General features: G+C 37.6%; 4 protein-coding genes across 7 annotated transcripts in view; all 4 read left to right on the forward strand.

Annotated features, from left to right (window-relative positions):
* The first annotated feature begins 4,028 nt into the window (after positions 1 to 4,028).
* Positions 4,029 to 36,354, forward strand: LOC119806195 (tear acid lipase-like protein). The gene is made up of 9 exons (XM_038317794.1): positions 4,029 to 4,130; positions 4,338 to 4,455; positions 6,068 to 6,266; positions 7,425 to 7,534; positions 30,307 to 30,443; positions 33,253 to 33,396; positions 34,157 to 34,228; positions 35,597 to 35,668; positions 36,115 to 36,354. Exons 1-9 carry the CDS (start codon positions 4,029 to 4,031, stop codon positions 36,352 to 36,354), a joined length of 1,194 nt encoding a protein of 397 aa, XP_038173722.1.
* A 14,040-nt stretch (positions 36,355 to 50,394) lies between these two features.
* LOC119820793 (gastric triacylglycerol lipase) lies at positions 50,395 to 72,054 on the forward strand. 2 transcript variants are annotated; one of them, XM_038339415.1, is made up of 10 exons: positions 50,395 to 50,412; positions 57,257 to 57,367; positions 57,513 to 57,630; positions 58,696 to 58,894; positions 59,193 to 59,302; positions 62,199 to 62,335; positions 66,585 to 66,731; positions 68,307 to 68,378; positions 69,032 to 69,103; positions 71,824 to 72,054. In XM_038339415.1, the coding sequence occupies exons 2-10, from the start codon at positions 57,263 to 57,265 to the stop codon at positions 72,052 to 72,054; spliced, it is 1,191 nt and encodes a 396-aa protein (XP_038195343.1). In that variant the 5' UTR covers positions 50,395 to 50,412; positions 57,257 to 57,262. The 2 variants fall into 2 exon arrangements, with proteins under 2 accessions (XP_038195343.1, XP_038195352.1); XM_038339424.1 differs by having other exon boundaries at positions 58,795 to 58,894.
* Positions 72,055 to 101,783: 29,729 nt separating this feature from the next.
* Positions 101,784 to 120,693, forward strand: LOC119822177 (lipase member K). Of its 3 annotated transcripts, none has more exons than XM_038341150.1 (9): positions 101,784 to 101,889; positions 103,237 to 103,383; positions 104,777 to 104,975; positions 105,593 to 105,702; positions 106,745 to 106,881; positions 111,201 to 111,347; positions 112,786 to 112,857; positions 115,375 to 115,446; positions 120,454 to 120,693. In XM_038341150.1, the coding sequence occupies exons 1-9, from the start codon at positions 101,784 to 101,786 to the stop codon at positions 120,691 to 120,693; spliced, it is 1,230 nt and encodes a 409-aa protein (XP_038197078.1). The 3 variants fall into 3 exon arrangements, with proteins under 3 accessions (XP_038197078.1, XP_038197087.1, XP_038197094.1); XM_038341159.1 differs by having other exon boundaries at positions 101,784 to 101,885; positions 103,266 to 103,383; XM_038341166.1 differs by having other exon boundaries at positions 101,784 to 101,885; positions 103,266 to 103,380; positions 104,873 to 104,975.
* A 21,084-nt stretch (positions 120,694 to 141,777) lies between these two features.
* The window catches only part of LOC119806203 (lipase member N), a 14,412-nt gene continuing 12,010 nt past the window's right edge, over positions 141,778 to 144,179 (forward strand). Inside the window, exons 1-2 of the mRNA XM_038317804.1 lie at positions 141,778 to 141,891; positions 142,451 to 142,568. Coding sequence (XP_038173732.1) covers positions 141,778 to 141,891; positions 142,451 to 142,568 — 232 coding nt within the window. The remainder of the gene's footprint in view (positions 141,892 to 142,450; positions 142,569 to 144,179) is intronic.

The raw sequence follows: 144,179 nt of genomic DNA on the forward strand, positions 1-144,179 counted from the left end.
TTCCTGTCCACCCCCCCCCCCGTACCTTCTCTCACTCTTGCCCAGAGGCTGTAGAGGCTTTAACCTTACCCCAGCTGGGTCTTCTGGGCCAGCCACTTACAGATCTCCAACTCACCCTGTTTGTTGATGGAAGTTCCCTTATAGATAAATCATGAAACTGACAGGCAGCATATGCAGTTGTCACTTCTATGACAAAGTCGAAGTGACCCGCCTGCCAATGGGAACCTCCTCACAAAAGGCTGACTCAGTTGCCTTGACTAGGGCACTCCAATAGCCTAATTTCTACACTAATTCTAAATATGCCTTCTTTTTTTTTTTTTTTTTTTTTTGGTTTTTCGAGACAGGGTTTCCCTGTAGTTTCTGGAGCCTGTCCTGAAACTAGCTCTTGTAGACCAGGCTGGTCTCAAACTCAGAGATCTGCCTGCCTCTGCCTCCTGAGTGCTGGGATTAAAGGTGTGTGCCACCACCGCCTTGCCTAAATATGCCTTCTTAAGAGCCCATACTCATTCCGCACTCTGGAAGGAAAGGTGCTTCCTTACTACCAAGGGTACTCCCATAGTTAATGGACCCCTTATAGCCAAACTTTTGGAGATCCTCCAGCTCCCTGCAGAAATAGCCATTATTCACTGTTGGGGACACCAATCCTCTAAGGACCCAGTAGCCTTAGGTAATTCCAAGGCTGACTCTGGCCTGGGGGCTGGCCTTCAGCTCCTCAGACTCCACAGAACATATTTTGTTCTTAACTCCCTCCTATCAGCCCTGTTACCAACCTAAAAAAGAGGGATGAGCTTATAAAATGGGGGATCACAAAGGATGGGTGGTTCTAGTTAAATAACCATATGATCCTTCCTCAAGACCAGCCATTGTCAATCATTTCAGACATCCACCAGACCTTACACATGGGCCCAAAGCTTTATTCTGCTTCTTGGAGCCTCTTTTTGACCCCATGAATCTCTGAGATTCTATTTTACAGGTTCACTCCTCTGCCTGACATGTGCCCAGGCCAATCCACAAGGGGCTCTCTACATAGGACTGTCTCTACACCAGCTTTGTGAACACCAACCAAGCGAAGATTGGCAAGTTGATTTCACTCATATGCCTACTCATAAAAAAAAAACAAACCTCTGTTATCTTTTAACACTTGTGGACACTTTTACAGAATGGATAGAAGTGTTTCCAGCCTCCAGGGAAACAGCAGATGTGGTGGCTCAGGTTCTCCTGGACCACATCATTCTTCGGTTTGGTATTCCATGAACCATCCAGATGGACAATGGGCCAGCCTTCAATTTCAGGGTCATGGAGCTTGTGTCAGAAGCTCTCAATATCTCCTGGAAGTTCCATACTCCCTACCACTCACAATCCTCAGGTGGAGAGGGGCAATGGACTCATCAAACAACAACTAACCAAGCTTTCCATTGAACTCAGGTTATCTTGGCCCTCCCTTCTCCCCATTGCCCTTTTCCCTCATATGGATCACTTATTGGCAGTCACACAATTAGGTCTGCGCTTGTCTAGGATTCTTTTGTGTGTCATAGAGGAGATTCAAAGTTATGACTATGGTCCTTTACCTATTGTAACAATTGCTTTAGAATGAAAGCAGACAGAAGCTATAGGAGTCCCGTTGAAAATACAAATGGGAGGCTCTATAGCCCAGAATTTCATTTTCCATTTCTGTAGGTTACTTGAGTGTATGTTCACTGGTATTGATTATTGATATTCTTTTTGCTGGATATTTGTTTTTTAAGCCCAACACCTTTAAAAATGAATTCATGAATATATTCATTCAGTCTGTTTATAAATGTTCCTTTGCCTGCATGTCTTGTAAATATTGTCAAACAGATTTCTTTTTATAATTAATTCAGTTATAGGATGTACTCAAGAACTAAAAATATATCTACCATAGATCATCCTGTACCAAGGTTTCCAAGTCAACCTATCGCAGACATAGTTACACATCAATTATTACTGTAGCACTATTCGTAGGAATTAAGTTACAAAATCAATGCTGATACCCAACAACAGGAAAACTGATAAAGGAAATGTGGTATATAAACACAATAGAATACTGTAGTCATAGGAAGGATGAAGTTGTATACATTTGCATTAAAATAGATTTAATCAAAAAATCATATTAAATGAATTATCCAGTCCTCAGATACAAATCATATGGGTCCTTGCATCTGTAGTGCCTAGGTTTTATATAGATATGTAAAACTGTGCAAGCACATGAAAGTGTATGACACAAGACATGAAAGTGGAAGTGCAACTATCCAGGGAACAGAGGGGACTGACAGGAGTAGGAGGGGCATAAAGGAGGAGGGCGGGTAGAGGAGATTATGGGGGAGGCAGGCACACATGTTCAGCAGAAATGTGACTGTTCACATTTCAGTGATTCAGTTAGAACTCTATATAACTCTATCTTTATATTGATTACCATAAAGTTCCTCAGGAGACCAGAGTCATATTTAAGGTTTTAAATAAAAATCTGTCTTGATAAGTCATCAGTGCCCCACCTAAAAGCCAAAGAAAGCTGTATTGTTTATGGTACAGCATGCTCAGACAATGAGGATATGAGAAGAAAGATTTTAACAAGTGAAAAATCTCGTGGTCAACAGTACAGGAACTGTTTTGGAACAATGTTCACCTTGAGAGCTTATGTACTGGTTTGACGTAGGCAAATGGCAGAGTTCACTTCAAGTGCAGCCACTGCACATTTTATAAAAGGGCATCCAAAGAACACAGTCACCCAACTGTTTATAATAAGTGGAAAAAAGGAATGGAATATATTTCATCTGGAGTTCAGAAAGCCTAAAGAAGCTGTATTTGACAGTGAGTATGAGACCCTGAAATTATAAATGTCATTGATTTTAATTAGCAATTTAGATGGTAATAGGTGGAGTTTATATTTATCTTAGGTAAAGCATAACTTAACTTGAAATTTATAACTTTGATTACATTGCTAAAATTGTTTTCACTAAAAAATACATTTTCTCACTTTTCCCACTTGTTTGGGGTCTGGATATTTGGGAAATTAAGGAAAACTAAGAAGGAACAGAAGCCAACACACAATATGCTTGTGATGATGCAGGAGTCTATCTCTCCCACAGTAACTTGAATAGAAAAATGGGTGATTATTAAAATAGTATCAAGAGACAGGCACTGTGATCAGAGCCTCTGCAGGCAAGGGGATTTGAGCCTATATTCAATGTTTACTAATAGCATTTGTGCATTTGTGAAGATGATTTCAGAATACTAGTAGAATTCTTGCAACAGTGGCAATTACTGAGAAGGCCATGATGACAGTGTGCATTGTGAAATAGACACAGGACTTCCGAGCTCACAAGCTACAGTCCAGATGACTGCTCACTATGTTCTGTGTCACCGTGCTGGCCTATCTTCCTTCTATCTTTCCTCCTAGCCTTTCTTGCTTGTCACATTGGAAGGAGATCTGTATTAGCATACTCAGTAGACTTTCATCAAAATGAGAAATACTCATTACGAAACTATGTCATTTAGTGTTTTCTGTGAGCTTTTCCAAAAAGACTGGGTTATTTCATGAAAACCTTGCTGGAAAAGAAAGAGAGAGAGAAATGGCTTTCATGAGAAGTGAGTCAATTGTTGCAGGAGCTCCTTCCACTCCTTCAGCCAATAGCCGCAGAGATACCAGCCCATTGGTGCTAGGTCTCTCTCTTTAAAAATGCAGCCACTTCCCTCCACTCACACTCTGGCTTCCGGTTCCGCTTCCGGTGACTAGGCTCCCTTCCTGATTGCACAGAGGGCTGTTGTCTGGGAGGGTGATTCCAAACTGGTGTGGGATTGTTTGTGACTTATGCCTTCAGTCAATAATCTTTCATTTCTTCCAAGTTATTCTTTGAGAGGGAAAGAGGCACTGATCAGACTCTTATTAGGTGATTAGGCTAACTTTCAATTTGAAGGGTTACAGGTGGACTAATGTGCATCCAGTAAGCTGAGCTAACACTGTGACATAAATTACAGCATGCTAACTATGCTTTCCCAGCAGATTTAAAATGCAGTTGCTACTGCAAACAATGTGCATCCTCCTTACACTGGAGAAGACATTTTGCTTCCTTAAACCAAAAACCAGGAATCCTGAAGCCAATATGAATGTTGTAAGTTCCTATTGTCCATGACAAAAATACTTTGCCACTATTAGCTTCACTCATTCTTTTCAAACTACCACATTTATTATATTTTGAATGTTTTCTTTATATAGATTATATTACTCTAAACCAAAAAGAAATTCTGTTTTGAGAATCATAGCAATAGCCAACTAAGTCACTTATGAAACTCGGTACTTTGAAATATTTTTTTTCTAGAGCGAGGTGATTTCCTACTGGGGTTATCCAAGTGAAGAGTATGAGGTTGTGACTGAAGATGGTTACATCCTCTCAATTAACCGAATTCCATTTGGGAAAAATGACTTCAGTAATTCAGGTAAGATTTGAGCGAGAGGAACATGTACTGAGCTAAATACAATCTATCCAGGGCTCCTTAATGCTGCTTGTAAATTTAGTGACTCAAAAGCTCCCGAGTCTCTTATATAAAGAGGTCCTGAGTGACACCTGGCTTCAGTTCACCAATATTGTAGGAAAGGTGAGTACAATCTGCCTAGAATTTAGCTTTCTGTAATGAAGACACAGTCAGTGCATTCAGACACCCTGATTCTGTAGGTTAATGTGGTTGGAAAGAGTAAGTTCTCCCTAGACTAATGTATTTGAATCCTTGCTAGTCAGTTACTGACATTATTTGGGGCACTTTAGGTAGTGCAGCTTTGCTGGAGGAAGTGTATAGAGAAGTGCATAGTATGGGGCAGGCTTGAGATGAAATGTATCAAGACTCTGAGCTCTCTCTCTCTGCTCATGCTTGTGTTGGAAGATGTGAGCTTTTAACTTTTTATTCCTAGGGCCATTCCTGCTGCTTGCTGCACTACCTGCATGCCATGAGGGACACTTTTTCCTCTGGAAACATAAACCTAAATAAACACTTCCCTCTATAAGTTACCTTGCTCATGGTATTTTATCAAAGCAGCAGAAAAATAACTAATACAGGTGCTTTACGTATTGGGTTAAAATCATCATTACTGTTTCTGCGGACAGAGGAAAGCTGTTCTACTCTGGGTCTAGGTCTTGGTTCTCAGACTGACTATACAAATACTGGACAAGTTCAAGGTTCCCCGCCCCCCTTAGTAATCTGCTTGGTAAGTTTTTCATCTAGAATACTCCCCTTACTAATCTCTTTAGTAAATTTTGGGTCTAGAGTATTCCCTTTAGTAATCTGCTTAGTAATGTTTTGGGTCTAGAATATTCCTACTTACATATATTTCTCATTGATACTAAAGTATCATTAGATAAAAACTCCTTATCAGAAAAGAATATAAGTGTGAAATTCTAGAAATAAAATATATTCAGTAAGTGTATTTCTGTAAGAGTAAATGGAGCAGAAGAAGGCCATAAGATCTTACAACCGACACAACTCTTTTGTCATGAAGAATATGGAATAGTGTTTATTAACATGACATGAAGTGTAATAAAGTCTTAACTCACCCCTTTGGGTTACAAGTCAATTAACTTCAGCTGTACAATGAAGATTTCAAAGTTCCATTGAAAAGCATCTTCTGGGACTGAGAGTAGGCAACCAGAAGGTAATGAGATTTATACGAGCAAATTAAAATTATCTACATGTGGAAATGTCATAGTTCACCCACAGTTGAACACCTAAAATAATGGTGGTGGTAACAATAATATCATTAGGAACTTGAAGATGGCTCACTCATTAGTTAAGAGCACTGACCATTTTTCCAGATACAATTCTGAGTACCTACAAGGCAGATCACAACTAATTGTAACTGTCTCTGTAGAGGATCCAACACCCTCTTCTGTCCTCCATGGGCACCTGGTAAAAATGTGGTATATAGGCATATATACAACCTAAATGCCAATACACATAAATTTAATAAAGCTACTACAACTAATAATAATAGTAATAATATTACTATCACTACTACTACAAATAGAAATAGCAATACTTTCCATTTTTTTTCTTTCAGCTCCAAAGCCAGTAGTTTACTTGCAACATGGATACATATTAACATCTGGCAGCTGGGTTGCCAACCTTCCCAACAACAGTCTGGGCTTCCTGCTGGCAGATGCTGGTTATGATGTGTGGATGGGAAATAGTAGAGGCAATATCTATGCCAGGAAACATGTGTACATGGACCCTAATTCTAAGGAATTCTGGGCATTCAGGTAGGAAGAGATGCTTTGTGGAGTGTGTTATTCCCAACAGCTGTGCTTATTTATTAGTTTACTTTTATTTATGTATGTGAAGCGCCTTTGGAAGCCACTGGTTGATCAAATATCTCATTTAAGTGATCGCCATCATATTTTTGGAGACAGGGTCTCTCAGTGAACCTGGAGTGTCCCAACTCAGTGGACTGCTTGGCCAGCAAGCTCCAAGGAGTCTCCTTTATCTACCTCCCAAATGCAGGGATTTCGCACTGCTACCACTGGATCAACTTTTATTGTTACCTGGGTTCTGGATATTAAGGTCATGTGTTTGCATGAAAGACATTGTACTAACTGGAAAATTCCCTCAGCTGAATGTGTTAAAGATTTTTGAAGTTAACATAAATTCCTTGAACTAGAATGGAAACTTCCTTAACATGTCTAATTGTCAAGTATGTGTTTTGACTTATTTGTAATAACTTATGTATGACTTTTATTTTACCTATTAATATAAAGTAAAAGTAAAATATGCAATTTATTGACTAGACCCTTGCCACTCACTTATCTATTTCTTTGCCCATCTACACACTGCTTAAAAAATCTTCATACAACTTTGTGAATACAAACAATATGTGTAATCTCATTATCCAAAACTTGATTTTACTCTAGTGAAAAAACGTCTTATTTTTAAGGAGAAACAGGGGCAAAGCAAAATGAAGATGGTTAAATTCTTCCATTAATTAGAAAATGTAGTTGAACTGATTCCTGATATATCAGTCCTTCAATATCCAGATCTTTAGTGGCATATTTACAGCATTCTGTGAAAATTAAAACAGTTTATGCTTCTTATTTATATTATGGAAATATTGGATGTTGTAATGTCATAGAATTTTTAGTGTGGAACAAAAATGCTCTGAAATTTAGCTGAAAATTTATCTGGCTATGGCCATAGCAAGTTTTCTCAGCTCCATGCAGTCTTCAGAATTGTAGGAACACAACAGATATTTTGAGGGCACTGAATGAACTGGCAGTCTCAAGCAGGGACATAGGTAGTATCTGATCAATGTTCTCTTAGTACCCAGAACTCACTCCCTGGGACTCCTGAGGTCATAATTAAAACACACTGTAAATTCTATTACTCATAAATAATTAAGGGTTTTTTGTCTGCTTTTAATGCAGTCATGACCAAATAATAAAATACGATCTTCCAGCCACCATTGATTTCATCCTTCAGAAAACGGGACAGAAGCAATTGTACTATGTGGGCCACTCCCAGGGCACTCTTATCGGTATGTTGAGTAAAATCTGACCATATTATGTTTTGGATAAATAAAGAAATTCTTTTAAAAATAATTTCATTGTTAGAAATATCAATTACAAACTTGTCAAATGACACAAGAAATTCGGAGCAGGAGAGAACTCTGGTCTCTTACTTTACTTTCTTTCAGCATTTGGAGCATTTTCAGCCAATCAACAACTGGCCCAAAAAATCAAACTCTACTTTGCGTTGGCTCCGGTTTGTACCGGCAAATACATAACAAGTTCTCTGCGGCTGTTTGCATCCATCCCACCAACAATGTTCAAGGTTTGGTTCTCTTGACTGTATTTCAAGAAGTAGCATCGACATGGTTTTCAGAATGAGGAAGTGTAGAGTTAACCGAGAGAAGAGAGACACTGGTGCTCTTGTTCTGATTGCTCTGATTTTTGAAACTGGCCACAGCCCAACCCGCTCTGTAGCTGGGGATGCATCTTGTAAGGTGCTGAATTGTCAACCAGGTTTTTTTTCTTACCCATCTTCCCTCCTTGTCTTTTGAAATCATAATTAATGCTTCCTATCATATGCAAATGTGTTATCTGTATTTTACCAACTTCACCATCGTCACCTTTAATTCTTCTAACTCTGTTTTTAATAGAATGGATATGTTTTTTTTTTCTTTTTCTTTCACCATGGTCTTACCACTGCTTACTCTAATAACTGTGTTCTGTTCTTGAAGACATTATTTTAATTAGATGGCTCATGACATAATCTATAGTGGGGGGGGATGTGATAACAAAAGATAAGTAAAGTCATTGGAAATTTTACATCTAAAGCAGCAACAATGGCCTTTTTCTACCAAAGTTGCTTTTGGTCATGGTCTTTATCATAGCAAAAGAAAAGAAACTAAGACAATGATGTGTGTGTGTGTGTGTGTATGTGTGTGTGTGTGTGTGTGTGTTTGTCTATTAGCGTGTGTGCTCATGCACAAATATCCATTTGCCACAGATCACTTAGGAATGTAAGGGACTACTTGGGAGTGTGATTTCTTTATTAAGGTGTAATCTTAATAGTTTTAATTTGCATTTGTTAACTGATTATATATTTTGATTTTTTTATCTATCAATCATCTAGTCTTCATAGTCTGAAAATTCTCTTTTTTTGTTAGTTCATTTATTTATCAGGTTCTTTGTAGGTTTTTCATTTATTAAGTTTTTGTAAGGTCTTTTTATCTACAAGTTTTTCTTTACTTTCTTGATTAGATTTATTCCTATGTAATTAAATATTTTGGAGCTAGTATGAATGGGATTTCTTTCAAACCAATTTTCTTTTCACTGTGTTCACCACTGGCGAATAGGAATACTGATAACTGTGTTTATTGATATTGTTTCTTGCTACTTTTCTGAAAACGTTTATTAGTCCCAAGAGTGTTATGGTTGAGTTTTCAGGGTCTCTCATATACAAAATTGTACTATCTGTAATTATGTATAATTTGACTTAATCTTAATATTCCTTTAAATATAATATATATGCTTATATCATATCCCTATTATTTATTTCCTTTATCTTTATTGATTTATTAAGAATTGAATAATTACATGAAAGTAGGCAACATTGATTCATTCCTGATTTTATGGCAATGTGAGTTCTTTCCATTTGGTACAATAGTTGCTGTGGTTTGTGATAGATATTGAGTTATGTTCCTTCTAATGTTATTTCTTGCGTGATTTTGTCCTGGTAATCCATTGAATACTGGGTGTTTTTGAAGAGTCTTCAGCCAATTTATTCCACCCTACTTGTAGCCACTTGTATCCAAAGAAGGATTGATAGTCAGGTCTTGTTTCTCAAACTGATGAAGAAACTGGAGAGAGAAGAAAATGATAATCTAACCAGGTCTCACCATACATCACCCTCAGTGAGAGTCAGCATTTCCATAAACACAATAGGAATTGTTGCATGCATTTGAAAAGTCCCAAAGATATCATGAATTGACTCTGACAATTTTAAGGAACTCTCACTAAAATTCCCAAAGAATTGATTTGAGGTAGAAGTCACATAACTGACAAATTTAGGAAATTTCTTTTGTATTTTTGGAAAGAATTTGGTTTCTCTACCATTTGTATCCATGTACAGATGTTTCTTATCATTCAAATACATTCTATTTCAAATTCCTATATTTATGCTATTTTTCTTAATTAACAAACCATATATATTCATGATAAATTATTTTCTCATTTCCTTAAAATTCAGTCTTGCATACCAAATCACTCATCTCAACAAGAAAATGTCAGGTACCATGGGTATTCATTCTAATCACTTAATCTACACGTTAATCCTTTTAATATTTTTTAATATTTAATTTTAGAGGCTGTTCCATTTATTAATGCAATTAATTTATACATTCATATCTGAATGTATCCATTACCATTGTTGTTTTCAATGTTTGTTGACAAATTTGTAAACGCATGTCACCATCACAAATATACAGAATTAATTCATCAATCTAGGAAATTAATTACACTCAAAAATATTATTTTCTGGTTGAATTGGTAAAGTATTTTTAATGCATGCTATTTTATTGGAAAACTTTTCTCAATCATGTATAAAAAGGTATCATAGTAAACGAAATGATGAAATGATTCATCAATATTTTACAAGATCACTTTTCGATCCCTTCTTTTCTTGCTTGTTCTTTGGATAGACAGTCTCCTTCTAACAGCTGGTCTTCACTTATGTCGTTTTCAGATACTGTTTGGTGAAAAGGACTTTTTGTCCCCCTCACAAGCCGACTATATTGGTCAGTTTATCTGCCAGAATAAACCAGTTGGAACCATTTGTAATAATATATTTACATTATTTTTTGGATACAATCCAAAAAATTTAAATGAGGTATGATTTTGGTTTTAAGTTATTTTTTGTTTGCCAATGGCTTAATTATTATTATCTCCAAAGGTAAATAATAAAATCTAGGCAGTTTGTCCACCCAGCATATTATTATCTTAACTTATTTAATATAATTAATGTAAGTCAACATTCACCAAATATACAATGTATGTAATCTAATGTAAAAATACACAGTTTCATAGAATTCATAAATTTCTCTGAATATCACAGGTTTAAGATTTTTTAGTTATATTACCACCTTCATTTTAATAGATTTGGTGTTAATAATCTTATCACTGGTCACTCATTTGTAAGGTTCTTTGGAAAAAATATAATTTTGCTAACTACTTTCTTGCACACAAAAAAATTAGATTTCATTCTGCAGTGAAATTTCCCACTTTCCAAACTGAACAAAGGGTTAAATCACAAAAATAAAAATACTGCTTGTACTGGCTTTTTATAACCCATTTCCTTTAGATGGACATCTTGCTAAGTTTAGGTATAGTATAGAGGGACTTGGTCCTTTCTCAAAGCAATGTGCCTAATCCTCTTGAGGAGTGGATTGGGGGAAAAGTTAGGGGAGAAATGGAGGGAATGTGTACTGGGATTGGTATGCAAAATGAAAAAGATAGTTTTTTAAAAAAATAAAATTAAATTAAATTTAAAAAGAAATAAAAGTGATACTGTCTTGAGAGCTTCCTGTTCCTGAAAATTCTACTTATTTACTAATACACATCATGCTTCCTTTCCCCTAGAGCCGGATGGATGTGTATTTGGGGCAGTGTCCAGCAGGAGCATCAGCTCAAAGTATGCTGCACTATTCCCAGGTATAATTCCCTGTGCTTCCTTCTTTGATCTTTTGCGCTTTGAAACACGACTTCTTTACTAGTATCTGTGTGCTTTGCTAGTCAATGAATTCCATCTTTTTTTAAGATTTATTTATTTTTAAGTGTACAATGTTCTACCTGCATGCCAGAAGAGGGCACCAGATCTCAGTAAAGATAGTTGTGGTTTCTGGGAATTGAACTCAGGACTTCTGGAAGAGCAACCAGTGCTCTCAACTTCTGAGCCATCTCTCCAGCCCCCACATTCCATCTTTTTAAAGTATTAACTAATACATTCTCCAATGCCAATGGATATTTGAGGGAACATAAGTATGAGTGAGCTGTATTATTTCATCTTTAAGTCCTCAGAAGTTATATTTCTGTTCAAAAATGAAATCATCTCAACTGATTAAGTGTTAAATTAGCACCAATGCTTACAAACTCCAGCAATGATGAAAGATAGGTATTTCAGAGCCCATTATGTGACTTTATAAATTGATAAATGTTTTGTACTTGCTTAGTCAAAAACAAACAAAAAATATTTGCACTAATGGTAGGATTATGTTGTGTACATTTTTAGTAAAATATTTAACCTGAAATTATCATAGTAAATAAATTATCCAGTCCTCAGATATAAATCACATAAATCCTTGCTTCTATAGCTCCTAGATTTAATACAGAGATACATTGTTTTATTTTAATTTCAGAACAATATTTAGAGGGTTCCTCAATCTTACTATTTCCACTTTAGCAAATGTTTTTTATTACATATATCTGAAGATTAGACTGCTGTTGTAGTCTTTATTCTTTATTCTTTATTCTTCTTAAATCAGTAAAATTAACAATTACATTAACAATGAGTCAACACAAATCTGTGTTGTTATTTCTTATGTCTTCTCTCTTAGATAAAATTGAAAAGTTTTTTGTGCAGAGGAAAGTCTACTGAATGAAAATTTTAGCCACACATCACAGTGTTGAATGAAATGCTAATTTTATGAGTTTCAAATATTGTTTGATGCCGGTTGTATTATAGACCACCAAAGCAATCTTTATTCTGTTAGAAATGAACATTAAATATATATTATTTTTCAAGTAAGGTATAATTAATTGGACACTAATTCATAACATTTTGTTTTGAAGTTATTTGTAAGTTGAAATTGATTTGCAACAATATAAAAACATAATATTATCAAGACTTGTCTTTAAAATAAGAACAACATTTGTTTGTCAGGAAATTATAATTATAGCTATTTTACATCATTTTTCAGATATTTTCTTAGGAGACAGCATAACAAGTTAAACAGTTCAAAATTATTAAAATATGTGGAAAGTTTTCTTTCCACAATGTTATCATTTCAATCTTTTTATTCTTGTGAGAAACAGAACCTGTTGGAAAAAATTTTGTAGATAATTTGCTGTTAGCACCTGGAATTGGGGCAACAGTAGTCGTATTCTGGAACACATTGAATTTTCACCCAACAGTTATGTTATCAAAAGAGACAGTAAGCATATAGTAATTTCTGATTCTATTTTTTTAAACAATGATATGTTTTATCCTTTTAAGATTATTAATAAAGGTACATTTCAAGCTTATGACTGGGGAAGTCCACATCTAAACATGCAACACTACAATCAAGTAAGTTTCTTTTATTCAAGTGCATTCACTCTTCCCTGTGGGAAAGAAAAGATCTAACCAAATACTCAGTTTCAAAAGATGGAGGAATAGCCTTACATTTCCCGGGACTCGAGGGAGAGAACCTGGGATGCGCTGACGATGACGCAGTAACGAGCTCTCTGGTCCAGCTCTGCACACGGCGCATCCCTGTGAACCAAGTCATTTGAATCTCACAGCTCTGCGAACCGCCAGACATCACTGCTCCCATAATCTCATGCATAAAGAAACTAAGACCTGGAGAGCTTTAAGTTTTGAAAAATCACTCAGTTTATCTGAGTTAAGGCATGATGAATAATCTGTTTCTTTTTTTATTAAAAATTTCCGTCTTCCCTCCTCCTCTCCTTTCCCTCCCCTCCCTTCCACCCATACCCCCACTCCCACCCTCTCCAGGCCAAAGATCCGTCAGGGTTCCCTTCACTATGTTAAGTCCAAGGTCCTCCCAACTCTCCCCAGGTCCAGGAAGGTGAGCAAGCAAACTGACAAGGCTCACAGTGAGCCCGGTCACACAGTAGAGTCCAAGCCCATTGCCGTTGTCCTTTGTTTCTCAGTCATCCTCCACCGTCAGCCACATTCAGAGAGTCCGGTTTGGTCGCATGTTCCATCAGTCCCTTTCCAACTGAATTTGGTGATCTCCCGTTAGTTCTGTCCCACCGTCTCAGTGGGTGAACGCACCCCTCACGGTCCTGACTTCCTTGCTCATGATCTCCCTCCTTTTGCTCCTCATCAGGACCTTGGGAGCTCAGTCTGGTGCTCCAATGTGGGGCTCTGTCTCTATCTCCATCCATCACCAGGTGAAGGTTCTATGGTGATATGCAAGATATTCATGAGTATGGCAATAGGATCTGGCCATTTCTGGCTCCCTCTCCTCAGCTGCCCAAGGAACTAGCTGGGGGCATCTTCCTGGACACCTGGGAACCCCTCTAGAGTCAAGTCTCTGCCAAGCCTAGAATGGCTCCCTTAATTAAGATATATATTTCCCTGTTCCCACATCCACCCTTCCTATATCAGAACCATCCCATTCCCCAAGCTCTCCCCATCCTCCACTTCACACTTTTCTCTCCCCATTACCCCTTATCCCCATCCCACCCCACCCCCAAGTTCCCGATGGAAATGGAAAACACCATCCTGAGTGAGGTAACCCAGGCCCAAAAAGATGAACATGGGATGTACTCACTCATAATTGGTTTCTAGCCATAAATAAAGGACATCGAGCCTATAATTTGTGATCTTAGAGCAGCTAAATAAGAAAGTGAATCCAAAGAAAAACATATAGTTATCCTCCTGGATATTGGAAGTAGACAATAATCTGTTTCTGAATGAAAATAAAAGCTGAAATTTCATAAATAAGCTTATTGTTTAATCAGGTATCACTCTTTTATCATTTCATTGGATAGAATTTTCACGTGTTATCCTTTCTCATTTTCCTTCAGACCACACCTCCATTTTACAAGGTGGAGAACATGAAGGTCCCAACTTTCATGTGGAGTGGTGGACAGGATACTTTGGCAGACCCAAAAGATGTTGCAAATTTAGAACCTAATATCTCCAACCTCGTTTACCATAAGAGGATTCCTGAGTACAATCATATTGATTTTTTAGTAGGCTTAGATGCTGTTCATCAAGTTTTCAGTGAAATTTTATCATTCATCAATGAAGATCAATCACATTAAATCTTTTATGGTTTCTTTTGTGGTTTCTTTTTTGTTGCTCATTTGTTTGTAGGGATTTTTTGAAGATCCCTTCCTTTTCTCTGTATAAGCAATGTCTCAGTTGTCCCTTTATTCTTATTTACTTTTGATTTGCAAATCACTGAATCATTTTTCTAAAAGTAGAAGCATTAATAAAATGTTAACTTCATCACAAATGCTGTCTGATTCATGGAATTAGAAATTACTCCACTGACAAAAGAAATCATTTCGGTGTGGGCCTGCCTTTCATATGTAAAAAGATATTCCTGAAATAAAGCACGTCTTAATACATCTGTGTGTGTCTAATCCTAAAAGGGGGTTTAACAGTGTGTTTCACATTTTGAAAAGTAAGTATTACAGGGACTTATCACCCAGGACTCTAGCTAATTTATCTCAGGAATTTACTGAATTTTTACCTGGTGGTGCTAAAAACACCTTGTTGCAGTAGGACCAACAAAGAAATAAGACAAGCTGTGAAGGCTCAGTACTATTAGAAATCTTTACCATTCATCCTAAAACACTAAAACACAAGAGGTAAATTAATATAGGATTTTTTCCATTCTACATTTTAATAAGTATCCCATCACCTTGCTTAATGTGTTTACTTATGGAATCCTATCCATCAGTTTTATAAATGGGAGTGTTGAAGGAAGCGGCGGGGCTGCGTCCCGCCACCCGGCCGCAGGCTAGCTTTACACCCGAAATAATTACACGGAAACTGTATTCTTTTAAAACACTGCCTGGCCCATAGTTTCAGCCTCTTATTGGCTAATTCTCATATCTTGCTTTAACCCATATTTAGTAATTTATATAGCACCACGAGGGGTGCCTTACCAGGAGAGATCTTAACCTGCGTCCATCTCGGAGAGGAGAAGCATGGAGACTGCCTATGGCGACTGCCTGAAGCGTCTCCCCAACTCTACTTCCTTGTTCCCACAATTCTGTTCTGTCTACTCCACCTACCTAATTTTCTGTCTCTTAAAGGGCCAAGGCAGTTTTCTTTATTAATTAACCAATGAAAGAAACATAGACAGATAGCTCTCCTCCATCATGGGAGAAATAAAAAGTGGAGGAAATAGCAGAGAAAAGAAAAGAATGAAACAAGTACAAACACAGAACGTGGCGTGATGGCTAAAACCAGAACGAATATATATAATGCCTCACACATGAGAGATTGATTAACTAATTTTTATAAAATCTAAGACGACCTACATCAGTTCCTAGGTGCACTACATCAAAACTACCCACCTCTCAAACAAAATTCAAAAAGAAAAACTTGAAAAAAAAAAAGAATACAGTTTTACCTATTTAATAAATACAAAAGAATTCTTGAGGTATATTCTCTGTTACCAAACAATAGGAAGTCCTAAATTTAAGATACACTTCCTTATCTCATGTAATGTCTGTCTATAACCAATAGACATGAAGAAACCTCCAAGATCAAACAGAGAATGATTATGGGCTCCCAGTACACTGTGCCACTTGATTTTGTGCCTATTATTTTTAACCTCTACACAATGTAAGTTATAGGAAGAACTGCTTTCAGTATCAACTGCAGATCTAGGGAAGATATTGGAAATCTTAATTTCACAAAGTTTATGTGAAGGAAACACTTATAATATGAAAATTCTAGTGGGATGGACAGAGCTATCTAGTGGAGCTATCACCTTAGTAGAAGTTTCATCATACATTATTCTAATCATCTCTGTGATCAGAGTCCAGAAACACCTTCCTGGGCACCAGGGATCTAGTCTGTAGAATTTTTAGTGCTTAGTTCTAACATCTGATCAAGCTCCAGACTACTGATGGCTATTAATATTCACCATTTATGTAGTTATTCAGAAGCAGGCATCTTGTAGATAGGGTCAATGCTTGAAAAATAAATTAACCATAATTTGTTTGGTCAAAAAATGACATAATTTTGTACAAAATGACATGTTCCCTACCTTTCAGAGAACTCAAAGTCCCAGAATAATATGAATTGCTCCCCTCAGTTTGAACAATTGTAATTATTCCTAAAGTGTTCCTGGAGACACACAGAGAATTAGAGAATGACCCCCGGTGCTTACATGGCATCACTGGAGGGGTCTATTGGAGACCTAACGCTAGTAGAGATGAATGACTAGTAAGCAGCGGGGAACCTAGGGGAAATAAAATGGTGAAAGGAAACACTAAATGTTCCCTTGTTTGGATTTCTGTATGGGGAATTTATAGTGAAGCAGATAACAAGGGTCCAGTGAATTCCAGTAGCTAAACAGAAACAATTAATAAACTTAATTTTAATGAGTCTATGAAGTTCTGTTTGTATCGTGTGTTCAAAGAACAAAGATGCAATGAGGGAGAGATGACTCAGAGTATACACTGCTCATGTAGGCGACCCCAGTTCAGGGTCACATGGTTGCACCTTAATAATAAAGGAAATCATTGGACTGTATCTATATGAAAGGATTATCATAGTCTGCAAATCTCCCTCTAGTGGTAATATAGGGAATCAGAAGGATAAAAACTCCTTATGGGAGGGCTATTGTTTTAGAACCCTAGCAAAATATAGCAACACACACACACACACACACACACACACACACACACAAAGATGTTCAGTTTTAGGAATGACAGTAGGTGTCAAAGTCATTTAGCAAAAAGAAATCACTAAATGTAATGGAAAATTGGACATAAAGCCAGGAGGAAGTGGAGGTGGCAACTGCAGTTACCAGATTCTGGTTTGAATGATTAGAAACAAAGAGCCATTTACAGAGGTTCTTGCCCTAGATAATCAAGATTGAGGTTAAAGGGAAAATTCATCATGTAACATTTAGTTTGGAAAATAGTGAGCAGTCAATTTGTGCTCTAGAAAAAGCTGGTCAAATCTAGGTAGAATTAAGGTGTCAGGTTTGTACAAGAGAAATCAATTCTGAAGTCATTAATGTAAGAATCATATGTGAAGTCATGAATGAAGTGTAATACTAATGGAGACATTCTCAAGTTAAAAGACATCCTCCTACTTCTCCTTCAGCAGCTTGACGTTCATGAGATATTAGCAGAAGGTATTGCAAAAACACAAACAACTATCAATCACCCAAAGTCAATTGGCCAAACCCAGCCTTATTTACACATAAGAAGACAGAATGGTTGGTGAAAAATCACACAGATCTGTTTGGCAAGTCTGTTATATTTACTAATAACATCTTATTGTAATGTTAACCAAATATGTTTTAAAACTAACTCATTGATGATTAATTTCAATAAAACTAGGATGTACCACTTAAAATAATTGATTTTAGCAAAATCAATCAAGGGACAGAATATGACTAGACATTGCAGAACGAATAGTGAATCAAGCATTTCACCAATGAATGAAGACAACATGTGCTGAGCTGCAAGGAAGTACTTAGGACACATGTCTCAATCTCTTTGAATCATTTATGCCTGGAGCTTAAGAGATGAGTTTCATCTGAAAAGCAATGATATGATTGACTCTGAGGTACTCAGCTACCAGGTATATAAATATTTTGTACTTAGCTTTGCAATTTAATCCCATAGCCATGATCTCTTTAGTTATCCGCATTTATGCATGGTATAACACATATATCTAGGATAATCTCTGTTCCTTCTATACACTATATTTAAAATAAGAATCATTTAAACATCCATGAAGATAAATTCAATTTTTACATACCTCAAATAAAGCCCAGTTTATGACCCAGAGAAAGTTGTGTAAATGAAAGTTTCCATTCTTGTTCCCCAGTCATTGCTCTCTCTGGGAAACCAGAATCTATTTACATTACCTCTGATCTTGTTCAACAAACACAAAAACTAGGAAACACCCTATGCAGTATTCTGATAAATAGATTCTTGGGGTGCAAGCATTGTCATTGCTGATCAATGGAAAGATTTCTTTTATTTTCCTTTTCTTTCCTTTCCTGACATGGTTTCATTCTGCTTTATTCTTTCATAATGGTTTGCTTAGGTAGTGTATCTTCAATTCTGATGAATCCAGTGTTCTCACAACACAGAACCATAGGAAAATCTAATGACCCAGATAATCAATGATATATGAGAGCACTAATTTGGAAATATTTGTAGTGTTATCTTGTGGGAACTATCCCTATGTTCTTCTTCTTTTTCTATGGACAATGCAAAAAGAAATCTGTAAATGTATGATAGTACATTTGGGAAGAAGAAGCAAAGATGAAACATGAGGGGGGAAGATCACAACAAACAGAGGTGAGGAGACTAAGAAGAAGGTGGTAAGATGGGAGAGCATAGATCCCAGCCCCATCTATCCCAGCCCCATCTATCCCAGCCCGCAGGCCTGAGAGTTGTATTGGTCTGGACTCCAAATCCCAGGATGCCAGGTCCTAACCCCCCCCCCCAGGGAGGGTTAAGGCAGTAGCCCCTCCCCCACTCCCTCAAGCCCACACTACCCAACCCCTCCCTTGGTTCAAGATCAACTTCCACCTTCCCCATCTTTCCCTCTCCCTTTCCCTCCTACATCTTCTTCCTACCCTGGACCCCCTCTGCGCACCGGGCCAGCCCCTCCTTCTCCTCCCCATGTTCCCTTTTCTCTTCCAGATCTTTCTCAGATAGAAAAGCTTCTAAGTCCCTCTTCTACTAATCTTTCTGCTTACCCATTTTATTTCTCAGCCATCACCAGATAATAGGAAGGAGTTAAGAAAGGCTGAGGAGGGCCCCCAAAACTCTATACGGGAATTGGTGAAAATGGCTTTTAAAGCTTTTAATGCCTGAGAGGAATCAGCTGAGTCTTCCTGACAGACAAATCTTCAACAATCTACAGGCCCAGGCCTTAGCAGCTGCCCTAAGATCGCAGGAAGGGGAACAAGGGAAGCCAACCACAAGGCTCTACCCTGAGAGAGCCCAGCTTCAGTAAACCTCACAGGCAAACTGTTTCAAATGTGGCCTAAATGGTCATGTGGCACTATATTCCACTACGCCTCCTCTGAGGTTATGCCCTATCGACCAGCAACCTGGAAACTGAAAATCACAAAGCTCCCATGCAGGCTTGTCCTCTGTGCCATGCCATGGAGGTCCAGCATCACCATCAGCAAGTGAAACTGTGCCAGCCCTTGAACGTCTCAGTCTTGCAGAGGATTGACGCTGCCCAGACTTGGTTTATCCTGTAACCTTTTCCAAGCCTAAGGTAAAGCTGCAGGTAGCAGATAAGTCCATTACTTTTATTCTCACTTGTGCCTTATGTTCCCCTCACCAATTTCAATTATGGGGGTAGAGAGGATCCATTCCTCCCCACTTAAAACTTTGCCACTGCCCTGCATTCTTGCAGGACAACTTTTTCTCTCATTCTTTCTTGGTGACACCTACTTGCCCCACACCTTTACTGGGTCGAGATATCCTTAGCCACTTCCCAAAGCTTTGTTCTGCTTCTTGGAGCCCCTTTTAACCCCACCCATCTCCGAGATCGTATTTTACAGGTTCACTCCTCCTACCAGATGTGTGCCCAGGGCAACCTACAAGGGGCTCTCCATATATGTCTGTTTCTACACCAGCTTCGTGGACACCAACCAGGCAAAAAATGCAGGTTAATTTCACCCATATGCCTACTCAAAAAAAAAAAAAAAAAGAAAAAAAAAAACCTCAGTTATATCTTAACACTTGTGGACACTTTTACAGGATGGATAGAAGCATTTCCGGCCTCCAGGGAAACAGCAGATGTGGTGGCTCAGGTACTCCAGGACCACATCATTCCTAGGTTTGGTGTCCCACGAACCATCCAGATGGACTCATCAAACAACAGCTAACCAAGCTCTCCAATGAATTCAGGTTATCTTGGCCCTCCCTTCTTCCCCATGGCCCTGACTCGCCTCAGGGACACCCCACGTTCCCTACAGGCCTGAGCCCTTTTGAGCTGCTTTATGGCAGGCCCTTCTCCTTAACCATTACCTCCCAGTCCAAACTTCTCAATTGGCGGGGTAGCTACCCTACCTCTCCCTTTTAAGGTTCCTTCTCCGTTCACAAGCTGACAGCTTCTCCTTGCCCCCACACTATTGGACCCCTAATGTCCCTAAACCTGTCCCACTCTTCCCAGGGGACAGAGTACTCCTCAAACAGCTTACTCCTAGGTCTCTTGAATCTCAGTGGACAGAATCTCATGTAGTAATCGTCACCACCCCCTTGGTTGCCGAGCTCTTGGGACACCCATGCTGGTACCATCTCTCCAGGCTCAAGTGGGTGCCTACTCAAGACACTTGGTCTGTCCATTAGACAGGACCTTCCACCCTCTAGTTTTCCAGGATGTCACAATGAAAGGCCTACCTGCTCCTCATTCTGGCACACTCATCTTTAGTGATAACATTTTTTTCCCAGACACCTGCCTTCTCATCTTCCCCAATGAACAGATGCCTGACATCTCCAGGATGACACTACATGAAATGCCTCTCCAGCCACACCTCTCACTGAGCATAGACCCAACAACACCTAGCTCTCCCCTTCCCCATGCTGCCCTATACCCACAGGAAGTAGCCAGACTTGAGTCAATGCCCCTTTTTTCTAGAGAGCCCAAATGGTTGATTATCATTTCAATTTTCTATCATCTCTATATCCAAAGAGTCTGGAATGTTAAGTTGGGAGCATAGACCCTAGCCCCATCTATTCCAGCCTCCAGGGCTGAGAGTTGTATTGGTCTGGAGTCCAAATCCCAGGGGTCAGGACCACTCCCACAGAGTAATTAAAGGAACTCCCAAAAGAGGAACACATGGTCCCTTTTCCTTCCTCCTGGTAGTCGTGTTCACCCCAGTTCAACCTCGGGACCACCTGAGAGTGCAGAAATCCCATTAAACCTGGATATTTCTTAATTTGGCTTTTTTTATTTGGCTTGATTGGGATTTTGCATTGGTAGAGAGCTCACGTTAGGAAAACTTCCTAACAGAAAGGATTGTTAAATATGTTTTGTATGGCAAACAAAAATAAATAAAGAAGTTATACAAGTTATACAGGAACAGATAAAACAGTATTGTTGTCAAAAAGGAAGCTATAAGCAACCATAAACATCTGCAATATGAATGAATTTTCATGATTCTGATTCATGAGCTGCACCAGGGCACTGCTGACATCACTTCTTCATCAGGCAGCAGTCATTCGCTACAAAGCATACACATCCGTCTTCTCTTCTAATAATATGCCATGGTGGGAGGGGCCCTTGGTTATGTGTCAGAATGGCTAATTTACAAGGTAACACTCATGCCTTAGGAGGAGTTTAGTAAAAGTTTGTTGCTTGACCTGGTCCTGATTACAGAGAAGTGCTATGGCCAAATAATGATCTTTGGAGTGGTCCAGGTGTAAGTTTCACGCATTTCCAAAGTGGACTGTCTGAGATGTAGCTTCTCAGCCAGTGTGATGCTCTGTAAGCCCTTACTCATCATGCCCCATTCAGAAATTGCTTTGCTGAGCCTCGGTGAGTACAGAACAATTCTATAACTAACATCGGTGTTTAATGAATCTAAATACAAATTTTCACCTTCATCCTATGAAAGATAGCAATATAAAATAAACATTCACTTTGTGACACTTTTTAATTACACTTTAAATCCCAATACTAGGACATAAGGAATGAAAGAGTGATGGCTCCAAAAAACAAAAAATAAATCCATTCAAAGAATAACAAACCCTTCATGCCACTGTCTTTTGAAAAATCTTTTTTGGGGGGTGGAAAAATTATTTGTTTGTATGCTGTGGAAGCACATTCTGCTCCTTCAGACAATAGCCTTTAAGACACCCACTTGGGCATGGTCTCTTACGCTATTTATACCCATGTAAATCACGCCCAGCCTCTTTTCTGGCTGCAGGAATTGTTTGCTGTTACCTGTTCCAGCAGAGGATTGTGATCTGCGAGTCTACCCCTAAATAAATAACCCTCTATTATTCTCAATTCTGAGCTAATATGTGATTTCTTTTAAGTGCCCTTCTTCACTTGGATCCCAACATGGGGCATGAATCCACAACCCTGGGATTAAGAGTTCCATGCTCTATTGACTATCTTTTGGGGGAAGGTTGCTTGTTTGTCCCAGCTTCCCAGCTACAAAATAATCACTCAGAAAACCATATTATTTGCAATATTGTTTGGCCAATAGCTTAAGAGTATTTCTGACTAACCTCATATCCTAAACTAACCCATCCCTATTATTCTGTATATTGCCATGTGGCTGTGGCTTACCAGCTAAAGTTCCCGGCATCTGTCTCAGGGGGCTTTTCTCTGACACCACTCTCTCCCAGCATTCAGTTTCCTCTTCCTTGCTTACCTAAGTTATGTCCTGCAAAGTAGTTTCTTTATTCATTAATGGTAATCACAGCATACAAAGGGAAATCCCACATCATTTGTACACATTTTTCATTTCCCACTGAAAATCTTATCCTGACGTAAAAGCAATGCCTATGACCAACTATCAGAAAAAACACAAACAAACACAAACAAACAAAAAACAACAACAAAGCTTTCAAGATGGCTGAGAAATTGCTAACTTCTCTGCTGTCCATCACGAACTCCTATCAGTCTCACTTTGGATCTTTTAGATTAGGAGCCCCATGATACGATGCACCCTGGACCCCTTGACAGGATGTTCTTCTCCTAGGTTAGTGCCTCCTCCTGTGAATCCTGAAACTCCTTTACAGAGAGTTCTAAGAAGCTTTCCTAGATGGCTAGGTAAGCTGTAATTCCTGGAAAAGTTCAGAGGAAGTAGATGATTTCTGTTACTCTTTTCAGACTCCATGCTCTCTATTCTTATATATATATTTCAAACTCATCACAAACACAATTATTCTACCTGCACATGATGTATGACCAGTTAATAAACTTTTCTCCAGTAATAATTTACAAGCCCTACTATATTTGGTAGAAATATATAAGTAGTTAAAGGAAAATATATAAAAATTTATTTAGATAAATGTATCTAATATAAATACCTAAAGACTTATCTTTTTCTAATAATCCACATACTGGTTTATAAAATTAAAAAAAAAACTTAGGATACATACGTACACTGAGAAAGAAAAATAGAGTTCCAAGCCAGCTTGGCTGCCTACTTGTAGAGTTCAGTATACTGGTGTGTTTTTGTGTGACACTACTCCTGGTGAGACATGAACAAAAGTCACCACAGATAGAAAACAAATAACAGACCAAAATAAGGATATCGCAACAGTCCAACTTGGTGAATGGATGAGATTTTATTAGGGTTGCTCACAGAAGCATAAATAACACAGAGACAGCTGCATCATCAACTTCCACAGCTAACAAACCAGGAGTGCACTGCACAACCTGCAGGCAGCTCCACGGGTTAAAAGTTCCTCTTAGGGAGCTCAGTTGGTCAGAGCTTCAGGCAGCTCAGCTGATTTCTGCCTCTTCCAACATGACTCAGTTTGCCTGAAGGAGTTTCCCGGAAGTCCTATGGTTTATAAAAACTTGAGAAGTGAGGGACTTAATGAATCTTATCAGTTTCAGGGATGTTCTGAAGTTTTGAGTTGTATACTTCCTGTGCACAATGAGTTTCCCTGCAGGACAGAATGATTTACCTCCTTTGAAAACAATCTGTATCCTGATAAATGTCTTGTTTACTGTTTTATTGTTGTAAGAGACACTATGATCTTTTACTCCACAACCTCTCCATCATAAGCTGTCAACAGTGGTTTTGGTCTTGGCTGTTCTTAGTTATAAGATGGAATCTCAGACTTATTTTGATTTGCATTTTTCTAATGGCTAAAGATGTTGAACATTTCCTTAAGTGTCTTTCAGCCATTTAGATTCCTCTGTGGAGAGTTTTTTTTTTTTTTTTTTTTTTTTTTTTTTTTTTTTTTTTTTTTTTTTTTGGTCTGTACTCCATTTTTTTATTGGATTATTTGTTCTTTTGATGACCAATTTTTTGAATTCTATGTATACTTTGGAGATCAGCCCTCTGTCTGATGTGGGGTTAGTGAAGATCTTTTCTCATTCTGTAAATTATCGTTTTGTCTTGTTGACTGTGTCCTCTGCTTTACAGAAGCTTTTCAGTTTCAGGAGGTCCCATTTATTGATTGTTTCTCTGAGTGTCTGTGCTACTGGAGTTGTATTTAGGAAGTGGTCTTCTGTGGCAATGTGTTGAAGTGTAATTCCCACTTTCTCCTATGAGATTCAGTGCGGTTGGCTTTATATTGCAGTCTTCGATCCTTTGGACTTGAGTTTTTTGCATGGTGATAGATATGGATCTATTTTCATTCTTCTTCATGTTGATATCTAGTTATGCCAGCACCACTTGTTAAATATGCTTTCTTTTTTCCACTTGATATCTTTTGTTCCTTTGTCAAAAATCTGGTGTTCAAAGATATGTGGATTGATATCCGGGTCTTCTATTCAATTCCATTGGTCCTCCTGTCTGTTTTTATGCCAATACCAGGTGGTTTTTAGTACTGTAGCTCTGCACTGCTGGTGGGAGTGCAAGCTGGCATAGTGCCTTTGGATATCAGTATGGCAATTTCTAAGAAAATTAGGAAAGAAACTTCCTCAAGACCCAGCAATACCACTTTTGGGTATATACCCAGAAAATGTTCAATCATACCACAAGGACATATACTCAACTATGTTCATAGCAGCATTGTTTGTCATAGCCAGAAACTGGAAACAACCTAAATGGCCCTTGACTAAGACTGGAGAAGGAAAATGTGGTACATTTACATAATGGAGTACTATACAGCAGAAAAAATACGGACATCTTGAAATTTGCAGGCAAATGGATGGATCTAGAAAACATCGTATTGAGTGAGGTAACCTGGACCCAGAAAGACAAATATCATATGTACTCACTCATAAGTGACTTTTAACCATAAAGCAAAGGAAACCAGCCTATAATTTACAATCCCAAAGAACCTAGACAACAATGTGGATGCAAAGAGAGACATGCATGGATGAATCTAATCTAATCTAAATGGGAAGTAGAAAAGGACAAGATCTTCTGAGTAAATTGAAGCATGAGGACCATGGGAGAGGGAGGAAACAGAGGGATGAGGAAGGGAGGGGAGCAGAATAAAATGTATAGCTCATAAAATCAATAAAAAAGAGACACTATGATCATGGCAACTTATAAAAGAAAGCATTTAATTGAGGGCTTGCTTGCAGTTTTAGAGATTAGTCCATTATCTTCAGGAAACATGGCAGCATGAAGAAGACTGGGTTCTGGAGAAGTAGCTCAGTACCACATCCTGATCTGCGGGTAGCAGGAAGAGAGAATAAGCCTGGCATAGGCTTTTGAAAAAGCAAGCCCACCCCCTAGTGACGCACATTCTCTAACAAAGAAAAGCATTCCTACTCTAACAAGGCCACACCTATTAACTCTTATAATCCTTTCAACAGTTCCAATCCCTAGTAACTAATCACTCAAATATATGAGCCAGTGAGTCCATTCTTACTCAAACTACCACATTCCACTTTCTGAACTTCATAGACCTATAGCCATATCATAATACAAAAATGCTTTCAGTCCAATTTTAAAAGTCCCTTTATGCTATCATAGTCTCAACACTGTAGAAAAGTCCAAATTGAAAGCCTCAGAAACTCAAATGAATCACTTAACTTTAAACTCTGGCAAAATCAAAAGCAGATCCCATACTTTCAACATACAATGGAGCAGAATTTACATTGCCACTCCAGAAGTGGGAAAAGGGTAAATAAAGTGAGGAAATACTGAACCAAAGTAAGACATAAAAACAGCAGAGCAAACCACCAAATTCTGTATCCCATGTCTAATGCCAAGTGGTTCTTCAGAGCTCCTGCTCCTTCCTGCTTTGTTAACTGTTCCACGTTCTTTCTCCTGGCTGGTTCCACATCTGGTCTACAGCAATGCATCTCCAACATCTTGAGCCTCCAACCAAACCCAGGCTTTGCCTTCACAGAACACAACAGCCTCTCTGATCCCCATGCAGGTTCACTCCTGACACATGCCTGGCCTCAGCTTTCCTTAGTGTCAGAAAGAAATTCCACGACTGGTTTAAATTAAGATGTAAGAGCTAGCCAATAAGAAGCTAAAGGTAATAGGCCAAGCAGTGATTTAATTGATAGTTTCTGTGTGGTTATTTTGAGCCTGGGAATCCAGGAATGAACAGCCGAGCTCCTACAGAACACAACCCCTTTCTTGTATCCTTAACTCTAAAGCCAGAATCACATGGCTGAAACTGCCAAGTTCTCCTGCTTAAGGGGCCTGGAACTTGATCCCCTTGGTCAGTGACATCTACATCAGCTTTTGTTGTTGATGGTTTCCTTTACTTCTTAGCTTTTCTTTAGTTGCTTTACACAAGCAATATGGGGGATATTGCTCTGAGGTCACCAATCCCTTTAGTCCATTTAGCATCATGCTTTTCTTTAAGCTTTTATTTCCACGAGCACTGGTCTTGGCTCCAACATTATATTTAGTGCTCCTTTTCTCCTCACACTGTACAAGCATTTCCTTTGCCCAGTTTCCTTATTTTCATTACAGATTAAGATTGATTACTAATAAGAACAAGATGCAGTCAATTCTAGGATATTTTGAAATTTACTGTGTCAATGCCATTAATCCTAAACTCTTCAATTTAGCTTCAGGCAGAGTTTTAAGAGTAGGACAAAAAGCAGCCATAATCTTTGCCAACATATCCCACGAATAGATTCTAGGCTACCTAGTAATGCTCTGAAACTTCCTGATCCATTCTGTCATGATTTACATTGCTCTCAGCATCAACTGTCTTCTGTGTTCCTACTAGAATGGTAGGCAGCTTTCAACTGCTTGTCTAATACAATGTCCCAAAGCCCATATACTGCCAACAAGCCCCATGATTAGGACTGCCACAGAAATGCGTTAGTCCATGGTACCAACTTGACTTAGCCACTGGGATGTTGCTGTGTAGAGACACAAGGCTCTAAGTTCTCTATCTCTGTACATGCTTATGTTGGAAGATGTGAGCTTTTAGCTTCTTATTCCTAGGGCCATTCCTGCTGCTTGCTGCACTACCTCCATGTCATGATGGACACTTGTCCCTCTGGAAACATAAACCTAAATAAACACTTCCCTCTATAAATTACCTTGATCATGGTATTTTATCAAAGCAACATAAAAATAACTAATACAGGTGCTTTATGTATTGGGTTAAAATTGTCATTACTGCTTCTGCGGACAGAGGAAAGCTGTTCTACTCTGGGTCTAGGTCTTGGTTCTCAGACTGACTATACAAATACTGGACAAATTCAAGGTTCCCCGCCCCCCTTAGTAATCTGCTTGGTAAGTTTTTCATCTAGAATACTCCCCTTACTAATCTCTTTAGTAAATTTTGGGTCTAGAGTATTCCCCTTAGTAATCTGCTTAGTAAGTTTTGGGTCTAGAATATTCCTACTTACATATATTTCTCATTGATACTAAAGTATCATTAGATAAAAATGCCTTATCAGAAAAGAACATAACTGTGAAATTCTAGAAATAAAATATATTCAGTAAGTGTATTTCTGTACGAGTAAAATGGTGCAGGAGAAGGCCATGATATCTTATAACTGACACAACTCTTTTGTCATGAAGAATATGGAATAGTGTTTACTAACATGACATGAAGTGCAATGAAGTCTTGAGTCACCCCTTTGGGTTACAAGTCAATTAACTTCAGCTGTACAAGGAAGATTTCAAAGTTCAATTGTAAAATATCTTCTGGGAGTGAGAGTAGGCAAACAGAAGGTAATGAGATTTATATGAACAAATTAAAATTATCTACATGTGGAAATGTCATAGTTTACCCATGGTTTAACTCACTAAAATAATGGTGGTGGTAACAATAATATCATTAGGGGCTTGAAGATGACTCATTCATTACTTAAAAGCACTGACCATTTTTCCATATTCAATTCTGAATACCTACACGGCAGATCACAACTAATTATAACTTTCTGTGTAGGGGATCAAACACCCTCCTCTGTCCTCCATGAGAACCTGGTGCATGAAATGTGGTACATAGGCATATATACAACCTTAAACGCCAGTATACATAAATTTAATAAAGCTACTGCAACTAATAAAAGCAGTAATAATCATAATAATAATAGTACTACTACTACTATTACAAGTAGTAACAGCAATACTTTCCTTTTTATTTCTTTCAGCACCAAAGCCAGTAGTTTACTTGCAACATGGATGGACATTAACTTCTGGCATCTGGGTTGCCAACCTTCCCAACAACAGTCTGGGCTTCCTGCTGGCAGATGCTGGTTATGATGTGTGGATGGGAAATAGTAGAGGCAATATCTATGCCAGGAAACATGTGTACATGGACCCTAATTCTAAGGAATTCTGGGTGTTCAGGTAGGAAGAGATGCTTTGTGGAGTGTGTTGTTCCCAACAGCTGTGCTCACGTATTAGTTTAGTTTTATTTACGTATGTGAAGCGCCTTTGGAAGCCACGGATTGATCAAATATCTCACTTAAGTGATCGCCATCATATTTTTGGAGACAGGGTCTCTCAGTGAACCTGGAGTGTCCCAACTCAGTGGACTGCTTGGCCAGCAAGCTGCAAGAAGTCTCCTTTATCTACCTCCCCAATGCAGGGATTTCCCACTGCTACCACTGGATCAACTTTTATTTTTACCTGGGTTCTGGCTATCAAGGTTCGGTGTTTGCATGGAAGACATTGTACTAACCGGAAAATCTCTCCAGCTAAATGTGTTAAAGATTTTAAATGTTAACATAAATTCCTTGAACTAAAATGGGCATTTTCTTAAAATGTCTAATTATCATATATATATATATATTTTGACTTATGTGTAATGACTTGCTTATGACTTTTATTTTGGTTATTAAGATAAAAGTATAAATATGCAATTTGTTGACTAGATCCTTGCCACTCAATTATCTATTACTTTGCCCATCTACCCACTGCTTATAAAAATCGTCATACAACTTTCTGAATACAAACAATATGTGTAATCTCATTATCCAAAACTTGATTTCACTCCAGTGAAAATCATCTTATTTTTCAGGAGAAACAAGGGCAAATCAAAATGCAGACAATTAAATTTTTCCATTAATTAGTAGAATATTTAGTTGAATTGATTCCTGATATATCAGTCCTTCAATATCCAGATCTTTAGTAGCAGATTTACTGTAAAAAGTTTAAATAGTTTATGCTTCTTATTTATATTATGATAATATTGAATGTTGTAATGGCATAGAAATTTGACTGTAGAACAGAAATGCTCTGAAATTTAGCTGATCATTTATCTGGCTATGACCATAGCAAGTTTTCTCAGCTCCATGCAGTCTTCAGAATCATAGGAATATAACAGGTATTTTGAGGGCACTGAATGAACTGGCAGTCTCAAGCAGGGACATAGGTAGTATCTGATCAATGTTCTCTTAGTACCGAGAACTCACTCCCTGGGACTCCTAAGGCCATAATTTAAAACACACTGTAAATTCTATTACTCATAAATAATTAAGGGTTTTTTGTCTGCTTTTAATGCAGTCATGACCAAATAATAAAATACGATCTTCCAGCCACCATTGATTTCATCCTTCAGAAAACGGGACAGAAGCAATTGTACTATGTGGGCCACTCCCAGGGCACTCTTATCGGTATGTTGAGTAAAATCTGACCATATTATGTTTTGGATAAATAAAGAAATTCTTTTAAAAATAATTTCATTGTTAGAAATATCAATTACAAACTTGTCAAATGACACAAGAAATTCGGAGCAGGAGAGAACTCTGGTCTCTTACTTTACTTTCTTTCAGCATTTGGAGCATTTTCAGCCAATCAACAACTGGCCCAAAAAATCAAACTCTACTTTGCGTTGGCTCCGGTTTGTACCGGCAAATACATAACAAGTTCTCTGCGGCTGTTTGCATTCATCCCACCAACAATGTTCAAGGTTTGGTTCTCTTGACTGTATTTCAAGAAGTAGCATTGACATGGTTTTCAGAATGAGGAAGAGTAGAGTTAAGCGAGAGAAGAGAGACACTGTTCTGATTGCTCTGATTATCATAACTGGCCACAACCTAGCCCGCTCTGTAGCTGGGGATGCATCTTGTAAGGTGCTGAATTGTAAACCATGTATTTCTTCTTAGCCATCTTCCCTCCTTGTCTTTTGAAATCCTTACTAATGCTTCCTATTATATGCAAATGTGTAATCTATATTTTACCAACTTCACCATCATAACCTTTAATTCTCAGTTTTCAATCAAATGGATATGTTTTGTTCTTTTGTGTTCACCACTGTCTTTCTACTTATTACTTTATGTTCTGTTCTTGAAGTCATTATATAATTAGATGGCTCATGTATAAATATGACAAAATCTGTAAGGGATGTGGTAACAAAAGATAAGTAAAGCCATTGGAATTTTTACATCAAAAACAGCAACAATGGCCTTTTTCTACCAAAGTTGCTTTTGGTCATGTTCTTTATCATAGCAATAGAAAAGAAACTAAGACAATGATGTGTGTGTGTGTGTGTGTGTGTGTGTGTGTGTGTGTGTGTGTGTGAGAGAGAGAGAGAGAGAGAGAGAGAGAGAGAGAGAGAGAGAGAGAGAGAGGTACCCATTTGCAACATACTACTTAGGTCTACTTGGGAGTATGATTTCTTTATTAAGGTGGAATCTTAATAATTATAATTTGCTTTTGTCAACTGACTAGAAATTTTTAAATTTTTATCTATTGATCATCGTAGTCTACATAGTTTTCAATTTATCTGTTTGTTTTGTTATTTATTTATCAGGTCTTTGTAGGTTTTTCATTTATTAAGTTTTTGTAAATTCTTTCCTCCTACAAGTTTTTCTTTTCTTCCTTGTTTAGATTTATTCCTAAGTAATTAAATGCTTTGGAGCTAGTTTGAATGGGATTTCTTTCACCCTGATTTTCTTTTCATTGTGTTCATAACTGGCATATAGGAAAACTGATAAATGTGCTTATTAGTTTTGTTTCTTGTTTTTCCAGAAAATGTTTATTAGGACCGAGAGTGTTCTGGTTGATTTTTTACAGTCTCTCATGTTGCAGTAAGAAGAACGCTTGTTTGTTTCCCAACTGTCTGGCAGCTCAGACCCAATAATAATCACACAGAATCTGTATTAATTAAAATACTGCTTGGCCCCTTAGCTCTAGTTTTTTTTTTATTGGATAACACTTATATCTTAATTTAACCCATTTCTTGTAATCTATGTATTGCCATGTGGTTGTGGCTTACCAGGTAAAGTTCTGGCATCTGTCTCCAGCAGGGCTACATAGCTTCTCTTCAACTCCTCCTCCTCTCTTCCAGCATTCCATTCAGTTTTCTCCACTTACCTCTGTTCCCCTATAGCTCTGCTATAGGCCCAAAGTAGTTCCTTTATTAACCAATAATATTCATAATATAAAGAGGGGAATCCCATATCACTCATATAGAAGATTGTACTGTCTGTAATTATGTAAAATTTGACTTCCTTTAAATATAATACATGCATATGTTATATTTATATATACCTTTCTTTCCCTTATCTTTATTGATTTATTAAGAATTGAAGAATTATGTGAATTAAAGGGAAAAAGTAGGTAACATTAATTCATTCCTGATATTATGGCAAATGTGAGTTCCTTTCCATTTAGTATGATCGTTGCTCTGGCCTTGTGACAGATACTGAGTTATGTTCCTTCTAATGTTATTTCTTGGGTGATTTTTGTCCTGGCATCCATTGAATACTGGGTGTTTTTGAAGTCTTCAGCCAATTCATTCCACCCTAGTTGTTGCAGCTGCTTGTATACAAAGAAGGATTGATAGTCAGGTCTTGTTTCTGAAACTGATGAAGAAGCTGGAGAGAGAAGAAAATGATAATCTAACCAGGTCTCACCATACATCACCCTCAGTGAAAGTCAGAATTTCCATAAGCAATTGTTGTTATGGAATTGTTGCATGCATTTGATAAGTTCCAATGATATCATAATTTGACTCTGACAGTTTTAAGGGACTCTCACTAAAATTCCTAAAGAATTGATTTGAGGTAGAAGTCACAAACCTGACAAGTTTAGGAATTTTTTTTTTGTATTTTTGAAAAGAACTTGGTTTCTCTAGCATTTTTATTTACGTACAGACGTTTCTTGTCATTCAAACATATTCTATTTCAAATTCCCATATGTAGGTTTTTTCTTTAAATGCAAACTGAATGTACTCATAATGAATTATTTTCCCATGATGTACATTTCTTTAATAATTGAGTTCTGCAAACCAAATCACTCCTCTCAACAAGAACACATTAGGTACCATGGATATTCATTTAAATCATTTAACCTATGGGTCAATCCTTTTAATATTTTTTCACATTTAATTTTAGAAGCCATATCATTCATTAATGAAATTAATTTATACATTTATATTTGAATGAGTCTATTATCATTATTGTTTTCAATGTTTGTTGACAAATTTATAAATTGATATAACCACCACTGAATATACAGAAAATTTTCATCAATCTAGGAAATTTATTACACTCAAAAATATTATTTTCTTGTTGAATGGGTAAAAAGTGTTTTTATTGCATGCTATTTTATGGGAAAACTTTCCTCAATCATGTATAAAAAGGCATCGGACTAAACTAAATCATGACACAATTATTAATATTTTACAGGATCTCTTTTCAGTCCCTTCTCTTCTTGCTTGTTCTTTGGATAGACAGTCTCCTTCTAACAGCTGGTCTTTATTATGTCGTTTTCAGATACTGTTTGGTGAAAAGGACTTTTTGTCCCCCTCACAAGCCAAATATATTGGTCAGTTTATCTGCCAGAATGAACTTGTTGGAACCATTTGTAATAATATGCTTACGTTACTATTTGGATATAATACAAAAAATTTAAATGAGGTATGATTTTGGTTTTAAGTTAATTTTTTCTCTGCTGATGGTATAATAATAACGTATTATTATCTCCAAAGGTAAATAATAAAATCTAGGCAGTTTGTCCACCCAGCATATTATTATCTTAACTTATTTAATATAATTAATGTAAGTCAACATTCACCAAATATACAATGTATGTAATCTAATGTAAAAATACACAGTTTCATAGAATTCATAATTTTTTTGAATATCACAGGTTCGAGATTTTTAAGCTGTATCTTCCACCTTCATTTTAATAGATTTGCTGTCAGTAATCTTACCACTGGTCACTCATTTGAAAGGTTCTTTGAGAAAATGTAGTTTTGCTAACTACTTTCTTGCACAAAAAAAAATAGATTTTATTCTGCAGTGAAATTTTAGTCTTTCCAAACTGAACAAACAGTTAAATCACAGAAATAAAACTACTGCTTGTACTGGCGTTTTGGAGCCCATTCCCTTTGGATAGACATCGTGCTCAGCCTAGATATAGTAGAGAGGGCCTTGTTCTTGCCTCAAAGCCATGTGCCTAACCCTCTCTGAGGAGTAGATTGCAGGGAAGGCTGAAGGAATGGGAAGAGAGGAGGGAATGAGAACTGGATTGGTATGTAAATGAAAAGAGATAGTTTTTGTTTTTTTTAAATAAAATTAAATTTAAAAAGAAGTTAAAGTTCTACTGCCTTGAAAGCTTCCTATTCCTGAAAATTCTACTTATTTACTAATACACATCATGCTTCCTTTCCTCTAGAGCCGGATAGACGTGTACTTGGGGCAGTGTCCAGCAGGAACATCAGTTCAAATTATGCTGCACTATTCCCAGGTATAATTCCCTGTGCTTCCTTCTTTGATCTTTTGCTCTTTGAAACATGCCTTCTTTACTAATATGTGTGTGCTTTTCTAGCCAAAGCATTTCATCTTTTTAAAGCATTAAGTAATACATCCTCAAATGCCAATAGATAATTTGAGGGTACATAAGTATGTGTGAGCAGATTTATCTCATCTTTAAGTCCTCAGGAGTTATATTTCTTTTCAAAAATGAAATTTCATCTCATTTTTAATGTTAAATTAGCACCAATTTTTACAAGTTCTCGGGAATGGTGAATGATAGGTATTTCAGGAGCCTATTATGTGGTCTTACAAATGTTTTATCCTTACCTACTCAAAAACAAACAAAAAAATATTTGCATTAATGGTAGAATTAAGTTGTGCACATTTTCAGTAAAATAGATTTAGCCGGAAATAATTATAGTAAATAAACTATCCAGTCCTCAGATATAAATCAGATATTTTCTTGCTTCTGTAACTCCTAGATTTAATACAGAGATTTATTTTCTTATTTTAATTTCAGCAACAATATTTAGAGCATTCCTCAATCTTAGTAATTCCACTTTGGCAAATGTCTCTTTTATTACATATGTCTGAAGATCAGACTGCTGCTGTAGCCACATTCCTTATTTTTCTCAAATCAGCAGAATTAACAATTGTTTCAACACAAATCTGTGTTGTTATTTCTAGTGTCTTCTCTTATAGATAAAATTGAAAAGTTTTTTGTGCAAAGTCTAATGAATGAAAATTTTAGCCACATGTCATAGTCTTGACTGAAAATGCTAATTTCATGAGTTTTAAATATTGTGTGATGCCAGTTGAATTATAAACCACCAAAGCAATATTTATACTATGAGAAAATGGACATTACATATATATTATTTTTCAAGTAAGGTTGTTTTTACTTGAACTCTCCTAATTCAAATGATTTTGTTTATAATTATTTATAAGTTGAAATTGATTTGCCATGATATACAAAACACATTATTATTAGGACTTGCCTTTAAAATAAGAACAATTATTTGCTCGTCATGAAATTATAATAATAGTTATTTTGATTCAATTTTTAGATATTTTCTTGGGAGACAGCATAACAAGTTAAACAGTTCAAAATTATTAAAATATGTGGAAAGTATCATTTGAAATGTTATCATTTCAATACTTTTTGTACTTATTAGAAACAGAACCTGTTGGAAAACGTTTTGTAGCTACTTGGCTGGTGGCACCTGGAATTGGGGCAACAGTAGTCGTATTATGTAATACACTGAATTTTCACCCAACAGCTATATTATCAAAAGAGACAGTAAGCATATAGTAATTTCTGATTCTATTTTTAAACAATAATATGTTTTGTCCTTTTAAGCTTGCTGATAAAGGTACACTTCAAGCTTATGACTGGGGAAGTCCACGTCTAAACATGCAACACTACAATCAAGTAAGTTTCCTTTATTCTAATGCATTCACTCTTCCCTGTGGGAAAGAACAGATCTAACCAAATACTCAGTTTCAAAAGATGGTGGAATTGCCTTACATTTCCCGGGACTCGAGGGAGAGAACCTGGGATGCGCTGACGATGACGCAGTAACGAGCTCTCTGGTCCAGCTCTGCACACGGCCCATCCCTGTGAACCAGGTCATTTGTCTCACAGCTCTGTGAACCACCGGACATCACTGCTCCCATAATCTCATGCATAAAGAAACTAAGACCTGGAGACTTTTAGTTTTGAAAAATCACTCAGCTTATCTCAGTTAAGGCTGATCTATTCCTGAATGAAAATAAAAGCTGAGATTTCATAAATAAGCTTATGGTTCAATCAGGTATCACCCCTATCATTTCATTGGATAGAATTTTCACGTGTTATCCTTTCTCATTTTCCTTCAGACCACACCTCCATTTTACAAGGTGGAGAACATGAAGGTCCCAACTGTCATGTGGAGTGGCAGACGGGATACTTTGGCAGACCCAAAAGATGTTGCAAATTTAGAACCTAATATCTCCAACCTCGTTTACTATAAGTGGATTCCTGACTACAATCATGTTGATTTTGCAATAGGCTTAGATGCTTTTCATCAAGTTTTCAGTGAAATTTTATCATTCATCAATGAAGATCAATCACATTGAATCTTCTATAGTTTCTTGTGTGATTTCTTTTTTGTTGCTCATTTGTTTGTAGAGTTATTTCATACTCTTTAGATTTATTTTTATTTTATTTTTTAACTAAATCTCTTTAGTTGTGTGGGAAATCCTTCTGTATATGTGTTGCTTTTATTTGTTATAAAGAATTTCTTCTGGACAATTACTTAACAGAATATAGCCAGGCTGAAAGATATAGATAGATAGATAGATAGATAGATAGATAGATAGATAGATAGATAGATAGATAGATAGAAAGATAGATGATAGATAGATAGATAGATAGATAGATAGATAGATAGATAGATAGATAGAGAGTAGGCAGAGTCAAAGAGAGGCCATGTAGCCTCGCTGGAGACAGACACCAGGAAGGGAACTTTACCCAGTAAGTCACAGCCACATGGTGATACACAAATTAATGGAGATGGGTTAGTTTAGGATGTAAGAGCTAACCAATAAGAAGCTAGAGCTAATAGGCCAAGCAGTTATTTAATTAATACGGTTTCTGAGTGATTATTTTCGTGGTCTGTGCAGCTGGGAATGAACGGGCAGCCTCTGCAAACACTTTAGTGATTCTTCGGAAAATTCGCATCACGGATCCTACTTCTGTTCATGTCCCAGTCCCACCCACCCCCAATCTTCCTTTCACCCTTACAGTACTCCCCCCAAGAAAAACAAAACAAAAAGCCTCTTCATTCCTCTATCTTTCCTGACTTTCCAACACCTCTTCACCCATCTTAGTGGCATGAGCAGTCATGTTGTGTCACACAGTATACCCTTCAGCCTAATCAGCCTTGCTTGCAATGAGTCATTGGTCTGGTTTCTGGTACACCATCATCTCTGGACCCTCACCAAAACTCTCCTTGGATATCTTGTGACCACCCAAATCCATGGAGATCCTGCAGGTACCATTCAACTGAACCAGTACCTTCATGTGCTCCAGCAGGACATAGATGGGGTAGATGTTAGGGTGGGACAACCCAAAGCCCTAGATGTAGACTGGGTGGCAGCAGAGCTAGTCAGTCTGGGCCATTCTACTGCCTCCCTCAGGCAAAGGACAGAGCCAGCTCCTCTATGCCCATGTCATCAGGACCAGTTCTCTCCATGCCCTTGGGTGGGGCTATCTCTCCCAAGTGCTAGGGGCATCTCTCCTATAAGGGTTGTGGCCAGCTCTCTAGCTGCAATATTCAAGTAAGGGGCAGTGGCAGCTTCCCAGAGCCAGCAAAGGGCCCTCTGATTTTATCACGCATGGTTCTTATGCTCTCCTGTGCTAACAAGGGACACAGACATCAACATTTACCCTGTCTGCAGCAGGACCACTAACCCAGAAACGACCCTTGGCAGCAGCTTGAGGCTGGTTGACATCATGGATCTGAGTGGCAGCAAAAGTCACTGAGATCAGCATGGCTCTGGCAGTGGCACGGCCCTCAGACACCAACAAGGATATAGGTTGTGGTCCAGACCCCCGACTTCTCTGTGGCCTTTGTGGCAACACAGGCCTCAGACTTCAACACAGACCCAGGCTGCAGTAGGACCATGAACCCAGACCTGGTCCTCAGCTGAAGCTCTGGCCCAGATGTCACCATGGCTCTAGGTAGTAACACAGGCCGTTCAGTTCTGTATAGCCCTGGCTGCAGCATGGTCCTTGGGTAACAACATGGTCTTAGGTGCCTGTTCAGACACTGGGCATCCACTTGGCTCTCGGTAACAATGGGGGCCACAACATCAACTCAGACCCTGACTGCTATAGAGTTCTGGATCCAGACATGGTTCTTGGCTACAGCTTGGGCTCAGATGACACCATGGTCCCAGGTAGCAGCAAAGACCACTCAGATCTGTATGGCCCTAGCTGCAGCATGGCCCTCCAACAAGGGCACAGGTTGTGACCCAGACCCTGAAATTCTGTGTGATCTTCGGTGGCAACACAGGCAACAGACTTTATGAAAGGCGCCAGTTGCAGTAGGACCAGGTACCCAAACATGGTTCCTCAGCAGCAGCCCTATCCTGGATGTCACCGTGGTCCCAGGTGACAATGCAGACCACTCATATTGGCATGGTCCTGGTAGTAGTGTGGTTCTCAGACACCAACATGGCCCCAGGTGGCATCCCAGACCTGGGGCATATGAATGGCTGTTGGGACCAATTGAGTCCTGGCCTTCAGCTGCTCTTCCCTGTCTAGAGCCTTCTAATTGAAGTTACTAAAAGCTGTGCCTTACCTAGAGGATCAGAGGATGGGATTTTCACCTGTTGGCCATTGACTGCAGGGTATTTAAGCCTTCATGGTGCTATTAAAGAAGGGCTTTTGTACCAGTGATTGGAGGTCCGTGTGTTGGTCTGTCTCTGCGTGTGTTTCCTTAACCTCGAGCCCCTTGCCTGAAGCTCCCAACTGGATTCTAGCACATAGAGCACAGACAGGGTCCCGCAGTGCACGGCACATGGCCATTGATGGAAACAGGACCCACAAGCATCAACACAGACCCTGGCTGCACTAAGGCCATGAACCCAGACATGGCCTTCAGCTGCACTCTGTCCCAGATGTCATCATGGCACCAGGTAGCAGCACAGGCAAATCAGATCGGTATGACCCGTGCAGTGGCATGGCCATCGAACACCTAACCGGCCATAGGTGGCAGCCCAGGCACTAGTCATTCTATAGCCTTTATTAACAACATGAGCCACGGGTATCAAAACAGACCCTAGCTGCAGTAGGACCATGGACCCAGACATGACCCGTGGCAGCAGCTCAGGCATGGATGTCTCCCTGGCCTGAGGTGGCAAGAAGGTCACCCACATCAGTCTGCTCCTCACCACCATTGCTTCTGTGTTCCATCTCTGTCTACAGCACATAGATCATTCTGCTTCTCCTTCCCTCCCATTTCTCCACTACACATTTGCTCATAATAACGACCTAACCTATCCATGACAGGAAGATGCCGTGCAGGCCTGTGGATGTCTTCCCCATAGACCTTAAGGACCCAGGCCAGCCTGGGTTATTTCATATTCTTTAGGGTAAAAAGATTGTCTTATTTTTCTTCCTGTCACCCTCTGAATAAACATACATTTCTTTACTGAATTTTAAAAAGAATGTTTAAATTATGTGCACATAGGTAAGGTATGCGTATGGAACTTCAGTGGCCTCTAAGACCAGAAGAAGGTGTCCTGGAACTGAAGCCTCTGTGTGCTGCTTGACATGCGCACTGAGAAGAAAACCCTGGTCCTCCAAAACTGCAGTAAATACTCTTAGTCCCTGATCCAGCTCTACAGCCCATCCCTACTGGGTGCTTTCTAAATTTCAACTCATTTTAAATAAAGAGTTCAGCATTATGAAAAGGAAAAGACAAATATACAGAAATAAGGATTTTTGTGATACAAAGATTAATATGTAGATTATTGAACAAATATGAACAATAACAACAAAAAAACACTAATCTCAAAGTCTAGACACTAAGAATGAACCCAATCTCTGATGATGTCACCAGAACAATAATTATAAATTCTATCACAGCTTAGAGGCTGGCTTGTTCTGCTCTGTTCTACTTCTTTTCCAAGCTCTTTACTATTAAGACCCGAAAGGAGCAGAGCAAAGGGCACACTTCAGCTTAATGTCTTTCTGTGCAAAAGAATCAACCCTGTGGGTTTCAACAGGAAGTCGGACTGTATCCAAGGCATAATTAAACTTCACTTAAATGTGTTGATTACAATTTGAAATCAAAAGCTTTATGATAACAGAATATGACCCTGTCATGACATGTATTCTGCAGATAAATTGTTTTATTTCTTTTTGCCTTCCCACTTGTTGTAAATATTTGTCTTTTTTAGATGACTTTTCCTAAGAGGGAACAGCAGCTACCTTTGTAGTACAGTCTGATAAAGAAGTTAAACATTGCAAAGCTCTCCAGATGGAAATGTTTCTAAAACATTTTTTTAAGTTTCATTCCCCTGCTGAGTTACCTGCTAAAATCCTTAATCTCAACATCATGGTTCCCACAGTGGTCTTTGTAAATATCTTCTTCAGCTTTTAAGTAAGAAAACCATAGCTCATCCGTATGTATGTTTAAGTCATAAATATGAACATTTATGTTGTGTCTCAAAGCATGAGGGGTAACCAGTTTTATAAAAAATGTTGAAGTTTGTTGTAAAGTTATGAAATAAGCCATGAGGCCAGTGAGATGCCTCAACCAATAAAAAGGGCACTTGTGGTCAACCCTGATTGTTAAGAGAAATCCTCATGTGTTTGTTTAATGGGTATCAAGAATTTAAGATAGGAAAGGGAGGATGCACTCGCGAATATGGGATATGATAAACCTAGTTACAGAGTCCTTGGAAAGATGGGGACCAATCACATACTGCTTCATATCGCCTGACCCAGTCTTCACCACCCAAGAGAGCACAACCTCCTCCCTCCTTCCTTATAAGAGGTCACAGAGGCAGACAAGAAGTATTACCCAAGGACATGGGTGGAGTGAATACCCTCTACGTATGATGACTTTGATTCCCCAGGGCCCACATGGTAGAAAGAGAGAATCAACTTTAAGAAGTTATTATCTGACCTCTACAGACACATTGTGGCAGCATAGACAGACAGACAGACAGACAGACACACACACACACACGGACACACACACACAAGGTGAAAAACTTTCAAATAAAACATTTCATACCTTGCAAATGTGAAAAGAGTTAGTTTTAAATATTTGCTTATTTTTATCTTTGTGTATGAGTGCTTTGTCCGCAAGTATGCAAGTGCATCACCTGTGTGCAGTGCCCTCAGAGGCTGGAAGAGAGCATTGGATCCCTTGAAACTGGAGATGCAGTGTTTTCATATGCAAAACAACTCTTTCTGCATATTTCAAATTGGTAACTATGTTGAGATGTTCCTTAACATTCCTTAGTATCATAAAATAAACATATAATTCTTACTTTTGAACAAAGTCAAAGGGCTTTGATCCACTTTACTTAAACTTTCTGACTTGTAATCTGCCTTTCCTGATTTATTTATATCAATATAGGATGTAGGGACTCCAGTTATTGGTGTTTCCCATGCATGGCAAGGAAGGATCCAGCTAATATTCTCTATAAGTTAAATTCTCTTGCTTTGGGTATATGTGTTAATAGTTAATAGTTGTTAATCTCACCCCCCCCCAAAAAAAATTACTACAAACTCTTTGCAAGGGTTCATTTTCTGCCCATAATTTGTTCATTTCATCATCATTAAAAACTATTATAATTTCTTCTGGGTATATTCCTGCTAATTGAGGAAGTCTCAATTTTCCTTTTAGAATTAACTCAGAGACCTTTTCCACATAGCTGTTTACTTGTTTTTCCTCATTATGTTAAAAAATATCCATTCTAAAATAATATCTTCCCTCTACATTAAAATTTCTGTAGGGATTGGATGGTAATATAACCATAATGCAATTAAGTTTCAGATACACATGATCCACATGTGCATCCTATAATTTCTCTTCAATCAAAGCCAATTCTATTACACATTCAGCTGCTAATTTCCTAGGACTATTTTAAGTCCTTGTCACCATCTAAGGTTTAGTTTAAATTAATCAGTTTTTAGCCCAATAGTGGCCATAGATTGAAAATGTCTCCTAGCAATATTTAGAAGTCATTAAGAGTCTACAATCAATGCCTTCTAATTTGCATCTTTGTGATCTAATTTTTGTAAACCTATTTTATAACCTAAATAATTAATAGGATCTTCTTTTTGTATTTTTCAGGAGCAATTGTAAACCTCAACAAGGCAAAGTTGTCTTTACTTCTTCCACATTCTTTCTAAAATATCTATGTTTGAGTCAGCTAATAAGATGTTGTCCCTGTAATGACAAACTGTAGATTGAGGTAACTGTTTACATATCATTTCCAACAGCTGCTGTACAAAATATTGGCACAGGGTGGGGTTATTTAACATTTCCTGTCATAGCATCTTTCATTGATATCTTTTAGCAGGTTGAGAATTATTATAATTAGGCACCATGGAGGCAAATTTTTCTCTGTCTTTTTCTTGTAAAAATATAATGAAGAAACAATCTTTTAAATCAATAAGAGGCCATTCTTAGGCAACAGAGAAGGCAAAGGAATGTCAGATTGTAGAGAGCCCATTGACTGAATCACCTTATTAATAGCTCTTAGGTCTATTACCATTCTCTGTTTTCCAGATTTCTTTTTAACAACAAATACAGGAGAAGTCCTACGGCTGGTTGATTCTTCAGTATGCTGGGCATTTAGTTGCTCCTGTATCAGCTGTTCTGAAGCCAGCAGTTTCTCTGTTGCTAAAGGCCATTGCATAACACAAGTTTGTCTACCAACAGTTTTAAAAGTAGGGCTATTGGTGACTTTGGAAGATCAGCAGTTGTTGTACCCACTTCTTGTACAACCTGAATGGTCAGTGATTGTTCTTAATAATACTTTCTCATATTTTTCCAGAAACATATATTAATTTATAGTTTGTTTCAAATACTGAGGTAATGTTAATCTGAGTATCCATTGCTGTAACAAATCACATCCCCACAAATTCAATGCTATATTATCCATATGTGGCTTTAATTTTCTTCTATGTACTTCCATCCTTATACATTTAACCTATCTCATGCTCTGTTTTACCTGAGATAAAATTCCAGTCCCTAAAAGCTGAATATTTACCTCTTGTAGAGGACAATTTGAAAGCCGAGGTTCTGGTGAAACTATTATTACATCTCCACCTGTGTCTACCAGACTGTCAATGGCAACATTTATTCATATTTTTAATTTGGTTTTTCTTCATTTATAGACGTTTGCCAAAGTACTTGCTTTATGGTTTCTCCTGAATTTTTTGTTATCTCTTCTACAGTTGTTCTATTATCCAGAGCAATATTGTTTCTTACAACAGGCATTGGGTTCTTTAATTGCTCTGGGAAGGAGTTTCCTCTAAGATGGCAGGAAATGATTAACCAGATTTGGCATAGGGGCCTGTCAGAGGTCCCACAAGGAGTTTCCTGGTGACAAAGAATTACGTTGACTATTCCTCCTTGACCTACATTCATCAGTCCAGTGCCTGCCTTTTCCACACCTTCTGCATATTCTAGAAGAGAGGGACTTCTGTTTGGATTATTCTTAGAAAAAAAAACATAGTTTCTAGGAATGCCCTGTTTACAATCCCTTTTAAGATATTCTTGTTTGCCACAATTATAACACTTGACATTTCAATTTTCCCTCAAACCTCTGGAAATCACCTCTCCTATCCAAGCATCATCATGGTCATGAGATGCAATAGTGATCTCATGTATCTCAGATCCATTCTGCGAAGTGTGCTGACCTTGCCTTTAAAGGCCTAATTACCATTTTGCATTGAGAATTGGCATTTTCAAAAGCCAGAGATTCAATTATTATTTGTCTAGCTTCTGAATTTGGTATCATTCAATTTACTGCTGAAATCAATCTTTGTAAGAAATTGTGAAGGCTTCCTATGGGCCCTGTATAACGTTAGTAAATAACTCAATTTTTCTTTCCTAATTATCCAATTCTGTCCCAAGCATACAAAGCTGCTGTGCAGCATAAAGATAGGGCATGGTCATCATATAAAGATTGCCTTTCTACAGTAAAGTTGATCTTGGGAGATTTTCATACCTCTGGCTTTACTCTGTTGTTCAATAATCTTAGCCTCTTCTCTGAACCAGGTACTCCATTGTAATTGTGATCCAGGCTCTAAAACAGCTTTAACCAACTCTATATAGTCTTTAGGGATAAGTCTAATACAAACTGACCACAAGTTTATTGTTTGCTTCACAAAAGATGAATGCATACTGTATGAGACTATTGCTTCTTTGAAGCTAACATTGGAGCAAGAGTCCAGTTAGTTTTTACAGAGCCTCTATAATTTGACAGTTCCTCTTAAAGTTACTGGGTATATTAAGGTTGGTTGTTTAAAACCTCAGGCTGTTCCTCTGTAACCTTATAATGCAATATTAAAATTGGTTCTCCATTAAATTCTCTGTCTGGATCTGAATATCTCTATGATCTGTTTTATTATGCTTTTTCTAAGGCCTGTGTCTTGGCAATGAAACCAAACAACTTTTAAAGAAATAAACCAAGAATTATCAAAACAACAACAAGGTTTATCAAAATGATAATTAGCAGTATATAAATCTTGGTTTAGTTGATTATGCCTTCATGCAATTGTTCCATTTTTTTTCTAAATTTATTTATTTATTCATAGTTTTGGTGTGAAGATGTCAGATCTCCTGAAACTGGAGTGATCAACACTTGTGTGATGCCATGTGGTTGCTGGGAATTGAACCCGGGTCCTCTGGAAGAACAGCCAGTGTTCTTAACTGATGAGTTATCTCTCCAGCCACCCTAATTATCTAATAATACAGATACCTAACTTTCTCTATCATAATTACATCTTCCATTTTTTAACATGGGAAAAATTTCCCCATTTTAACCAGTTCCTCCCTTAAGAATTCCTAATGTTCTCACCAAATCTGTCACCAATGATGATGAAGATGTGACGCTTGTTGCTAGTAAAACAGTAAAAGCCTGACTAGATTTCTAGGCAGCTACCTAATTTAGAAGATGCCCATGAAGGGGGCAGAGTGGTTCATGGAAAGCCTACCAGGAGAGAAGAAAGGAAAACTTATTCTGTAGGGCAGTGACTCCAGCTGCATGTAGCTCTGATCTATGCCAGTAGCTAAAGCCACAGGTAAACGGCATTTTTATAAATTTATATCCAGAAAGTTGGGTGCCAGATGTAGCATGAATAACAAAAACACAGAGACAGATATTGGAGTTCAAGCTGAAGATCAGATAGAAGGAAAAACAGCCAAGCCACTAGGGAACTCTTACCTCTATGAAATCTTCAGACTGAAAAGAGAACAAATTCTTGTCTCATCCTGCCTTATATTCCTTTCTAGTGTTGGGATTAAAGACATGTACCACCACCACCTGGCCTCTATGACTTGCTAACGTGTCTGCTGGGATTAAAGGTGTGTGCCACCAATGCCTGGCCTGGCTGACTAGTGTGACGAGCTTTGCACTCTGGTCATCAGGCAAGCTTTATTTGTTAGATCATAAAGAAATATCACTCTGTATGCTATTAAAGGAAAAATGTAAACACCAATTGAATCCTTTGATCTATAATGGTGTCCTGCCTGCAAGATATGCTCCGACAATGGTAGCACAAGGCTTGTGGGAGTAACCAACCAATTTCTGCTTTGACTTAAAGCCCACTCTGTGAGATGGAACCAATTCCAAGCCTAGGTGACCAAGAACATGAGATAGCCAGGGACCTAGAGTAAAACCACATACTACTGTTCCAAAAAGAAAAATAAACATAGCAATTAAATGACTCCTAATGGCATTCTACTATACTCATAGACTAGTATTCAGTTGCCTTATTCAGCTGTCATCTGAGAAGCTTCCTCCTCAGTAGATGGGGACAAACACAGAGACCCACAGTCAGACATGCAAAGAATGGGGACCTTGAAACTCTCAGCCATAAAAGGGATGTCTTAAATACCTCCCCTCAGGAATCCAGTGTAAGCTGAGGAGATAGAACAAATGTAAGAGCTAGCAGGGATGGAGAACACCAAGAAAACAAGGCCCTCTAAATGATCAGGATCAATACACATATGAGCTCAGAGAGAGTAGGCAGCAAGCACAGGGCCTACAACAGTCTGTATCATATCTTTTTGAAAATATATTATGGCTTCCAGAGTGGTATTTTTGTGGGATTCCTGAGTGTTCAAATAAGTGGTTCTGTTTCTTGGGCTTCTCTTAGATTCTTTTCTATTGTTTGTGTGTTTGTTTTGTCCAATTCTGATGTTAGTTTCTGTTTTGTTTTATTTTATTTTATATTATTCTCCCTTAAGAAACAAAAGTTTAAGGCTGGACAGACGGCTCAGTCAGTGAAGTGCTTGCTGCACAATCATGAGCACCTAAGTGTGAATCTCTAACATCCATGTAAAATTCAGGCATGATGGCAAATAGCTGTAATTCCAACACTGGGAAGGCAGAGACAGGCAGGTCCCTGGAACTCATTACCCAGACAGCCTAGATGGATCAGTGACCTCCAGGTTCAGGGAAAGAAACTGCTGAAAGAATAAAGTGGAGCGCAACCAAGGAAGATACCCAACATCTACATCTGGCCTCCACATGCATGTACACACATGTGTTTACTTACCCTTCATATATACATGCACTTACCCATACAAACAGATACATTACACACACACACACACACACACACACACACACACACGCTTACCCTAGACAACTAGGTGGGGAAGTAATTCACCTGCAATCCTACCACTCCACAGGTAGAAGCAAGTTTCTCATAAGTTAAGGCCAGGCTGTCATTCAAAAGAAAAAACCCTTTCTTAAAACACCATAGTATGAACAATATAGCTAAGGGATAGAGTCCTGGGCTTCATCTCAAGCATTGTAAAAAAATAGATTTTTTTTATAATAAGATACAAACATATATAATTTTCCTTATAAAATATATAGATAGATAGATATAGATATATATTATACTTAATATTGAAAGATTGAATGCTCTGCCTCTTAGAGCAGAGACGAGGCTAGGAGAGTGTTGCTCACAGTTTCTAGGCAATGCCACACTGGAGACTGCAGTGGGTTCAATAAAGGCAAGTGGAACATGCGAGAACAGGGCTGAGGTGCAGAAACATTACGTTAAGTCAGAGAAGCCCCGCAGGAACAAAACATACCATAAAACTGCACCTGTATGAACTTCTAAAGCCAAGTCTACAGTGCGAGGATTCAGGCCAGTGTCCCTCAGGGCTGGGACTATGGTAAGAATGTGAAGGACTGAAATGCCATCTGTCTTGATTATAGTGATGGTTCTGGGGTAGCAAACATTTATCAAAAATTCGAAGACACTAGGAATAAGTTACGGTTTATTGCTTGTAAATTGTACCCAATAAAAATGATTAGCATTTTGGGGGAAGGAGAATAAAACGAAAATGTAGTCGGGCATGGTGGTTCAGGCCTTTAATCCCAGGACTCGGAAGGCAGAGGCAGGTGAGTTCTAACCCAGCCTGGTCTACATAATGAGTTCCAGGAGCCAGAGTTGCATAATAGAGAGACCCTGCCCCACGCCCCCAAGGAAAAAAAAAAAGAAAAAGGAAGAGGAAGAAGAAAACAGAGCAACAAATATATTCAGATATTTGATTACCTCCATATTTTATGCCCAAATGTATCTAAAGCTTCCTTTTTCTGGACTCAGAAGTCTTACTTTCTTGGGAATGTTCGTTTTTCTTTATTTATCCCTAACATCATATGCAGCTTGCTTTCTGGAGCCACAGTATCAAAAGCACTCATTTAAAAGCAGGAAGCAAAATTATAAGGTGGATTTGGAGACAGAATCCACAATACCAAACTGGAAAAATACATAAGAGTATGATAAGATTAGCGTGTCAGGAATGAATTTGCTCAGCTGAGGTTATTCAGGCATTAGAAAAATCTGGCAAGACTTTTGACATAAATGTAATCATCAAAATGACCACAAACTCTGGAATAAGAATTTGATAAAGGCTCTTCGTCCTTGTATTAAATTTGTTGATATACATTTATGATTTATAATTTGGATATCAATATTCAATTATATTATCAAAAATGCATCAATTAACATCAGCATTAAAAGTGACATTTTCAACCTCAACTCGTAATAGTTTGTTTCTAAGATTTAGGGGTATTTCCATCATTCTTGTCCCTTGCTCCTTTGTTCTGAGAAGGTGCGTACCACATGTTCTTAGTTCATTAGGAAGATTATCTCTCCTTCTGCTAATGATTATCTCTTCTTCTGCTAACATAATCTTGAAAACTTATTAGAAGGCTAGGTGTTTTTGTTGACACTCTCCAGCACTCTTTGAGGAGAATCAATTGTTAGGATTTCAGGTCTTGCTGTGACTGTCTTTCTTAAATTCCTATTCCCCCTTGGGTTGTCCTGAAACATGCAAAAACTATGTTCTCCTCCCTTTGTCAATAACTTCCTGTTTGAGAAAACACTAAGAATTGCCCATTCATATCCTGTCCATACTGGAGAAAACCATCAAAAACCTCTGAAGGTTTCTATTGATTAGACCATCAACTTTTTGCTTATTTTAACCTTAGAATTGAAGCTATGCAGAAGATTATTCACTAAGAAAAAGATCTACAAGTGAGAGAGAAGATAGTGGGTGTGATAACAGTTGGGGAAGTGAACATTCTCTGGTCATTTGTTTCTTCATGCTTCTTTTATTTAATTCCCCATGGAAACTTGGGGATTTAATCTGAATGGATCTGGTAAAATCAATTGTTGATGGAGTGCAAATGAGGACTACTGTTTCCAGAGTATATGTTCTATAAAGTAGAGACTTAAATCCAAATGTATTAGTCCTTAGAGGAGAAGGAACCATAAAATTGGGAAATGGAGAAATTGTTAGAGGAAGGCAACAACTACTCCTTTTCAATATCCAGAGTCACACTTGCTTATAAATTGGCACCTATTATTAGTCACCACTAATCTTTGCAAGTTTACAGCTGAGATAAACCAAAATAATATCATCTTTTAGGGAGAATTTAACTTAAAAGACAAGACCAAAAAGTACCCAAGCTGAACTTTTACATTGGTCAGTACAAGATGGTAGCTTATGATACACTTTGTAGTTGTAGAAAAGGTTGGCAGGTTCAATAAAAATGGTAGGTGGTCATAACTGTCAAAAGTGTCAGCTATCACCAGTGCTTAGCTGAGTGGACTTAATCAAGATGTTTTCTTTACTTGCAAACTAGATGTTTTTTAAGTATCCTACTTGCTACCTTGTGCTTGACCCTAAACATTACAGATAACACATAACAATGTAAACAAATTTCCATATAATATACAAAATATTATCTTTACCTAATAGACAATAACTTCACAACTGTGTGACCTGTTCTAGTTATTTTGTTTCACAGACAAAGGCAATTCTGTTCTTGTGCTTCTATCATATACTTGGATAGTGAGTGAGACAGCAAAATTGACTAGAAAGTTTGAGTCAAGATAACGTAAACTTTTTTTTCTACCAACCACCTTTTCATAATTTTATCCCTGTACCTCTGAGACTTTAGATGAAACCTTTTCAATGTTTTTCTTACTCTATGATTGCCTTCACTACGTCAGAGTCCTCCAAAATCTTTCCTACCCATCTAGCAACTGAGCCTCGGATAGGAGGCAAGCCTCAGCAGGACTAAAGCTAGAATCTGCTGGTACTCGGAGATCAGTATCCTTATCCCTACACTTATGGGATTAACTCAAGGCTAAGTAGCCAAGTAGCAGCATAGCCGACTCCATAAGAATAGTTGTCTACAAACTCTAAAGCATGCCTATCTTACTCTCTTCAAAGAAGTCAACAAAACAGGTCCGGGTTGGTGTTCAATAATCTATTCTACCGTTGCCTTAAGGATTAACACTAAAAAAATTTTCCCGCCCTATCGCAGCTAGTATAGGTTGGCAATGTTACTCACTTTTCTATCTCTGAAAAACACCTGAGAAAATCAACTGAAGGAGGGAACGATTTCATTTCTCTCCTGGTTTCAGAGGTCACTTGGCTCCACTGTTTTTTTGTCCTGTGTGTGGTGAGGTAGAATATTACAGAGAGAGGATGTTGACAGCAATGTCTAATGATGGAGAGAATACAGGGAGATGGAAACAGCTCAAAGACCCTTTGGTGCCATGCCTGTTACCTGTTTCCTACCAGTAAACCCTACTACTAAATAGTCTGTTCAGCTGAAAATTTGTCAATGAGAAGAAAGGAGAGGTTTGAAGCAAATTCCTTCTCACCTTTATAGGTCACCATAATATGGTGGTTCTTCTATGTCTAGACTTTAAAATTCTTGAAATTATGAAGGAATCATGAGCCATAGAATCCCCCACCTCTCCTACATTGTCACAGAAATACTCCACGGAAAACACTTTGAATGAATGAGATTCAGCCATCTATATCTAAATTTTTGCCTGAAGATCTTAATATAAAATCAAAATTGAGTTGCTTTCCCTTGGTGACTTCATCTAATTCCAAGGTTAGCTACCTTATGTATATCTATTACACACACATTTCTCTCTCTCTCTCTCTCTCTCTCTCTCTCTCTCTCTCTCTCTCTCTCTCTCTCTCCTCTCTCTCTCTCTCTCTCTCTCTCTCTCTCTCTCTCCTCGTCTCTCATCGTCGATCTCGTCGCTCTCCGTTCTCTCCTCTCTCTCTCTCTCTCTCTCTCTCTCTCTCTCTCTCTCTCTCTCTCTCTCTGTGTGTGTGTGTGTTTTCTATGCTGGTATTTTTCTTGAATTCCAGATTCCCATGTGCAACCACCTGCTTCATGTTCTTGTCTACATATCTCCTATGTTGGGAATGAATTCCTTGGGTTCTAAACATCAGTGGTGTTTGTTAATACCTATATCAAATGTTTTAGAATTGAGGACTTTTCCATGGAATAATTTGTACAAGTCTAAATGATGTCTTTTAAGTTTATAAATTGTTTTCTAATGCAAATTACATTTTCTCTCTTTCATATATGGATGTTTTCTAAAAGTTGGTCAAAATTTATAATGGTAACTATTATAACTTGTGGTAATAATGAGAGGTTAGACAACTGATAATCCAAATACAAGCCTGTGAAAGTAGTGTTCTGATGGAGGAATGTCTATGTGTTACTTTCATTATTAATAAAGATACTGCCTTGGCCCTTTAAGAGACAGAAAATTAGGTAGGCAGAGTAGACAGAACAGAATTCTGGGAAAGAGGGGGAGACAATTCAGGCAGTTGCCATATGCGGTCTCCATGCTTCTCCTCTCTGAGATGGATGCAGGTTAAGATCTCTCCTGGTAAGCCACACCTCGTGGTGCTACACAGATTACTAAATATGGGTTAAAGGAAGATGTGAGAATTAGCCAATAAGAGGCTGAAACTATGGGCCAGGCAGTGTTTTAAAAGAATACAGTTTCCGTGTAATTATTTTGGGTAAAGCTAGCCGGGTGGCGGGACACAGCCCGCCGCTCCTTCTACAGTGTTCCAATGAACTATGGAACTCTGGGAGGACCAACATTCATGATGAAATATTTCATATGTAATGAATAACTAGGAGAGAAAAACGTGGAGCACCACACACAAAATAATATAAAGAAGATAGAAGTTAATTGTCCAACTGTGTCAGCACATATTGGATATACATTATGAAATATCATGAGCTGGGGTGGGATGAGTGAATTAGCCCACTGATTACAAGTGGGGGTGCTGATCAACACATGAGAAGCTCTGAATTTGATCTCCACATTAACAATAAACGTAGAGGCATAATTTGAGGGTGGATATGATCAAAGTACATCATGTGAATGTGTGTATGAAAATTCATTTTCTTATATAATTAATATATCCAAATATGTGTGCTCTATCTGAGAAGGATGTACAAGTATTATTTCTCAGTATTTTTAATATTTTAACAAAATAGAAATATTAATTTCCTGAGTTTGATCATTACACATGATGTACAAGTACATATTATCAATTTGTTCCTTATGAAATTGCCATTCTATTTATCAGAATTTTATACAATTAAAATAAAATCTAAAAAGCTAGTTTCCATTTTTGTCACTAAATTTTTTATTGTTGATAATAGCAATAAAATTAATTATATTCTATCTAACTTTTTCTCATGGATACTTAAGCATATTTTTTGTATTATGCTTCTATAAAATCAATCATTTGAGTTTCCTTTAATTACAGAGTTGGTTAAAAAGTATATATTTAATATGTCAGTTATATGTATGCGCAAATGTCTGCAAATATTTTTGAAAATATTTTCTGACTTTAAATATTTTCTAATTAAAATTATATAAATATATATTGACCATGTACACATTTTGTTTCAGTCAAATCCTAGGCATTGAGAAATGAGAACAAATGAATTAAATGCAGTTCTTGAACTTCAGAAATGTGTGTATGTATGTGCGTGTGCATATGTGTGTGTCCTAGTGAATAGCTGTAATAACATATCAGATAGTTCTTGAATAGAGATAAGTACAGATCTTACAGGAATGTAGGAATCAATTCTTTAAACCAATATTTATGTATAAAGAACAATGTATGGATGGTCTTCCTGTAAAAATTGACAAAGAAATCCAAGATGAAGTCAGGAGTAAAAGAAAGAGGAAAGAGGATAGGAGGACAGTGGGCTACAAAACAGCATGTGCAAACTGGAAATTAAATTTCCTTATAGTAGTTTATATGGCTACACTAATTACCCCAGAGAATCAGATTTAAGGGGAATTTAAGGTAAAAAAAAAAGTGGATGTATTCTTGTAAACTGTAATCTTGGCAAAGATCATGGATTTTCAACAACTAGTAGAATTTGTATTTTTGTTCAAAGACTCTTAGACCAAATTTTCTTCAATTACAACTCAGACCAAAAGAACACACTGAGTATTTTCCTACTTTTATTTAAGCAAGTTGGTGGAGAAACATTAAATCTGCTTTTTATTTGCTAGTGAATGGAACTGAAATCATCTTAGAACAGTAAAGCTCTTCATTTCCACTTGTTCTCTATAATAAAGTATTGTCTTTGCCTTTACAAATTTAGTGGCTATCAATGGCAATCAGGGCACAGTGAAAGTGAAGCTTAGCATGAAGAAATACATAAATACTTCTACAATATAATAATTCCCAATGTTTCCTTATGTACTCAAATATATATTTTAGTTACTTGTATTGTTGAGCTTGCTAAGTGTTAGATTATGGATTATCTTTGTCCAAACTCTAAGCAGTAAATTTCATAAAGACTTTGTTCAAACTTTAAGCAGTAAATTTCATAAAGGCTATGTGACATGACTCAAGTGTTCTTAATAATAAGAGGCTTTGTTTCTTATATTGGTTCCAGGGCAAGAAACAATGGCCAAAGACCATAATAAAATCTTCAACTCTGCGGAGCAAGTTGGCTTATCTAACCATCGAGTCAGAATAGCTGGTACCCTATTTTACAAAGAGGCCAAATCTTTACCACTATAAGCCTTTTAATCTAAGTCCAGTTGCAGAACCATTTGTGTTGTAAGGTAGGTTTGACCACTTTTATATATGTAAGCTTATGCGTATCTCTAATCAGTTATCATTTTTATTGTTTCCTAAATCACTTCTAATCAATTCTTTGACCAATGTTTGCATTAGTTAAAGGTTAACGATGATGAGTTAATATTATGTGTACTCAACTGCAGTATTTGGTTTTAAAGTTTGTACTTTAATATCAGATGATATCCATATATGAAGGATACATGATAATTTAATCAAAGAATGAACAGTCAATTGACACCATTATTGAAATTTTGTATATAAGGAATAATTGCCCATTGGTCAAAGTAAGCAAGCAGAGAAGCAGAATCCTGTTTCTGAGGACACTGTAAGTACATTTGATGATCAAAATTAATTGAAATCTTAGTCTTTTTTCTTTACTTCAACTATCACAGTATAAATGTGATACATACATTTATACTGTGATTGTTATAAATGCAAACACATTCCCACTTTTTTACCTTAAATTCCTCTTAAATCTGATTCTCTGGGCTAATTAGTGCAGCCATTTAAGCTACTCTAGGGGAATTTAACTTCCAGTTTGCACCACTGTATAAATCCATTTAATTTATGTATTTTCCTTCTAGAATTTGGCTGACATTTTTTATTTGTTGTGTATAAATGAAATTCTTAATTGCTAATTGGTGAGGTTATCGTTTAGTGTCATAAATAGCTTCTCTGAGGGTTTATTCTTTTACGTTGTTCTTTTGAAACCAGCCCTGTATCATAATAGACAGCATTATTTTTGAAACTGAATGGCATATCATTACCCAGCAACTAGCAATGAGTTATCCATTATCAGTAGCATTGGCTACTAATATATTTCTTTAAATTAAAACCTAAGAAAATGAAAGTTTGGTTTGTATTACAGAAAGCTTTGAGGAATTGTCCCAAACTCATTCCTGATATATGCTACTTAGGGTCATTCCAATGAAGCATTACAGTTGTGAAGGTAGTCCCTGGAAACAACCAGCACAGATTTAAATACAGGCTGGGATGCTTTGATGCGTTACACATACCTGTTGGGTCTTGCTTTGTTCACCTTCAAAGCAAAGAACAAAATGCTTAATAGAGAATAAAAGTATTTAATAGGATGTTTCAATTAAATGTAATAACAGTAATAATACTTATAATAATAGCAATAATACTTAGGCTTACTTACATAATCATAATGAATGTTTGTAGCACCAAGAAACATACTCTTCTTGTTAGCCCTCTTTTACAGAAAAAAAATTGAAAATAATTCACTTGTATATTACATGTGTGAGTGTACTAGTGGACACGTGATAGTTATTGATATTCTGAAATTTGATGTCAGATATTTTGAGGAATTTAATCATGGTTCAAGTATTTTAGAGTATTCTCAGACGAGATGATTGGGTTTAGGTTCTGGAATCTCTAGTTTAACACCACAGATGTCAGGAATATTACAAAGAGTGCCACGTGAATAAATAACCATCAGTGTTTCCTTAAATATTGACAGCAACTGAGACCTGTAATAGTGCTTTTCCCTTGGGACCACCATCCCACAAATAACAACATGGAAATTTCTTATTAATTATGAAATCTTAAGTTTAGCTTAGGCTTGGCCCAACTAGCCTGTATAACCTAAATTAATCTACTTCAATTAAAATCCATGTTCTACCACGTGGGGTTTTTTAAACTTCTTTTCCATTTCTGTATATCTGACTTGTTCTACATCTCCTGGTTTCTCCTGGCACCTCCTTCATGTATAGATTCTTCTTCCTAATTTCTCTCCCTTTTTTCGGATAACCCACCTATACCTGCTGCCTAGCTATTGGCTGTTTTCTTTTCTCTCACCAATCATAGCAACACATATTCACACAGTGTACAAATATCCCACGACAGAGAACTGATCCTCTTTCAAAGAACACCATATAAAAAAATGATCCAAATTTTACAAATTTTTTCACTGTACACAAAATCTTTTTATATATGATCTCCAAATTTGTTTCTAGTATACAGTATTCACAAAAACAACCTGAATGATTTCAGATATACTAAAAAGTTCTTTATTTAAAACTAGCTTCCATATAGCATCTCATCAAACTTGAGAAAAATATCACTTCTCACTTATGTTTTTTCTTAACCTTATTATGTGAATATTCTAAAATTCATAGTTGGTGCTTACAACAGCCAAGTAAACTTAGATAGTCTAAGTCTAATGCCAAGTATCATGCATACTAAAGGTAAGTAATCCTTTTAGTATGCAATCACATGATCAAAATGAGCTTGTTGTAATGTTCCTTTCCAAAATCAAAGTTTATTATTTGAAATATTAATCAAAATAAAAAACACAAGGAACTAGGACCTATTCAAGTTTTATGAGTGATTGGATATAGTAAGATAGACTCATCAATTGGGTTATTTACAATCTAAAATTTTCATTCATTTACTATCAGCTTACATTACTTTATAACTACATAAAAGATAACAACTTTGAAGACAAGTTATATGAAAGGTCAATGATACAGGTAGTAGCATGGATTCAGAAATTTCAAAGTCATCGTTTTCTAAAACACATGTTTTTAGTCTCATGCTTAAATATGAGAGGATCCAAATAGTAAAGTCCTTTTTTTAACACATAATAGTAGCAAATTTGCTTTTTGCTGTTAAATACTTCTGAAAAAGGCATCCAGTCATATAATACACTGCTAATTATAATCTGTCTTACCTAAGTAATTTCAAAGAGATAATCTCTTTAGATATTCAAAGAGATAATCTCTTTAGATATTCAAAGAGATAATCTCAGTAGAAAGAGGTGTGCTTTCCTAGAATTATACCCAATGCATTATTCTAATTGTGACATCATTTTGAGATGGTGATGTCATCTTTCAAATTCACATAGTGTATTCAAATCAGTAAATAGTAATGAAGTGGCTACTAGTGATTATTTTAGTACAATGACTATTTTATTTATTCCAGCATGTCTGTGACTATACAGGGCACATGTGGATGTCAGGGGACAGCTTTTGGGAATGGATTTCAGGGGTCAAATTACAGGTCATCAGGCTTGCATGGCAAGTACTTTCATCCACTAAGCCATCTCTTTGGCCCCATAATGATAACTTTGAATACACATTATGTTAAAATTGATATGAAGTCATCAAATGCCTACTTCAATTCCACTCAGTACTCTAAAAGCAAATTTGGCTGAAGTCTTAAGCATACAGAATAATAAAACTATGCTTCCCTGAATAGAGGGAGGATTTTTTGCTGGTTTAAATTCCTGAGTTGGAAATGTTTTTAAAGAAAAAGTATCAGGGCTGAGTAGATTGCTCCATTGGTGAAGTACTTGGCATGCATGACTAAGGACCTAAGCTCTACCCCCAACTGGACATGGTGGTGCATCCTGATGATTCCGGAGATGAGGAGCTGAGACAGGTGCATCCCTGGAACTCTCTGACCAATTACCCAGTTTATTCAGCAAACACCAACCCACTGAGAGACCCTGAATCCTGAGGAAAACAGCCAAGTTGTGCTCTGTCCCTCTACATATACCCATTTGAAAACACACACACACACACACACACACACACATAGGGAAGGAGGAAAGGAGGGATGGAGGGAGGTAGAGACAGAGAGAGAGGAAATAATCACAGTGAAAATATGCTATGTATTAAGAAAATTTGCCTATATCCTTATTACCCAAGTTTTTGCTCAACAAGTATAACCAAACACAATCATCCCTATACTTCTCTTGGAGGTAAAATCGTCACAAACTCTTAATCTCTTAATGTTATGGAGTGCTGTGGGTTAACCACAATATAGTTTGTCCTTTTGTTTCAGGACAGTCCAAGATGTGGCTACTGTTCACAGTAACAAGTGTGATACTTACATTTGGAGGTGCACATGGCTTATTTGGAAAACTGGTTCCTGAAAGCCCGGAAGCAGACATGAATATTGTGAGTTATTGAGGGATATTACTGGGCTTAGAGTCATGATAGGTCTAAACTTCTAGTGAAATTAAAATTCATTAGAAATATCTGTTGGATGCATTTTAAATTAATTAGAACATAATAGTTTTTTTTTTTTTTTAATTTTCCTTAGAGTCAGATGATCAATTACTGGGGATATCCTAGCGAAGAATATGAAGTTGTTACTGAAGACGGCTACATTTTGGGGGTCTTCAGAATTCCTTATGGGAAGAAAAATTCAGAGAATTTAGGTATAAACTCCTTCCTTTCCTCCATTGCCTCTCTTTCCTTCTTTGCCTTCTCCCCTTTTCTTCCCCCACTTCTCCATATACCGTTCATCCTTTTTTTCACCCTCGTTTCCTTCCTTAGGATAAAAAAAGTCTAAATCACTCTGGAAATGCAACACAAAGGTATATGTCCAATCTTTAATAGGGAGCAACCAAGTCAATTGAGACAAAGGAATGAGAAAGTGATCATGATAAAAATGCAGTCCTATTGCTATATGCAAACTATTAAAGCCCTCCCACCCAGCTAAAGAAATCAGGGACAATTTCTTTCAACACAGTAACTGAGCTGAATCCCAGTGCATGAAAAGAGTTAACCATAGCTTGTCTTGTGGAGGGGAAGGTTTAGAGGCAGGTAGAGGTATATTTCCTAAACAGATAAAAGACATTTTATTTTGATGATATTGTTAAATTTTTATCTTTTCTATCATTACTGAAAAATAGTGAGACATAACTTTATTTCTCTTAACCTACATATACACAGTGCTTAATTTCCTTAGACTATCATTTTAATACCTTTATTTACATATAACTGGCATATGCAGTAAATGTTTTTCATGTCTACAAACTAAGATGAGGATATAGCTCAATGGTACATTTGCCTAACATATGCAAAGTCCTGTGTTGATCAATACAAATGCAATAAATAAAAATAAAAATTATGTGCCAGAGAGATGCTCAGTGGTTAATAGCCCTTGTTGTTCTTGCTTGGACTTGGGTTCAGTTCTCAGTACCCACATGTTGGCTGATCACAACTATCTATAATTGCAGTTCCAGAAGATCAGATGTCATCTTCTGGCCACTAAAGACTCCTGCAAACATGCAGCACACATAAATTCACACAGACTTATACAAATACAAAAAAAATAATAAATGTACAATTTGTTCAATTTTGGCACGCAAAACACCCTTGAGAAAAGATATTTAAGATGTCAAATACAACCTCAACAAAATGAACATACTTAATTCTGACCACATGTCTACGTACTATAAGGAATAAGTTTATAACATTTGAATAATCTTCTTCCCTAGGCAAGAGACCTGTGGTGTTTTTGCAGCATGGTTTGCTCGCATCTGCCACAAACTGGATCGCAAATCTGCCAAACAACAGCCTGGCCTTCATTTTGGCAGACGCTGGCTATGATGTGTGGCTGGGGAACAGCCGAGGGAATACATGGTCGAGGAAAAATTTGTATTATTCACCAGACTCAGTTGAATTCTGGGCTTTCAGGTAAAGAAAGATGATAATTCATAACAGGCATGTATTTTGGCTCTCCAAGCATGGGCATTCTTGCTTTCCCATCAAAGCCAAGTACACTCCAGGTAGGAGGTGAAAGAAGCCATGTCATACTAATCCAACATTTGCATACCTCATTCCAAGGATATTTTTACTTCAGATTTGCTAGTATCTCCATACCCGAGATCAAGAAATGCCTAAAAATGCTTTCTCAAATAAAATTAACAGCATAAGTTTTGGAAACTATAACAAGAAAATACATAATTTTGTCTGACTTACTTTATTCTTGCAGCTTCGATGAAATGGCTAAATATGATCTTCCAGCCACAATAAATTTCATTGTAGAGAAGACTGGACAAGAGAAGTTGCACTACGTTGGTCATTCTCAGGGCACCACTATTGGTAAGTAAAAGCCCTGACCCTAAATACAGTATCTATACCACTACCCAGTAGCATAGCCACTCCTATGCAGCCTTATAAAATGCCATGTCCATGGCAATCCAGTGATATAAGGACAATTAGCCCTCCTATCCTAGAGATGGATAAATGAAGCAGTGGAATAAATAACTCGACCAAGCAGCTTGAGTCTTCATCAGTCGCCCAGTAGAATGACTCTGATAGCAGTCCAGGCCGCCTGACTCCGAAGGCAGCATGTTCCAGCCTCCTACTTGATTTGTTCTCTTCATTTCTTCATTTTTAATGGAAACCAGACCATTTGCCCAAATGATATACCAAAGAAGATAAATTAAAATCTCTACCTTTATAGTACTTAAATGGGGGTGGGGGGCAGAAAAGTAACAGATTAGAAGTAGCATGAAGTTCAACAAACCATGCTAGTGATATGGGAAATATACCTCGTGCAGGATTTTAGGCAGTCTCAGAGGGCTTTGAAAGCCATTTCAGCAGAAAAAAAGCTGCCAAGACCCGCTGAGTGAAGCCATAGAAGACACACGCGCATGCGTGGTAGACTGATGGTCTAAGGAGCGAGAACAGAAATACAATGGATCCAGAGCCACAGAACAGGTTCAGAGATCAGCAGTGACACTGTTCGTCTTGGGTAGGAGTCAGAGTAAGAGACAGAGAGAGAAACAGGGTGGGATGACACTGCAGCAGCTGCGAAGAACAGTATTCAGGTTCTTCAAATATTTAAGAACATTAGCCTTTACTAGCAGTAAAAAAGGAAACCAATCATAAAGAAATTTTTAATACAGGAGTTGCATGGTGCATTATATGATCTTCCTTATTGCTGGAATGAAGCAATGGCAGGAACTCAGAAGCAGCTAGAGGACCCAAACAGGAATTCATACTAGCGATTAGGGTGACCTTGATTACTGAGGGGTAAGGAGAGCTATGGAAATAATAATGCACAATCGAGTGGCGTGTGTGTGTGTATATACATGCATGCGTACATACATGCGTACATAGATACATACATACATGCAGTGTGTGCAATTAGATACAACCAACAAACTTTACTAAAATGTAGGATAAAGGGTTTAAAAGCAAAAATAGGAAATAAAAATGATGCCAGAGTTTATGGCTTGAAGTCCTAGAATAATGAAGATTCTGTTATCTAAAGGAGGAGGGAAGTGAGTGGGGAAAGCAGATATATAAGGACATCAAAAACTCAGTTTGAGAACCCTCTAAGTTATCTATTAAAGAATCAGGTAAAGATGTTGAGAATCAGTAATAAAGAATCTGAAGTTCAAGAGAAAATAATGGACTAAAAGCACTCGACGGGTGGCAGCAGTCAATGAGACTGAGTTTAATGTCAATTAAATCAAGGAGTCAATTCAGATAGCTGAGAGATCTTAGAACTGAGTTATCTCTTCATTTACAAGATGAGAGTTCTGTGATAGAGAAAAGTCAAAGGTAGTAATGATGTGCACGGGCAGGCAGGATTCTGGAACCCAAAGGGAGGACAAGTTTACTACTGTCAAAAAGCTATGAAAATGAAGTCTGAGAAGCAGTTGTTGGAATATCTTCCTAGAAGCCATAGGTATCTTTTCTGTTGGTGGTGGTAGATTTTTTTTTATTTTTTTATTTTTTATATTATTTTTATTATAAATTTCTGCCTCCTCCCCGCCTCCCATTTCCCTCCCTCTCTCCCACTCCCCTTCCCCTCCCTCTCCAGTCCAAAGAGCAGTAAGGGTTCCCTGCTCTGTGGGAAGTACAGGTCTAGGAAGGTGAGCATCCAAACAAGCTAGCCCCCCCCCCCCCCAAAGCCAGTATATGTAGTAGGATCAAAATCCAATGCCATTGTCCTTGGCTTCTCAGCAGCCCTCATTGTCTGCCATGTTCAGGGAGTCCGGTTTTATCCCGTGCTTTTTCAGTCCCAGTCCAGCTGGCCTTGGTGAGCTCCCATTAGATCAGTCCCACCATCTCTGTGGGTGGGTGCACCCCTCGCGGTCCTGACTTCCTTGCTCATGTTCTCCCTCCTTCTGCTCCTCATTTGGACCTTGGGAGCTCAGTCTGGTGCTCCAATGTGGGGCTCTGCCTCTATCTCCATCCATCGCCAGGTGAAGGTTCTATGGTGATATGCAAGATATTCATGAGTATGGCTATCTCATGATAGCCAGATCTCAGGATCTGGCCTTTTCCGGCTCCCTCTCCTCAGCTGCCCAAGGAACTAGCTGGGGGCTTCTCTCTGGACACCTGGGAACCCCTCTAGAGTCAAGTCTCTTGCCAACCCTAAAATGGCTCCCTTAATTGAGCAGGCAGGCAATGCTCTTAACTCCTGAGCCATCTCTCCAGCCCCCTTGGGTTTTTTTTTTTTTAAATGAAACAAGGCTGTCCCGTGTAGCTCAGGCTGATTTCAAACACCTGACCCTCTTAACTCAGCTTCCAGAGTCCTGAGATTATTGGCATCTGCCAATAACTGCTTGGCTATAAGGGCTCTGATAGCATTACTTTCTGTGACACACACTTAATATAACTCAGAGTTTTGCCACCGACTGTTATAATTAAATTACTATAATTAAAATTATTGACTCTAGATGCAATGCAGCAGTTTCCTTACAACTTATTGAGAGACGTAAAACCATTTGCCTTGATACCGAGTTACTCCACTCTGCCTCTATCTTGAGTTAATTGAAGACTGAACTCAAATTTTGTTCATTAGTGGATATTTTCAAGTGCCATCACCATGCGTACACATATCTCAACAAACTAATGTGCCCATTCACTGCTTGCCTCAGATGGTATTTTGAGCAAGTCCAAATTAATATCACACTTGTGAAAGAAGAACAGAGTGCACGTGTGCACACACCTGCTTCACTGATGGTTCATTCGGTTTCAGGTTTTATTGCCTTTTCTACTATTCCTACGCTGGCTAACAGAATCAAGACGTTTTATGCATTAGCTCCAGTTGCTACTGTGACATACGCAGAAAGCCCTTTGAAAAAACTTTCACTTATTCCTGCATCTCTTTTCAAGGTAAGTGATTCTATTTAAGGTATCCACTTGCCATTGAATTTCCAAGTGATCAAAGTAAATAAATGTTTCTTAAGGATGAACATATTCAGATCCACAAACTAAATTGTACGTGTTTATACTATCTCTCTCACAGCATTAAAGTGTATCTATCCTCTCTTGCCTCTGAGATTCCCATTTGTTCCTTTGGTTTTGATTAGCCTAGAGTAGGCTGTCAATGCCATAGGTGTTTTGCCTTTTCAAGGTGTCTCACTGGCCAAGCATTCCACACACCTGTGTCAAAGTAGAAGTTCCAACTCTTCAACAGGGAATGGGGTGTGAAAAGCAGAGAGCATTAGCGAAGTAAGAATCCCAGATAGTACCATAAAGCTTGGAAGAGGAGGAAAAGAAGGCAAAAGGGGGAGGGAAAAAAAATAAGAAAACAAAGAAATCAATGAGCATGCAAAGTAAATTCTGTGCAACAGCCGATTAAACACTCTTGGGTAACCTAGGAGCTCTTGTCCCATGAAATAGAAATTTCACAGGACAGTATTATGGGCTTCAATACACCATAAATATTTAGTGCCTTGTTGAATAGGCCCACATAGGGGGAAATAATAGCACTTATGCAAATGTTTAATGCCCTACTTTCCTTGCACTCAAGCTAACACTGAAGACACACCTGCACATTTGCACAATTTCCTTTTGAAGAATGGTGTAGGCTGAGCCTATAAATACAGCACAGTGATTATATCATTCCCTTCAGTGCTGTATTCATTCACTGCCCACAGTCAAAGGTATTCACAAACCTTTTATGCAAAACCTAAAACGTAAATATGGCTGCAGCCTTTTCCTGTTGCATGGAGCCTCTTGTTTCCTACTTATGCTCAAGTTGCAGGAACAGAGAAATTGAAAGGAGAAGGCATTTAGACATTAAATCACAGGCATAGATCAGAATTACAGGTATACTCTCTTACTAATTAGCCTGAAGCACTATTTCCTAGTCATGTTTCCTTGGGTATAGAATTGAGAAAGCAAAATGTCTCAAACCTCAACACAATTGAGTCTAAAGGCTTTCCCAGAGATATCTCTCTGAGTCCCCATTTTCTCCTCCTGATCTCATAATTTATTACTCAAACCACAAATGTCAATATGTAATTATAAGTCTGCCATGTTATTTCATGGTTTGATTCCATGACCTTTATTACTCCAGCTGGATTATAATACATTGTGTCTTCTACTTGCTCCAAGAGGCTATACAGTTCTCAATGCAATAACACACACCGAGTGTTATATCTGCTCTTTCCGTTTCACAATCCCATTGAGAAAATTAAATGAGGAAAAAGGAGGCAAAATAGCTCGATGGGCAGAGTTGCTTGCTACCAAGTCTGACAACTAAAGTTCAATTACTGGGGCACACATAGCGGGAGAAGAAAATAACAGACTCCCATGGGTTCTCTGCTGATCTCCACACAAGTTCCTTGGCACACATGTACCTCCCCATGGCCCCCAAACACATAATAAATATTTTATTTTATTTTATTTTATTTTGAGATTATAATAACAACATTTCCCTCTTCCCTTTTCTCCCTCCAAATATTCCCACATATCCCTCCTTGGTCTCTTTCAAAGCTATGGCCTTTTTTTCATCAACTGTTGCTACATGCATATATGCATATTTACATCCACATCTGTTCCTTACACAACCTGTTCAATCTGTATAGTGATATTTGTGTGTGTGTGTGTGTGTGTGTGTGTGTGTGTGTGTGTGTGTGTGTGTGTGTGTATATATATATATATTCAGGGCTGATCATTTGATACTGGATAAACAATTGGTTTCCACTTCCCTGGAAATGGCTCCCTCTCCAGTTCTCAGCTTTTCTTAGTTGCCTATTCTTGCTTGTGTAGGATTAAGGCCTCACGCTCTTTCCTCCTGTCCACATTAGCATGTCTAATGGTGTCATCTTGATTCAGCTCATGTTTAGGCAGTCATGTTGGTGAGACATGTTTGTGGATGTAGCTTCTGGAATTACCAGGATACACAGTGTCCCAGCAAAAACCTCTGGCAATCTGGCTATTACAGTCTTTCTGCCCCTCTTCCTCATGTTCTCTGAACTTTAGGTGTGGGAATGTATTGTAGATGTGTCAATTGGGGTTTGGCCCCACAACTTTTCATTTTGATTGATTGTGATTTTCTGTAATGGTTTCTTTCCTTCATGAGAGGTGAGGACTACACTTATCTGTGGTTATAAAGACAAAATATGTAGAATATAGTTTAGGCTTGTGCTGGTTTAGTAAAGTGGTGGTTGAGGTTCTCCTCCAAAATCCATGACCTTACTGTCTCTGGGGAGTTCAATAGGTGTCCTGTATCTGAGTGAATTCCTCTAGTTGAGTGGCTCTTAAGTCCAATAGAGATGTATTGGTTACCATCTCAATAAGTGTATGACTACTACACCCTTAAGATTATCTCACCATGCTGGTCATTGTGGTTTGTAGATGTCATAGCTGATTAGAACTGTTAGTTGCTCCTGACTTTCCAAATTTGCATTATGACACCTGGAACCACGTTGGGAGGACACATTCCAGTCAGTTCCAAATCAGGGGCCTCTGGGTCCTGTGTCTGAATTGTATAGTGTCTTCAACAGCAGGGTCTTACCTTCCACCTCTGGGCAGCAACCAAGGTCAGTAACAATAACCTGTAATGTTTTGGAAGTCTTTTGGACAATCCTTATCAACAACTTCAACCAGACAAATAAGAACTGCTCATGCTTGGTGTTGGGGCTTTTGTAGATGGTCTTTGGCTCTTGGAGAGCCAAATTATTAGTCCAGATGAGAAATTTTTATTTCAACTATATATGTATATTTATATAAAAGACTTTCATGTATTAGTTTTTATGATCAATAGTTAATAGTAAAATCCCTTATACTTTAAAAAACAGCCTTAACGTTATTTTACTCTCTTCTCTTCTCCATCCCCTTCTTAATTAAAGCCCATTTTTTATCTCATTGCCCAAATCAGATAACTTGTACCCTGATATTCCTCTCTTTATTGTTTCCCAAATTTTCCACCTTGTCAATGGTCTCTTTTTACTTTCCTGATCTCATAGTTACTCTAAAACATGTACTAACATATCTAAAGATTTGGAGCTAGAAGCCTCCAAAGAAAGAGAACATGGGACATTTGTCTTTCTGATTCTGATTTACTTTACGCGATACGGTCTTTTCTAGTTCTATTTATTTACCTGCAAAGTTCACAATTTCAGTTTCTCTACAGCTTAATAGTATCCCATAGTGTATATATGCTTTGAATTTGTATTATCTATTATCAATTGAAGGGCATTTAGATTGTTTCTGTTTCCTAGCTACTGTGGATGAAACAACAATGAACATGGCTGAGCAAGTATCTCTGGAAAATGATGTGGAGTAGTCTTTTGAGCACATGTCAATGAGTGGTACAGAGAGATAGATTGATTTTTAGCTTGTTGAGAATTCTCCACACTGATTTCCTGAGTGACTGCACACATTTGCAGTGTCCTCAACAGGGAGTGTGGGGCTCCTTCTTCTCTATTCTTTCCCCCCAGCAGTTGCTGTGTGCTGTTTTATTGCTCTTTGTCATTCTGACTGGGATAAGATGAAATCTCAGAGTTGTTTTGATTTGCATTTCCTTAATTGTTAGAGACAAGGAACAATTTTTGAGGTCTTTCTTAGCCACTGTTTTGTTTGTTTTGTTTGTTTTGTTTGTTTGTTTGTTTGTTTTAGAACTCTCTGCCCAGGTTCTGGGTCCATTCTTTGAATAGTTGCTTTTTTGTTTTGTTTTGTTGCCCTTTATATATTCTGGATATTAATGCTTTACCAGAGGTATAACTAGCAAAGATCATTTTTCATTCCATGGGCTTCCTCTTTACCTAGTTTTCTCTATCTTAACCTATGCGGAAGTCTTTTAGCTTTGAGACCCTACTGGTCAACTCTGGCCTTAGTTCTTAGACTAAGAGAGTCTCATCAGAGCATCTTTTGCTATACCTACATCATATATGGTATTGCCAATGTTTTCTTCTAGAAGTTTCAGTGTTTCAGTCTTCACACTTAGGTCTTCGATCCAGTTAGTTTTTGTACATGGTGAGAGATAGGGGTCTAAAGAACAGGACATTTCTAAAACAACTTACAGAACTAATGAAAAATACAAGTGTAATCACACCTGGATTCGTGGCTTCAGCAATTTAGGGTTTCTACAGCTTGGCTGCTGCCATGTTCTAATGATACCTTTGTTCTTCAGATTATATTCGGTAACAAAATATTCATGCCTCACAACTACTTTGATCAATTTCTTGGTACTGAAGTGTGCACGCGGGAGCTGCTGGGTCGTCTCTGCAGCAACGCTCTGTTCATCATGTGTGGCTTCGACAGGCAGAACTTGAATGTGGTATGTATTCACCGTGGCCTCCATTCTAGGACCTCTTCACAAAGACATTTGATTGTCTTGTCACCATCACATCAAAAACGGCCCTTCACAAGAACTAAGTCGCCTCAGAACTGTGCCCACAGCACTGTGGTAGACCACAGAAAAATCACAAGCTACTTACTGCTCATTCCAATTTCATCTCTGGTTCCCATGCAAAACATGATTGACTTTTTAGCTGGCATGGAATTTACCTTCTGGGACAGAGGGGAATGAAGCTTATTGGGCAGGCCCTTCTGAGGAACAATGCATAGACATCAAATAAATGTTGTAAATGCTGTTAGTGCTGCTAGTCATACATATTCACTTGGTAAAACACATTCCTCTGAAGCTGTGTGACAGTTCATGCATACCTTGATCTGCATTTTTATTCTCTGAGTTGTAGTTTTAAAACTTTCATGAGAAAATCCAATATCTTGAGTTCCTTAAACACATGAATTTATGTCAGCCTTATTTATTTATTTATTTACTTATTTATTTATTAGTTTTTCAAGACAGGGTTTTTCTGTACCTTTGAAACCTGTCCTGGAACTAGCTCTTATAGACCAGGCTGGCCTTGAACTCACAGAAACCTACCTGCCTCTGCCTCCCGAGTGCTGGGCTTAAAGACATGCGCCATCGCTGCCAGCCTTTATGTCACCTTAATTTAAAAGCTACTCTTGGAACTGATTTAAGGTCCTTTACTGGCTTCCTCACACAGACACACACATACACACACAAAAAAAAAAAAAAAAAAAAAAACAATACGCTCTTGCAAAGTTAATAAATAATTTATATTAAATTTTTATTAGTATAAATATAACATATAACATATATATACACATACTTCTCCCTTTTTATTTTGTACTAAGGGCAAAACTTACTAATTTTAGGACCATGTCTACCACTGAGGTATATTGACAGTTTTTTTTTTAATAACACTTTTTGTGTGAGAGACAGGATCTTGCTAAATTTCTCAGTCACTCATTCAAAAGCCAAGGCAGGGCTTTAACCAGAGATCGTCTTGACTCACCCTCCCAAGTAGCTAGAATTACAGGGCTATCCTGACTCTAATTTATAACTTTGAACTCCTAAATAATGAATTTTATTGCTAAAATGTAGTGTACTAATTTCTGTACGCATTGGAAACTTAGTAGTGAAAATGCAGCGACTGTCTCCTTGGAGACTAAATTGAGAATTTAGGTTCAGAAACTAGGTAAAACTTTCTGGCCTCATACTGATGGTTGATATTCTTGTGAAACTAATACTTTTCAAAACTACTTTGAGTCTCAAAATCTGCTTTGAAAAAATATGGGGCTAATGAGCCATCTGCGTTGTTCATTGTGGTTAAAGCAAATGGTGTGCTTTGTAGACCCTAGGCCGGCATGCAACTGTATTGCTCATCCTTCCTAGGCTGGCATGCAACTGCATTGTTCATCCTTCCATTAAAGTGTGTTACAGGGTAGCCTGCAACACTGGATTGAATCACAAAGCTTAGCTCCTAATTGTTTTACAGAAACCAAATGTGTCTAAGCCTCTGTGTATGTGCTTGATTTCTAGAGTCGCTTCGATGTGTATCTAGGCCATAATCCAGCAGGAACATCCGTTCAAGACATCCTCCACTGGGCCCAGGTATCAGTATTCCAGTGTTGTTAGCAGTCATTTTGTGGGACTGAACCGTTGCACTTAACCCAAAGCACATTCTTAAGATGCCCTTGACAGGCAGTTTTTCTATATGTGTCAACCTACAAAAATAACTCTTATCCTGCGTGCATGAAAATCTTATAACAACATGTGCTTTGAGAAACAGAAATAATTACTTTTATGATATAGCATGCAAAAATTGAAACAACGCTGTATTTGCACTCACATATGTTCTGTCAGAACATATCCTAGATGGTTATTAGCAATCATTTGGAATGAGAAAATATTTTCTCAATAATTATAAAAAACTAAAGTGAGGTATTTGGAGGTTTAATTGCTTTCAAGTGGATTAGGCGAACTTTTTACCTAATTAATTTTAATTACTTCTTCTTATTTTTTTTTTTTTTTGGTTTTTTTTTTTTTTTGGTTTTTTTTTTTTTTTTTTTTTTTGGTTTTTCGAGACAGGGTTTCCCTGTAGTTTCTAGAGCCTGTCCTGGAACTAGCTCTTGTAGACCAGGCTGGCCTCGAACTCAGAGATCCGCCTGCCTCTGCCTCCCGAGTGCTGGGATTAAAGGCGTGCGCCACCACCGCCCGGCTTCTTATTATTTTTTATTTAATCTTTACCTTTACATTTTCATTAGGTTGCTAAAGCTGGGAGACTTCAAGCCTTTAACTGGGGTAGCCCATTCCAGAACCTGTTACATTACAATCAGGTAAATTTCTTGAGATTAAAATGGGTCACAATTTAAAAGACAAAGACATAAAAGTCTGGAAAGATAGGTATGCTAATCAGGCATCCAATTTCCAAATGCTGCTCTCCAGTTTCTCATTATCCCACTGCTATGTTCTGGAAGTGGAACCTGGAGCAATACCGGGTCACACCTGAAGACTTTCCATAAATTAACAGCACCTGGTCTTTGTACAGCCTAGCTTTACAATCCAGCCTCCCCACAGCACACAAGTTAACTGTTATGTCTGTTCAGGATACTAACTGGTTTTCTCATACATTAGCCTCTCCTTTTAGACAGCCAGGTGAATGATTTCATGAAACACATTTCCATGTAGAAGAAAAAAAGTGGTGTGTTTTCAGGCCAAAGGTAGAAATATTGTTGGGCATGAAGCTACCTTAGAATCCACACACTTGCTATGGTACAAAGGACCCAGATCCTGGAGTTGATCTACTTGGTGGTCGATACAAAATTGCACAGTAATTCACAGAGTAGGGAATTATTGATGGGATATAAGAATAATAATATCTGTAACCCTTTGCTCAGGGCAAACTCTCGGATTATCATTGACTAATTTTTAGCAAGGCTAGCCCCCTATTTTAGATTGTGATCCGCTGTTCCTATTTAAACATCCCCCATTTTTTTCTTCAAGTGGTAGATAAATAACCCTAACTTCCATCTGTTTCCCTGACTCAGAACTTAGAAGGTCATGTTTTCAGAACAAGATTCTACCTATAGAGAAAAGTCCTACCCTTTATTTGATGTCTTTAGAGAGGATTTTTTGGAATGCTCTCAGATCAGCTCACAAAGTGTAGACTTGCTTTGAATTTACTTTGCTATTGGGCAAAGGGATCAATCCCAGATAGCCAAGTAAGAACCTTGAGCACCAATTGTCAAGTCTACCCTTCTTCCAGCAATAACACTTCTGGTTAATTGTCAAGAAATCAGTGATGTTAATGTAGCAGGCAGAGATAACATCTAAGAAGTTGGTTCCTCAATGGTGTGTAAACAAAACAATGTCAGTTTATTATAGGTACTATCCACATTTCAGTCAGTAGATGAGGGAATATAAGAAAAAGCATAAATTGCTAAGACAGTAATGTAATAAATGTTTTGTACATGTAAATTGGCTTGTTCATGAAGTGTGAAGACACAAACTTTGAGGATATTAAATTAGTGTCCTCGAAATAATAAAGAACAAGAGTACTTAAATAAAGTCTGTCTAGATTATGGGAATAATGGAGATATCATTCCTTTTCAACTTTCTGCTTTATGAATCTTTATAAATCCAGTGTGCTAATGATGGTATTCTAGAAAAAAAAAGCCAAGACAATTAGAATGTTTCTCACAATGTGAAGCACTATTTAGTAAAATTATATGAGTGTGCAGTAGATACAGCTTCTTACCTGAACCACTGTCCTGGTCACTAACCACACATGGACAGTGTTTTGTACAGTCAAGAGAGTGGTTTGAAAAAAAATGAGTTTATTAACTGTATTGCAAGCAGATAAGTCAGATTTGATAGAGAGAATCAATGGAGGAATAGCAAAATAACTTCAAATCAGACACTCGAAACATCCAGCAGATATCCCTGAGGCAGGCTGTTTCAGAAGCCAAGCAAAATATAACACCATCAAACGGGAGGGTGAGTAACAACCAGCAGAAAGTGGGAGACATCCTGTTGAGGTACCAGCTGGAGCTCTGTATCAAGTAGAGTGAAGCAGCCCCTCGGAAGAGTCTGTGAACTGAAAGAATGAGTAGCAAGCCGCAGGCAGACACCATCATCAAATCATCGAGCAGAAATGACTGGGGGAAGTTGTACAGCTGAAAGAGTCGTGCTGAAGTTCCTAACTGAGAGATTTCCAGGCAGAGTAGCTTCTAGTGAGGTCAAACAGCATATAAAAAATGCCAAAATAATGTACATTGCAGCAGTCAGCACAAAGTCAAGACAAATGACTCAGGACCCAGGACTATTTGAGATCGTGATTCAGAGTGGTAGAGACAATCTGCCACCGTCATGATCTACTTGTGTTCTCGTAAAATCCTTGCTGAGGCGATGGATCAGTGGGTGAAGTGTTTGCTCTGTAAGCCCAGTCTATAATAACTTCAGTGTGCCCCTATTAGGAGGGGGCAGAGATGGGAATTACCAGAAACTTGTTGGCCAGCTGGCCTACATATCCACCAGCTGATGGGAAGGACCCTGTCTGATGGAGGCAAGGACCATCACGAAGGCTGTACTCTACCCTCCACATGTACACAGTGGTTTGCGTGTGTCCATCCCGTATACACACACACACACACACACACACGCACACGCACACGCACACACACACACACACACACACACAAGAATCTAGTTAAATCCTCTTCCTTCAGCTGAACTCAAATCTAGGTTTTTAATTGCAATGAACTGTCGTCTAAGGCCCAACCGTTTAGGTCATAGTTTAGAACCAGCAGCATCAACATCACCTATGTCTCCGATCTGCTGAATCAATCTTCATTTTTAACAAAAGTCCGTGTAGATTGACAGACCTATTAGAAGTTGAGAAGCATAGACCCAAACTGTGCTGTATTCACTTAGCTCTGTGGGTAAAGGCGATTTTCTTAAAACAATCATTAGATTTTATTTGTAACTAATACACAGTCGGCATTGGTTCTGACGTATGGTGGCCTAAACTCTGCTTTTTTCACCTGTCATGTTTTAGGTAACGCCTCCTGATTACGACGTGTCAGCCATGACTGTACCAATTGCAGTGTGGAATGGTGGCCATGACATCCTTGCTGATCCCAAAGATGTTGACATGCTCCTTCCCAAACTTCAAAACCTCGTTTACCATAAGGAGGTTCTTCCTTACAATCACCTGGACTTTATCTGGGCAATGAATGCTCCTCAAGAGGTTTACGACGAGATCCTTTCCTTGATGGCAAAAGATTAAAAGAATTACCTACAGGCATTCCAAAATCCTTTCTTCCTTTTGTATACAGTTTTGCAATGTTTAAAATGAATACTTATTGCTGTAATTTTTACTTTGGAAATACAGTGGCATCAACAAAGTTCTCATTTGTCATTTTTTTTAAAATAATTAAAGAAATACAGCATTTCGTTTGGAAGCTTGAAAGAATACATTTCTGGGACAGAGTGAAATTTTTCTTTAGATCATCCCAAAATTCCTTTCTAACCTCAATTTAGATTAGGAGGAGCCACAGTTCATTCAGAATTCTGTAACTGAATGATGACTTTTCTCATGTGTCAGACAGATCAAATTGCTCCCGATCACTGTCATGCCTGCATGCCGATAGTATTGCTTATTCTTTTTGGTGAGATTCATGAGAAATCCAACTGCACTGAGTATGGGTGAGGGACCAAGATACAACCCATATGTAAATTCGGAGAGCTGGGAGATGCACTGTGGGCTCTGCCTTCGTTGCTCCAGACCTCAACCATGAAACAGTCGCTACCTCACAAAACTGTTTTAAAAGTCACTGTCAATGTCTTGGTCACTTCAAATGTAGAACCATTTCCAGTGACATGTGAACCAAAACAGACATCTGCCACAAGTTGCTGAAAAATAAAAATAAAGGTTCCAAACTTGGAAAATATCCCCCCAAACATCCCTAACTTCGGAGTTTTATTAACACATTCCAAATTTTGATGTGACTTCAGATTCTTGGTAATCATTTTGATTTCTATATTTTGTTCAGAATAAGGTTAAATGGATGCTATATAAATTAGGTAAGGCTTAGTTGTTACTGACATAGTGAATAAAAGACAGAAAGCCTTCACACAAAAAAAGTTCATTTTCGTTGTGTTATCCTATCCCAAGCCCTTGTCTAGGACTCTTAAAGATTTCTTATGTACAGTAAATCTCTCCTTCATTCTTATGGAAGAAATCTGTAAGAGGGGATCACTTACGAGCCTTTAAAATGGCAGTCAATGTTACCATATCACCAAAGTGACACGAGGTTCTCAGTGAATTGTTAGTGATAGATATTTTTCGTGGTAGGATATTTCTATCAGTATTTGTCAAGAATCAAATATGTCTTCTATGCCATCTTGAGAAAGCTTAACCATTGCTTTCCTAAAGTTTCTGGCATTGCTGCCTCTACTTGCCATTCTCTAGTCTGTGTCTAGCAGATGGTGGCCGTTTAGGTCTCGTTCTCTGAACGGAGGTAAATGTCACTGTAGTTGCCACAGCAGCTGGGTTTCACTCTCGTTTGCTACTCTGAAGTGTGGGCTCATCTGCCAGGTTGAGGGGTTATGCACATGGGATTCCTTTACCCATCCCCTGGACAACATCTCACCATGTAAAGCTCAGCAATGGCAAATCTGCATGCATCATTCTCACTTCTCTGAGCCAACAAAAGCCAAACAAATAAAGTGTTTCTAGCTACACTGGAATGAGATTTTGTAATGATTTTGAATATCTCCTCCCCCCCACCCAAGTGTCTAGAAGTTTAAATCTATTTAGTGTTAGCATAATTTGATGAACTTCCTCATATTCTTTACTATTTCCACTCTCTCAGTCAATCCTGTTTCACCTGTGACTTCAGATACTCCCCTCCTCCCGCAGAATGGATTTTGAAATGATAACTTCTCTTTTTCACATAGTGATACCATTATTGTATCAAAAACTTCCTTCATGCTACATATCCAGTCAGAGATCAAATGCCCCATCATCTCATAAATGTTGAGCTGTTTGAAAGAGAATCCAAATAAGGTCTACATAATATATTTTTAATTTTTTGTTTATTCATTCTTCTCTCATGTAGTACATCCCGACTGCAGCTTTTCCTCCCAGATCCCTCCTCATCTTCCCTGTTTTGGGTATTTGTTAACACTATGGACTCCACTCTACCTATCAGATGCCAGTAGCCTTCACATACTCGAAGTGACTACCACAAGTATGTCTCCAGACATTGCTTAATATATCCTGAGATGCAATTGCCCCACCTTATGTAAGCTTTAACTTTGATGATGCTGTATATTTAATAACTTCACAGCCAACTGTTTTATTTTTACATATATTACGGTGTACTTATTTTCTTCATGCGTCAATAACTTTCGCAGATAAAATTTAGTTTTCAGTGACCAAATATTTTAAATCACATACATGTCTAGAAATGTATGACATTAGAAAGGAACAAGCTTCATGGTTACATCAGAATTACTGAAAGCCTAACAGAATTTTGCTTCTAAGAAACAAAATTTAACTATACTAAAGTTAACTCCATAAATGGGTAGACATGGAAAAATAACAAATAATATTACAAAAATAGTTACTTAAATAACATTCTCCCTTCCCCTAACTTTTTGTTCTACAAAGGGTACCAACTGTTTTGAATTTTTTAAATTTTTGAAATTAAAATGTAATTAGATTATTTTCCTCATTCCTTTTTCTCCCTCCATCCTTTCCTTCTCTCTCTCAAATTGATGGCCTTTATTTTTTAATTGCTTTACGCACACACACAAACACAATTATATATATATATATATATATATATATATATTAGAATATAGCATAATTGTATACATATATTTATGAATATATAGTCCTAAACATATACAAGGAACCTGCCTGCTTGGCACATACAATATTACTGAAATGTGTATTCAAGGCTGACCACTAAGCATGGGATTTCACAACCTTTTAAAACAGGAAGTTTGAGGAATAACGGAGTATGCGTTTCGCCACTAGAGGGCGAGACGGGTTTAGCGATTGTGCTTTTCTCTGCTGGGGAGCAGTTCCTTTGATTTACCCCACATTTTAGCCTCCTTAGTAAACCTATGGAGCCCAGTGGGTAGTTTCCTGTTGTGCGACGTCGGAGAAAGCCAAGCTCGGGAGACAGAATGTTCCCTCAGCCTTGCACCTTTACCCCAGAATGAGATCAGTTCTCTGCTGTTCCCACTGGGCCGTGGTCTCCCAGCTCCCTGCTTGGGCGTTGGCTGTCCCTGGTGTGAGATTGGAGGAGCCCCTGTCTCTGGAATGAGTAGGAAACTACCTGGACCCACAGGCCACTGGGTTCATTGGGATCAGCAAGGGGTTTCAGTACACAGGAAGCAACTGAGGTAAGTGGAGGTCTGATGTTGACAACACAGCCCTGGCCAACCTGTCCTCAGCCAACACACAGCAGCCTACAAGGAGTGGGCTGATAGAGAAACTCTAATACACTCCATGGACGGTCCAGTGCCAACAGAACTGACCAATTCCAGTACTGGAGAAACTGCAGCTGAGCTTAACAATTTTTTTTCATTTTATGATTTTCTATGTGTTTCTACTTCTCTATACCACTGAGCTTTATTCTCAACTTTCTTTGGATGTTTTGTTTGGAGACACAGTATCACAAATTTGCCGAGGCTGGCTCTTAGCCTACTCCATAGCCCAGGCAAGCCTTGTATTTATGATTAATCCTCCCTCAATACCCTAAGTAACTGAGGGTATAAGCCTGTGGCACAGGCCCAGTTGTATTTTATTTTAATTTTTTTTCAATTTATATTTCTCTTTTGTTTATACAGCTTATTTAAGTATTTTTATTTTGTAATCCAATTGTTGTCTCTTTTTCTTCTTTATATTGTTTCCTTTTGTTTTTGCTGTACTTTAACCTTGCTTCTCTCCACCCCCATTTCCCACCATCCGTACTTTTATTCTTGTGCTATCATCATATTTACCTTCATTAATTTTTAATTTTGTAATTTATTCGATGTTATCTTGTTGAGAGAGGCCATTAATTTGTTTTCCTGGATGTTAATAACCAAAAAAACCACAAAGAAATATGTATTAATTGCAATACTGTTTGACCAATAGCTTAAGCATATTTCTGGCTAACTCATATCTTAAATTAACCCATTTCTATTAATTTATATTTTATCACAAGGTTTGTGGCTTACCAGCAAGGTTCTGGTCGGCTCTGGTGGAGGTGGCTGTCTCCTGTGGGCAGCTACATGGCTTCTCTCTGACAACACCTACTCTCTCTCTCTCTCTCTATCTACCTATCTATCTATCTATCTATCTATCTATCTATCTATCTATCTATCTATACATTTTATACATATATATACACATATATACATATATACATACATACATACATACACACACACACACACACACACACACACACACACATATATATATATATATATATATATATATATATATATATATATGTATGTATGTATGTATGTATTCCAGCCTGGCTAAATTCTGTTAGACCTTTGGCTGAAAGCAGCTTCTTTATTAACCAATAAAAGCAGCACATATACATTATCTTTCCCTTCTCATCATTGGTTATTGGTGCTTTTTCTGCTGCTTGTCATTGATTTTTGTTAAATTCCTACATCTGATTTGGTTTTGTGTTGTCATTATGTTGACAACTCTCTGCTGTGATACTGCAGTTCTGGTGTCTGCTCTCTGAGTGGTGCTGCCATTGAGACCTCAAGAGAGGGCTGCTCACCCTGAAAACCCAGATATGAAAGAGGCAGCTAGTCATTTCAACAGATGTACAGATTATATCAGAGGAGCACGAGCAAGCCCAGCAACATTTCTAGAAAGGATCATAACTTCCCACTAACGCAATAAAAGATCCTGCAGCTGTGGAAATGTGGGATAAAAATTCGACCTTGTTTTTTTTTTGTTTTTTTTTTTTTTTTGAAAAAAAAATTCAATCTTGTTCCGAAATGCTCAGTGGCCTCAGAGAGGATGTCACAGAAGCAACTAATTGAAGACTCAGATGGAAAACTCAGAAACTTTGACGAGATGTTCAGCAAAGGGGACAAAACAGGCAAATGCTGAAAAATGAAGGTCTCAGTAAATCAAATTAGAAAACACAGTGGAAAGCATTACCAACATATCGTATAATGTAAAAGGCATAAAAGCAGCTGAAGATGATGTTGTCTGTTACAATTACACAATAATAGAGAAAACTGAGAATAGTGAGAACACAGAGAAAGTCTGTGACACACTGAAGAGACCACACCTATAGCAATGTGGTGAAGAAGGGAGAACTGAGATGGAGCTTCAGAAGAATCATAGCAGACACTCGCCCAGAACTGACATGAACAGAACAGAAGCTTCCTCATCATATAGCTAAAGCCTCAAGGGTCCATTGTGTCCCACAAGTTTGGGTATATTGTGCATTGAATTTTATGAAGTCTTTGATTTCTTTATTTCTTCCTTGAACATTGGTGACACAGTAGAAAGTTGTTCAGTTTCCATGAGTTTGTAGGCTTTCTATTGTCTCTGTTGTTAAAATCCAGCCTTAATCCATGGTAGTCTGATAAGGTACAGGGGCTTACAGTTACCTTGTATCTGTTGAGACTTGTTTTGTGACTGAGTATATGGTCCGTTTTGGAGAAGGTTCCATGAAGTGCTAAGAGAATATATATTCTTTTTCACATGGATGGAATGTTATGCAGGTATTTGTTAGGCCCATTTGAGTTAAGTCTCAATGTCTGTTAGATCCAATACTTCTCTGTTTAGCTCTTTTTTGATTGACCTGTCCAGTGGTGAGATTGGGGTATTGAAGTCTTCCAGAATTAATGTGTGGGGTTTGATGTGGATTTAAGCTTTAGTAATGCTTCTTTTACAAATTTTATTGTCCTTGTGTTTAAGGCATTGATGAAGAAAATGCTCCATAGTCTTGTCTACAGGCAGATAAGACGGAGGCAGTTCCTCAATTGGCATTCCACTTACCAGATGACTCCAACTTGGGCCAAGTTGACAACAAAGAAACAAACGCAAACAATTACAATATTATTGCCATATAGATAGGATATCCAAGTTCTTCTTCTAACTCAAGACTCGGTACAATATGGCCTTTATCACAAATAAGTATCTTAAGACTACATTCTTGTTTATTTTCTTTCCTTGTTATTATTTACTGACTTCTCCCCTCAAATTGGATAGTGTAATCTGTCCTTGAGAATGCTTCAGAGGGATTTTATTTTCTCCATTAATAATTTCTTTTTTCTAAGACCGTCTATACTATCAATTTTATATCTAGGTTTTCAACTTTTAAAATAAATTTTTCTAAAAATAGTCTCTGAATCAATTACTTTTACAATATGATAATCAAAGTACCTGACTGTTGGAAAGGAGGTTTTATTTTGCTCATGTTTTCAAATGTTTCAGTCTACAGCCACCTGACCCCATGTACCTGAAAATAGCATCATGGCAGGGGGAGCCTGTGGCCAGACAACTTTGTCACCCTGCTGAAGACAGAAACCAAAAGGGGCCAGAGATAAGAGTAACCAAGGACCTGTTCCCACACATCTACTTCTGCCAGACAGGTCCCACCTCTCAAAGTTTGTGACCTTCTAAAATTGCACCACCTGGATATCGAATACTGACACTTAATGCCTTTCAGGAAGACAGTTTATATCTAAGCCATGAAGACTGTATTTAAAATATCTATGAGAGTACTACATCCCCAATAACATGCCACTCCCAATTTCTTCCTTCCATCAACTCCTTCCATCAACCATCAACCCTATAAGGCTCTACTCATCTTTATAGATGAGAGCTGGAACGTCTGCATAGGCATTGTCATCCCATCTTCCCTGGTCAAAGTCCACACCACAATGCTCTCACTCAGATAACAGGAGTCTTAATTACTAAACTAGAACTGAATTTACTTCTGAGTTTCTTTTGGAAATCTTCTCCCATTGTACGATAGGATTTTAGCACTAATAACCTTGTGCTTCAAGGAAGACATTACCATTCCCTCAATTCCTACCCTCCTATCAAAGTATCAAGGTATGCCTTCAAGATTAATTAGTGTAAATGGGGCTGTTTTTCTTCCTAGACTTGTTTGATTACTCTGTTGCCTGTGTAGGGATTTGTATTCATTTACACCACTCCTAACAATTAAAGGCTCTTTCTGGAATCTTTATTATATTCCATGAGTAGACAGCATAATGGAGTCAACAAGGCATTTTCATCCATAGTGGCTGCGGACCTCAAGAACATTAACGTCCTTCTAGAGAAGCATGATGCTCACTGCAGATTCTGCAAGAACTTCACTGAGCGAAGTCTTTTGTATTTGTTTCAAAGTTGTTAAGGCAAATCTCCTCATTAAAAAATAGTCTTGTACTCTAGTTCTCAATAGTTCAAGAGATAACTCATCAAAACCAAACTTAATACATAATACAATGAGAAAATTATTTAGGCTGATTATAGAATTACTAATCTAGATAGCTACACTGCTAGACAGATGGGACTGAGATAATTCAAAGCTTTTTTGAACCCTGCTAGCACAGCAAAATCTTTGAGGGCTCCGTGGTAAGGAGCAGCACACTGTTCTTCCAGTGGACCAAGTCGTTCCCAACCCCATATCAGAAGCTTAACTACTGCCTGTGACTCCAGCTCCAGGGGATCGGACTCCCTCTTCCGTACTTCTCAGGTACTAACACTCACAGGTAATAACCCATACACAGACACTTACACATATACACATAATTCAAAATAAATTTAATATAGCAAAAAAATTTTGCCTGAAAAATATGTAAATATACCTAGTGATTTTAAAGTCATGGTTAGCTTATATAGAACAGTGGTTCTCAACCTTCCTAATGACCCTTTAATACAGCTCCTCATGCTGAGGTGACTCCCAAACACAAAATTATTTTCATTGCTACTTCATAACTGCAATTTTGCTATAGTTATGAATTGTAATGTAAATGTCTGATATTGAGGATATCTGATATGTGACCCCTGAGAAATTTTGACTCCAAAAGATGTGTGACCCACAGGCTGAGAGCCACTGATACAGAAGCTATGAGCATGGGCTGTGGTGGCACACACCTTTAATCCCAACATTTGGAAGACAGAGGCAGGCAGACTTCTGCGAGTTCAAGGTGTGGTGTCAAATGCCTTTAATCCCAACACTTGGGAGACTGAGGCAGGCAAACCTCCATGAGTTCAAGGTGTGGTGGCACAAAGCTTTAATCCCAGCACTTGGGAAGCAGAGGCAGGTGGATCTCTGTGAGTTTAAGGACAACCTGGTATACAGAGTAAATTCCAGGACAAAGATACAGGGAACTGGGCAGGACAGTAACCTCAGTCAACAAATGGTGTCCATGTGGAAAACTGCATCCACATAAAACCTGAGAGAGGTTGGGAAGTAATTTTAGAGAGAAAAGAGTAGAGTTAAGCATGGCTTATTTATAGCAGCATTTTTCTCAGGTGGGCTCTACTTGCTAAAGGCAAGCACTTCCATTTAAGAGAGGCTTCCTGACTCAGCTTTAGCTGCAAAACCTTGTGGCTTTTTAAAGAGGTCCTGCCATGAAACACTTAAATGGTGTTAATGAAAAGCTGACCACATGTTTTCTCTTGGTGGCAGGGACTTTGAAACGCCATAGAGTTGTGGCAATAAACATGGCTCTGGCCGGTACCTCAGCCATGAGACTGGAATCTCAGAAAGCTAAGGAATGGGCTGGATCCAGGCATCAAAGCCACAGCTTTAATCCTCTCCATACTGCTTAGCAAATTAAAAACTCAAAGGGATCAGAAAAAGAGAGATATACAGTAAAGAGAGACTCAAAGACAAAGAAAACCTCTAAATGTTTTACAGTATATTAAAAATATATGCAGGCTTGGGAGAGAAAGAAAAAGTTCAAGTCCTTAAAAAGAGAGAGTAGTTGGGTGTGGTGGCACACGCCTTTAATCCCAGCACTTATGAGACAGAGGCAGGTGGATCTCTGTGAGTTCAAGGACAACCTGGTCTACAGACTGAGTTCCAAAACAAAGATACACAGAGAAACCCTGTCTCAAAAAGCCAAAAATTAAAAAATAAAAATAAAAGAAATAGAGGTTAAAATAAAGCCAAGTAAAGATGAAAATACACAGAGAGTCTGGAGACTGTATGCTATTATATTCTCTTTGAATTGTTTGAATGCTGAGGAAGGAGCAACAGCTGCTAAAAGACATTTAAATATAAATGCTGGAGTAATAAAACATAAATATTTTGTAAATGCCTTGCCTTCAAAATTGAAGTCAAAAGATATGTTACATTGGAGAAGAGATTTTACTTCTGTTTCCACAGAAAATGAGAGGCTATGGATTTATTCTGAGTTAAGAAAAATCAGATTTGATCAAGAAAAACCCCATGAGACATCTCTGGTAGGAACAGATGGCCCAGATGTCTGAGTTCTGCTTTCAGAACAGATTCAAGACCGCTGCCCGAGATGATCAAGACTCACAGAATACTCCAGTCATGACTTAATCATAATTCTAAATTTTCTTTAGGTCCCCATAAGATTATCAGCTTCCCAAGCCAGCAGGAAGTAGCCTGGAAAACTACACCCACATTCCCCCAAAAATGGACTATGGATATTTTCCTTTGTTTAGAATGTTGGTTACAAGTTGTTATGGCTAATGGTCAGGAGAAAAGCTAAACAAAGGATATTAGATTTAGAGTTCTTGTTATTTAAAAAAAAAGAGGGGAAAGTGGTATGGGACTGATTCCTCTACAGTTCTGACCCGACCACAGAGGAAGCAAGATGTGACTGCCCCACTGAATAAGGTACTGAGCCATGTGGCTAACCCAGATAAGAATAATGAGCTAATAATGGGCTATATAAGTTGTAAGAGTTAATAAGAAGCCTGAGCTAATGGGCCAATCAGTTTATAACTAATGTAGACCTCTGTGTGATTTCTTTGGGACTTGCAAGAACTTTGTGTTTGCAGGAACTGGACAGGACAGAAAACTCAGTCAACAAAGGGCTAATTATAAGATTTTTTATTTCACTTTTATTTTCTTATTTCTTTCCTTCCTTCGTTTATTTGCTTATTTTTTCCCTTTCTAGGAATAGTTAGAATAGATTTTTATACTAATATTAGTTTACTAAGGATGTTTATATGGGGTAAGGTTTTATCATCTCAGAATTTGAGAATGTCTGTATCATACTGATTCCTTTCACTAAGTACAATACTTTATTCTAAGATCACAGTCCCCTCCAAACATGCCTTTGCATTTTAGCTTTTTATTCTTGACCATTTTCTCTGCGAGCATATAATGTAGTCTTATCATATGCTTTGCAATGTATTTTAAATGTCACTTTGCTATTTGATAATTTATTTTGGCCTCTCTGTTCTCCTTTATAGACTGCAGTCAATTAGCTCTCCATCCAGAAAATTAAAAGCTTTAGCTTTTAAAATCTATTTTTAAATATGATTAAGTCTTGTTACTTTGTTTCAAATCTGTATTCTTAAATACGTTCATTTCATATGGTCATTTTTTTCATGAAAAAAAAACTAAATTTTCACTGTTTTCAAAAACCAAAAGAATTTTGGTTGAAGTTTCATTAAATCTTTCCAATAATCTTCAAAAATCTGTCTAATTTTCCAGGTTACTTGCACTCCAAATATTATAGGTCCTAACTTATTCATATTGTCATCTGTGCCTTTAGGTAACGTTGTGCAGTTCTCTACACTGTCTCCTTTTTATTATTATTCAGGATGTAGCTGTGACTATTCAAAGACAAGTCTCAAAATTTCCTGTGAGTTTTCCAAAATCTTGTCAAATGGAACTGTGACACCGGCTCCAGAGAGTCCTTGCCACCTCTTGCTGATGAATTCTTATGTCATCCTTTAAGAGATGAAACAATGCAGACTTGCAAAAGTAAAAGTAAATAGTTGGATTTGAATATTTTACAACGTTCTTAATTTTTTTCCTTAAGAGTTTTCTTTTTGCATAGAGTTACTTGTTTTCTAAAATTAAATGCAAGTATTTATTTTAACAAGAAAAGAAATTGCCTCTATTAATCAATCAGCCATGAATCTAATGCATGAAAAAAAAACCTAGAGTGAAAAGTCTAAGGACCAAGGATGCAAAAATCCTACCTTGGTCTTTGGTCAGTCAGCTTTGGGTGAGAAGTGATGCTTGATAGGCCAGCTGAGGCCGTATAATGACGAAGAGCAATGTGCACTGCTATTCTTCTGCTCACAGTATGACTCTCTCCTTCTGTTAGTGTAAACTCACAATCTGAAAAGAAAAATTCTAAATTTCATCATTTCTTCACATTTGTAGCTTTTTCCGTCATCACAGCTAGGTGTGAATGGAAACCTGACGTTGGAGGAAGATATGCAGATAACTTATTACACAAGACTGTAGGAGGCAGAGTGATGTTCTAGAGTGATCTGCTGCTTACAAATGGTGTAAATGACCTTTTCTGGATTGAAGAAAGTGCTCATTCCCGTTTTCATAAAGCCAGTGGAGATTCAGTTAATAAAGGGTTGTCTCTAAGTGTTAAAATCTAAGTTGTGTAGTTAGTACTTGCAACACAATTCATATGAAAATGATGCTCTAGATTAGAACCAACTTTAGCTTGTGCTATAATCTAGAGATCTTGATTGAGCATACAAACCCAGGTTCAGAGACTCTGACTCAGTATGTTTGGAGTGGAGCCCATGAAACAACACTTAAACAAGTTCCCAGAGATCCTTGTTGGTCCATAAACTGATCTGAGAAACCCTGGCTTATCAAATAATGGCTCCATCAGCTCACTTGCATCTATTTAGGTCATCAAACACTGACTCTTGATATTGATGGAGTCTAATTTGCACTGTACCAGAAAATTGCAGGGACATATTCAGCCATGCTCCAAGTTTTGATAACTCCCACCAAAACTGGAAGCATTTCAAACTGCCATATGAACCATGACACTGTACAGATTCCTCAAGGAGGAAAGGGAAGACCTTGACAGTAAGGTTTAAAATGGTGGTACTGGAGAGATGGCTCAGCAATTAAGAGAATTTGCTGCTCTTCCCAGGGACCCAAGTTCTGTTCCCAGCATCCACATGATGGCTCCCAACCACCCTTCCAAGGGAGCTAACATTGTCTGATGAACATAAAGCAGACAAGCAAGAAAACTTGTATATAGAGGAAAAATTATTATCTAAAATAAATTTTTAAACAAGGGATTTAGGCAATAAGGAGGATTAAGAGAAGAAATGTATTGGGTAATGATAGTATCGGTGGAGAGAGGAAGCTGCAGGTTTTTTTTTATGACCAGTCTCATCAAGTTCCATGAAAGCAGGGTATTAATATTGTGACCACCAATCATAACACAGCCACCCAACCACACACAGTAGCAAATGGAACAGACCCAGAGGAATAGAGAAATAAAGGATTTAGGGACACAGGCTACCAAAATGGTCTCTTTCCCAGTTCTTGTGAATTTGTAATCTTATCTTTCCTGGCCATGGTTAAATATGAAATACTGACCCTCTCTAGAGAGAAGGGAGTATTAATATTTATCTATTGTATATCGAGTGCTATTTTAGGCCCACTACTTGCATTGTCACCTAGTTTCTGACACCCTTTTAGAAAAGAGAGCCCACAGTGGGCTAACCAAAACACTGTGCTTACCAAGAATCTGGATGGGTGGCTTCGCTGTTCCAGTCACAGTATGGTCATTAGCATTTGTAAGACAGGACAATCCTTCCTTCTTCATCAGATTGTTGCAAGGATTAATATATGTAGGTCAAAAACATAGCATAGTGCTGGCCTGTAGCTAACATTCTAAATGGTAGCTTTATTGTCATAATTACATAATTGTCCTATTGAAAGAAACAGAAGAATTTGCAAAACTTATTAAGCAGTAGGCAGACTTCAAAACTAGGAACTGTTTTTCAAACATCATTGCCATTACCCTAATTTGCCAATAATGAAAGAGTGTTCCACATTCTACAAGGACTTTTGTGTCACCAACCAGACTGACAGAAATAGAGAATCGTTGACTCCACACAGGTCACAAAAGTCTGAATCAACACTCCAAATAAAGTCTGTTGGATACTAACATGATTTTAATTATATCTTTTGGAGATTTGTTTGGATAGTAAAATCTGGGAGGCACATCTCTGAGATCATTGCCATTGGTAGCATGAACAGAATGTGAGTTCTGTTACTAACACCCCATTCTTCCATTGATAGAGAAAGAACTCTGTAAAATATGTTTTTCACAACTGTAAAACACACACATATATACATATGTATTCTAATAGCTTTCCAAATTAAAACTTTTATCATGAAACTCTGTAAATTTACATGGCATGATTAATTTGTCTTCAACATTCCTTCTCAGGCTTTTGGCTAAGAGTGGGCATGCTTTGTTTCCAGTATTCACTAAAAAAGTTTTCTATCTACCTCAAAGTTGGGTTGTCCTTTACTAATGGGCTGAAAAGTTCTGCAAAGACAGCATTTTTTGATTCACCACAATCTAAATATTTTACATTTGCACTTTGTTAGCTGTTTATATACAATTTAGAAATATCACTAAACTGTATATATATTACATTGTTTGTATACTACATTGTTTCCTTCTTAAATCAAAATTATAATGAACAATGCATGCGCATATATGACACAAATTAGAACCTACCTTATCTATATTCAAGGACAAAAATGGTAGGAGGAAAGAAGCAAAGAAGCAAGTCCCATTGTACTCTGACCTCCATATGCTCACCATGGCACATGCTGTTCATATATATATATATATATATATATATATATATATATATATATGTGTGTGTGTATGTATATACACATGCATACACACATATTTTTAAACACCATTCCTTGCCGGGCGGTGGTGGCGCACGCCTTTAATCCCAGCACTCGGGAGGCAGAGGCAGGCAGATCTCTGTGAGTTCGAGGCCAGCCTGGTCTACAAGAGCTAGTTCCAGGAAAGGCTCTAAAAAAGCTGCAGAGAAACCCTGTCTCGAAAAACCAAAAAAAGAAAAAAGAAAAAAAAATAAACACCATTCCTTTCATACTCTTTAATTGTTGTATGTGGATTTAACTAGCACACATTGGAGTGCCAATTTGTTGTATGGGGCCACTTGTTTATTCCTGGCTGCCCATACTCCTGAAAATAATCACACAGAAACTATATTATTTACAATACTATCTTGCCAATAGCTTAAGTGTATTTCTGGTTAACCCTTACATCTTAATTTAACACATTTCTATTAATCTGTACATCACCATGAGGCTATGACTTACTGGGTAAAGTTCTGGCATCTGTCTCAAGTGGGGCTACATGGATTCTCCTGGCTCCACCTTTTTTCTCCCAGCATTCAGTTTGGTTTTCCCCACCTAGCTATGTTCTGCCTTACTATAAGCCAAAGCAGTTTCTTTATTCATTAACGAATAAAAACAACACATAGACAAAAGGACCTTTTGCACCATTTAATAGTCTTATGACTTGATAGAATTATAATCTACACCTCTTCAGGATATCTTGCATATATTCTTTTATTGCCTTTTACATTTTTCTCAGACACATTTATGCTTTCTTTTGGTTCTGAAGTTAGTGTTGATTATACTTCACAATAAAGTTTATTATCACTGAGAAGCATCTGTACAGACAATTTCAAGAATCTCTGAAAGCAAAGTCAAAAGTGTTTGAAACACTTTTGTTAGTGAATGAGTTGCTGCTGTGGGTTCAATCAAACCATACATGGCAGCAGGAGTTGCACAACTAAATGTGAGGGTCATGAAACCTTTCCATGAAAAATCGTACTAAGCATGAAGAGAGGTAAAATGAATTTAAAATCAAATGTGCAACAAATCAATGGTATTTCTTGTGGTACTGACCCATGTTGCACAACCTCACTATAGCTTTGTTTTTTAATGTACATGTGCACTGGTATTGTGCATGCCATTAACTACACACCACCAATGAATGCTCCCGAAAACACTTTGGCTCCAATCTCAAAACAATTGTATGCTGTGAATCTCAGTTGTTTTACTATACATGTAAAGCATTCCACTCTCACAGAAATGTATTTCATTTTGGTACAGAAAAAAACTCATCAGTCTTCAGCATGTATCTATCAAACATATCTATGGATTGTATTATACTCAAAAACTTGATTTTTTTAAAAAATTTGTCTTTAGTTACTGACATGAGATCTATCTTAAAATCATCAGCTAAATTGTGACATGGGATATAGACAAAATTTGCAGCAATTTCTGGTTACACTAAATGTAATTATTCCATTTTGTATCATATATTTATATTGAAGTGTTATCACTGGCAATTATAAAATAAAAATACTGATCAATTATTAAAAATGTTGACAATGCTCTCTGTTAAGAAGAATCAAGAACACAGCTAAGATTGAGCTATTTATACAAAATAAATAAGCACATTCTTATAATCAGTGTGTAGATTCTATATATCAAATGTCTTATAACAGACCTATGATTTGAAATTGGTGTTTTATTTGAGTATCTTTTTATTTACTTATATGTGTGGGTAAAGTAAAAATTTCTTTGCAAAATGAGGTGCAAACCAAGAAGTTTCAGAAGCCCTCTTTTAAGTCATCTTATCATAGGACTATTGTTCTGTAGTATACACTTTAGTCACTGCTGCCATCATGTCTTAAAATAGTCATTGAATTTTGTTTCAAACTTCTGTCATAACAAATAATTACATTTCCTGTATGTTGGCTTTTCTCTAGTTACATAATTGTCTATATCAAATATGTATATTAATTTTTCTGATTTTTCTGTTTTTTTCTTTAAAAATATTAATATTGTGTTTTCTATAAAGATATGCACCATGGGCTATTTGTGCAGAAGATATGTCAAATGTAAGAAAATGTCTGCTTTTCATTTTCTATCAGGCAGATTTTCTCCCTCTATATGTTGTTTAATGGATAATAACAGACATAAATAATATGGGTTTTGAATCCTTATTCAGACTAGATTATAAACAGAATTTCCTATTTCTGTACATGTATCTAAATATATAGATTATGACTACAAATAACTACTAGACTCTGAAATCTATCACTAAACATCAAAAGCCTGTATAATAGAACAATTTAGGCACCTAGTGCCCTCTGAATTAATTTTTCCAGAAGGAGTTAAATGTTCCATTATTTATCCTCCATTGGCCAGTTCTACATTAAAGTTATAATGTCTCTGAAATTTTAGCTACTAAGCCGCATGATGGAGTACCTAATATCTATCATGTAGGATATGGATGACAGAGATAATGGGTAGCCATCTCAGGACCCTCTTCCAGTCTTAAAAGATTTGGAAACTAAAGGAATAAGATCCTTATGGTGCATAACACTATGAGAATTCACTTTGTAGAATCTAAAGCACAGGAGTGTTTAGCAAACATATAATTTTGAATCATAAGGCACATTTTATAAAGATTATGGTCCTGCCATAGTAACAGACTGTATCACTGACTTAAAATTGCTTGTTAAACCTGCATTATGTTCTGTACTCCAAAGCTTCTATATAATGATATAATTGAGGAAATCTCACAAATATAATTGATACTTTTCTTTCCTAGTCATACAATACACAATGACATATTTTATAAACATAAACATCTTAGAATCAATAAAACATCATATATTTAATGCTCTCTTGTAGAAAAATCTCTATGCCTAGATGAATTGCTACATTTATTAGCTTAGGAAATGAGTTTTAATGCTTCCTTTTTCTTTGAGCCTTATTTCCTCCTTAACCATAATCTTCAGTACATCTTCAAGACAGCAGATGCATCTGTACACATGCATTTTCAAGAGGTATTCAACACAGAGCTCTCTATCAGTAAACTCAAGAGATATGTACTGCATGGGAGGGCATGACAAGTCAATTAACCAAGCCAAGACAGGTCATTAAATATAAACCATTTGACCTTCAGAAAATAGCATCTAATTCCTGATTCGTAACTATAGGCACATTGTGTGCATGTGTGCAACCTGGCAACCTAGATCTGAGCCATTCTAAGTAATATGCATCCTTTAGTGTGTCCCAACACCCAGGGCACAAGCAGCTAAATAAATACAATGACCGTGTTATATCAGCAACATAAGCAAACTAGAGATTTTTCCACTCTTTCCCTTGCTCTACACAAAAGTCTCATTGACCATAGAAACCTTGATGAAAACACCTACCCCTCCAGCATGCTGTGGAAGGGAAGAGAAGCAAACTAAATATGGATCCCCAAATTACATTTACTATAAAAAGGAAACATGTAGACAGAGATGACTTTATGTTCGATGAATTCAATCATAGATGCAAGGATTAGTGAAAATGCAAATGGTGACAGCTATTTGCACATCACAATAGTGAACTGAGTACATGGGGAAATGGGTTCTCTCGGGATGTTGATGGAAATACTCTGTGTATTCGAGAACTATATGGTAGATGTTTAGTAACTACACGATCAATGGTGAAACCATCTTGTTTCCAGATGTATGTTGTGGAGAAATTCTCACAGAATTCCTTAGTGGTGTTACTCATGGTGAGGAAATGTGGGGAATGAAATGACCAAAGGACAAAACAGGGAAAGGGTCAGTGTGTAGAATGTTAGGAGAAATGACCAAGTTACAAGCCATGTGGGCAAGCTGAAACTCTGTGTTCTCAGAACAGGGGCTAATGCTATGGACATATAAGACATGAAGTTAGCCATGGTGCTTTATTCAGAAAACCTTTACACTTTAGGAAACTGTCCTGTTTCCATTAGGAAGATTTTAATAATCCTCAGCAAGGAGATTCCCTGGATTCTTTCAGTGAACTCTAGAAACAGCAGGGCCAGTCCTGTCTGAAAGCTTATTGTGGAGAAAGAAAAGCTGGCCAAATGATGACATTTGTCAAATGACATGAAAAATGTGTATTGCTACACTCCCGCTGTAGCCTGGATCCTGGTCCAGAGACAAGGAGCATTATTCCAAATATGTATCAATCTACCAGATGAGTTTCATCCAAGTGGTCTATTGGAATAGCTCAAGTAATCTCTATTTATAAAAACAATTATTTCCCCACCCTCCAGCATTATCCTCCAGAACAAAAAAAAGAAGAAAGCAAAGAAAGAAAAAGAGTCAAATAGACTTTTTTCCAACCTTTACATCAAACCACTTTTAAACCCAAAACAATCTTCAGCATTTTGCTAGCTTGGCTAAATATTGAGGCAGGCATATTCTGTCTACACCAAGTTAAAAGGTGATAAACATAGGCACACATTCTCAAGAATGATAGAGTTCAAAGCTTAGCAAAACGTGTTTATGGAAATAGCATAAGCTACCTGGAAAGAGTTGGGTTACACTTCTTCAACTTTGCCTTAATTTGATCACCTCCAATCCTGCAAGGACCGAATCAGAATAGTTTCCAGGGTCTGGAGAGACAGTGCTATTTCCAGATAAGAACCCTGAGAAGCCTCAGTTCCCAAAGAATTCTAGGGGAAAATATTTTTAAAAAAATAAGCCAGGGTTTCCTGGAATGATTGATCACATCTGCCCCATGTGTGACTGACAAAGTGACACTAACACTACCAAGGGAATCATCAACATTACGGACGAGAGTATGCAGGCCACGAGGTCCCAGCAGCATTCTGCGCAATGTCCGCTGGTACTTGCTGAGTGAGACACTATCTCCATGGGCTTTGCCAACTGGAGACCCGTTAAACAAGCGCTCATCTGATGATACAAAACTAAGCCACATGGCTCCCTGCAGTATATGCAGCATACATTACAGGGAGGTGTTCATATTTCAGGATATTGAGGGGAATTTGAAATCAGGAACAAAAGTTAAAATAAAACTGGGAGGAAAATCAACCAGACAGCAAAGAGCCCTTGTCCTTATTCAGAAGCATAGCTCCGCTGGTATAGAGAAGTTGCTGACCGCAATGCTTAAGTGTAACGGAGGCCAAGGTCACCTGTGGAATACTTTCCTTACTATTTCACTTCTTGACAATGTCTGTGTTTCCTAGAACAAATTAGATGTTAGCTATTTACAAACGCTGTCACTTCAAGTGGCTGTGAGGAAGGGGAATGCAGAGTTATCAATACAGGAACTCTTTCCAGGTATTTCTTTTGAAGAGTTTGAAAACATGTTGCTAGAAGGACATATCACCATGTAAGCAGAACTATACACCAAGAATGCAGAACTAGAAGACCTTTGTAAGCCAACTAAACTTAAAAATAAATCTTATTGAGCAATTAAATCTATTATGCAACTAAATTAAAAAGCAATTTCAATGAAAAGTTATAATCAAATAGGATCCAAGGTAACTATTAATTATTACAACAAGAGGATATCCTAGATGTCGGACTAAAATCCAAGTTGTATTTTTGAAGAATTATTTCATTTCAATTTTGTATATATAAGTGGAGTTGAGTACAGGTGCTTATGGAGGTCAGAAGAAGTCAATCTCCTGGAGCCAGAGGAACATGTGGTTGGCAGCTTCCTGGTATGAGTGCTGGGGACCAAACCCTGGTCCTCTGCAAGAGCACTACTCACGCTGAACCCCTGAACCTCCTCTCCAGTCCCCCAGGCATGCTTTGTCTACAAGCTTCTGAAATGTTCTGAGTATGTGTAGACATGTCTTAACCATGATTAAAAATTTACAGATTTATTCAGGAAGACTCTTCCACTGCAAATGATTTTCAAGCATGTAAAATTGTTGTTTTCCAATAACTTAAGAAGTCTAGCTGTATTAATACAACCAATCCAGACCTGTATATTTGTAACTTTTCGTAATACAATGCCTCTGCTGAAAATAGAAATCTACACAGTCCAAAAATTCCCAACGGGTTCTAGACCACCTAGCATCCACCTAGTACAGACAGAGAAATGGCATACTGACAAGAAAGAGACTTACTGGAGACTAGAACAAAATCCTCTTTCTTCCTTTGAACAAACTGGAGATCTTGAATCATACACTATCTCTCCAGGAGAGAAAAAAATTGGACAGCATGTTATCTGCATTTCTTGACACTGCTTAAAAACAGAACAGTCGGGAATTAAAGTACTAGAAATATTGCAAACAGAGCTACAGGAGGACTGGGAAAGTGGTGGAGTAGCTTGTGTGGCTAGATGCATGGCAGCCTTTCTTGGGTTAAAAAAATAATTTCCGAGTAGATCATGCACATTCTGCCAAGAAGCTGCCTGCTCACTGCCCACCTCTTCCTGGGGCCCAGAACTTGAGGCCTGCCTTGGCAGGAGCAGGCATTTCTCTTCTCCTGGCACTCTCTTCTTCATCACTGACTAATTACTCACCCAGCAAGACTGTCCCAGCAGCATCTGTCACACATGAAACCATAATTAATCTGCCTCTCCTTGGGAAATTTCCGATTGCAACACCTTCTGCATTGTTTAGAGCAGAACACGTTTCACTGATAGGTAACTCAGGAAGGAACTGGAATCAACTGAAACTCTCTCAGGGCTGGAAGACCGACTCCAGAAGAGTTGAGATCTGGTAATAAGTGTTCATCTGTTTGAAGGGTCTGGGTCATGGTATGTCAATGAGAACTGGGAAGTCTTGGAGGGGGATAAGTGTAAGTGTGGGTGAGGAATGCAATGTTTGAGTCTATTGGGTTAAACAAGAGATAGAAGAGTGCTATGGGAAAAAATGATAATGTAACCCACTGCTGTGTGTGCTAGAAGAAACCATTAATTTATAAAAGAAGTCAGATGGAGAGAGACAGAGAGACAGGGAAAGAAACAGAGACAGAGAGAGTAAATAATAGAACCATTTCAGAGGAGGATTTCTATTACTATTTTCTAGGAATTTTTTGGATGATCTTTCCTTTGAAACAACATCATCTACTACTCTCTCTTAGAATCACAGTTAGAGGAGACATATAAAGTCTCTCTAAACAGTAAAAGGTAGGTATTTTAATGGAAATGGAATTGGAATAATTGTTTTTTAAAAACTTAATAAAAAACATGTTTTTTGATAAGTTGCTTACTGCCTATTCCTATGGTCTTGAGCATGAATACAACCAGAATAATCTACAGGTATTGTGGGGCCCACGAATAGGCAAAACAAACTCTCCCATCGTTTATTAAAATTCTGACTATTCTCCTGTCATTTTTGAAGGAGTTTCTTTCACTATCTTTTCTGTTTCTTTGCAAGAGTTTTACTGGATGAGGAGTGTGAAAACAGTTTGTGATACAGTATGTGACATTGAACAGTGTCATATGCCTCTGAGCCTTGCAATTGCAGATCGACATGCAAAGCTTTGGAGGTAAGAATGAACTAGAAAATAGACTGATACCCCTCAAATACTCTAAGGAATAGGCAAACATCATCTGGAAAACCCAAACATTTGTACTACTGCAAAAAAAAGTAACAAATACTATAGAGAAGTATTAAAGTGAATATTGCAAAGTGTAAGTAGTAAGACCTCATAGACTCTAACTTATGATAAGAAATGGAGGTTTGGGCTGAGGACATAGCTCAGATACTAGAGTCCTTGTCCCTCAATCTGGGTCAGGGCCAGAACAACACACACACACACACACACACAGAGAGAGAGAGAGAGAGAGAGAGAGAGAGAGAGAGAGAGAGAGAGAGAGAGAGAGAGAGAGAGAGAGAGAGAGAGAGAGAAAGAGAGAGAGAGAGAAAGAGAGAGAGAGAGAGATTCAGAAGTCATTTAAGTGAACTTATATTTTTACCTTGACATCTAATTACTTTAAACCACATTTTATTTTTAAAGTAACTCAAACTAACAAAGTAATTAAAAATATGCACCCAATAATTAAGTTGGTGTAAGAGGAAGACCATTATATCTCATAACCAAATGTAATTTTATCATCATTTTAAAGTGATTCTATCAACCTTTTTGACAATCTTACCATTTTATTAATTTGTCTTTGACATTTAAAATAATGACATTTAATGTTTGCAACAGCTTCTTAGGAACTGTTTCTATATATTTTTAAGATGAAGTAAATTTTTCAAAACCATAAGTGTTTGTCTAGTTTTTAGGATGACAAAAAACTTTTTATCATAATTTCAAATATCTACTAAAGATACATATCATGGTACATTGTGTATCTTAGCAGTTCAAAGTTAAATGGCTACACTTTATTTTCTGTGAGACAGTAGATGATAAATTGATACCCCATATTGTCTTCTGGGAAAATCTCTTTATTTAATAGGATCAAATTTAATAAAAGATTCAGATGTGTCATCTTTCTCAATGAAACAAAATTCTTCATCAATCTTTTCCGTTTTCAGCATGTATGGAAGTGGTGCAAAGCTAGGCTCACACAGTGCCGTTCACTTGCTGGAACTCTTTCTGGAGTTGTGTCATTACTGAGGAACTGAGTGAAGGCATGCTGGGTATGGTGGTGAGTTTGAGGCAAGCCTGAGCTATCTAGAAACACAGAAAAGAGGGAAGGAGGACAGAAAGATTCATTTCCATGATCTGCCTGGTAACTAATCAAGTAGATCTCTTTTCTACTTTTCTATTAAAGAAGTGGAAATGATTTGCAGAGTAACTGCCATTGAAAAGTCTTATTATTATTTTTATTTTTTATTATTATTATTATTCAGAAATATTGTCTTTTCCCAAGATCAATTTTGAGGATTATCTTGTGTCTTAGAGATTCTCAAAAGTTTGGAGTAATTTTCTTCTCTCACATAACAGTGTGATAAAGAGAGTTAGGCAAGATTATAAAACCCTATGTCTGTATTCTTACTACATGGACTCCTTTTGGGGACAAATATCAGAAAACCAAAAAAAATTAAAATAATGTCTGTCTCTGGGAATGAATGAATCAGAACACCAAAATACTTGGGTTTGCATACCAAAGATATCATCAAGGTGATCTCAAGTCAAAAACTAGTATACAATAATTTTCTTCTCCATGTATAAATTTGAAATGGAAGGAAAGTTACTTGCATTTATTGATGACACACTACAGGCAAAGACAAGACTTTGGCTTGAAAAAACTAAAACAAGTGAAACTCCATTTTTCCTGCTAGCCTTTGCCATTTGCCTCAGGACCTCATCCAAGACTCCAAAGCAGTCATGTGTCTCAGCCTCTCTAAATTGGACCCAAGAAAATTTAGAGACTGGAAACGTGGGTGTTGAACCTTACAATAAGGGACAGGTTGAAAGAAAGGCATATGGACTTATTAAAAACATTTTTGTGGGACAGAAATTAACACTGCAAAGGTCAGCTAGTTGATTCAATGGGTAGAGGGTCTTTAGGCCAAGTCAGGCTATGTCAGCTCAGTCCCTGCACCCCACATAGTACGAAGAAAGAACAGTTGCCACAGGCTATCCTCTGACATCCACGCATGCATAATGGAATGTACAAATAAGTATTAAAAAATTTTACAATAGAAGTACGAAGTTCTCAGAACCAAAGGGAATATCTGTGCAAAAGGGTGTTTGGATACAGGGCATGATGTAATGGAAACAGACTGAGGAGGGGAATCCCAGCAAAACCTTTGCAATGTTCCCCTTGGCCTCTCCACAGCATTCCTTCCTTTCAGGTGTCCTATAGGACTTGTCTGAGATAGTCACCAACAAAGGAGGGAGATGGACAGAGTAGTCTTTCTTGCCTTTCTGCCCTGTCTCCAAGAGGACTTCTCATTACTATTGTCTGCCTTAGGCAAGAAGGACTTTGGTTTCTGTGCTTCGATTCAGGGTAGGAAGAAGGTGAGACACCAAGAAGCAGATGCCTTGAGCTGAGTCAGACTTCATGTCTTCTGATTATCTAATATTAGATGCCTATATGTAGGGTTTCTCTGGCCTGTTGGTGAACTGACTTTGTCTTCCTTGTAGAATAACTTCGTGAGAAATCTCTAAAACACTCAGTCTAGACTCCTGCCTTGTTTGATGTAAATACACCAGCTCCTTAAGGTTACTGTTTATTTGGTGAAATTTTTGCTTTTTACTTTCAACCCATTTCCCCTTGTGTTTAAACTGTGTTGCTTATTTAAATAAAGTCATTGGTCTTTGTTTTTAACTGTAATTTAACAATTTATATTCTATGATCTTTTATGACCATAGCTCTCTCTAGATTAGTCACCATGGTACCTGTCAAATTATAGTAAATTCTTGGCTAGTTTATTTAAACTATTGTATGCAGATAGGAAAATGATAGTGCAGTTTAATCAGCTGAAAATTAACTTAACACATTATGCTTATTGCTTTCTGCTAATATCTTCTGGGAGATACAAAGAAATGAATGATTCAAGTGTCTCTTGTGTCTAATGGGAACATTATTTAATAAGAGTTAAATTTGGAAATCACTAAGACATAGGTAACTAAGCCAATGACTGAAGAGAAAACAGCATTCAGGTAGTCTAGACTTCTGTTGTTTTAACACAGCAACCAATCCTTCCTTCCGGGTACCTCCTTCCTCCTTCCTTCCTTCCTTCCTTCCTTCCTTCCTTCCTTGCTTCCTTCCTTCCTTTCTCCCTTTCTTCCTGCTTAATTCTTTTCTTCTTTCTTCCTCCCCCATTCCTTCCTATTTTCATCTTCATTCATTTCTTCTTCCCCTTTTTCATTTCTTCCTTCTTTCTTTCCTTCCTTCCTTTCTTCGGTCTTTCTTTCTCTCTTCTTTTTTTTTTTGCTTCTCCCTCTTCAATTATTCTCTCATCGTATTAATGAGAGATGTCAACGTGGAATGACTTCTCATCTCTATATTTCTTAACTCAACAATCAAGAAGTATTAATCCGGAATAATGGCACACACCTTCAATCAAAATCCTTAACAGCCAGAGGCAGTAAAATCTTCTGAAGTTTGAGGTCAGGATGCTCTAGAGAGTGAGTTTCAGGCTAGCTGTCGCTGTGCAGTGAGACTTTGTTTCAAAAAAGGGAGAAAGAATGAGAAAGAATAAAAGGAAGGAAGGACAGGTAGACAGGCAAGAGAAATGGAGAGGGGGATGTAAGTCATCAATGATTAGGAAAATCTAATCGTTTGGCTTCCATTTGCATACATGCTATGTTCATAACAATTTTCTCAACTTTCTTAGGCTATGAAGGTGTCATACATATATCTGACTTAAATTTGCTTGTGCACATTCCCAATAGCTTTGTTTTAAATATCAGGATACACAGCATGTTTTCATATTTCTGTACCTTATCTCTTTTGGTTTTGTCATTGATACTTTTATGCTCAAACCTGTTATGACAAACTTCCTCTCTTTTCATCATGTAATGTGTTGCACTGTACTCAATCTAGCATCAGTTAATATCTTGAGAATAATTTTACGGGTAAGACTCAGTGAAAGGTGAGTACTCTTCTCCAAATGCTGCATTGACATTTATTAGCTCTGAGAAAATAATAATTATCACGAGTGAGCTCAATCAATGTATAAAATTATAGCTTAAATAGGCAAAATTCTCTGTATAGTTGAAAATTGTTGTTAAGAGTAATAAGACTATAGAAATTCTTAATTCTCTTTTTATCCTCTTGAGAAGAGGTGATTGGACAAAATATGCAATTCAGTTCCTTTTCACAGCTCAGTTGAAAGGGTTGTGCAGTACTTAAGATGAGGAATGCTAGAGGCACAAAAGATAACATTATACCACAGGTAAAGTGTCTGTCCTGGTGACGTTAGCTGCCACCTTGTCACAGTGTAGAGTCACATGAAGGAAGTCTCAGTTGGGGGATTTCCCAGATCAGACTGATCTGTGTCCATGCTTTCTGTTGCTGCGATAAAGACCATAAACAAACACAACTTGGAGAGAAAAGGGTTTATTTTATCTATGACTCCCAAGTTGTAATTCTCCATCACTGAGAGAAGTCAGAACAGGAACTCAAAGCAAGGCACTTGGAGACCCAAGCTTAATAGAGGAATGGAGGAATACAGCTTATTGGTTTGTTTTCCACAGCTTCTTTAGCCCATATTATGTTATGAAGAAGTTGATTGGGGCTTACAGACTCAAGGCATGAATCCGTGGCTGTTATTGCTGGGACCATGGCAGCAAGCAGGTAGACGTGGTGCCGGAGCAGCAGTTAAGAGTGTGCATCTTGAGACACAACCACAAGAAAGGGAAGATAGAGAGGGGAAGGTGGGGAAATTGCACTGACTTTTTGAAACCTCAAAGCTCACTCCCAGTGACTTGCCTATGCTTGAGGGTATGTATAGCCTATAATTTTATACCTTCCAGAAGCACTTGGGCAAGGGTAGCATTATCCCAGTGATGTGAGCCTTCCTCTATAAGTCATTAATAGAAAAAATTCCTTATGGAATTGCCTACAGGAAATACAGGAAATTTGATGAAGAGATGTTTTATCAGTTGAGATTCCTCCTGCCAGATGATTTTAGTTTATGCCAAACTCACAAAAACCTAAGTAAGACAGGATGTGTGTAGGGGATTGTCTTAATTGCTAATTGACGTTAGAGAACCCAGCACACTGTGGATGCCACTATTCCCTAGGCAGGTAGTCCTAGGCTGCATAAATAAACTAGCTACGCATGAGACTGAATGAACCAGCAGGAAACATTCTTCTATGGTTTCATATTCAAACTCCTGCTGGAGTTCCTGCCCTGAATCCTCTCAATGATGGAATGTGACCTGGAAGTATAAGCCAGAGAAGTCTTTTCAATTCCCCTGAGTTGCTTTTGATCCTGTTGTTTGTTGCCATCACAGCAGAAAAGGAAACCAGATTGGATGAACGGTGATACTTGCTTAAGAAGTCCTTGAAGTAGGTGAAGTGCCAACATACACACATCTGAACAAGTCACTGACTTATAGAATAATAGTGACAACTTGTTGAGAGCCAAGCATTGTTCCATATTTTGTAGATATTGTTGTCATCCTTGTATTGCATCAGGATGTTTTATCTTAAGCTAAATCTGCTTGTAGGTGTTAGTTATGATCCTGATGTGACAGACAAGGAAGAGTCTTGTGTATAGCTGATAGCAACAGAAAAAAACAACACGTCCTACCTTAGGTATGTACCTGAAGTGAGCTCAGGGAATGACTGTGAGCACCGAGCAATGTCTAATGGCGGTTCCTTCTCTCTGAAGCTGAGAGTCTGGGACCTAAACTTTGTCAGCTGCCACAACTACCGAGAAAAGGAGCTGGAACTTGGACCTGAAACCTTGCATGTAGAATTCATCATTAGCTTCATTTGCCACTGAGAAAGCAAACTGATCAGAGAGCCATATGTAGATACCAGTTTCTGTGTGCTTTCTAAACTAAGACTTTCTGCAGCTTCCTGCAGCCTTCAGACGCAGCATGCTTTCTGCCACAGTCTCACCTCAATTTCTGAACACTCTGAGTGTTCCCTTATGGAGAATGGGACTATGAATTAGTCAATAATATCAATTAAATTTCCTCATAAGCTCTGTTTAAATGTCTGGCTAATAAGCCCAGCAGTTTCTATCAAGGGGCAGAAAGATACAGAGGGAGTCTCTGTCACTTCTGATTGTTTTAAAGAAGTGAAGTTACTCAATTCTGCCATCTTTATATCTGTCAGTACTAAATGTATTGGTATGACAGCTGTCTACATAATGCACAGGCATTAATATAAAATATTTAACTGTGTGGAACCAAAATTCAGAAAGCCATGATTCTTTTGGAAGTTTCTTCATCCCCTGGCTGTAGCAGACAAAGGAGAAAATAAACAACCTTTATTAGAGAAAGGGTATCTTTGGGCAGTGGAGGAGTTTTGCAAGAGGTCACATTCCTGATTTTTCTTCCAATAAATTTCAAATAGCACTGTAAGCAGTTGTCCACATAGTATTTGGAGTCTCTACCTTAAGCAACTTGTAAAAGATGGAGCTCTGATTTAGGAATCCATATTTTATTTTATCATTTTCTTCATTACACAGACATTTTTAAAGATGATGAATCTGTAAAAAATACTATACTAGCGTTTTCCCTTCTGTATTATTTATAAAATTTGCTATATTATAATTAAGTGGTATTATTCAAATAATAAAATGTTAAGGACAAACAAATTGTAGAAAAGTAGATTAAACATTAGATAGTACCTTGATTGTGGGACTTATTCTAGCTTTAACACTGTAAGGTATGATTACTAAGTAAATTATGTTTATGGTATATGCATGTAACAATCTAATCAAGTTATATATGATATATATATATATATATATATATATATATATATATATACACACATATATGTGTGCATACTTTTGGGAACACTGTTATTCTAGCATGGCATGGACATTATTCTCTTTAATTTAGAGCAACTTTTGTTACCACAAGAGATCCTCATAAGCCTGGGCCCCTAACATTCCCTTGTGAAAGGAAAAGAAAGACGAAGTTCAGGAGCCAGTTCATGGGATTCATGAAGGTCTTAGAAGGAGGGACACATGGGGTTAAGGAGAGCGCAGGAGGCTGGGCTTGAGAACAACACTGATAGTCAGGAGGGGTTCAAGAGGCATGGACAAGGGACTTGTGAGTGGCAATGTAAGGGGATGAAAAAGAGGGTCACAAGCAGTTCAGCCATCAATACACAACATCAGGAGGTTCCACACATCCATTAGTACAAGTGGTTATTGATTGACAGGGAGAGAGTCATCTTTGGTGGTGTAGTTGACTATAAATACCTCATGTTGCTGTAGGCAACCTCCATCTACACTCCTGTAAGGGACCCTAGGGCAGGAACTCAGTTTATCAAACTTGAGACTAAGCCACCTCACTGCTCCCACCCCCCAGGGTGGTGCTAGTGTTAGTGTTTTAAGGAATCTCCACAGAATTAGTGGCTGCACTGAAGACTGTCCCACTGTGCTCCCTTTCCTCCTGCATCCTCGCCAGCTCTATTGTCACTTGTCACTTCTCAGTGATAGCCATCGGGACTCAGGTGCTATGGAATCTGTATGTAGTTCTGATTTGTTTTCATGGCTAAGGATATTGAGTATCTTTTTCTTGATTAAAGGCTTCTTTTTGAGAATTATCTGATCAGTTCACTTGTTCATTTATTGAACTATTTGGGAGAGGTTGGTGTCTAGTTTTTGAGTTTCTTTATGTATTCAGGATGCTAATCCCTTGTTGGGTGTTAAGATGGCAGAAATTACCTCCCATTCTGTAGTCCGTCCCTCTCCTCTCCTCCTTGGCTGTTTAGAAGCATTTAGTTTCACGCAGTCTCATTTCTCAATACTTGCTGGCAATTGAAACTCTTATCTTTTGGAAATTTTTTGTCAAATCTTAAAGCATTTTCTTCTAGACGTTTCAAAGTTTCAAAACTAAATTGACTTTTAAACTTTATAATTTTTGGCTGAATAATTTGGTTCTTCATTAATAATTGATTTTATTAATCTTGTATTTTGTAAAATTATTCTATATTAGATATACCATAAAGAATATTTAATGCATGCCTATTCTTTTAGTTCTATTTTTATAAATAAAATTACTGAGTTAAAGATTAAAATGTTTCTAAATATGTAAAGAGTGTTGACAAACTTATCTCCATATTGATTTTCCCCAGGCTTACTTCTACATTAAGGAAAATTGAGAAAAAAATATATCTTATGGGGCCAGAATTATAACTCAGTGGTAGAGATCCATGTCACAAGACTCCATAAAAAAGATAAAACAAAAGCAATTCATACAATTCCCAAAAATAATCAATGTTTGTGAGCAACACATTAGTCAATACATTTTTCATGTAATTATCCGTCATTTCTTTTATCCAGTTACCTACTGAAGCTGTGATTGGTTTCTTTATAGCTTTTTCCTTCCTTCCATCCTCTTATTCCTACTTTCTCCTTTTTAAACCTAAGATCACCATTTAAGGGTGTTCATGAAATGAATCCTTAATAACACAGTGTATTGCTTCTTAAATCATAGCCTAGAAGTTTGTTTCTGCTATCCTCCTCATCAGTGCTATAAAAGAATCACACCAACTTTCCTTTTGCAAGATTTCTCCTTGATGATGAAGGCATTAATATTTCCTTTCCCAGGCAGATTCCAAAATGTGGTGGCTTTTAGCAGCAGCATGGTGTATGCTTCTTCCTGGATCCATACACAGCTATAAGCAAGGGAGCATCACAAATCCTGAAGCCTATATGAACATTGTAAGTCATTCATTGAGAAAACAAATCCAAAACAACACTAAGATATGAAATTACTAATTACTCATAGTTTCAGGTATAATTTGCTTATCAAGAGTTTCTTTAACTAAATATGGACTTTCTGATTTGGTGTTTATCAAAACTAGCTAATCCTAGAATTGAAAGCTCTGACCCACACTGAAGCAACAATTCTAGTGTTTTTGTTCTGTTTTGTTTTGTTTTGTTTTGTTTTAAGTAGTGGATTCCTGAAGAGCTGGTTCCGGATGTGTTTTGGTGATTCCTTATCACATACCCTGGAATTTTTCCTTGGGCTTTCTGCACACCAATTTCATGGTTTTGTGAGCCACATTGGTCTTCTTTAGGGTTCAATAAGCCAAGGTTGGTTTATGTACCTTTAAATCCAAAGAAATAGCACAACTTAAGGATGTACTATGAGCCTCACAAAAGCAAATGTATAATCTTTTGATAAAGACATAGACTTTGCAGCTAAACTTAGTATCTCATTAATTAAACATTTTCTCTTCCTAGCATGTTATCTTGAATAAATCACTTAATTTTCCTGATCTTCAGTTTTTTAATTCTAAAATATAAACAGTTCTATTGCAATGACTTCTAAAAGGGCTTGGCAAAGTAGAGCAAGTGGCTCTCCTGTAGCACTTGTTTCTGCCTCCTTATATGTCTGTGGATAGGGTAGTTTCTGCTGGCCCTTCTAACTAATTCTGTGTTCATTTAGACTTTTCATTCTAACCAAAAGGTTGACCTTTAAAGACTAGATCTAAAGGTCCCCCAAACTTAATTTTTTGTTAAATGCTATTAGTCGATAGAGATCTCGAGCAGGGGAGTAGAAAGAAAGAGAAGGGTGACATCAAGTGTTTGGGTCTTTTGTTTTGGTTCCTGTTTTCAACTGCCCTTGCTCTATCTTGCGGAGTTAGCTTAGTCAGCCATCTCCCTTGGTCCTTCCCTTTCCCTTCCTGGATCTTATAACTACTTCCATTCATATTTTTTTGGAGCCAACTTGGTAGAAGCTCACTTATCATTAGATGCAAGATACTTCCCAATCTCCTGTGGTTTTCCTCATAAACCAGCTATTTATATTTCTTGTCAAAACTACTTAAGAATGAACTACCAGGGTTAGTAACACTAAGTTCTTAGACACTATCCTGAGGATGCTAAATGTCAAGTCATTCCACTCTTGTGCTACCCCTCTGCATTCAGTTCCTTCCTGAAATATCTCCCAAGCTATTATAATTTTTCCTCCTATATGCTGCTGCCTAACACATAGATTGGTGAACAGTGGATTGATAATTAAAGGACTGTATTGCAATGTATACACAAAGAACAAACCGAATTATAGTATGTATTTTCCTTCCCCGCCCCTTTCAGAGTCAGATTATTTCTTACTGGGGCTATCCTTATGAAAAGTACGATGTTGTAACAGAGGATGGATATATCCTCGGGACTTACCGGATTCCTTATGGCAAAGGATGTTCAAGGAAAACAGGTATGATTTACTTTGCTTTGAGATGAAAATGCCTGAGATAGAAACACCTAGGTGTCCTGGCAGCAGCAGGACATCTTTCTCTCTACATAGGTTGTATTCTTTTCTATCAGAGGAAGGAAAGGCATCCCCACCTCCAATTTATACAACTTTTAAAAGCATGTTGCCATTTTTAATATATACTGTTTATTTGGTCTTTCCCTTTCTCCATATCTCATCTCTCCAACTACCTAAACACCTAAGAGGAAAGGTGTCCTCTTCCCAACACTAGCTCTAGAGTTTAGAAACCCAGGAGGGATCCTTGGTACAGTCATCTCACTGACACCCCAAATGCAGTCAGTCACCAGCATCCATCCACTTACCTTCCAAATCCATGCAACCTGAAAACCTTTCCTAGCTTTAATGATATTCAAATCCAGGATTAGACATAATCTCTTCCATTATAATGCGTGGCAATTGAGGCTAACTAGTGTATAATCTCATTCCCCAGCAAACCGGTGTGATTTCATTCTTTCAAGCAAGTCTGATCCTATTAGTGCGGTTCTCTCATGTCACTGAAGGGCATTAAGAGCTCTCTGCTGTGTGCAGGAAGCAATAATGACCCATTTTTGGCAGAAATACTTTACAGCTTCCAGTGATAAGAAAGTTGTCATTTATCATTCGTTTGCGAAACACCTGGCAACTTCATCATTTGAATTATTTCAGGAAAGCCTAAAAGTTTTAATAAGATGCTCCTTTTGATTAGATTTATTTTATTTTTTTTATACATGAACATTTTGCCTGCATTTGTGTTCATGCACCGCGTGTGTGCCTGGTGCTTGTGGAGGTCAGAAGAAGGTGTCAGATGCCCTGGGTCTAGTGTTTCGCATGTCTGTAATCTACCGTGTAGATGCTGGGACTCCAACCCTGGTCCTCTCCAAGGGCAACCAGTGCTCTAAACCTCTGTGCCATCTCTCCAGCTCCCCACCAGATGCTTCTTAAGAAATAAAATAATATGAATGAAATTAACAGTAGAGCTAATATTTATTTTGCTGCAAAGTCTTTTACATTTTTTTAACTGAATGCTTAAACCTCCACCATGAGAGAGCATTTGCTATTATTTCCTAATATATACATAAAATGAAGCACATACATACATAGCAACATAGATTTTGAACCAGAAAAATGTGACTCTAACAAATACCTAGGTGACATAATATGTTATCCATAGTCTTCCCCTTATAATGAGGAAAGTAGGACTTAGTCACATGTCCCAGGTTACTAAAAGACTGGACCCTAGGCTTTCCTGACACAGAATTTCACTCTTAACCTTGCGTGTGTGTGAAGAAGTCGGAAAGCAGGCTTGGCCGGCGGCCTGAGGGAGTTAGAGACGGAACTTGTTTTGTCTGTTTTTCAGCTCCGAAGGCAGTTGTGTATCTGCAGCATGGCTTAGTTGCCTCTGCCAGTAACTGGATTTGCAACTTGCCCAACAACAGCTTGGCTTTCCTTCTGGCTGATAGTGGTTATGACGTGTGGCTGGGGAACAGCCGAGGAAACACCTGGTCCAGAAAACACCTGAGATTGTCTCCCACGTCACCTCAATATTGGGCTTTCAGGTAAGAGAAGCCTGTTTGTGAATAAAGTGTTGGCTCACTTAAAAAGCATAAATTCTTCTCGGTTTTTCCTTCTCTGTCCAAATGCACCCAACGGCATCTTCAAGAAGGGAATTAGAATTTCCTCCCCATTCAGGCTCTCTTCCAACTCAAAAGAAATGCTCTAGGTACTATATCTATGTTTGCTTCTAAAAGACCTGTTTCCTTCCTGATATAGCTGACTTGGGGCGGGCAGGGGGCAGGGTTGTCTGTCCTCGTGAAAATGTGGCTGGGTAGCAGAGAGTTGTTCCTGAATCCTGACATGTTAGTCACAGGGACACGGCTTACACTTCCTCAGGAGCTAAGAACAATGGCGCAGAGATCACTAAGGCCACTGGTTCCATGGCCTAGTTCCTGCATTCTTTCTGGAAGTCAGGAGACATTTTCCTCCTCCAGTGTCCTGACAGTGGGGCCTCTGCAGTGAAGATGTGAAGACAGACACATTCCAAGTTGCCCAAATACACTGCCCTCACTCTCCTCCCATGCCTAGCCAAAGCTGTGTACCCAAGTCTACAAGGAATACCTGCAAATACTGCAGGTCGAATAACCACTTGTCTTTGCTAATTCCCTTTCTTTGGCAGTTTGGATGAGATGGCTAAATATGATCTTCCAGCCACAATAAACCTAATCCTGGAGAAAAGTGGACAGAAACAACTCTTCTATGTGGGCCATTCCCAGGGTACCACCATAGGTGCGTTTGGAGCAGATGCAATCAGACATGAGGGATTTTCTTTGGTGTTTATAGAAGGGGTCAGGCTGTTCCTTTGATTCTGTGTTTGTTTGTTTTTCTCTGTAATCTCTGGTTCTGGGACTTTAAGAAACTATTTCCTCTAGGTAGTTAGGTAGTTTTTGAAGAGAAAGAAAAGCAAGACACCAAATTTGGAGGTTGGCAGGACTTAATTCATGATCTCTGCAAACAACAAGAGCCCAGGTTATATTCTGAGAAAACAAAGACAAACATGGTGCCCATTTTTCACTTGAGTCTCTCACAGTCTACAGAAAGACAGTAAAACAAAAGTATAGAATTGTGAAGCTGATTATATGCTAAGATCAATGTGGCTTTGTTTGCTAGGGAGGCAATGGGCTAAGCTAGAGAGCATAATAACAGAGCCACAGGCACCCCGGGCCTCTCACATTTCTCCCTTCTTGAAAAATGCACATTTTAGATTACAATATCTAGATTTCTTAGATTATTAAATTCAGAATTTTTCCAAACATTAAAAATACCAAGCAACACTTTAAGATATATATATGATTTATTTTTTATATGTTCTATGTAGCATTTTAATGTATATGAAACTATATACATATATGTACTTGTCTATGTAATCTCATATATACATGTAATGGTCATTCTCTGAAAATTCTGTTATCCTCATTTATATCTTGAAGAAACTGAGATTGATACAAAGGAGGTAACTTTCACAGTTAATAAGTTAGAAGCCAAGATGATAACTTGGTTTATATTGCACCAATGTCAAACTAGCCTGGTCTCTGGAGTTTAAGATGCATGCTCTACAGACTGTGACTGAGCCTCCTCTTCAACACTCCCTACACAAGCACACTGTCATTCCACAAGAAAGATCCCAGTATATCCTTGAGAAATTTGAAATTCCTCTGCATAAATAGTACTCTCAATTTTGCTTTGCATTGTTTTCAACAGAACTACTTTTAGAGGGATTTGTGACAGAGAATTGGAAGCTTGTGTGAGCTAATGTCTTCTTTTCTTGTAGCGTTCATAGCGTTCTCGACAAATCCAGAACTGGCTAAAAAAATTAAGGTATTTTTTGCACTCGCTCCAGTGGTCACAGTAAAATACACCAGAAGTCCCATGAAAAAATTAACTGCCCTTTCCAGGCAAGCTGTCAAGGTATGTGAGTTTCTTGGGTTTAAAGCGGAAGGAACTGGTAGTCTCTCTGTTTCCACAGATATCAAGAGAAGACAGGTGGCATTGTTAAAACATTTAGTTACGTAAACGGTGATCAAAGGGTCCATACAGGTTTGGTGATGATGGGGTATCTTATCAGTGGAAACTGGTTCTGATACCTTCTGCTCTGGTGTCATCATCTCTCAGTACAGAACATCTGTCCCTCAGTGTCACCTCGCACACAGCTAAAGTGAGACCCTACTGGATGTTTCTGAGGAATCCTATTCCTGTTCCACCTTCACTTCCCCTTTTCCACATCTTCAACACCTGTTATCTGTAGAGTTTCCTTTCTCCACATCTTCAACACCTTCTACTGTAGAGTTCTCTTTCCCCACATCTTCAATGCCCGTTACCTGCATTACTGTTCATATAAGGTCTTGTAACTTGAGTGCCTCCACGTGGTTTTGTGTTTTCCTTGGTGGTGGTCAAGCATTTCTTTTCCACACACTTGAGGACTGCTCAAACATCTTCTTTTGAAAAAAACATCTATTTAATTTTATCCTTCATTTCTAATCAGATTTTTATGCTGCTGAGTTCCTTACACATTTTTAGCATCACCTCCATGAGATGTATAATTTACAAATATTCCCTTTCTTTCCATGTGGCCATTCATTGTTTCCTTTGCTGTTCTGGAGCTTGCTAGTTTTATGAGTTTTACTTTCACTTTTGTTTCCAATGATGCAGGGGTCCTATATATTAAAAATTCCAAGATAATTCCAACATCTCAAAACTCTTTTCCTACACTTTCTTCTGAGAGTTTCAGGTTTTGCAAACTTTGTTTTTTAGTTTACTTTTCTGTACCAGAAGAGGGCTACCTTCAGTTTTCGGCATGTGCCCATCCAATCTTTGCAGCATGACTTACTGAAAAGGCTGCAGCATTTCCTGACCCACTTGACTGTCACATGTGGCCTCATTTCTAGTATCTCCATTTTGTTCTATTAGCTTGTATGTACTTGGTTTTATGTCAATGCCACGACACTTCTATCAATGCAGCTTTGTAGTATGTCACTAAATCAGGTAATATGTCTCCAACTTTGTTCTTTTTGCTCAATATTGTTCTAACTGTTCAGATTTCTATATGAATTTTAGGATGTGTTTTTTTATTCTCTGGAGATGGGATGGTTATTTTGATAATAATTTAATTTCAACTACTTTTGATGGGGTCTTTTAATATATGCACATGGCATGTCTAGCTTTTAAGTTCTCTTTGATTGCTCCCATTCATTTTAGTGTTCTCATTGTAGAAAGTATTTGCTGCTGGATAATTTATTCTAAAATATTTTATTTTTTATAGTTACCCTAAATGGGAGTGCTTTTTTTATTCCATTTTTGGATAATTTTCTATTGGTATATATAAATGCTACTAATGTCCACATATTGATTTTATATCCTACAACCTTGTCAAATTGATTTATTAGTTCTAGTAGTTTGGGGATAGTCTTTGGGTTTTTCTATATGTATGAACTACCATATGCAAATGATGACAAGCTGAATTTCTTCTTTCAAAATTGCAGGCATAGTCAGGAGTCTAAGGCAGGGGGTTAAAGGCCAACCTTGCCTATATGATAAATTTGAGTTTGAGTTGATGTATGTATCAGAGATATTCCTTGATACATAAAGATAGAAAATAAGTAGGTGAGCAATGTCCTTTGTTTCTTGTTCTGCCTTATTGCTCCAGTGAGGACTTTCACTCCTGGTTTGTATATTGTGATGAGTGTGGCACTCTGTTTTGTTTCTGATCCTAGAGAGCTTGCAGTTTTTCCCATTTGTGATGATGCTAGCAGTGGGATTATTATGTGTATATTTGGGATGTTTCAGATATATCCCTCTCATACTAATCTGTTCACAGTTTTTATAATGAAAAAATGTTTAAGCTTATGAAAACTTTACTACATCTATTGAAGTGATAACATGTTTTTGAAATTTATTTATAAAGGGGCATGTATGACATGAACTGCATATGAGTTGGGTTTGGTGAAAACTTTGTGGAACGGGTTCTCTCTTTCTAATATGACATGTGTTCCAAGTATCAAATTCGGATCACCAGGCTTGAACAACAAATACTCTCACCTGCTGAGACATATCACCAGCCCACTAATATGCTTGCTTATTTTTATTGTTATTGTTTTTGTCTTTCACTCTATTGTTAAATTCTATCATGAGCTTTATTTGTATATTTTGAACCACCCTTGCATCTTTTTTTTTTTGGGGGGGGGGGGCGGGAGTTCAAGACAGGGTTAATGCAAACAACTCTTGGCCAGTCATGTGCTCACATTGGGTAGGGTTTGTCAAGCTGCACTAATCATTGAGATGATATTATAGGCATTGTATCTGTTTCACCCACAGCCACAAAAGATGACATTTTTTTCAAGAATGCAAAAATGGCTCAATTCTCACAAAAGTGCCAAGATTCTTAGAGGAACCTGTGTGCCAATTATCATGTGACAAATATGCCCTCTTCAGGATCAATCTGGAGTTACACCTGCACAGTAGTGTGTCCACCTGTATACAGGAGCCGGACTTCCTGCAATAGCATATTATATTCTCCTTTAGGTCAGGATGAAGGAACAATTATTTGTTCCTAAGTAAATGCATAATATTGCCCATGGAGTTGAAGTAAAATACAAGATTACCATGCTATCTCCCCCTGTACTGGGGGAACCTGACTATCACAGCAGAGACCAAGGACCTGTGTGATAATACAGCCTCTCCTTCACATATATCTGTGGCTGACTACGTGAATTTACTGGCTGTTTCTTCTCATGTACATTTTCCCCCATAGATAAATAGAAACGGTATTGCTAAACAAAAAATAAAAACATTCAGTATTCAGATTAGATTTTCTTTTTAGTTAAATTGCTTATTTACATGGAAATTTAGGTTTTCACACATAGAACTCTGAATAGGTGTCAATATTCTTTTTAAACATAAATTCACAGTATGAATAGATGTTGCCACAATTATTAAATTATGATGGGGACAGTTACACAGGATTACAGTTTTGTAATTGAGTAATTACGAGGATTGCATAGTAAGTGTGACAAAATGAAGAAGAGGATAGATGAATAAGATTATTTTTGCAATAACCTATTATTGCCTTCTGGCCTAAAGAATTGTGAATCTTGAACCGGTTTAATTGAATATAATTCTTCTCCTCCCTTTCATTTCCCTCTTCCTCTTTCTTCTCCTCTCCCTCCCTCCTACTTCTCTTTCCTTTCTCCTTCTCTCTGTCTTCTTTCTCTTTGATCTAAAAGATATATTAATTTGGTCACAGTATCTTAAATATTCTATAAAAGTTTCATAGACTAGCAGATAAATGTTTTATTAAATAGAAATTCCTTTCAATTCTATAATATAAAATTTTTTCAAACTTAGAATTGAAGAAAGTTATACTATTTGCTAATTTATTGACTCCAGTTTAAGACTTATAATGCATTAGTGCAATACAGATAAATGTCTATTATTGTTGTTTTACTGTTATTTGTTGCAATAGTCAGTAAAAAAAGAGATTTCAGGAGAAATCTGTGCCAGTTTTAACAGTAGTTTGTTGTTTCTAAATGATCTTTTCACCTTCTCTGTAACTTATCCTAATACTGTGAAATTCACTGCATGACAAAATAAAAGGCATATCTGACTGGTGCACACAGGGATTCAATCAGTTCTGGGATTGATAAATTTTTAGAATTCCCAAAGGGCACTCAGCTTGCAACCTGCCTGCAGTTTCATCGGTAGAGATTCACTACTTAGGGTACAGCTTTTGTTTCTGGGAAAGCAGTAAAGGAAAGGTTTAATGCCTGTTTCAGTCACCAGTTAGGATAATAGTTATTGTACAGGAACTCTTTGCTGGCTTCTTGGAACTTCATTAGACATTCTTCAAATATGATCTAGAGCCTCCACACGGTGGCTCTGCTTATAAGATTCCAATTTTCCCATTGTACAGTAACAAATTCTTAGACAAATAGGAACTATATTCTTCTTAGGTTATAAGAAAGAGAAGCTAGAACCATGTAGAAAGGCCTTTTTTTTGAAGTTTTGCCAATTCCTGGGTAGGCTGTTCTCTAAGGGAACGTGCTCAAAACATCCCAATGAAAGATTCTCATGAAAAGCATTAGTGGAGTACGGAGATAAAGTTTCACCAGCCTCCTGGTTTCATCCAGCATCAGTACTGTCTTTTGCCCTGACCTTGCTTGAATGAACAAGCACTCTTCACTGTTGACATCCATGTATATGACACATAATGATACTTTACACCCATCTTGCAGGTATTGTTTGGTAACAAAATGTTCTCCTCTCACACATTGCTTGAACAATTTATTGCCACCAAAGTGTGCAACCATAAGATATTCCATCCTATGTGCAGCAACTTCATGTTTTCTCTAAGTGGATTTGATCGCCAAAACTTAAACATGGTAGGTATAAGTAATCACTTTCTGAAAGCCAATGATTTTGTTACATAAGGAGAGGTGACTGTGGATTAGGAGTGAGAAGTGATTTGGATTTCATGGAAAACCACATTGATGACCTCCTTTCTGTCTTTTGGGATGTAATGAGCATCTTCCTGACTTCAACCAGGGTTTAAATTGAACTACCATTTACAAAAACAAAAAACAAAAAAACTTTGAGACAGAACTTCTAGTTCTTTCTTCCTTTTCTTTTTAAGATTTTTTTTGATACACTCTTTTCTCATTACACATAGTTATTGGGAAACTGTGCTGGCTCACCATGGAGATGTAAGAATGTCATATACGTGAAAATACATCACTTAAGCAGAGCTAGGCAAATTGGCCTGAGAATTTGAAAAATACATAATAAAGAGATACCCTTAAAAACAGAGGCTCTCTTTGGTCAAATCCATTTTTGACTGACAGCTAAGGACCTGATTATGTGGTATTATAATATCTGGAAGAACAGATACTTTAGTGCAGCACAGCCAGAGGCTTACGGCAATTTTTGTGGAACTTCCGTAACTAATAATAATACAGATGCTCTGAACTCAAGCCATGGGATTTTTACTTTTTTTCAGTAGTCTTACATTGATGATAAATAGAAGTAATTTTGAAAATTTTTTTGATGCTCAATTGGTAGAAAAATGATTCTTATATTCAAAAATAAACTTTAAATTGTGAAAGAATCTCATCCAGAAAAAAAAATATATATATATATATGATAAATTGTATCGTACAAACATTTAAAAGCCCCATGGAAGATTTGACACTTTTTTAAACCTAGAAATGAGTAGAAACATGTAGATGTATTTCCAATATTTTTGAGCTAAGTTTTTTATTAAATTTATTTTTGAATTTACATATTTTCATTTTATATATACCATGTGCATGGTGTGCTTGCAGAAGCCAAACAAGGGCTTCAGATCCCCTGGAACTGACATTACAAACAGTTGTGAGCTGCCGTATGAGTTCTGGGAATTGAATTCAGGCTCTCTACAAGACCAGTCATTGCTCTTAACCACTGAGCCATCTCTCCAGCCCCTCAAAGTTTCATATTAATGCCCTTTTTAAAATATATGAAGTAAAGTAAAGGGTTACTAAAGTTTATAACCCTTTGAAAGTGTGAGGTGAGTCCATAAAGAGTAGGTACATAGCATTCTGCATTCAACCAGTCAGATGTCCTCTGTGGGCTGAAGGAAACTATTATCCAGGACAGAGAACAAAGCCTTGGGAGGAAAATGTCCTTCATGATGGGTTTCTTTGGTTAATAATGTCCCCAAAGATATAAAATACATTTTCCCTAAAGATGATAATTGTTATCATATATAGAAAGTTGAAGTGTTTTTCGAATGTCTGCACATTGTCCCCAGTAGCCTCTAAGTGAGAAATGATCTCTTTACAGAGTCGCTTGGATGTTTACCTGGCACAGAGTCAAGCAGGAACATCTGTTCAGAACATGCTGCACTGGGCCCAGGTACATGTTCTTTCTTCCCGACTGACATATTCAAGCATCTGCAAAATCCTTGAGGGGTGATCCCAGAGAGCTCCATGCAGGGCGTGCAGGTACCTGCCAATCATAATGATGCTTCTAGGACCAGCAATAGTTCCTCCTTTGGATGACCTTAGCTGCCATCTGTTCTTCTCTTCGGTGCCTGGGTTAGGAGTCTGCGTCCCACATATTCTGAATGAGTTCTCATCCTTAGGTTCCTCCCTCAGCCTGTTTGGGGAAGGTTTGTTTTCCTCTTCTGGGAAATCATTAGCTTTGATTCAACTTTATGTAAAATGATGCAGCCTGTTCCAGAAATACCTGTTCATCTTCCAGTTAGCCCACGAGGCTGTTCAGCATGCAAAGAGAATGCCTTATTTTGAACAGAGGGAATTTTACAAAGGGATTAAGAAAGGCAAACAGTTTGTGGGTTTGCCCACAGTTATAATTTTGTTTAATAAGATTACTCAATATCCAGTAAGCTCATGGATAAAGCAAGTTCAATTAAGTTGTACAACTTTCTGGGCCAAGATGTACATGAATACACATTAGTTATTCCTATAACTTTGCCTGTATTACTGATCAGTCACGTCAGCTCCATCCTTTTAAAAAAAAATTGAGTGAAATAAGCATAACCCTATCTATCTGTTTATGAAATAAAATGAGTTAGTAAGAGAGAGTACTTTGCATTTTAACGTGTATAATAATACCTTGTAACCTGCATTAAAGCTGAAAATGAGAATCCATTACAGATAGTAGGAGAAGCACTGCAGGTTTCTGGAAATGCTGGAAGCTTCAGTTTGGGGTAGATAGAATTCATGCTACTACGAATAAAGACTGATCTAAGCATGAGACCCCTTACTGATGAAGACAGGTGTACAACCTATAAAGGTCCTGGTCTCCAGGAAACATAAATTCACGCTTACAGTTCATGAGCCACTTACTGCGTGTTCTTCTTGCTCTTTATATATTATTTCTTTCATCTCACTGATTCACATGAAAATTTTTTAATGAAGGCACTTACATGCCCATTCTACAAATGTTGCAATCGGTGCCTTATGCAGCTACAGTTAAACTCTTTCTTTTGACAGAAATGAAGAAACGATGGGGATATAACATTTGTTCATAATGTAGACAGACAGCTAAGGCAAGGGAGCTGCTACTTCTCTAATTATAGTTCTGCTTGTATTTCTCTAATCTAGGACTTTCCACTCAAAAAGCTTTAGACTCTGGAGCAGGGTAGATTGGGGATCTTCAGAGTAGGCATGCTCAATATATAAAATCCACGCAAATATTCCAAAATAAAAGTATATTTTTTTAAAAAACTTAAAAATGAAGACTACATTTCATCTCAAGGGTTTCAAACACAACATACTTGACTTGTAGTGAAGCTGGTGAATGGCACTCTGCTGCACATTACCAGGGACTGAATGCTTTGTACGCATCTTCCTACTTAAGGTCACCGTCCAGTTAGAGGAATGCCATCATCATCCACACCTCACAAATATCTTACACTGCATGAGAGGCATCTCAAGTCTAGATATAAAACAGTCTGGTTAGACTCCAGATTCTAACTAATATGCTCTGTTGCCTCTCATTGCTTAAACTGTGTGGAATTTTGATATCACACACACACACACACCGCACACACATTTTTACTTCCATAACATTTTATCTATATCATACCATTACATATAATGTATATTTAAACATAAACTGTATAATCATAAATAATATAATGTATATAATATATTATATATAATACTATATATGATGTTATGGAAGTAAGAAATTTAAAATAATAGAATTTAAACCACTAGTGAATACAAATTAATTTAAGAGCTTGATATAAATCTGGAGTATCTGCCTCCTTAATTCCAGAAGGGTGGCAGGTGGTAAACAACAGAATCAAGGAAACTATAAATGTCTGGATACTTCTACTCACATATCTAAACGTCTAAATACCGAGGTATAAGGCAAGTCATCACCACTGTTTCCAGAACTCAGCGCACCTCTCTTACTTACAGCCTGACGTGACACTGGCTTGGCTCTGCACAGAAGCAGCGGGCAGTCCACATATGCTGAATTTTTTCCTAATGATGAAAATAACGTTTAGTAATAGGAAATAAATCCATAATAGCATAAGGGTACTTGCTGGGGGGACAGTAAACTCCTCAGTTGTTTAATAACAGTCCTAGACATGTTTTAGTGTTTGGAATGTGTGGCCCAAGCTTCTATAAACATGTGCAGATATAAATTGCTGAAATCCATCATGTAATGTAACATTTGAAAGCATTGTTATCTGCAGATTTCATTCAAAAGATATGGGTGAGGTTATAAAGGTTCTATCAGTCCTATGAAGCAGTGTTCATTTCCATTATTGATCAGTGTTCTAATGAATGGGAATATTACAACCTCCTTTTTGTATTTCTTGCTTGTTAGTTTTAAATGCACGTATTTTACTCATGTCACTTAAATGTGATTTTTACTTTTATTTCATCTCAGGCTGTCAATTCTGGTCGACTTCAAGCTTTTGACTGGGGCAACGCTAACCAGAACATGATGCATTTCAATCAGGTAGGCAACACAAATGCTCATCATAGCCAGTGGTGTGCTTCAACGAGCCAGCGAGAACAACTTCCACTTAATTATTAAAGTGTTTACAGCTCTGCATTGGCTATGATAGGTACTGCTTACTGCTGCTAGCACATGATGCTTCCTGTGTTTATGTGTGTCGTCAATGTTTCTAGTCCTCATGATGTTCACTTGAGGCAAACTTATTGTCCTCATTATCCTAAAGGCTCAAGAAAGTAAATTGCCAAATAACTAGAATATGACCCAAGGATTTCTGGATCCAAAATTTATTTCTCCATTTTTCTTTCACTACTCATTCCTTCACCAGAAAAACATACAAACCAGAACTCTCAATATTTTGTTAATACTGTTTTAAAAACGGGATTAGAAAAGATGACCCCCCACTTCTAAAACAGATCTTCACCTAATAAAACTAGCATTGCTCTAGAAGTCCCTCAGCATGGCCTTTATTACTTTAAGGAACCCAATCTATGGATCATTTGCAACACATCAATCTAAAATTGCCTGCCATCTTTAGGGAGAACTGACACTATCCAACAGGTAACGGAATATTAAGCTACATCTTGACATCAAGGATGAAAATGAATACCCTACACTAAAACAGTGTTGGAAGACCCAATCACTGATTTCCTGATAGCAGACTGAGATAAAACATAAAACACTGTCATCAGCTTTTCAAAATTTCAAAGAATAAATAGCATAAATAGCCAAAATCCATTATTTTTAATCTTTTGAAAAATCTGTTTGTCTTCCCAAACCGCTAAAGTTGTACATGCATGGGTTTGGATGCACGGACAGGTACCAAACACATCCTGTCAAGCTGACATGTTTTTCTTTGGATAGCTGCTTTCCTTCTTTCACCAAGAGTTCATGGTTTTTGTTAAGATCATTTTAGATGCTGATCACACTTTATGATCACCCTTGGATGAAAGTGCAGTCAGAGCTATCAATATCATCTTTGTATTTATAAACTGAAATAAAAACCATACATATAGGGTTTCAGAGGTTCAGATATGGATACTTTGCATGAAACTTTTGGTAGAGACTCAAACGGAATAAGAACTATGCTTGAGGCCAGCCTGGTCTACAGAGTAAGTTCTGGGATAACCAGGACTGTTTCACAGAAAAACCATGTCTCAAAAAAACTAAACAAAAAAAAAAAAGATGATGAACTATGCATATTTAAAAGGCCTTTAGTCACAACTACACTTAATGACACCATAAATTATAGGGGTGTAATTACTGATATAAAATTACTGATGTAAATCACTAGTGATCCTTCATTGCTAAGGAAATATAATTTCGAAATGAATAAATATAATTTCTCAACGTCAACTTACAAATAAACTAAAAATTCCTGGCAAAAGTTAGCAGATACAATTTAAAGCAGAATTTTATTATTCATTTCTGATATTCTTTCTTCTCAATGCCTGCCTTCTCATCAGAGTCACCATTTCACTGGAGTTAAGGGATTCCAGCTCAAGGGACTTTGGGTCTGACTTTGTTTCTGAAGGCTCACCTGTGTCTACGGATGGCTATACATTGCATTGGTTTTGGTTTTCACTTTTCATTGTGCTACATCTTTGCAGCTAAGTATTTCTGCTTTGTACCCTGCTGCTTAAGGAAACCACAGTCAGGAAAAGCCAGATCCCACTCTCCCTAATTTGACTTTACATTTGGGACACTGTACCAGGCTTTCTGGAACCCCCTTCCTCTTACACAGTAGCCAGTGCCAATCTACACTCACTTCCTTCTCTACCCTCTGTGTTGCTTTCTCAGAACTACTAATTTTCCTTTACCACATTCAGGGAATGCCCCAACTAATAGATAAGTGGGGTGATATACTTTTAATATTTAAAAGCTCAAACTCCCAGGCACCAGCCCATCAACTGAAAGGAACCCTCAACCTAACTATTCCAGTGAGCTCTGCCTGAGCATCACTGTCGGAAGAAAACTTGAGATGCCCTTCACCTCATCATGATCTTCTCCAAGCATAATTCTATTGAGCAAAAAATAAAAAAGCTTTTACTGGTCCTTGGTGTTTTCACCTTTGTCCCTGTTGCCTCAGTACTGGACATATTATGTCCATGGCAAAGGTGCCATCAAGGCTAGATGGTAGTGAGGATTCTTTTTCTGGTTTGAAGATGGCTATCTTCTTAATTTGTGCCCATGTGATCTTAGGGTATGTTCCTGGGAATGAAGGAAGGGGGAAGGAGGGGGAGGGAGGGAAAGAGAGCTTCTGTATGACCAACTATTCTGTGGAGTTAGAGAGAGTGATCCATGCTTGGAATATCATTTATCCTTAATTATGTTTGCATTGGATATTAGAGATTCAACTTTTGAATTTAAGGAGAACAAATTTCATTCTACAGCATGGATAATTAAAAATTATTTACCATAGTCAATTATTCATTATCATGTAGCAGACCAAAGTCTTTTTAGGAAAGAGAGAGAGAGAGAGAGAGAGAGAGAGAGAGAGAGAGAGACAGAGAGAGAGAGAGGGAGGGAGGGGGGAAAGAAGGGAGAAAGGAAGAAAGAAAAAGAAACAAAACTCTGGCTTCCTGTGGTATCATCAGATCTCTCTCCTCTGTATTTGCAGTTTTGCTCTCAGAGACTTCTCAGTTTTGTTCAGAGACTTCTATTTCCATTCATTGGCTCTTTCCAAAATAGTACTCATATGGTGACTTTACCTCACACAGCTCTTGACATTTCAAAGTCAAAGTAAAATCCATAGCTAAGGAGCAAGGTGCCAGAAAATCTTCTGATCTAGTTTTAGACTTGTGGACAGATGCTACCGAGTCACTATGGTGGGTCTTTTGGACACAGAAGGACCAGCAGGGATACTTGTTAGACCAAGGTGTGACATCATCACCATTTATGCTCCAGCAATGTTTAATCATACATGGGCAGCCTCATGTATAGTGGTTCTCCAGTTGTTCCAGTCCTGGGCAGTCCTAGATGTTTGTGTTATTGTCATACCCAAGGTTCCACAGTCTTCCATTATGCTGTCTTTCCAATCGGTTTTTGGGCCTTCCTCTTCGCCTTATCCCATGCACTCCTCCAAGCAGTATTATCTTTGGGTATGTGCCTTCATTCATTCTCATACCATGGCCAAAGTATCTCAGATGCTGTTACTGTAATCTGTAGTTTACTTCATTCTGTAGATGGAAATGTTTATGTCATTATTGTGCAGCCTATCTCTTTGTGTGATGTCTAGAATCCTCCTGATACATGCCATCTCAAACATATTCAATCACTGTTTTGAGGAGCATTATATTGTCCAGGTTTCAGAGTTGTAAAGATGGCAGCTCAACGCAAGGGTCTCATATATAAAAAGGGCAACACCAATAGAATGTCTTACTGCAGAGATAATCAACCTGGTGGAAGAAAAAAGGAATCTAAAGAGCTAATGAAGAGGCAACACACAGGCAGCAAAACACCACAGTGCAGGGAGGTCAAAAGAAGCAAAAAAGGATAGAGAGCTGTATATGCAAGGTATCTGCAAAGAGATCGAAGAGGCTAAACTCCATAATAAAATACATTTTGACTATGAAACTATCAGACAGATAACTGTCAGATATGTTCCTCAGATTCAAGTGATTAAAAATGGGTGAGGTCATTTATTAACAGAACCATGGGACGTAAGACAAAGATGGAGATAATACTTTGACACCCTATATAATGACCCTAATGCTGTCAACCTAGACTACAATAAGAAACACTTCAGCAGTCACTCATATACCAGAGATGATGAGGAAATATTAAATATTAAAATGAGTAAGGGAGAGGAAGCTATCAAGAGAACAAAATGCAGAAAGGCCCCAGGAATGGATGACATCACAGAGGAGGAGCTGGAGGTGGCTACATTAGACTCAGGGGCCAAGGTGCTTCTCAGACTCTTTAGAGAGATATGGGAACATGAAGTGATTCCCACAGGATGGAAGTACTCAGTCATAACTCCCATACACAGGAAAAAGGACAAGCTGGACTTCACAAAGAGATAGAGAGAGAAAGAGAGACAGAGACAGAGAAAGGGGCATTAGTTTGTTGTGCCATAGCAGCAATATCTTCTCCTCTGTTTTTCTGAAAAGGATCAATGGTAAAACGGAGAAAATCCTAGTGCAGATTCAGAGCTAACGGGAGGACAATAGATCAGATCTTCACTTTGAGGCAACTGACAGAAAAATACGAAGAATTTGGAAAAGAAGGCATTCAATAGCATTTGGAGGAAAGGACTTTGGGAAACAATGAGGTTCTACAGGTACCTAGAAAAGGTGTGACCTAGATAAGAGGAATATGTAAGGAAAGTTTGCAGGGTATTTAGCTCTGTACCACACTATTTCTGTGTACAGATAAATCTCTTTAAACATATTTCAAGTGTTTGTTTCCATATATTGGTATAAATGTTCTCTGAAAAGCCTTCTGATGCACAACTGTCAAAAAACCACTGAGCCCAGATTTCTGCACGAGAGAGATGTCTATCCTGTCCAGTAGTTATTGAAAAGGACAACTCTCAGATCAAGCTCTACGGGAAAGAGAAAGCCTTTCTTTTTAAAGAAACACTCTTCCTCAAGTACCCTTTTTCTATCTGTCCCAAAGTCCAAGTCAGGAGTGTGACAGCTGCCCTTTGTTTTCCTAATGCATTGTTGCATGAACATGCTTTCTTTGATTCTTGGCTTTGATGGTGGGCGCTCTCTTCAGCTGTGTGCTTCTGTCATGATGCACGGCCTCAAAACAGGCCTAAAAGCAAACAAGACAGTCAACCAGGTACTACAACCTCGGAAATTCTAAGAGTGTACCTTTCTTATTTTTTAGTTGTTATATTATCTTATTTTCACAGCAGTGGAGAACTGACTAACACTATTTTCATGTTTATATATCATTAAGCTCAACAGAGTGGGATTTGAAAAGTTAGCTCAATATCTAATAGCTTTATTTCACTCTATAATATAGTTCTCCCTCTCCCTCTCCCTCCCTCACTTCGTTTAGCTTACACCTCCTGTGTACAACATCACTAAGATGCGGGTCCCAACAGCCATGTGGAGTGGAGGACAGGATGTTGTGGCAGATGCCAAGGACACTAAAGATCTGCTCCCTAAAGTCGCCAACCTTATCTACTACAAGGAGATCCCGCACTACAATCATTTGGATTTTTACCTTGGACAGGATGCACCCTGGGAAGTTTACCAAGACCTGATTAAAATGATGGAAGAATATTCACAAAATTAAAGGCACTCTCTTTCTGCAAGCAGGTGGATGTCTTGCAGTAATACTGAGACAGACTGACCCTATGGTGACATCTCGATAGTTCTCTACTTGTATTCTCCCCTCCTTTTTGTAAGGGAAAGAATTCAGTGTTCTTAGAGAGAGACCCATGCATGGAACATTATTTAAACTTAATTATAGTCACATTGAAGATTTACTGATTCAACATTTTTAATTTAGGGAGAGCAAATGTCATTCTATAGCATGGATAATCAGAAACTATTTACAGTACTCATTTATTCATTTGCGAGTAGCATCAAGAGCATTTGCAAAGTTGATAGGTGCAATACCTCTGGCTAGGTTATTTTATTTGACAACGGTTATGGAATGCCATTATCTCATTATATTATATGACTTGGCATTCTGTTTAAACAGTCTAAAGCAAGAGCTACTGTTGGCTTGAGACAAAAAGAACAATGAGAGAGCCCACATTGCAAGGAGCAGAGAATGATTTCTCGGATATGAGAGTAGTCTCCAGCCAATGACCAGCAAAAACCAGGACCTTCAATCAATCTCCAGCAACAAGAAAATAAATTCTGCTTCAACTCTGCTTGAGTGTGGAAGTGTATTCTTTTGTACTGAAGCTTCCCATTGTAAAAGCAACCTTGATTGAAGCCTGTGCAACCCAGGCCTGGGGCCTCCAGCAATAACATGCCTACATCCATGAACTCCAAAACAAAATAAATGTGCATGGTTATGTTATTAAGTTTGTTCTATTGTTGTCACTAATAATAAGCTACCCACCATTAAAATATAGAAATTATATGATAAATATAATATTTTATTCTATTAATTGTATAGTTAGTATTAAGTATTACCATAATGTAAAGCATTACAATCTTATAATTATGTAATACTATATTACATCTACCATCTCATTTATTACAGCATATTATATGTTGATATATAATTGCTTGAAAACTTGATCTACCTCCATCTTAATTTCACCTGTTACTCTTTGAGCTAATAAGATTCCTTAAGCACTGGGTTGTAGATTATTAATGACTGGTTCATTCAGCATGTATTTATCTAAAAATGTCCTTTTGCTTTTACTTCTACAAGACTTCTATTTTCTGAGAATGGAACTTGCATCCCATGTTTGAATTTTGTTGTTCTTTTTTAGTCTTTTAAAACTGTTCATCTTCTGGAGTAAGAACTCTCAAGTCTGCAGCCTCTGCTCTTTGTTTCCTTGAATGCTGTGGTTTTCTTCTCTTCTTTGAAGATTCTGGTACTCAGTAGTTCACAGTGACCTGACCCAGAGGAGCTTGGTGTGATGCCAGTGCACAGCCTGGCACTTTGATGGACTTCAGTTTCTGGGGTCTGTAGATTTACTGTCCACCAAAATAGTATTTAAAGCTATTACTTCTTCAGAGAGTCTTGAAGCCCCACTTTTTCTAAATCCCTAATTGCAGTGTGAGGCCACTCAGTATTGACTCACTGGTCACTGAACATGGGTCTCACTGGTAATTTTCCTGTGGACTTTGTGTTAGGCTGCTCTGCTCCTGTCTTCATGTGCTCTGCTGGTTTCTCTTTTGTTACATATGATCAGCTGGAATCATTAATGTGCACTTTTATCTTAAAAACTGAGTTTCTCACATCTAGACACCATTTAGGCATTTTTACATATGTTCTGTATTTTCCACTGCTTATTTTCTTTAAATCCCTGAGTATAACAGCAATTGGTTAATATTTATTTCAATATACTTTCTGCATATGCAGGCATCAATGTCATTTATTAGTCTGTTCCATAGACTTCTGTTTATCCAAGTTATGATCTCCTGCTTTATTGTGTGCTTAATCATTTTTATTTAATGTCAGACATTTAACTTTACATTGCTGAACTATTATTTTTTCAATAATGTTGGAAAATGTTTTATTGTCCATGTATTTTCAAAAAAATTGTTTTGATGCTTATTTTGTATCTCATGAAGAGTACATCTAGAGTTATCTCTGTTCTGTGAATATTTTTGCCATACTACAGTGGCATGCCCTCTCTGAGGTTTCTGCTATATGACCTCTGTGTTCTGACAGGTCTCTGTTGCAGGGAAGCTGCTAGTTAGTTCCCAGCCACTTAGCCCTGAAATAATCACACAGAAACAGTATTAATTAAATCACTGGTTGGCCCATTAGCTCTAGTTTCTTATTGGCTAACTCTTAAATATTAATTTGGCCAATTTCTATTAATCTATGTATCACCACGTGGCTGTGGTTTACCAGCTAACGTTCTGGAATCTGTCTCCAGCGGGGCTACATGGCTTCTCTCTGACTCTACCTCCTTTCTCCTACCATTCAGTTTAGTTTTTCCCGCCTGCCTAAGTTCTGCCCTATCAACAGGCCAATGAAGTTTCTTTATTCACCAATGGTATTCACAGCATACAGAGAGGAATCCCACATCACCTCTCCTTTTCTGTTCAAATGAAAAGGAAGGTTTTAATTTTAAGATAGTAAAGTGACATATAACAAAACAAGTATCAAACAAGAATTACATTTACAATATTTATATCTACTTTATCTTTTATCATGACTAAGGAAAACTATAATTATAACTATTCTTCAACTCCATCAAAGACTCCAGAAGGATATAATATTACCTAAGTAAACAGGAAGTGCATTGTAAGCAATTTCCAAAACTCTAGAATTGACAGAGACATCTTGCTTCCTGGACAGTCACCCAAAGTTCTTATGTACCATTTGGGCATCCATCTTCAGCCTACAGGCCCATTAGTATCCAGCAGACTTTTCCACAAAAAAAGGAAATTTTAAAGACAGTAGTTCTGCATATATTGGCAGTTTGTCAGTCACTTTCTTTTGTGTCCTGAATGTGTCTGGCAGACTCTTTCATGATGCAGGAACCACAAAGGATCATCTTACCCTTAGAAAAGTTCAGCAGTCATTTCTCTGTGGGTCCTGCATGTCCAGTTCACATAGTATACCATTGAGCAGTCCAGGCAAGAGCAGTTTCTTGCCCAGATGGCTAAGCAACTTCATAAGGAGCCTCTTCAATGCCCATCTTCCTCTTGAAGTAGATTGGTGCTGCCAGGAGCAGATGTGTCTCACTGTCATGAGAAGTTCTAAGTTCTTAAACATTTTAAATACAATATTCTGAAGGTCTCTGAAAGATTTGAAGAATATCTAACTGAAATAAATTTCTATATATCTAGAAAATCTAAGAAACATGACTATAAACTTGACTATTAAGGATGACTATCTATTAACCTGTATTCCTTAATTATACATTACATTTTTGAATGAACTACACAAACACAATACCTTAATCAAGAGTAGAATATCTATACAGTATAACAAAATTGACTTTAAATTTCTATTAATAAACCAAGATCCATACCCATGCAAATCTATATAGCGTATCACCCTTTAAATATAAAGAAACATTTATAAATAATATTTGGAATTTGGTATAGTTCTCTAGACTACTTTCTGCTAGTTGGGAGTGCTGTTAATCAGGTCTTTCACGGTATATCCTGTGTGCTAGGATTATATAAGCCAGCAGCTGTGTGAAGTAATTTTTGGGAGGATGTTAATGGCAACATTTCAGATGATCTTGGTCCATCAAACCATATTAGTCTGGAACCAATCCACAGGTTCTCATCTTCTGTGGAAACAAAAGCAGAACCTCTTTTCCAAAGCCATATATCCTTAGACCCAAATTCTGAAATCAAGATACCTTTAATGTATACATTTTGGTTTTGTAGCTCCTTCACAGTCAAAAAATTTAAAGAAAACACAATAATATACATATTCTAGACTCTCTGTGTATATTCAATTTTGATGTGGCTTTTCTTACTTTATTACTTTTTATATTTATTTTGTTATTTTTACTCCTTTAATCTATAATTGTCTGTACTCTGTCTCTTTAAAAACTTTCTTTTGTTTTTTGAAAGTCATTTAAACTTCTCCTTATAACTCTCTATACTCTTTTTCTTCTCTCTCCCAAGCCTATGTACATTTTTCCAATATTGTGTCCCATTTAGAGGTCTTTTCCATCTGCCTCTGTCTTTATTGTGTATCTGTAATTATTTACTGTTCAAGAGTGTTTCTTAAAATGCTAAGCATTATTTAAAACTTAAGCTGTGGCATTACTAGGGTATATATGGTCCTGCCTGATTGCTACACATAGTCCAGCAAGGTGGAAGTCTGTTCACCACCTCTGCAAGCTGAGCACATTGCTCCAGTTCCAAGTGAGCAACAGGTCTATGTCAAGCCATTAAGCAGTTTGTAACAGGCTTATTGCATACCCCATTTAAATGCGTGGCCTCATGAAAGAGCCAGAGGTGGTGCTGGCAACATGGCCCAGAAAGCCGGCATTTCAAAATGGCATTACTTTTTTCTGCTACTGCTGAGTCAGGAAAATCTCTCTTAAAGGAGCCTCAGCATGCTGCGAGCAAGCAAAGACCATTAGGGAAAAATAAATGTGGCTAAACTTTGTTTTTTAGTGTCTAGAATTCCTTTCTAAGACCTCTCAGGTTTTACATGGATTTAGTCCACCATCTTGGGGCCAATTTGTTGCAGAGAGGCTGCTTGTTAGTTCCTGATTGCTTAGGCACAAAATAATCACACAGAAACTGTAATAATTAAATCACTGCTTGACCTATTAGCTCTAGCTTCTTATTGGCTAACTCTTATATATTAATTAACTCATTTCTATTAATCGGTGTATCACCACATGGCTGTGGCTTACCGGCTAAAGTTCCAGTATCTGTCTCCAGTATAGCTACATGACTTCTCTCTAACTCTGCTTCCTTTCTCCTAGTATTTAGTTTAGTTTTCCCTGCCTACCTATGTTCTGCCCTATTAATAGACCAAGGCAATTTCTTTATTAACCAATGGTATTGGCAGCATACAGAGGAGAATCCCACATCAAGTCTCTGCTACATTCCCTAGCAAAAACTCAGATTAGTTTGTCCATGCACTACTTACATGCCAGAAGCTCTGCTGCATGAACCTTCCCTTGGAATGGAATAGAATGATAGTATCTTCAAGCAGGGACCTCCTGGCTTCCACTTTTTCTATTTGTATCACTTTTATTTCCTCCTCTACCCTAACTGCTCTGCCCAAATCATTTATGTGAGGACAGGAAGGGCAGACAGCCTTCTCTTATTCCAGCTCCCTACTCCCCATTAATATGATGTTGACTAATATCCTTTATTATGTTATAGTATGATCCTACCCCCATCTTCCAAGTGCTGGGATTATAGGTAAGCATCGCTGTATCTGAGTTATGTAGTGCTGGGGTCAAATCCAGGTCTTTGCGCATGCTAGACAAGTGTTCTACCAACCAAACTACATTCCAGCCCCACACATTTTTACATCTTTTCAACACATCCGGCTAATCTGTATCTTTTGACTGAAAGATCACATTGGGAATAATCATGGAACTATAGGACTTTTTCATGTCATTTTGTTGAGTTTCTTCTAATTGTTTTTAATATTCTTTTATTTTTCCTTTCATCTCCTCACACTCATCTTTGTAGCTTGATGGTTAACTATATTAATAGCATTTGATTGTTTTCTGTATTTTATTTGAGTAAATCCTCTTCTAATAGCATTCTTCTTTCCTTTGCCTTTATGACAGCTGTTAAATTTCCTCTGCTTGTTGATTTATGGTTCCCTTACTGGTCTAGTAGTTACAAATTCCCCTAGTGCATGCTTGTCTTGGAATGTCTTTAGCTCTTCAGGTCAAAACAATAACCTCACTGAGCATAGCAATGTTGCTGAGAGTTATTTTCTCAAGGACATAGCATGTGTCATGTCATGCCCTCCTTGCCTTGATGGTTTCTACCAAGCAATCTGCTTGTCCTCAAATGGGTTTGCTTTTAAATTTGAACTGGTTCTTGTCTCTCAGAGTTTAAAATTCTTTCTTTGTTACGTACTTTGGGCTGTTGATTATATTTCATTCTGGGATTCATTTATGGTCATGTCAATTCGGGGCTTTAAATTCCTTCTACACATGAATATCCATTTCTCTTCATCAAGATTTGGGGGATTTTCTACTATCTTTTTCTTACAATAGTCATTATGTGCTCCCAGCTTCTATTTCTACTGATAATAAAAATTTTTGATCTTTAAATGGTGTCTCAAAGATGTAGAGTGATTTCTACATCCATTCCTATTCAGTTTTTGTATTTCTGTCTGAATTTGATTAAGAAATCTGTTTTTTTTTTTACATTCTAACATTTGTTCTGCTTGATATGGTCTGTTACTGAGGAATTAAAATGATTGTTTTGTTTTGGTTTTTATTAGGATGGGGTCTAACTATATCGAGCAGTCTGACTTCAAACTTGCAATATTCCTGTTTCAGCAGTCCAAGTACTGAAGTACAGGCATTAACCACAATACCCAGCTCAACAAATTTTTGGGGGGCTTGGTGCTTTTTTTTACTATATTTCCCATTAGCTCTTTCCCAAAACCTCTATCCCTTTACTGAATTTCTAACGTGTATAGTTTTTTGACTTCCTTGTTTCATTTAATTTCTTACCTGGAGTCCTTTGCATTTCACTGAGATTTTTCAAAAATCATCATTTTTAATTCTTTTTTGAGAACTTCATATACTTCAATGCTGTGGGATCTATTATCACAAATGCATGGACTTTAAGAAGTGTCACCATTAATGTTCCATATCTCACACTGCTATGTTGATCTTTGTGTGTCCGTTACAGTGGATATCTCTACTGTTTTGTGGGAAGAGGCTTCTTCTGGTGCTCTGCCTTGGATATCAGCTTGTTGTACAATGTTGAGTATTTCCAGAACCACAGAGTTATTGCTCCTTGTCACTTTATTGGCTGTGATGAATGACTTTGTGTAATTCCATTGTTAGAGAGACCCATCTCTGTGCAGTTCTCACAGAAATGGGACAGTAGCAATATGAGTCAGTATAGTACAGACAGCAGAGCTTTTCAGGAACACCTTCTATCCTTACTCATAAAATGAGAACATTGGCTACTACGCAGTGATGAGGATTTCCATAGGTATGACTAAGAGCAGCTATGTTACTTAAGAAGATTTCTGTGACTGGCTGTTCCAGCCATGGGATGGAACATGAAACATTTCCTTTCTAGTTAGACAATGGTTCAAGTCTAGAGGTTTCACGGGGACAGGTGACAGACAGAATCACAGCCCTACCCTGAATTCACTCTCAGTCTTCTCAGCATTGTATGTCAAAACAAGGTATAGTGTCAGAAAACAAAGGGTATGTCTCCCTCTACTGCTACTGTGTGTGTGTGTGTGTGTGTGTAAGAGAGTGTGTTGTCTATCTGCCTTCCTGCCTGTCCAGAATTAAGAATTAAGATCCCTGAGCCCCGCTGTTAACACTCATGTCTTATCAATAGCTGGAGCTTTCCTTTTCCTGAGTAATTAACCTGAAAGGTCTATTCGGTTTTGAGTTGTTTTTGCTCCAGAAGTGGTGAAAGTTTACCTCAATAACAAATACTCAGTCAAAAGTGTGAGACCCTGGGCTCTATTCCTACAACCATACACACCACCACCAACAACAACAACAAAAAAACCACCCACTAACAATAGAGAAAAATAAAAGCAATAAAAATAACAGAAAGGGATAAAATGAAAGGTAATTCCACTCAGCTGGGGTACCTATAATGTCTCAATCAAGCAAATTTGCTTTTTGTGTGTTATGTTGTGCATGACAGAGGCAGGAAGCTGTTTGAGCATTCCTCATGTCCCTTCGTCTCACTGGGTATTGAGAAAACTACATCACATCAGAATGTTATTAAGGTGTTCTTAACTGGAAAACTTACTAAAAGAAACAAGCTAAAGGAGTACAGGAAGCACCAATTAGAGTTGTCTCAAACATCTTAATCTCAATACCCCAGAAATGAGACAAAAATATGTCCAAAAGGTTTGTTCAAGACCATCACAGACTATCTTAGAGGCAAAGAAATTACTATTGACACAAAGTTCTATGCTTGGAAAAGGACAACAGGAAGTCCATGATCCAGTGACTTCAGTCATGGTGTTCTTAGCTCTGTCAATCAAGCAAAAGCAGTGTGGCTGGCCATACCCTCAGCCATAATGAACAAGTTCTCTAATTCCATGGATATGGTATTTTCTCCCCTCCATGTGCAGGCCTATTCCATGCAGTACTGTCACCAAGTCTGTGCCAAAGTAACTCCACCAAGACAAGTGAGCAGTTTCTCTTCAGATGTCTCCCTGAAGCAGTGTAGTGAAAATGATGAGGGATTCCAAAAGATTGGGCTACTCTGGGGTTTCTTTTCTTTTCTTTCTTTCTTTTTTTTTTTTTTTTTTTGGCTTTTAGTTTTTCAGGACAGGTATCTCTGTAGTTTTGGGGCCTGCCCTGAAACTAGCGCTTGTAGATCAGGCTGGCCTTGAAATCAAAGAGATCCACCTGCCTCTGACTCCTGAGTGCTGAGATTAAAGGCATGCCACCAAAATCAACTGGCTGCAATGGGATCCTATTTTCCATTTAATTATATGTCTATCTTGGTACCAGTCCATGGTGCTTTTGGTAGTATGGCTCTGTAGAATAATTTGAAATTGGGTGTGGTGATAACTCCAGCATTACTATTTTCCTCCTCAGAATTGCATTGTATATTCTGAGTACTTTGTATTTCCATATAAATTTTAGAATTTTTTACAGTTCTGTAAATAATGTCATTGGAATTTTGATGACAATTGCATTGAATCTTTAGGTCACTTTGGGTATAAAAAAGATACATTTAGAATATTAATTTTGCTTAGCCATTGGCATGGGAAGTCATTCCATATTTCAGTGTCTTCTTCAATTTCTTTCTTCAATGAAAAATCATCATTGAAGAAGTCTTTCACTTATTTGATTGGACTTAGTTTTGTTTTGTTTTTGAAGCTATTATAAATGGGATTGTTTTCCTGATGTCTTTATCTGAATGTTCATTACTGCTCGTTTGGAAAAGTGCTGATTTTTGTACTTTATATTGTATATATTGAATTGTATGATGATACTATTGTATGACAATTTTGTGTTCTCTTCATTGTTAAATGTGTTCATCACACCTAAGTTTTCTGGTAGCATCTTTAGGATTTTTTATGATTAGAACCTGATGATTCCCCTCTGTATGATGTGAATACCATTGGTTAATAAAGAAGCTGCTTTGGGTCTATTGCAGCATAGAATAGGGCAAGGCAGTAATTCCAAGCAGAGAGAAGAGAAGCAAGTAGGTGGAGTCAGAGAGATGTCATGTAGCTGCCAGAGTAAAAAGACACTTACATGCCTGCCGGTACTGGTAAACCGCAAGCCTCATGGCAAAATATAAAATGATAGAAATGGGTTAATTTAAGATGTAAGAGTTAGTTAATAAGAATTCCACACTAATAAATTAAGCAGTGTTTTAATTAATACAGTTTTGTGCAGTTATTTCTGGTATGGGAGGCCAGGAAACAAACAAGCAGCCTCCATCTATAATCATATACAGTGTTTACTATGTTCAAGTATATTTCTTCTATATTTAGCTTATTTGAAGTTGTTATCTTGAAGGCCTGTGAGACGCTGTCAAAGACCTTTTCAATATCTAAAGAGATAAGCCTAGTAAATCATGTATGAAATCTATTGATTCATAAAATCATTCTTCCTTCCTAGGTTCTGGTATGAAGTCAATTTAATCATGATGAATAATATTCTTTTCTCCTTTGTTTATGTACATAGCATCTTCCAGTGTCATGAAAGGTACACCATAGACACAAAGCTTCCAGGCTAATACCAACTTGAATTTTTTTCGTGTTCTATGACTCAAGTATGTTCTATCTTCAGCAGTAGGGTGTCACCATCAAGTTCTGGATAGTAACTAAGAGCAATGGAAATAGCCTTTAATGTTTGGAGGTATTTGGGACCCCACTGATCAACAACTCCAAAATGAGTAACCTACTCCTTTAAAAATAATCTTTTTAGTTGATGATCCATGGAGTCTAGAAAGAACATTGTTTTCTTGCTATTGGGTAAGCTTTAAATTTTTGTATGTGTATATTTATATATAAATATATGCATATGTATATATTTTAGGAATATTCTACAAACCAGTTTTCCATGCAACTTTCTCAAAGGCCTATGGTGTTAACTTTCCCTCCTCTATTCTGTCATTCTTGCTCCCATCTGACCCAATCATTCCTGTTCTATTATTCCCCATTCCTCCTTCATATGACTTATGCTTCATCCCTTCCCCCTTGAAATCCCCCCACCAATTCCTCTTACAGTTTTACTGATCCCCATGGGTATTCGAATTTAAATACAGTGATCCAAAGTTTCAGAGCTAGCATCCACATATAATTGAAAGCATGCAACATTTGTCTTTCTGTGTCTCACTCAGGATTGATTGTTTCCAGATCCATCCATTACATGAAATTTTCACAATGTTTCCTGAGCAGCTGAATAATATTCCATTGTCTATGGGTATCACATATGCATTACTCATTAGTCAATGGGCATCTAGGCTGTTTCTATTTCCTGGACATTTTGAATAGAGCACAAATGAACATGGATTAGCAAGTATTTCTGGGACACTGAGTGCTTTGGTAATATGTCCAAGAGTAGATCATATGGTAGGTAGAATTTTAGAAAATTTCTTGGCATCTCCAAACAGATTTCCATAGTAGCTAAACCAGTTTCCACTCCCACCAACAATGAATAAGTTTCCTCTTTCCCAACATCCGTACTACCATTTTTTTGTCTTTTTTTCCAACTTAGTCATTCAGTCTGGAGTAAAATGAAATCTCAAAGTAATTTCAATTTGCATTTCTCCAATAACTAAAGATGCTAAATATATTTTAATGTTTCTCAGTCATTTGTAGTTCTTTTCTGAGAACTCTCTGTTCAGTTGCAATTTTTAATTATTTTTTTCTTGGCATTTAATTTTTCAGTTCTTTGTATATCAGATATCAAGCCTCTGTTAGAGGTATAGCTGGCACAAGATCCCCATCCCCATTTTTAGATTGCCTCTTCATTCAAATAATGGTATCCTTTGCTATACAAAAGTGATTTGGTTTTGTTTTCTTTTTTAGTTCCATGTGGTCACATTTGTCAGTTTTTTGTGTGAATACCTGGCTGAGAAAATTCTGTTCAAAAAGTCCTTTCCTGTGACTATAATTTGAAGCATGTGCTTTTCCTCCATCATATTCAAGCTGTTATGAACTCTTATGTCAAAGCCCTTGATCTATTTGTAGTTGAATTTTTGCAGAGACAAAGATACAGCTCCAGTTTCATCCTTCTACATGTAGCTATCCAGTTTGACCACCACAACTGATTCTCCAATGTGTATTTTTGGATTTTTTTTTCTCAAATTTTGAGCACTGTTGGCATACGAACTTATTTATAGGCTCTCAATTATACTTAATTGATATAATGTATCTGTTTTTATGTCAGGACCATGCTAGATTTCTCACTGGAACTCTGTGATATAACTTGAAATTGGAATGATTTTTACCCACAGTCCTGTTTTTATGGCTCAGATTTGTTTTAGCTATCCTGCGTCTTTTGTGTTTCCATGTAAAATTTAAGCCAGGGGTCCCTTCCTGAAGGTGTGGAGAACAAGACACAGCATTCTGAGGAATGAGGGATGGAGTGGTAGCAGGAGTCCTGGGGTTTCTATTTGGAAGAGGAATCCTTCATTTATTATTTATTTTTCTTTCCTTTCTTCCTTCTTTCTTTCTTTTGTTATTTTATGGGTGTTTTGCCTATATGTGTGTCTGTACACCACATTTGTGTCTGGTACTCTCAGAGGTCAAAACAGGGCACCAGTTTTCCTGGTACTGGAGTTATAGTTAGTTGTGAGACACCATGGAGGTGCTGGGAATTGAGTGGGTTCTTCCAAAAGGGGCAGCCGGTCCTGTTTATTGCTGAGGGAACTCTCAAGCCTTATTCTTTTGTTTTTATTTTGTGTTTCTACTTTTCCATTTTGGAAATTTCTCCCTGATCTATCCTTGTACTATAAAACTCTAGTGTCCTGCCTTAGTTATCAACTTCAATGTGTAGTCATGCCCTGGTAACTTTAGTTTTGTGTCATGGAAGAAGGGGCAAAAGATGTTCTTTTACTCTGGTATCCTGACCAATTACTGAAGCAAGTTTGTATTCGCAGCTTTTTTCACCTAAGTGTCTCATCCACAGTGTACATTAAGCCAAATGAATTCTAGTTAAATAAATTACGATCTCACATTTATCAATCAAGTAGGATTTTTTAAAGATTTTTTTTATTTCTGTGATGTATGTGAGAGATAGTGTGTGTGTCATTTGTACGTGAGCCAGTGGAGTCACCAGAAGAAGGTGTCAGCTCTCCTGGAGCTGGAATTTTAGGCAGTTATAACCTACTGATGTAAGTGCTGGGAATTGAACTTGGACCCTCTGGAAGAGCAGCAAGCACTTTTAACCACAGTCAGCTCTCCAGTCCCTCAAGTTTGATGATTCTATTTCCATTGCTATATCTTAGGAAAATTCTTCTTTGATTAATAACTTATTTTCAGGCTGGTTTTGGTGGCACATGCTAGCAGTCCCAACATTTGACAGACTGAATCAGAAAGATGGCTGCAAACTTGAGGCTAACCGAGGCTACGCCATGAGTTGAAGCCAACCGGGGCTGCATAGTAAAATTCTGTCTCAATAGAAACAACAAAAATGTTTTCAGTTGGCATCTCAGGGCACAGTATCAACACTGTCACCAATCATTGCAACTCAGTGTTTTAAAGTTGATTTTGAATTACATGTCAGGGATATGTGTGATCCAGCAGATTCTAGAAGAGAAAAAATTATACCATCTGGCCAATTTTCAATTCTACCATGACCCTCCCTTAGGAATGGCTGAGGGAGTCAGACACCTGTTAATTGTGCTGTATCTATATAATCTCAGACCAGGCACTAATACAACTCTTGAAACTTAAGTCATTAATATTTAAAATTAACATGATGCTTTTAGAGTGTCTCTGGATAGAGATATGAAGTAAGATAGGTAAAGCATGGGGCTTGCCTTTATTCTCTGCATTGATTCCAAAAGCTGGCCAAAAGTTCCAAAAATTGTAATAAAAATAATACTGAATAGCACTTAAAATAACTATACACTTATCACTTATGATCCCAATACAAGATTATATCAATTAATTTTAACATGTAAGAATTTACATCAAATCTAGTTCTGGAACCAAAACTTATGTGAACCCAAAGCCCAGGCTCTTAATACTTCCTAGCATTGTCTCTCAGTATGAGGAAGCCAGAAAATACTGCCCTAAGTAGAGACGCTCGGAGTACTTGGTTGTTAGAAAACCTCAGAGAATCAGGACAGTGAGCAAGAGCAGAAAGCAGGATAAATTCATAGCCAATAGAGACACTAACCAAATGTCACAAGAGGTAGCTAGAAAGGGTGTGTCCAAACCGAAAACGGAGGCTGGGAAAGAAATGGATATTGCCAGGACAAAGATATATACAAACAAAACAAAACAAAACAAAACAAAGCACTGCACACATATGTAAAGTAAGATACCCAAATTCTGAGTCAACCCAGGTTGACAGGGAGCAGGTCCAGGTCGGCCAGCTTGGTGGTATTCATCTGACATATCTAAAACAGGAAAATCATGATAGTTTTCTGCAGCCACAGCACCTAAGGCAAAGCAGTCATCTCCCCTCAATGCAGTATGTGTCCCCTCGATGAAGCTGCACTCTGCGTCACTGGACAGGTGTCTAAGCCTCAGAGGAATGCTCCCTCACTGCTCTGCAGAACAGAATCTTCAGTTTTCAGAGATCATAGTTTGTACGATAAAGCTGTTGCCTTATCTTCACACCTAATCTTCCTTACCTGTACCTAGACATTGTCACACCCCTGGAAATCTTGCTTGTGGTATCCAATTCCAATGTGTTAGTTTTTATTTAATTGTATTATATTGTAGTGTATTGTTAGATTATATTGTTCTAATACCTTAAAACCTGCTTGTTTTTTAATGGGAGATAGAAAAGGAGTGCATCTGGATGGGAGAGCTGGGGGAAGAGCTGAGAGGAATAGAGGGAGGGGAAGGTATAATTAGGATATATTATGTGAGGTGAAAAATCCATTTTCAACCAAAAAAGTTGAAAAATGTGTACATTATAAGCATAAATTTTGTTGGGTTTTAAGAAATTCAAACATTTATATAATGACTTTTCCATACAAGATGGATACTTTTATTACAATAAAGATGAGTGTGTGTGTGTGTGTGTGAGAGAGAGAGAGAGGGAGAGAGGGAGAGAGGGAGAGGAAGAGGGAGAGAGAGAGGGGAGAGAGAGGGGAGAGAGAGGGGAGAGAGAGAGAGAGAGAGAGAGAGAGAGAGAGAGAGAGAGAGAGAGAGAGAGAGAGAGAGAGGGAGAGGATGAAATCCTTCTCCCAGTCCAGTCCTTTTAGGGCTGGTTCCAGCTATTAGAGCTGCCAAGAGCAGACACACTTAGATCAACACAGTGAGCTGATCTCTGGGAGCCCTTCCTCTTGAAGACACTGCAGCTTCTACAAATAATGGCAGGGATTATACTGGGGGAAAAATGCTCTTGTTCCTATGCTGTCTTCTGATCCTTTCAATGTGACTTCATAGGCATAATTACTTTTTTTATTTTATTAGCTACAAAGTAAGAAACTCATTAGATATACATGTCTGCATCTAAACAATGAGATTCCCAGAATCTGTTCCACTTTGAATTACTGTGTAACCCTGAAATAGCCATGTCTTTTTTGCCCAATAAAGACACTCTCTTCTGCCAATTTCATACACTGTCATGAGGATCAAAAATGAATATGAAGTATATGTATATAAAATAACACTTAGCCATGAGCTCTGTGATAAAATAAGTTTTAGTTCTAGCACCACTATATTTATATCGATAAACAAATTATTTAATCACTTTACTTCACATTTTGCAGCTTATAAGATAAAGTTAACATTAGCACCACTACTTTTGGATAACATATGAAGAGATTAAATGTGCAGAAAGTTGTGAATTCAAAGATGCCTCACTACAGTGACCAGTACTCTTGTTCAACCTTGATGGTATCCTGATTCTTACAATGCAGTTTTTGACCATATTGACCATAGAATATTATTATAAGCCAACCAATTTTTCTGTTTAGTCCATGGTCTCTAGTATCCAGGACTTTTCTATGTGTTGGAGGAAGAGGAAGGGAAGTTGTATGAGTCTGTGACTGGAAATAAGACGTTAGTATCTATAAAGTTTTTAACTATAAGTAAAATTTTATATGCAATACACATTGTCATACTTGGTCCTTACCAAAGTTTATGAGTCAGGCATTGATAATTTGCATAGGAAGAAATACCAAAAATAGTAAGACATTCAAAACCAAACAAATAACAAGCTCATTGTTCTAGTTACCTAAGGATTTTCTATATGTTCCTATGGTTGACATCTAGGTCTGGATATAATCACATGCATGGAAAATTAACAGGATTTCAATATACACTAACAATAGACTAACAGGCTATATGTGAGTGTCTATACAGGTGTTGTGAGTGCTAAATTTATCAGGCATGAAAAGAGCACAGAAGCCTGAAAGCTCCAAGAAGATAATTCTAGAGAAAGGAAAAGGTGACCTGAGTTGTATAGGAAACACAGAAGTATCAACTAACAAAGAGAGAGAGAGAGAGAGAGAGAGAGAGAGAGAGAGAGAGAGAGAGAGAGAGAGAGAGAGAGAGAGAGAGAGAGAGAGGAGAGAGGCAAAAAGAGGGTAAAGGTTGTCAACTTCCTATGGAACTTATATGGAAGCCCTACTTCTTGGCTGGCATGCTATGTGTGCCCTGTAACTCAATTACATTCCCTATCACCTAGGTACAAAGTCAACAGTCAATACATAATTAAGGTAGAGTGCCCTACTGTTGAGTACCATGGGAGCTGGGGAATTTTATGACCTGTAATTAGTACATCTGCAACAAATACTCATTTCTCAAGAATCTCTTGACATAAATAAGGGAACCACAAATGTGTCCTCATAAATAAGATACAATTTTGGCAAGAAAAGATTGGCTGGTCAGGCACCAAATGTTTCACAGAGAGGTTCCATTTTTGGTGTCCATGGCTAAACAAAGGAACACATTCTGATACAAACTGTGTCACTCTCTGAGAAATAGCTGTATATGTACACATGCTGCGTCATGCAGCCAAATACATAAGAACTGCAGAGCATAGGCTAAAAGGCTCATTTATTATTTGGAAAAAAACTATGAAAAGATCTATGTTTATCTTTTTCCCATATGAGTGCGAAGTGCTTGAAAAGTCAGATATTTTCAGTGCAGTCACTAGTTAGCAGGGCACTTTGGAGATTAGCGGCAGGGAAACAGATACTATCAAGTACTCGTCGTTCATTGCAGCATTATTTGATGCAACTTATTAAAATATTGTTAATTGGCTAAAACATAAAACATGATTGATTTATTTTGACTATAAATTTCCCTTCTCCAGTTAAATACTAGATAATGTTAGAAAGGTTTTCACCAAAATGTTTAAAAGCAGAAAGACTCAGGAAAATGTATGCCCAAGTTGGTAGACTATCAAAGTCAGATACTTGACTCATAGTAATATTCAATAAATCATAACCTATTTTATTGATAGTCATTAATCCTCCTTTTCTGGTCTTCTAGATTCGTTCATTCATTCACTCACTCAATATGCAGAGTTTTGATGGTGTTGGTGGTTGTGGAGATAAATTAGGCAATCTGACCCTGAAAAGGCTGATTTCTCAGGACGCTAAGGACACTGCAGGGTAGTTTCTCAGTAAGTTTTCAAAATAAAACATGAATTTGCAAAAGATAGAAACATGTAACAGAAACTAGTGTTATCTCTCTACATATACCAATTGCGTTATATAAATCACCAAACGGGGTGAGACTATAAACAAAACTATATTCAATGAAAATTCCTGGTCAAGTGTTCTCTGTGCTAGGATGAGGGGGAGCCTCCATTTGAATACACCACCTACGAAAATGCAAGCACTGATGAGCTATAGAGAATGCCATACATAAATTGTATGCTTTAAGCAAAGTAGGTAGGTGAACCTGTCTGGAGGAGAAGGATGGCTCTTCCCCTTGAAAAATCTTTGACCTTTGCTATAAGCACAATCCTGAGCCTAACACCTTACTAAGACTGGCCATTACCAAAGTCAGCCATTGACATTTTCGCCCTAACTCCTCCATAAATGTGAGTTTTCTTTTGGACCATTTATATGAGGATGAGAATGTGTACAAGTAGATTATGCTATGGTCTCTTCAAAAAAGCTCTAATGTTTTCATTAAATATGATCAATCTGCTTATTATTTACATTCTTTATGATGTCTCTTTATCATAACTGTACTATTTTTGAAGATGTGTGTAGTTTATGGTAGAAAAACAGGTTCATTGTCACTAATATTTAAAAAACATGTCATTTTATTAGGAAGTCTAAAAATACTCTTTTATTTTATAATAATGAACATTACCAATTTTTCTATATATAAAGAATGGAGAAACAAAATTCTAACATGTAAAGTATTTTTCCACTAACCAAAGTGTGTTAATTAAGCATTTACATGCATATACATACACATTTATGCATATCTATGCTACTATTGAGCCCTATCTGATTTTGAGTATACAAAATAAATTAGATAAATTACCTAACAAGAGAGGAATTAAAACCAATTCCACAAAATGGAGTATGGTCATATGAAGTCTTACTCTAGAGAAAATTTGTTTCAAAAATATTTCATATTTAAGTTTTCAAAAGGCCCATTACTTTCTATTGTGTTATGTGAAGGATACTTAAGCTTTTGACTTTGAGCTATACCCAAGATAGAACTGTGACCCTTTGAGAAAAAGTAATATGTTCAGAAAAGTCTTTTGGCAGAGGTATGATTACCATGAATTTGAGGCCAGCAAGATTCCCCTCTCAAATGCTTTGGTGTGAAAGAAACAATCAAGCAACAACAATAACAAAAAAGAGGCATATTTTGTCAGGACAAATGTCACTATTGGTCCAAGATGCACGTGTTTTGAGCCGTTTTGATAAATGAATGGGCAGTGTTTTTAAGCAATTTGCTGTCTGTGACAGGATTCCTTTGATGGAGATACCAGAAACACTACATACTTTTTTCCTAAATATTGCCCCTTAATTTAAATTTTTATCTACAATTACTCTCCAGCTCTAATATCATTTAGTTATAGAAGAAAAAAATGAGCTTCTAGAGATTAGAGGCTAGCTGCTATTTTATAATTCATAATGTTTAGGAAGATGTTTCAATTCAGTTCATTTTAATCAAGACTAATGTGATGATTGAATTAACTATAGTTATTATTACATAGTACTCATTGTTACATTAATATTTATAGGAAATATCATAAGCACTGCTAAATAGCATATATAAAATTCAATTAAATATTAAATACTTATTTTTAAAGCAAGCTTATATAAGAAGGGCAATAAATTGTTATCAAAATATTATCTTCATTTATTGACACAATTTTGCTTCTGTCCAAGCAAAACAACAAGAAGAATTCCTCAGATTATTAAAATATAAATGAAATGGAAAATCTTTAAGAGTCATGAACAAGTTAATAATCTACAAATTCTTGAGGAACTGAATTATAGTAATGCTATTTGTATTCAAACCCATGACAACAAATCAACACTAATAAGAACAATATTGTGCTTCCTAGAACTTTCTATAGAAGTTTATAGAAGTCTATAAAAGTTTGCCAGAAGTGTCGTTTAGTAGTCCAAAGCTATGAGCCATTTCAAACAAGTGAAACATAATTTCAAACATTTCAAACATAATATAATATGTATATATATGTATATATACATATACATATATATACATATTATATTATGTTTTCAATCAGAATGAAACATGTTTGAATCCGTTACCAAAGCCTGAATGAATGTGGAGTTGTTATTAAGTTCTCCTTATTCCAACCAGCTGAGGCTCACCTTTCACTCCACATTGATGTAATTGGCATGAAACTCCTCATTCAACTGAAATGGAGCCTAGAATTTGGACAAATAAGGATAACAGCTTCATTTCTGAAAGAATTTCAGGCTAAGACCAAACAGAAATGCCCACACTGTGCCGCAGCATAGTTTCTGTAGACTTACGGAAGGCAGAAGGTAGCACACAAATCTCCATTTTGTGTTTCTCGTATGGAATTTAAAGTGTCTTCACTTTAGGCATTCGTCTCTACCTTCTTTAAGGAAGAAGCTAAATGTTTCATAGGTCCACACTCAAACTGATTGCTGCCAAAGTTTACTATAGGTCAAAGTCCTCTGGTTTGTGGGTTAGTTTCCTCTACCATACTCCCCCTGGTCTTAGGTCAAGAATTGGATTGCATCTCAACTGACTCATAGGTACATGTTTCCCTGCATACTCCACAGCTGACGCCAATATTTTCATTCATTGTTTCTGTGGATCCTTATCATGATGCTGCAGGGTTGGGAGGGGAGATCCTGTTATCTCTGATTTTGTCCAATAGGATTCTGAGCTCATTCTGCTGCCCCACGTGAAGCACTGGAATGAAAATGTTGCTCATTTCTTTCCACAGTGACAGGCACTCAGTGCAAGCATCAGTGAGACTCAGCCCAACTGGTTATTTGGCACAGTGTAGACCACTATTTCCCAATCCACAAGTGCATCATGCATTTGGTGTGCTGGGGAGCCGCCTAGGGCGTGTCAGAGTCCAGGGTTTCCTCATTTCCACCAGCTTCCTGTTTGTCGTTTCTCTAGCTTCTAACTGTCACTGCAGCCATATCTCACTCTTCAGCCTGATGTCAAAAGCAAAAGTACGGAAGTCCTCTGGACAGGTGAAGCTCACCTAACAAGGTAAGATGGAGATTTGCTACAACCAGGAGGCAGATGAGAGTGGCCATAGGTGCAAGGGTCCTGCAGTGAGGCTGTCTGCATGTCCACCCTAGACCTGTCACCTGTTGGTTCTCTGACCTTGGGCAGATCGTGTCTCTGAGCCTTTGTTTTAATATTTGTGAGGGTATTATCAGTAGCACGTTTATGGAGCTTTTCTATATTTAAGTAACATAGCTTGAACACTGAAGACTGTGTCTTCAGAGTTTTCAACAGATACTATTGTTAGTTTCAATTTTTAAGTTTTATATAATATCTATAGATAGGATTTTAAAGAAGATGTAACATATATAAGAGGCTATAAAATAAACTGTGCTTTTAAAATTTAGACATTAATTAGATGTAGTACTGGATTTCTGGTCAGCCTCTTGCTCACTCTAACAAGAAGAAAAATAATAGAAACTGTTCTAAGGAATTTACATTGCAGGCATCATGTGTGTTGTATCACTTAATCATCACAGTCATACTATGAAAAAAGCCATCATATTATTTTCTTAAATAAGGCACACACACACACACACACACACACACACACACACACACACCAAAAAAGAAAAAAAAACTAAGACACATAGCAATTAGTGCCCTTACCCACAGTCAAAAAGCTCGTTTGTGGAGAAGCTGAACTTCAAGTACAGGCTGGGTGATTTTAGCAGCGGCCAGGAGATGAGCTCACTCGCTCACATGATGTCTGTCTTTGAAGATATGATTCTTTAAACCAGGGCAATGGAAGTATGGCTCCACATGGAGATGTGCCAGGCTGGACTTTGGGAAATGTGCATGGGGAAGTGTCACTTCTCTAGAAACCGACTGAGAGTTCCATGTCTTAGTGGAAATTCCATCTGTTCGCTGTTCCTGTGTGCCTTGTGGAATGAAAGGCAAGGATACAGACAAATCCACTGTTTAATCTGTCGCGATGTCAAAACTTGTCTTCAGAGCTAACCGCTGAATACAGAAAAGGTCATAAAAATACCTTAATTAAAATTTGAAAGGCCTCCAAACTGGGTTAAGTTCACTCCATGAGATGACTAATATTCCAAGTAACTTCCGCTGTGTCTACTTCTCCCATAAAGCACCAGCTTCCTCTGCTGTCATTTGAATGTTCAATATGGTATTATTTTAATTTTAATCATCAACATAGATGGATAAGATTAACCTGTAAACATTAAATGTTTTGTGCCAGGCATGCCTATGAGGTGGCTATTCTTAACAATAGCCTGTTTGATACGTGGGACTTTAAGTGTTAGTGGACTCTCGGATTTTGACAATGAAGTGAATCCTGAAGTGTGGATGAATGCCGTAAGTTCAAACAGCTTCAGATAAAATGGACTACGGGGTGGTGGATTGGAAAAGGCCCAGCCTGGCTATCGCAAAAAGCTTGGATGATATAAACAGTTTGTAACATTTTTGCAAGTGTCGGGCTGGTAAGTCAGCTCCTTTGACTTAGTAGCTGATATTTTTCTAGCTCTAAGAAGCAGATCGGGTCATGTCTTTTGTATTCGTCGATCCCTTTTGAAACTCATTCCTTTAAAGACACTTGGATAATTCAAGACAGCATTCTCCCATCACAGAATTTTACCATCCTTAAAGTCAAAAGGAAATTCAAAAGACAAATAACAAAGAAATGTATTCTAGCCAGACAGGTCAATGCTAAATATCCACCCCCAATATTTTAGTAGATACCTTCTTGCATTTTATTTATTTTTATGAAGACCTCATATAATAAATTTACTTTTACAGCTACCTACAGCTATAGATTTCATATAATCCACGCACATAAACTGGTTAGTCACACTGTCTAGTTCTTTATGATGTCTCCTGAGAGGAGGAGCTGCCAATAACACTATGTATACGACAGAGTGAAATCATCACCTACAACGGCTACCCCAGTGAAGAGTATGAAGTCACCACCGCAGACGGGTACATTCTCGCCATCAACAGGATTCCTTATGGGAGAGCACAGACTGAGCAGACAGGTACAGATGCATGACTGAAATTGAATGCTAGCTATCCATCAGGAGAGAGACAGAGTTGTGCAAATCAGTTTGAGTTACTGCAGTGGTCTTTTAATGGCTAACAAGGAGCCGCGTTATTTTCCCTCCACTTGTCAAAAGACTTGAAGGGCAAGGCAGATCTTGCTGAGGTAAATGAGACCTGCTCCTAAGGTGTGAATGTCAAGGTAGAGTCTACCTTTATCAGCTCATTACTGGCTTCTTGGGAAAGACGGTTTCCCAAGTCAAAAGTCAAAAGGTCTGCTAGGCGGAATGAAGTCGAGTCCACTGGGATACCCAAAGGTATCTCTTCTGATCCCTTACCACAGGGCTGAATGACAGTGCATTTCTGAAGCTTTCTCGATGAATGAATTCAGGCAGCCATGATCAAAGGGACAGTTCATGAAATGAAAGAGCCAAACATGCAAAAGCAAGAAAATTATACTCTAAATTAGTTGCAGCTAGCTCATGCAGAGGGCGAAATAAGTGTAAACAAAAGAAGCTAAAAGGATGGGGGGCACTATTCATTGACACCTGCTTGCCATGTTGGTCCCGCAGCCTCTTTTCCTCCATCTGGTGGCAGCCAAAACCACCAGAATCAGTGTTGTACAATCTGCCCCTCTCAGACAGGAGTATGCGATTTGAGGTTTCAGATGAAAACTCAGCGTGGCATGTGGGCAATTCTCCCATACAAAATACACTTTTCCAAGTCAGACTTATATGTCAAGAAACCAATAAATGCATTTTAATAGATGATCTATGCTAGGAGATGGCTATACTCAAAATAATGTACTTTTAGCTTCATTTCAAATTAGAAGAGCATCCTGGATCTTGTTTATTTTCAGTTTTGTCTTTTATTAAGTCAGGCAACAAACTTGAGAGAGAAAAAGCTATGGAGCAAAGAATTTTAGAGAAATAAATTTAAGGAGAATTAATTATGAAAAGATGTGGCGTTCAAAATCACTTGTTAGCTATCGTATTCTACGTATTTTTAATCACTTTAAAACCCTCAGCAAACACTAACCATCTCCATTTACAGATGATGACAGGCATCTTCTGAAACAGGCACAAAGTCATGCAAACAAGTGACAAAACCAGAATTTCAATTTTGGCAGCCAGACTCCAGGACTTAAATTTTCAGTCATTAAAGTAATGTGCTAATTGCTGCTGCTGCTGCTGCTTTGGGAGTTTTGTTGTTTTGCTTTGTATTCATCAATACCCCTGGTTCTCTCACTTCACTGAACATTCACTCCCTTGTATGTTGTTGGTTTTTGTCTGTTTGTTTTTAGTTTTTGCTCTTTGCTTTTTGGGGGCCTGCCATCTAGCTCCCAAATAAATCATGCAGAAGTTTATGCTTTCTTATGAATTCCTGGCCTTAGCTTGACTTGTTCCTTTCCAGCTTTTCTTAACTTAAATTATCCCATCTACCTTTTGCCTCTGGGCTTTTACATTTCTCTATTTCTGTATACTTTCTTTACTTCTTACTCCATGGCTTGCATGTAGCTGAGTGGCCGGTCACTGGAGTCCTCCTCTCTTTCTCCCTTTGCCCTTCTTTTCCCATATTTCTCCTCCTATTTATTCACTCTGCCTGCCAGC

Source organism: Arvicola amphibius, chromosome 1 (genome assembly GCF_903992535.2).
Source record: "Arvicola amphibius chromosome 1, mArvAmp1.2, whole genome shotgun sequence".
Lineage (NCBI taxonomy): Eukaryota > Metazoa > Chordata > Mammalia > Rodentia > Cricetidae > Arvicola > Arvicola amphibius.

What these genes read in the sequence shown, in the direction of transcription:
- LOC119806195 (XM_038317794.1), top strand. Translation starts at nt 4,029, where the DNA reads ATGCAGTTGCTACTGCAAACAATGTGCATCCTCCTTACACTGGAGAAG. An exon ending in TCCCACCAACAATGTTCAAG is followed by an intron (nt 30,444 to 33,252) that starts GTTTGGTTCTCT and finishes TGTCGTTTTCAG; the next exon opens with ATACTGTTTGGTGAAAAGGA. An exon ending in TTATGCTGCACTATTCCCAG is followed by an intron (nt 34,229 to 35,596) that starts GTATAATTCCCT and finishes TGTCCTTTTAAG; the next exon opens with CTTGCTGATAAAGGTACACT.
- LOC119820793 (XM_038339415.1), top strand. Translation starts at nt 57,263, where the DNA reads ATGTGGCTACTGTTCACAGTAACAAGTGTGATACTTACATTTGGAGGT. An exon ending in CGGAAGCAGACATGAATATT is followed by an intron (nt 57,368 to 57,512) that starts GTGAGTTATTGA and finishes AATTTTCCTTAG; the next exon opens with AGTCAGATGATCAATTACTG. An exon ending in ACAGGCAGAACTTGAATGTG is followed by an intron (nt 66,732 to 68,306) that starts GTATGTATTCAC and finishes CTTGATTTCTAG; the next exon opens with AGTCGCTTCGATGTGTATCT.
- LOC119822177 (XM_038341150.1), top strand. Translation starts at nt 101,784, where the DNA reads ATGTGGTGGCTTTTAGCAGCAGCATGGTGTATGCTTCTTCCTGGATCC. An exon ending in AGCCTATATGAACATTGTAA is followed by an intron (nt 101,890 to 103,236) that starts GTCATTCATTGA and finishes ACCGAATTATAG; the next exon opens with TATGTATTTTCCTTCCCCGC. An exon ending in TTTCCAGGCAAGCTGTCAAG is followed by an intron (nt 106,882 to 111,200) that starts GTATGTGAGTTT and finishes CCCATCTTGCAG; the next exon opens with GTATTGTTTGGTAACAAAAT.